This window comes from Episyrphus balteatus, chromosome 2 (assembly GCF_945859705.1).
Source record: "Episyrphus balteatus chromosome 2, idEpiBalt1.1, whole genome shotgun sequence".
NCBI lineage: Eukaryota > Metazoa > Arthropoda > Insecta > Diptera > Syrphidae > Episyrphus > Episyrphus balteatus.
The window spans coordinates 31,244,063-31,388,241 of record NC_079135.1 but is presented as its reverse complement, the minus strand read 5'-3'; the positions used below and the strand labels follow the sequence as shown (position 1 = coordinate 31,388,241).

The 144,179-nt window shown below is 31.3% G+C and overlaps 8 protein-coding genes across 16 annotated transcripts; 3 read left to right on the top strand and 5 right to left on the bottom strand.

Moving 5' to 3' along the window:
* The first annotated feature begins 27,592 nt into the window (after positions 1-27,592).
* LOC129908579 (putative uncharacterized protein DDB_G0291608) lies at positions 27,593-54,273 on the top strand. 2 transcript variants are annotated; one of them, XM_055985180.1, is made up of 6 exons: positions 27,593-28,039; positions 34,904-34,927; positions 41,389-41,586; positions 52,644-52,951; positions 53,025-54,067; positions 54,152-54,273. In XM_055985180.1, the coding sequence occupies exons 1-6, from the start codon at positions 27,935-27,937 to the stop codon at positions 54,238-54,240; spliced, it is 1,767 nt and encodes a 588-aa protein (XP_055841155.1). In that variant the 5' UTR covers positions 27,593-27,934; the 3' UTR covers positions 54,241-54,273. The 2 variants fall into 2 exon arrangements, with proteins under 2 accessions (XP_055841155.1, XP_055841156.1); XM_055985181.1 differs by lacking the exon at positions 34,904-34,927.
* Positions 54,274-63,863: 9,590 nt separating this feature from the next.
* LOC129910351 (peroxisomal membrane protein 2) lies at positions 63,864-65,436 on the top strand. The gene is made up of 5 exons (XM_055987695.1): positions 63,864-64,147; positions 64,229-64,324; positions 64,398-64,560; positions 64,627-64,746; positions 64,887-65,436. The coding sequence occupies exons 1-5, from the start codon at positions 64,059-64,061 to the stop codon at positions 65,019-65,021; spliced, it is 603 nt and encodes a 200-aa protein (XP_055843670.1). The 5' UTR covers positions 63,864-64,058; the 3' UTR covers positions 65,022-65,436.
* A 2,322-nt stretch (positions 65,437-67,758) lies between these two features.
* On the bottom strand, positions 67,759-69,716 carry LOC129910350 (uncharacterized). The gene has a single exon (XM_055987693.1). It carries the CDS (start codon positions 69,575-69,577, stop codon positions 68,081-68,083), a length of 1,497 nt encoding a protein of 498 aa, XP_055843668.1. The 5' UTR covers positions 69,578-69,716; the 3' UTR covers positions 67,759-68,080.
* A 2,570-nt stretch (positions 69,717-72,286) lies between these two features.
* Positions 72,287-79,934, bottom strand: LOC129910225 (coiled-coil domain-containing protein 6). Of its 2 annotated transcripts, none has more exons than XM_055987507.1 (6): positions 79,638-79,934; positions 74,493-74,612; positions 74,328-74,418; positions 74,102-74,251; positions 73,267-74,037; positions 72,287-73,207 (listed from the first exon to the last, which is right to left on the bottom strand). In XM_055987507.1, exons 2-6 carry the CDS (start codon positions 74,606-74,608, stop codon positions 72,797-72,799), a joined length of 1,539 nt encoding a protein of 512 aa, XP_055843482.1. In that variant the 5' UTR covers positions 74,609-74,612; positions 79,638-79,934; the 3' UTR covers positions 72,287-72,796. The 2 variants fall into 2 exon arrangements, with proteins under 2 accessions (XP_055843482.1, XP_055843483.1); XM_055987508.1 differs by lacking the exon at positions 79,638-79,934 and adding an exon at positions 79,454-79,572.
* Positions 79,935-86,917: 6,983 nt separating this feature from the next.
* LOC129908927 (uncharacterized) lies at positions 86,918-102,302 on the bottom strand. 2 transcript variants are annotated; one of them, XM_055985765.1, is made up of 14 exons: positions 101,678-102,302; positions 98,686-98,828; positions 98,124-98,618; positions 97,547-97,948; positions 95,919-97,459; positions 95,807-95,864; positions 95,516-95,767; positions 95,353-95,443; positions 90,700-90,812; positions 90,394-90,607; positions 89,989-90,190; positions 88,228-88,700; positions 87,481-88,163; positions 86,918-87,408 (listed from the first exon to the last, which is right to left on the bottom strand). In XM_055985765.1, the coding sequence occupies exons 2-14, from the start codon at positions 98,809-98,811 to the stop codon at positions 87,214-87,216; spliced, it is 4,845 nt and encodes a 1,614-aa protein (XP_055841740.1). In that variant the 5' UTR covers positions 98,812-98,828; positions 101,678-102,302; the 3' UTR covers positions 86,918-87,213. The 2 variants fall into 2 exon arrangements, with proteins under 2 accessions (XP_055841740.1, XP_055841739.1); XM_055985764.1 differs by having other exon boundaries at positions 95,516-95,864.
* Positions 102,303-109,515: 7,213 nt separating this feature from the next.
* On the top strand, positions 109,516-114,290 carry LOC129910956 (IST1 homolog). 5 transcript variants are annotated; one of them, XM_055988562.1, is made up of 6 exons: positions 109,517-109,800; positions 109,891-110,282; positions 112,874-113,196; positions 113,298-113,360; positions 113,657-113,728; positions 113,878-114,290. In XM_055988562.1, the coding sequence occupies exons 1-6, from the start codon at positions 109,619-109,621 to the stop codon at positions 114,082-114,084; spliced, it is 1,239 nt and encodes a 412-aa protein (XP_055844537.1). In that variant the 5' UTR covers positions 109,517-109,618; the 3' UTR covers positions 114,085-114,290. The 5 variants fall into 5 exon arrangements, with proteins under 5 accessions (XP_055844538.1, XP_055844540.1, XP_055844539.1 ...); XM_055988563.1 differs by lacking the exon at positions 113,298-113,360 and having other exon boundaries at positions 109,516-109,800; XM_055988565.1 differs by lacking the exon at positions 113,657-113,728 and having other exon boundaries at positions 109,516-109,800; positions 113,902-114,290.
* Positions 114,291-116,601: 2,311 nt separating this feature from the next.
* Positions 116,602-117,618, bottom strand: LOC129910110 (ribosome maturation protein SBDS). The gene is made up of 2 exons (XM_055987373.1): positions 117,393-117,618; positions 116,602-117,333 (listed from the first exon to the last, which is right to left on the bottom strand). The coding sequence occupies exons 1-2, from the start codon at positions 117,521-117,523 to the stop codon at positions 116,706-116,708; spliced, it is 759 nt and encodes a 252-aa protein (XP_055843348.1). The 5' UTR covers positions 117,524-117,618; the 3' UTR covers positions 116,602-116,705.
* Positions 117,619-118,856: 1,238 nt separating this feature from the next.
* On the bottom strand, positions 118,857-135,793 carry LOC129911689 (radial spoke head protein 3 homolog B). 2 transcript variants are annotated; one of them, XM_055989553.1, is made up of 5 exons: positions 126,282-126,803; positions 125,917-126,182; positions 122,138-122,222; positions 119,556-119,968; positions 118,857-119,490 (listed from the first exon to the last, which is right to left on the bottom strand). In XM_055989553.1, exons 1-5 carry the CDS (start codon positions 126,711-126,713, stop codon positions 119,016-119,018), a joined length of 1,671 nt encoding a protein of 556 aa, XP_055845528.1. In that variant the 5' UTR covers positions 126,714-126,803; the 3' UTR covers positions 118,857-119,015. The 2 variants fall into 2 exon arrangements, with proteins under 2 accessions (XP_055845528.1, XP_055845529.1); XM_055989554.1 differs by lacking the exons at positions 125,917-126,182; positions 126,282-126,803 and adding an exon at positions 135,374-135,793.
* Positions 135,794-144,179: the final 8,386 nt, after the last annotated feature.

The window sequence follows — 144,179 nt, the reverse complement described above, 5'->3', positions numbered from 1 at the left end:
GAAGCTAGAGGTGATGTCGAACTCGAAATCCTGGTCGAGGGTAAACCATTGATAACAGTAATCAAAGATGTCTTGTATATACCAAATTTGTGCGCTAACCTTTTGTCAGTTAGCCAAATGACAAAATATGGTTATAAGGTTGAATTCAAAAGCGACAAATGTACAATAAGCGACGGAAGAAGATTACTTGCTACTGGTAGTCGAATCAATGGGAAACTTTATCGATTGGATCGACCAAATTCAAGTTCAAATGCAATCAATATGTTAGTTGACCAGAAGCTTTCGTTGGAACTGTGGCATCGAAGACTTGGACATCCAAGTTATGAAATTCTAACCAAGATGCGAAAAGGCTCTGTAACAGGGATTGATTTTGTCGATTCGAAAGCACAACCGTGCATAAAGTGCATTGAAGGGAAGCAGTTCAGAAAGCCGTTCCCAATATCAGAATCAAAAACAGTTGAGATATTAGAACTGGTACATTCTGATATTTGTGGACCTATTGAAGTTAAATCGTTAGGAGGTGCTTCTTATTTTCTTCTCCTACTGGATGATTTTTCCCATAAAATTTTTGTTTATATTCTGAAATCCAAATCAGAAGTTAAAGAAAAATTTATGGAATTCAAGAATTTGGTCGAGAATGAAACTCAGAAGAAGATTAAAGTATTGCGAACGGACAATGGCGGCGAATATTGTAACAAATCCTTTTTGCAATATTTAACCAAGAATGGAATACGTCACCAAACGACAGCTCCCTACACCCCTCAACAAAACGGGAAAGCTGAGCGGATGAACCGATCGTTAGTTGAAAAAGCTCGATGTATGCTCATGGATTCTGGTTTGGAGAAAAGTTTTTGGGCAGAAGCGATTACATATGGTGCCTATTTGATGAATCGTATTCCAAGTCGAACACTAGAACAGAGCAAAACTCCCGAAGAAATCTGGTCTGACAAAAAACCAGATGTGAGTCACCTGCGAGTCTTTGGTTCAACAACGATGATGCATGTTCCAAAGCAAAAAAGGAAGAAGATGGATTCAAAATCAAAAAGATGCATTTTACTTGGGTACTGTGAAAACTCTAAAGCTTACAGAGTTTATGATCCTGAAAAGAAAAAATTACACAAAAGCCGAGATGTGATCTGTCTGGAAAACGAAATTTTTGGGCAGGTAATTAAGAATAACAACTTAACTAATTATTTTCCATTATACTTAGAGAGTTCAGTGGGGGATCCTGAAGATATTTGTCAGGAAATATCTGAAGGCAATAATTTAGAAAATGATACATTCATAAATGATGACCAAAGCATAGAAGAGATTGTTGAAGTGGATGAAACTGACAATATTGTACCAGAAAATGTTGAAGTTTCTACAACAGAAAACGTTCGTAGATCTGAGAGAATAAGAAAGCGAAATATCATCGATAACTGCGTCACTTATGTTGCAAGTAATAACAATATAGATGATCCATTATCATATCAAGATGCTATTACAAGAACAGATAGAGATTGCTGGTTAGAGGCAATAAATGATGAATATGCATCCTTAATAGGCAACCAAACCTGGGAAGAAACCGATTTACCTCCAGGGAAGAAAATATTAAATACGAAATGGGTATTCAAGACCAAAGTGGATGTAAATGGTAAAATATCCCGATATAAAGCTAGGCTGGTGGCTAAGGGTTGTAGCCAAAGAAAAGGCATCGACTATGAAGAAACGTTTTCGCCTGTGGTGAGGTATGAATCTGTGAGATTTCTCTTGGCCTTAGCTGTGAAAAAAGATCTCGACATAGAACAAATGGATGCCGTAACAGCCTTCTTGCAAGGTGATTTGAATGAAGAAATTTATATACGGAAACCAGAAGGATTTGGAGGTGGAGATAATAAGGTTCTCCGATTAAAGAAATCCATATATGGTTTGAAACAGTCGTCTCGTATGTGGAATCAAAAGCTAGATAATGCTTTAAAAGAATTTGGGATGAAGCAATCCAAGTTAGATCCATGTATCTATTATCTTTGTTTAGATAGAAAGATGTTGATAGTTGCGATCTATGTAGATGATTTGTTGATTTTGGATAATCATCCTCAACTCAAGAAACAACTTAAAGAAAATTTAATGAAGCATTTCCACATGAAAGACATTGGCATTGCAAATTCTTTTTTGGGACTGAGATTACAGAGAGACAGAAAAAATGGTCAACTCTCAATAGATCAAGAAAAATATATAAATGAATTGGTAGAACGTTTTGGTTTAACAAATTGCAATCCTTGTTCAACACCGATCGATTGTAACCAAAAATTGAGTAAAACCATGTCGCCCCAATCAAGATTAGAGAGTGAAGAGATGTCAAAAATCCCTTACCAAGAACTGATTGGAAGCTTGCTATTTGCTGCACAAGTATCAAGACCAGATATCAGCTATGCAGTAAATAATCTTAGCCGTTTCAATCAAAATCCAGGGAAGGCTCACTGGATAGCAGCAAAAAGAATATTACGCTATCTTAAAGGTACTGCAGACTTTAAACTTTGCTATTCCAAGAATGATGAAGATGATAAACTTTTAACTGGCTTTTGCGATGCAGACTATGCTGCTAATATTGATGACCGGAGATCCGTCACTGGATATGTTTTTAAAATGTTGGGTGGCGCTATTTCATGGTGTTCCCGCAAACAGCCTACAGTTGCTTTATCGACCACGGAAGCTGAATACATGTCACTAAGTACAGCCATTCAAGAAGCACTTTGGCTTACCGGTTTGAAGAAAGAACTACTTCCAGATACAGACAAAATTGTTTTATTCTGTGATAATCAAAGTGCTATATCCCTAACTACTTCCAATGTTTACCATGCAAGGACTAAACACATAGATGTCCGACATCATTTCGTAAGAGACGTCATCAATGAAGAAATTATCAAATTAACTTATTTGAAGACATCTGAAATGGTAGCTGACATTTTAACTAAAGGACTTCCTTGTGAAAAATCAACTTACTGTGCTAGATTAATGGGTTTGAAAAGTTAGATTCTAGTGGGGGTGTTGAAGTTCTATATGATTATTAAGAATCTACTGTAAATTACTTGTTTTATATATCTAGCATCAATATTGTTTGTAGTATGTTTATGTTTCAATGAAAAATTATTATTCTATCTTAAACTCTGATTCAAATATATTGTTGTTTAAAGCTTGAAGATATTTGACTTTTAATTACATTTTCCAACTGAACCGGTAGATAGTGCAGAAAGATTCAAAACACAATCCTCTTATTGGATTATCTGGGGAGCTATATTGGCGGGTATAACTGAAATGGTGAGGCAAAGATGAATGCGCTAAACATTATTTGCCGTTGGGTAACCTATGAGCCTCTACTTGGCAACAAAAGCAAAAGTCACTGCAACCTCTTAAGACAGCTTGCATCGCCATCTATACAAAAAAGAGTGAACACGAAATACACGAGATCAATAAGAGACAGAACACGATTATCTGTGGTTCCGAGTCCATAGGCTAGTTGTCAGAGAGAAGATGTGAACTTTACGCTGTCGAACATGAGGAATCACTGTGCCGCCATGGCATATTGTGCCTCAGTAATATATCTTCTGCTTCGTCTTCGTCTTATGGAAATTGAGTATACACAACGTTGAGGAAAACTTTCACCAAAGCCAACATTCTCATAATACACTAGACTATATTGGATGTATGCAGATGACATAGCAAAGTTATATTTCACAGTCACTTTTCATCTTTCACAAAATAAACTAAATTTATCAGATCATTGTGAATGGCATGGTTTAAGATGATCATGATCGAAACAAAAGATGGTGTTAGTTTCAACTAAGCTGGGTGCACATCATTGTTTAAAATTTGATTACCAAAAGGGTGATATGTCAAATTCACATAGTGGTGTCTGCGTGTAGTCCGAAAGACGCCTGATCTCATCTCATCAAGCTGTAAGTATCTGTTGTGCTCCTTGTGCGAAGGTTTACTTGAAATGACGTGTGTGAATTGTTACAGCAAACAATACAAGTCCAAGTTCAAATATTGCGACAGCACGTATGCGAGCTTTAAAGTTAAACATCACTCAGCGTCAGCGCCGCATATATCAGATGGAACATGGAGGTATAACTATGGATTTGCGTGTCTTCTTATTCTTGTGCTGATTATGCATACGAAGCGGATGAGTTGAGTGTATCTTGATAATAAACCTACAATCGTATAGAGTACCTATAGTGCTTGTATAGTGAGTAATAGAGTTTATGGGTGTATTGACACGATTATTTAGCATTTGAGTATTAGCTGGAATAATTTTTTAAGGCGATGGGTCCGATAGCAAGTTTTTAGAAATTTAAGAGTTTGAACACGGAGAAAAAAAAGGCACCATAAAATAAGATGATGCTCACCTTAATTCCCACCACCTTAAAACAATAAGATGTCCGTTTAAAATTAGTGGATTCCACTTAAACTCTGTCAAATTTAAGGTGAACTTCATTTCATTTTAATGTGAATTTTCATCAATTTTTCATACAATTTTTATAATTATAGTTATAGACCTAAGCTTTAGTTGCAGTTTATCATAGGAACTTATTTCCAACAGTGATATAGCACGATGGGAAGGTACTTGCCTAGTGACCCAACAGTTATAGGTTCGATCCCCAGGGGATGCCAATTTTTTTTTTATTTATTCAAATGTTTCCAAAAAAAAAAGCTGATATCCTGCTTAAATTAAGTGGATTTCTTTTAAATTTGCGCATTCAAGAAATTCAGATGATTTGTCCGCTTAATTTAAGACGGAAGTCATATTAGCAATAAATCCGCTTAATTTAATGTCCAGAATCCGCTTGTTTTTAGATGGTCTTTTTTCTCAGTGTATATAATTTAACAAGCTTTATTTTGTTTAGTATAGGTCGTTATCATTTTAAGATTTTTTTTTCAAAATTAAGATATCGAGCACCATTTATTTCTGATCTAATTACATTAACGAGCTTCAAAAAATAATATATTTTTAGGTTTTCGTATGACGTTTCCATAAATTTTGCTTCTGCAATCGCACAGACACTTTCAAAATACAATAAACATATGGCGTTTTCGATTGGATCTCCGGAAGCGTCCGGAATCATTCAGAAGCCTTCTGAAAGTGTTTTATTCGCACAAAACTGACAGACAGAACGCTTCTGAGAAGAGAAATTCTCTTCTCGATTTCAAAACAGAATCCAATCAAAAAGCACTAATACATAATATACTCACATGTCAAATAAACACTCATCAATCATGTTTCATTCACTTTTTTTTTTATTTTTTGAAATTAATTTGTTAATTTACTTTCAAACAATTCAATTATGCTTTTAAAATATTTTAAAAACGTTTAAAAAACGAATTTAACATTAATTTGTTGAACATTAGGCACAATTTTCTTTTAATATAAATTATTTTTCAAATCCTATGCCATATTTGACATTTTGAATTTCAAATAAAAACAAACATAAACAAAAAAAAAACAAAATTGAGTGGAAGCGATTCAAACTGTTTTATTGGATTTCAGAATGAGTGAATCCTTGAGTGTTTCCAATCGAAAACGACAATAAATTGATTTTTAGAACAAACAGATCGAGAAATGAATTGATTCATTGATCAGATTTTGAGTGGTTTAATAAAAAATGTGTGGTTTACGAAAACCTGTAGCTTAACAAAATTTAAGAAAAAACTCGTATTGTGGGTTTGATTTTTAATTTTTGTTTCTCAAGAACCCGGTTTTACTTCGGTGTCAAAGGTTAATAGTTCAATTGTCATAAGCACTCGATTAACAATTTTGCTCCTATAAGGCCTTATAGGTGGTAATTGTGGTCCCTGTAAGACTTTATAAAAGTAAAATAGTTAGATGGGCATAGCTTCATTACTTTGTCTAGCTTTTCACCAAACAGTATTTGATTATCTTGTTACCACGTTGGATATAATAAAGAAATGCATCATGTTATTATAATCTAATCATATAGATTTTATAGATACCTGCAGCATCACCATCAAATTGGTTAAGCCTGTGATAAATATCATCTTTTGAATTAATTTATATGACAGAGGAATAATTACGAAAGCCATCACTATACTATCAGCAGCCACCACCACCATCGTCATCTTATGAATTTCTTTTGTTTCCCAAAATACCGTCATTTGTTGTAGAAAGCGAAAGTTTTTCTTCATCATCTCAGCAATTGATGACTATGCAATTGGATTTTTTTTCGTATGTGTGTGTTGCGCGAGCAGTCGTTGCCCTTTTATGTACCAGCCAAGTTAGCATTTGCACATTTGTATAACATTTACAAAGTGCACCACAAAACTTGTTGGTGTACTTAGTTTTGTTGCACCATTATTCCCCAGCTTAATAATAGTCAAACAATAAGCCACGACAATAATACTATGACAATGATGACGACGACAACGACGAAGCAGCGCAACGCTTCAAAGCGCACTCAAGCCTATGAAACGACAAAGTTTTGTTGTGTATTGCGTTCAAGGTGTAAGATGAAAAAGATTTCAATGGAGACCATTGTTTAGTTAGATGTGCTATGTGGTGTCGCATCTATTTAAAAGATGACACCTTCGAGAGGTTAACAAAAGTGTCATTTGTCTACGACACCGCATTCGTATTAAATAATGGTTCGATGTATTCTTCATACACATAAAAAATCTTGACTCATATATGAATGACAGACGGTTTTTAAATCTATTTTGAATATAAGCTATCTAAATGTACATTTTCGAACGTAGCAACAACAAAAACATGAACGTGCTATCACAAGCTTTATGTATGAATCCTATCACCAGACTGCTTTATTCTATTTATAAGTTGTGTTTGGAGTTGTATTCTTTTTTTTTCATTTGGAGTGTCTGATGTTCAATTAAATTGATAAGTATCTTATTGGGAAGAAATGGTAAAAATTGGTTCTGACAAACCCATAATTTCGATTTCGATCAAATTTGTATTCAATGTTTTGATCCTGACTAAGCGGATCGTGCTGTTTCTTATTAAATTCATAGTTTTTCCACATTAATATTTTTGGTTTCATCCCAAAAAAGCGGTTAATATTTTCGGTTGACAATGGGCACGTTCAGAACACATTACAGTCTCGATTTTTAGGTAAGGGGCAGGTTCGAAAAATTTCGGACTAAATATTTCGCAAAAAAAAAAATCCTTCCAATTCAAACAATTTTATTGGAAAGTTAGGCAAGAAAAATCTCCCTAACTCGATAAATTTCCGTTCTGAAAATGATGTTGACTAAATTTCTAGTACCTAATATTTCCTGAACGTGTCCAACGTTATTTTCTGAACGGAAATTTAGTGAGAAGTGTAAAACGCAATAGGCAGATATTTCTTGTATAACTTTCAATACAGCTTTATAAAATTGCCTCAATTCAGTCCTTAGGTTTCCGAATCTTCCCAGTGACAGTTCAATTTGGTGTATGGGATTGAAATATGGATGCCCAATTTGGACCATGATATGACAATGAAGAAGAATGTTCGTTCAGAAAAGTTTTCTTGAAAACGTGCCCAGTTCAAGAAACTTTTTCTGAACGAAAATTCTTCTTGGCTAACTTTTAAGTCAAATTTCCAATAAAATTGCCAAAATTGGAAAGACTTTTTCACTGATAACCAATCGCATACTCGAAACTTGACTTAATTTTTAGTCCCTAATGTTTCTGAACCTGTCAATTGGATGTCCTTATAAGAGAAGGTCGGGTCAAATGTTCAGTGAGTTTTTCCATTGGACTGAAGATGTTTTATGCGAGACTATCTTTATCAGGAATTCATGCCACAGTCCTTGTTTGACAGACAATCCTTTCGTTAATCATAACTTATGTAAGTTAATGTCGGTTTAATATATTCGGAATCGAAAACAAATTAAAACCTTATGAAGTATCCAAAAGAGCTCAATTTACATTCTATGTTGCCTGCAAACACAATTGTATTAGGTGACAATTAAATTCAATGAAAAAGACATCACAACACCTCTCGAGTATACAACAAAGACAATCCATGGTTTTGCCAAAAACCTAGATTATGTTTTGTATCCTCACGCTATCTTAAGAGCATTGCACGTTCTTTTCATTAAGTTAGTGTCTTTTCATTCCTATCATTAACTTGCCAATGCTAATCTGACCTAGATATCTTCCTTGAAAAAAAAAAAAAAAAATCTACAATAGAATCTAATTGCTATTTGCTATACCTGCTAATAGATGTCTTGTTCTTGGTTTGCTAGTTCTCGTGCAGCAACTTCAACTGTTAGGTAGAAGTTTTTTATGTTTTTGATTAGAACTTGTGGAAATCATTATATGATTCGTTTTCCTTTTCGTCTTCTTTTACATTTTGTGTTCTTTTGAAACTTAGAAAATAGTCAAAACTTGACTTTATTTGATCTTCCAAAAATGTAAAAGAAAGATGTAAAAATTCAATGTGATCCTCCTAACAATTTTAAATAAAAATCTAAGCTCATAAAAATATTATGTTATGTATATGAGAAGGTTTGCGTCATTAATTTGCTAAAAGTATATGAGACACCTTTTTTATATCTGTCTAATATAAATGACACCAAAACATGGCACGCAATTTGATCATCTTCACTTTATACCTACACACATACTATATTCAACAAATACTACATAATTAAATTACATTTGCTACAACAACTAATGAGGACAAATTATAATAAGAAATCAAACGCATGCATCCTCTGTAATTACTGTATGACAAAAACAAAAACAACTAACTTATAATTTAAAATTTTATGTGTTCGCTACGCCAATGGATTTCTCCTCTAACCATGCATCACGAAACTGCACTCTTAAGATTGAGACTCCTTCACACTTGATTGCACAAGCTATTCGTTCATAATCTCTTTTGCACCATGATGATGATGATGATGATGATGATGATGATGATGGAATGCACTCACTTTTCTCTAGACAAATAGATTAAATTATAATTGTTAAAAGCTATTAAGAAATTATTAAATCACAAATGTAATTGCATTTGTTTGAGTTTTGTATAACTTAAAACATATTTTATCATACTCGTATTGTTTACTAATTTATATAAGACCTAACTTAAAGTTAGCAAAATTACACTGGTCAACAAGGTTTTTGTCGCAGACACCAAACTATACTTCTTCAAATGTTTTTGGTTGCCTTCAACATATCTTTTGGGCGAGATATCTTGTTTTGAAGCTAGTGTGTTTGATTAACGTAATATTCTCCATTATAATATTACTAGCTGAACAACTTCAGATCACTGACAATAAAAGAGATACTAAACAGGTTTTGCAAGATGTAAAAAAAACAACCTAACATTATAGCATAACCTGGAAAACAATCAGTTTTTGGCATTGCTTAACGGTAATGTTTCAAAAATTGAAACCGATTAAATATTTCTGACTTCGGATTCGGGTTTATCATACACAAAAAAAAAAAATCTTGTGCTAGCTTAAAGTATTGAAATCTTTTTTTTCCAAATATATGTAGTGCCAAAATGTATGCAAGATTATACTTTATTAAAGTCTTTACTTACTGATGATGGCATAACTCGAGTTATGCCAAAAATTGTTTCGTTTCTAACACAATGTTAAACTAATAGAAATTGAATGCATCGTATTTAAATTTAACTCTTTTTATCTCTCAGTAACCTTTTGTGATTTGGTCTACTACAGCTGTAAGCCTTCTATAGAAGAAAAAAAAAAAAACACTCAATCCTGGCTCTGCAAAATTTCTAAACTTTATAATGTTACATTTTGCAAGACCAGCTATATGAACAGCATTCATTTTTCAATTTTTACTCAAATTATCAGAAGAATAATTTCAATATAAATTACTATACAAAATAAATTATAATCCAGTTAAATAAGGGTTTAACCTCGGAATGAATGTTAGTAGAAATTTTTTTTGCTCAATATCTTCCTTTTGCCATTCTATAACATATCTCAAAAGTCTAGAAAAATCTCATGTCCGCTTGTTGCGATTTCAAGGTCATATCGCGAAATGGAGATTTTCAAAATTAGCAAAAATAGGCTATGGTAGTATATACACATATGATACATGATTTCAAGGTATTTTTTAATGCTGATTCCAAAAAATCTAAAATCAAGACAATCTGACGTCTCTGGAAAAAGTTATACCTGTTTTTCATCTGTCAACTCATATTATTATAACAGTTGCAAACTTACTGCCGAAAAACCCTTTAAAATTATGGTAGATGAACCAAATTTTGCATGAAGATTTTGGAATCCATCATTATTAAAAATCAAAACAATCCCTTACAAAAAATATATATACCTACGATATAATGGTATTTTTTGATGGAGGGGCAAATTTTAGGATATGCACTAAAGAAGAATCTTGTTCATCTTAGGAATAAGTGCAAATAAGCTAATTTTTTCATTTTAATCTTTGTTTGGATATTCTTTAACTACCCTCAAAAATCTAAAAATATCTCATGTCCGCAAGTCCTAAATTTCTTGGTTTGAAAATAAGGTGCAGATTTTAAAAAATTAATAAGAAAAGTTTAAATTTTTAAATGTATACCAACATAAGCGACATGATTTAAAGGTATTTTTTAACACTAATTCCAACAAAACTCACAAACAAGTCAACCTGACCATCCCTGAAAAGTAATGCACCTTATTCATGTTGATCTGACACAAATATCTGAAGTGTAGTTTTCCAATTTTTTAAAATCTGCACCTTATTTTCAAACCAAGAAAATTAGGACTTGCGGACATGAGATTTTTTTAGATTTTTGAGGGTAGTTAAAAAATATCCAAACAAAGATTAAAATGAAAAAATTAGCTTATTTGCACTTATTCCTAAGATGAACAAGAATCTTCTTTAGTGCATATCCTAAAATTTGCCTCTCAATCAAAAAATACCATTATTTCGTAGGTATATATATTTTTTTGTAATGGATTGTTTTGATTTTTAATAATGATGAATTCTAAAATCTTCATGCAAAATTTGGTTCATCTACCATAATTTTTAAGGGTTTTTCGGCAGTAAGTTTGCAACTGTTATAATAATATGAGTTGACAGATGAAAAACTAGTATAACTTTTTCCAGAGACGTCAGATTGTCTTGATTTTAAATTTTTTGGAATCAGCATTAAAAAATACCTTGAAATCATGTATCATATGTGTATATAATACCATAGCCTATTTTTGCTAATTTTGAAAATCTCCATTTCGCGATTTGACCTTGAAATCGCGACAAGCGGACATGAGATTTTTCTAGACTTTTGAGATATGTTATAGAATGGCAAAAGGAAGATATTGAGCAAACAAAATTTCTACTAACATTCATTCCGAGATTTACCCCTTTTTTCTCCTTATTTTACTGTATTATAGTTTATTTGACCAGCCAGCGATAGAAATTTTATATCTACTGATTAAGATTTTTTGCAGAAAAAAAGTATTACGCATACGCCACAGTGTCCCATATTTTGTTCGAGTTCTCACTTCAAATACCTGCCTGAAATGAGTATGATAAACTGCAAGCAAAGCTAATGTGTGCATATAATTTTAAAATTTGTATTTTTGGTCGGTTTTTTTAAGATGAACATTCACATTAAAATAAGATGATGTTCATTCACATTAAATTTAACTGAGTTTAAGTGGAATCACCTTATTTTAAGCGGATATCACCTTATTTTAAGGTGACACTTTTTTCTCCGTGTAGCAACGTGGTTTTAGTTCTAGAGTTTACTTAATTGTATAAGACTACAGACCAAGATCCGTTGACAAGGTTTGACAAAGTGTGCTTTAAGCGATTTTCAACTTTGAGTACGACGCCGTGAATATTCTGGGACTATCGGAACTTTTACAAATCCATCATCTTAGAAACATCTGTGAGTGTTGAAGTGTTTTGAAATTCACAGTGGACACTAATATACCAAATCGAGATGTCCCACGTGCTCTAACAAACTTAGAATTAAGCGTAAACAAACCCAGAAAAAACTGATTTTTTTAATTTTCTTTGACAATTGATTCCTAAAATGCATTCTTTAAATGTTCAGCGAAAATTGAAAACGTTGTCAAATTATATATTTTCCTAAATCTTGAAAATCTCCTAACTTTCTTTAATATAAACATTATCATCAATGAATCCATTAGGGAACAATGTAACCATTGTCAAATACTTTCTCAAAATACATCACATCAGTACCTTTACAAAAAAAGTCCAATTAAATCAATTCCCGCGCATATACAAAAACTGAATACCTCTTTAGCATAAACAAACACAAAGCTTACATTTTTTTTTGTAACTAAAAAGTTTAAATAAAAAAAGTTGCAACTCTTAACAAAAATTAAATAAAAAAAAATCATCGACCTCTGAAGTATTTCATATTATATCTCCAAACTCTTACAAGATTATAAGCCCTCCTCCATTCGAAAGCGAAAGTTTTTGGAAATTATATTCGTCTCTATGTTAAACAACACTCTTGAAATGCCCAAACGCCATCGCCAGCAAGTCGCCATAATCTTCATCATTTTCAACTTTAGCTACACCAAGTCGAATAATAGTTTACGATTGTTGAAGTTGAAGCTGAAGCAAATAGCCATCACAACATGGTCCATAGGACCATACTCCACCATACTCGCAAGTCACAACTCGCAACTAACAGAAAAGAAACAGGATTTCATGATTTGGACATGCTAGCCGAGTACCAGTTGGGTGGTGAATGCCCATTTTTTTCGTTTTCCTCAGTTTTTCCCATCGGTTTTAGTAACAACATTTTTAGAAAAAAAATTTAAGAAAAAAAAACAAGTAAAAATTATTATAAAACCCGCACATCAAAGAAAAAAAAATCATTTGGATAATCACTTTGCGACCAAACCGAGACATGCACCATCAAGCTCATGTAAATATTATATTCAATGCAGATTGGATGATCTAGCAGCGTGGACCGACTTTTTTTCTATGATTTATGAACGAATAGTGGAGGCTTTAGCGGAATGAATGGCTTGATTACAAAGAAAGTGGCCATTGTGTTTGGAAGATTACAGACATTAAGCTTCCACAAGCATTTCATCTTCTGTATAATACTGTATGGTGCGGCACGCGGTCATTGAAATGTTGCAGCTAGTTGATTTATGCAAAAGCAATTGATTTGCATATATGTTTGTACATTAAAGGCTTGACTTTTGTAAAAAAAAAAACAAATTTACATAATTGCCAAATAGTTCATTGTCTGCTATAGATGGAATGACAGCAAGAGAGGTCACATCATTTCCACTTTTTTCAAATTTTGTTGAAATGTTGAAAACTGTAATTAAAGGCTCTTTCGGAACTAATAAATCAGAGACTGACTATCTTGTTGATTTATTAATAATGGGTAACAAAAAAAAAAAATTAAGACTTTAATTGCCTAAATATTTATTTTAATTCAAGTAATGTGACCAAGTAGTGTGACCAACTTCTTTTTGTCTTTGCATCGAGTTTTGTTAATTTTACACACACGAAGATAAAAGACATACTAAAAACAAAGAAGACACTGACAAGACTTCTGTTTTCAATTAAGCGGACAAATCTTCTTAATTTCTTAAATTTGATAATTAAAATAAATCCGCATTTATTTTAATAAGAAATTCTTTTTATTTTTATGTGGTAACATTGTTGACCACCACTCGTTGTCTCACAAAGCACTAATAAGAAATTTTTTCATTTTTAGTCTTTTTTTAAGAAGAAAATTCTTATTAAAATGAAATGAACTTTAAATTTAAAAGAGAAGAGTTGAAACGGATTCCGTATACCTATTTAAAGAAGAGATCTCATTGTTTAAAGTAGATTATATTTAAGTGTAGGAAACAGTATAAAATATTAAACATAAAGAAACGAGGGAGACAGATATGATTTCTGTTTATTTTTTGGGTTTTGACTCTACAAAGGGTTACAGGTATTATATTTTGGAAAAAAATGACAGTTTAAAATTAGCTAGAAAATAATTTAACCTTTTTAACAGCACCTTGTGTGTCGAAACTCGAAAAAACTCGTACTTATCACTTATCTCTATGAAACATTGGATATCAGAGTTACGAAGTATTTATTTCTTGTTGGCTTCAATTGAAGATGACAGATGCCCTACTTTTTTTTAACGATCTATTTATTACAAGAAAAAAGATTGCGGGGAGTCTAGATAATTTTTGAATTGAGCACATGCAATGCAAAGAATTTCAAATTAAGTTGATATTTTCTCGAGACTCGAACTTGGAGCAATTTTTTTTCTTTAATAATAATAATAATAATAATAATAATAATAATAATAATAATAATAATAATAATAATAATAATAATAATAATAATAATAATAATAATAATAATAATAATAATAATAATAATAATAATAATAATAATAATAATAATAATAATAATAATAATAATAATAATAATAATAATAATAATAATAATAATAATAATATATTTAATTTTTTAAAAATTTGATACAAAAACAATATAATAACCTTAAAGATATAATAAATCTTACAAAATTCAAAATTTTAAATCTTTATATTGATTTTATATAATAAAAAAGAGATAATATATAATTAACAAAATAATATGACATTAACAATATTGTTGTCTGTCAGATTGGCAAATGCTATAAAAATATTTTTGTTTTATATTACAATGTTTATTTCATTTTGTTTTTATTTATGTTTATATTTAGTATGAAATTTTATTTACATAGGTACATACATATATATATATATATATTTCAATATTTATTGTTTATTAGAAGTACTCATAAATAATTAAGTTTCTATATTTCAAAACCTCTAAGAGATACAAATAAAAGGTTGTGTAGTTTTGGCCATTCATTTTAATGTAAAACTCTTCTTTCGTTAAACTTTCTTTCCCGAAGTAGAAAGATCTAATTCTTTTATAAATTGGGCAGATTGCCACAAGGTGAAAAGTATTTTCAGCTTGATCCAAGTTACAAATTGAGCATATTCCATTTGTGTTTTCTTTAAAAGCCCGAGCATTTATATTAAGAAGCCCGCCTCTTGCTTTAAAAATCAATGATATGGCTTTAGCTCGCAACCCGTCATTAAAATAAGACTCGTTTTTCGGATATTCAAGGCGACAATATTCATCATGAAACTGTGACATTCGTGCCATTTCTACATTTTTTTCCCAAGACTTACTTATTAAAGTTTCAATTACGTTTTTATGTTTCATATTCCAATCAGTATTTTGAGAATAAAAGTTCAATTCTATTCCAGCATCCTCAAAAATCTTAGCCCAATCATTAACCCAGAATGTTGACTTTTGTATTGTTTCCTCTGCTAACATTTTTGGGAGTCGGTTTCTTGGATAGCTAAAAACTTTCCGTATATACTCAAAATGTAAGCTGAGAGTGAATATAAACATTTTATTGATCCCAGTTTCGAGGTGCAACATATAGTTGGGTGTGTTTTTTGGAAGAGATAACATCTTTTTAAGGAAAAAACGCAAAAGTTTTTCAACCTCTTCATGCTCACACTGTCCCCAAACAGGCGCCGCATAACACATGATTGACCTCGAAGCTGCCTCAAAAATTTTCAACTTATTACTTTGGCAAATATTCTGATTACTAATAAAAGAAGACCATGTAGAATTGATAGCATTTTTTGAGTTTGTTAATTTTTGTTCCAGATGTTTCTTGTATTTGAGATTGTAAGTTAATAACACCCCGAGGTATAGGTATTCATTGACTACATCAATCTCGGACCCATTTAGGTACCATTTTTGTTCAAGTGGACGCCGCGCACCTTTTCGAAAAACCAAACATTTCGATTTGGTTAGATTAATAATTAACTTCCAACGTTCGCAGTACTCTGCAAGTTTATTAATCATGCTTTGAAGTTCAGGAGGGGATTCAGCCAATAGAACCAAATCATCAGCATAAAGTAACACCTTTATTTTAATGCCACATATTTCAACTCCCCCAGGCAATTCGCTATTTAAATCGTTTAAATAGATTGCGAACAAAGTTGGGCTTAGCTTACAGCCTTGCTTTACACCTTGGCTGACATTAAAAAAGTTAGAACATGAGGTACCATCCCATACTGCTGACTCAGTATCACTATATAGCATTTTCAAAAGCCTTACAATTTTGTTTGACATTCCAATGGATAGCAATTTAAAAAAAAGAGCATTTCTTGGAATCGTGTCAAATGCCGACTTAAAGTCAACAAAAAAAGTGAAAACCTTCTTGTTTTGTTTAAATTTTAAGTGAACAATGCTGTTCAGGTTGAAAACATTGTCAACGGTCGAGTAACCTTTACGAAAACCGGCTTGATACTCATTTAACACATGATTTTCTTCTAGCCAACCATTGATGCGATTTAGAAGTAAGCTAGTAAAAATCTTATAAAGAGTATCCGACAGAGATAAAAAACCACGATAGTTAACAACTTCATTTAGGTCGCCTTTTTTAAAAATTGGAACAATTACCGACTGACGAAACGAAGTTGGTATCTGTTCAGTTTCAAAGATATTATTAAAAAGTACCAAAATCTCATTAATGAAACTAAGGGGTGCGTTTTTATAAAACTCAAAAGGAATTCGGTCTGAACCTGGACATTTATTGTCTTTTAAATCGGATAACACAAAACACAATTCTGTTAATGAAAACTTTGAATCAAGAGCTGCATTTATCACGCTAGGAAGTTGTTGAATTTGCAAATCTGCATTGTTTTCCGATGACAAAAGACTACAAAAATAATCTTTGAAACAGTCTACGGATAAGTTAGAGCCAACAATTATTTTTTTCTTTTTAAGAGAATTAGCTAAGGCCCACCAATCCTTAGAGTTTCTTATATAACTAAGCTTATTAAGCAGAGCGTTTTTATATTCAAGTTTTCTTTCCCTACAAATTCTCCTAAAATGTTTGGCACTTTCATTGTATCTTACCCTCAACGATTCGATTTTGTATTTCTGATACACTCTTAAGCAACTAAACATTTTCCGCCTAGCGTTTGAGCACTGAGCGTCAAACCATTCATTTTTGGGATCGTATTGGTAAGATACATTTCTAAAATTATTAGAACTCAAAATTTTATTTTTTAAATTTTCGGTTTGAATATTAATATTTGTAAGATTGTTATATTCATTCAAATTAACAAGCTGGTCCAGTTTAATTTGGTACTCATGAAACATACTTGGATGCCAGATAAGCTTTTTTGGTAATATTACATTTTTTACAATGCTCGTATTTTCTACGGAGATTTCAATGCGAAGCGGCATATGATCAGAGTATGGTTTGGGCAAAACAGAGAACTTTTTTATACAATTTAGAAAATCCACCGAACAACAACAATAATCATTAACTGACTTACCCATAGAACCCAAAAAGGTTAATTCACCATTTTCATCTCCCACCGTTCTACCGTTTAAAATCACTCCACCGCAGTCATCAAGCAATTCGAGAAGTTTTTTCCCATTTCTATCCACACATTTATCACAAGAATTACGCGTCGTCGCAATATTAGGACAGTTCCTCAAAATATCTTTATCCAAAACTTGCAATGCCCCAGTTCTGGCATTCAAATCACCCAAAATACAAAAGTCAACATTCTTTGTATTAACATCAACCATAACATTCCTTAATTCATTAAAGTCAGATAACCAACTCGTGCAGTTTAGGTACCTTGGAATAAAAAATACACTTTTACTATCAAATAAACCTTTAAGTATAATATTTTTTTTCTTTATATTAGGAGGTATTCATGCAACGGTATAAACTGTAGGTAAACCTGGCAATACGGTAATTGTAATAAAGGAAGTGTCAGATACATTCAAAATTTTGACACATTTACCAATTTACCACGTTTATCCAGGGTTTACATCGTTTCATGAATACCCCTATTGCATTCAAAGCGGGGAAAACAAGTTTCTGTATTACTTTCCCACTCACTTCATGGTAAGAAAGAGATAGCCAAGTGAAGAAGGATTATTGATTATCGACATCTCTTTCTTATATGTATAGGAGAAAACCTAAAGAAAAAGTACCTCACTAAATCATTGCTTTATATAATGATAAAACAAAATTTGCGAACATTTGTTTTTTCCTAATTTTCCCTCAGTTAATTTTTTTTATCTTAATTTAAATTTTATTTAAAATTTTCTCCTATAATTTTTTTCCACAAAAAAATTTTATTTTTATCTGATTTCTAGCGAAATGACCATTTCTCCTACTAAAATAAATGCATATTGCTCACAAAATTTTTCCGAAAAGTTTTTAACCACCAAAATCTTGAAGTTGAAAAAAAATCTTTGTTAAGAAATGATAATAATATGTAGTACCAAGTGTTGAATGAAAAAATTATGCCCTCAATGCCTCAGCCAATGAAACAGTGACTAAAAGGCATGATTATGCCGGTGCAGGGAAATAATTCCACGGGAATCTGCTCCACATGGGAATTTATTCCACTTCAAGTGGGAATCTATTACACTTTTTGAAGTGGAATAATTTCTCACCGTGGAAGGGAATTTATTACACCTTTTTTTTTGTGGAATTATTACCCACCAAAACTGTGGAAAGTAGATTAATTTCTGAATATTTTAAGAACCATTTGAATTCATATTAATCAATACTTTATGTATACGGAAATAGAATGTTAAGCTTTAAAAAAATATTTTATTTTTTTTATAAAACGACGTTGTATTCTTTTTCAAAACAAACGATTATAGAGTTTTTCCTTCAACTGAAGTTGTTTGGACGGGATTCTTAATAATGTAACTACATCTGTGGATATAAGCAATTATATTGATAATAGCTGTGTTTTCGTGATCCGGATCAGATCATTGTTTTTATTAGCTTTACAACAAATGCAGGATTTTCTTTTGTTGTTTCTCAAATTAATCAATGATCTGATCTGGATCACGAGGAAAATAAAACACAGCTAATGATGGTATGAAATAACGCCAAGTAAAATAAGGCCAACATTAGAAGCGAAGCGGAAAAAAATTTTCTCGCATGAAAATCTACTCAAATATTACAACCCAAACGCGAAGCTGAAAAAATTTTTGACCACTGGAGAATCAATTTTGAGGTGTGAAAATAAAAATTCGCGCGAATTTTTATTTTCACACCTCAAAATTGATTCTCCCGTGGTCAAAAATTTTTTCGGCTTCGCGTAGTAGATTCTCAAGTGAGAAAATTTTTTTCCGCTTCGCTTTCAATCAATTATCACAAGAGGGGTTGATATGTTTTTTATCATTAAGTTATCATTATTTGTCCGCTTTGTTTGTAAGATATTTCTTCAAATCACGCGAACTGAAAACTATGAGACTTGAAAGAAATCTTTTTAATAAATTCCCACGCCTCTTCCTCCCCAGATACCGCACGCGCTGGGGTCCATTTTCACCGAGTACGAAGTCATTTGCGGATGATTATCGTATCGGCACTTTTAAGTGATTTTGAAGGTAAAAACAAATTCAAAAGAATTAAATAAGTAAAGTGAATAGTGATACGAATATCAAAGGAAGGTCAAAGATTGGGACTGCTTCTTCCTCTTTTCAGTAAATTATTGTTTTGCTATGTCTTACTTTTATTTGGAACAAAAAAAAAAATCAAAGTCGACTTAGACTACCTACTTATTAGCGAAACCGCTGTCTCCAAAATTGAAGGAAGGTGAAGTTAATTTCCAATTAAAAGTGTAATAAATTCTCTCTCGGTTCGGGAATTTATTCCACTTCAAAAAGTGGAACAGATTCCCACATGAGGTGGAATAAATTCCCATGTGGAGCAGATTCCCGTGGAATTATTTCCCTGCACCGATTATGCCTCAGTTGGCATCGCGTTTCATAGAATTGCCCAAAGACACCATGAGTAAAAAAAAGACTTAACCAAAACATTAATATTACATTTTAGTTGATTCTGAAATTCTGATATAATAAATTAATTACTATAAAATATTCTAAGTTTAACAAACAAAAATAATAAGGTCAGCCATATGCATGGTAGAAAAACAAAAAAAATCTGTCATACATGGTGTATACGTAATATTGTCATTGCACCTCAACCAAACCAACAAATAAATGAATGAATGACTGAATTAAAAACTAATTATCTCAGCAAACAATTACACCAACTCTTCAAAATAGAAAAAAAATTTCTATAATGCCATTGACTACACAACAATTAAGCACTTAAAGTATTCATTGCCATAACTTTAACACCAAATAATAGAGTTGGTATGGCTTTGTGATTGCGGGAGTATATAGAAAATATAGAAACTATATATAATTCATGGTATTTATTAAATGCAATGTAGAAAAAAAAAATGAGCGTGATAATTGTTACTGCTGCAGCTTCATCAGAAAAAAAGAAGATTTTTATCAGTCTACAATAAAATCTGTTTAATAAATTTCTTACTTTATTTCGTTATAACTTATAAAACGTTGGATTGTAGATGCACGATTTTGTAGGATTTAACTAGCATGTTTAAAAATTATATAAAATGTTTGTATCAAGAAATAAAATGCATTTGTTATACGAGTTAGTTCATAAATCGAATTTAATAAAAATGAATAGAAAGTACATATTACGAGAAGGTTGGCTAAAAGTGGAAAAGTATCAGATATCTCTGGTAACTGATGGCATCCCTCAATGAACAAGCTCACAAGGCCGTAGTTTGAAATTATTTTCAGGTTATGTAAAAATGTTAGTGCCCAGTTTTTTAGCGCGAGTATATTCTCATTTTAGGATTGACTGGAAGTCAAGAGATGATCAAGAATTATGTAATGAATGCTTCATCTATAGATAGAACTCAGCGACTCTGATGTTTGTTTTAAGATTTTTATAAATTATTAGTTTTTTCTGGGGGGGGGGGGGGGGGCAAACAAAAATTCGGATTCCAGTTTACTACCACCCAACTACGGCCATGAAGTGTTGAATAGAAATGCAAAAATATAATAAAAAAATCCAATAAGCATTAAAAAAGAAAATGTAATTACTTGTAATTGCAGCATTATTTCCTTTATTTTTAGCTATGGGAATATAGTTTCCATTTCAATAGAGAGAGAAAAAGAGTCTCACACTGATAATGGAAATTAACTATAGGGTAACCCGCCAGCCGCCACCGCCACCATCGCCATCACAATCCTACGAGATAATTTGGATGTGAAGGGAAATGTATAGGTTGAGTTTAAATTTTGTCATTTGCTTATGAAAGTTGAGACTTTTAATGAAAATTGCGGAAGACATTTGTTTGCAGTTATGCATCTTTGTGTATTATAAACAGTACACACACTTCCATTTCCACCGGAACTATTGCTTATGGCCGCTGATATGTTTGGAAAGTTATGTAAAACAAATAATAATTATAGAAAACCAAAGTTAGTTGGGGTGGTATGAAATGTAGAGAGTTACTTATAATTATTTCAGTAAACATTTTGTTAAAGAAAGAGTATTGTGTGTTATTGAATATTTATTTTTAATGAATTAATGTTTATTTTAATTATATATTCGTGCATATTTTAAAACCCCTTTCAAAAATTTTACAACCGATTTTGCAAAGAGGTATTTCGATTCCGCAGGTGTGACACAGTAAATTCATTTTTTTTGTTCCTGGATTGTGTACTATTGTACTATAGCTTCTTCATATTTAGTTGTCTATACACTCAGAGAAAATAGTTAATATTGGGATAGCTATTCTAAATAGTTACAAATCAATTTTTACAAAATAACTATTTTAATAGTTAAAATTGACTATTTAATGATTAATTTAACTATTAAATAGTCAATTTTTAGAATTCTTCTATTGAGCAAATTATTTTATTTTTGGGTAAAAGTAAATAATACTTGCTTTAAAAACTTTTGAAGTGCTAATTTTTCCCATCTTTAATGCAAAAAATCCTGTTTGTTTTAAATAAATATTAAATTATCAAAGTACAAAAGTCAGTGGCGTACACTCCCTTGGGGCAAGCGGGGCTGCGCCCCGGGGCCCCCGACCGACCGCAAGGCCCACACTAGAGACAATGCAAAGAAGGAAACTGTTAGCATAAATTGATTTACGAAGTAAATTAAAATGTATTTGAATCACTTCGGATACAAGGGAGACAAATTATGTCATTGATTATGTCATTGTTTTTAAATCAATATATATATTGATTTAAAAAAAAGGTTACCCCAGGGGCCCCAAAAAAAAAACTGCTTTTTAGAAGAAAAATTATAATTTTATCTTAGGGCCCCAAAAAATATTACTTGAAAAATCTTTGCAACCACAAATAATACAAAAAAGCAAAAAAAAGTTTTGTTAATGGCATACTAAATATTACTTCAAGTCAATACATTAGGGTCCCCAAAAAAGCAAACAACTTCAGGCCAGGGGCCTCAAAAGCCTTTACGTCAAAAAAAAATTGTTTTTTGAATTAAATTACATTTGTTGATGGATTACTAAGTATTACTTTAGGAGCCCCACAAAATACGACTTCGGGGCTCCAAAAATATTATATGATGGGTCCCAAAAAATAATTTTTCAGGAACCCCGTTAGTTGAGAGGCAATCAAATATTAATTTGGGGGCCCCAAAATCTATTACTAAGGAGCCCAAAAATATTCATCAAATTTTCTGATGGCATGACAAATATTATTTGAGGATCCTCATAAGCTATTACTTCAGTGGTTCAAAAAAATCAAATGGAAAATTGAATATCAATTCAACATAAATACATCAGGGCCCAAAACAAAACATTACGTTATTGATGGAATTCCGAATATTACTTCAGAACAGTGGCCCCAACACTTATTAATTCTTGGCTTCAAAAAAATTATATTACTTAATTTTGAGGCCCCAAAAATAATTTTTCAGGGGCCCCAAAAGAAATAAACTATGTTTGATGATGGAAAATCAAAGGTGTACATTTTACTTCAGAACAGAGGCCCCCAGAACTATCAATTGTAAGCTAATCAAAATTTATTCTAAGCATCAAAAATTTTTATTTTAGGGGCCTCTAAATATTTAATTTTGGGGGCCCCAAAATTAATTTTAAGTAAGTATATCAAAGTGCACATTAAAACATTAAATTAAACCTAAAAATAAATAAGCCATACAAAAAAAATTTGTGGTGTATGCGTACTTTTTTTGTATCTAAGGGGCACCCAAATATCAAAGGGGCCCCAAAATTTAGTCTTGGCCCGGGGCCACGGCGACTTAACGTACGCCACTGACAAAAGTATAAGTATTAAAAAACCATGTCTATTAGTAGTCAACTTGCGTGGATGTACCCAAAGGCAAAAGAACGAAACGAACGATGAAAATAATTTAAGAAAGTCCCAAAAGAAAAAGGGTATAAAAGTTACTTCCATGTTTTGAATGTAACAAAACATAATTCTATCCCATATTAGGTACATCAAACCGGGGAGATTCATATCACTTATCAATCGTAGAATACACGTATTGATGGCATATACTATACAATAGTTAAACTTTATAAAATATTAACCATGCACATTGCACATCTCATTTCAAGAAAGAAAGTATCAAAGTATCAATCAGAATTAAATTGATAAGATATTGAAAAACTGCGGGAGTCCCTTTGAAAATAAAAAAAAATATACATTTTAATTGCTGAATATTGCGAAATATTTTGCAAATAAAACAAATATTTATAATTTCAATTACTTGTATACAGTTTTTTACTTGCAATTGCAATATACATAAACATATGTAGGTACTATAGTCTATAGGACAAGTTTAGAGTTCGTAAAAAAAAAAATCGAACTCGAGATAACAATGAGGCATGACATTACGATGATGGAGAATGCCAAAAAACTGGGTCTCGCAATTGTGTCTGTATGTGTCTGTCTGTTTCTTTCTGAATCTACAGCCCAAACCACTGAAACTATTTTCTTTAAACTTGATAGTCAAGGGTTTTGGGTAATTCCCTAGCGTGGAAATTGAATTTTTTTTAGAATCAAAATTAACGGTACTTGCCATATGACCAAAATGAAAAAAGTTGTTTGTATGAAAAACGGCTCTAACAATTCTGATTTAAAAAAAATACATGCGCTATGAAAAATAAGTTCTTACTTTGAAATAAAAGAAATATTTTTTGAACCGTTATTAACGGTACCTGCCATAGAACCTTGATTTATAATTTTCTCGTAAGCGACTTAGCAGATTTCAACGAACATTTTTTTTAAATTTTAAATTAAGAAACAATTTCAAAAATATGAATTTCGGATTTTTTAGAAAAAATTATAAATTTTCTGAAATTTTGTTTTTAAATAACATGTGTATTAATATTATTTATTTGTTTAAAATAGCATAACAATTTTTTTTTGGAAAAATTTTAAATTTCTTTCAAAATTAAAAATTAAATTATTATTATATTATATTAATTATATTAATAATAAACTTTTGCCCGAAAGCATAGAAAACGGTTAGTCGAACATACTAATAAAACAATTCTACAAATTCTTGACGAGACAAACTTAGTACGACGTTTGCGAACGACTAAAAATTCCGATTTGGTACAGTGAAATTTTTCAATTTAATTCCTTTATTTCAAAATATAGGCATTGATTAATATTAATTTAAATGTTTATAGATTTTATTTGTTTAATTTTCTATAAAATACTTATTTTTTGATAACAAAATTTGAAACTTTATTTTAATGATTTAATTTAAAAAAAATGTTATTTAGCTATTTCTAAATATCATCAGTAGGAACTTTCACCGGAAAGTTACCTACAACACGTAACTTAACTTCGAGAAAGATAAATTGCTAGATAAGTTCCATCTGAACTTAGTTGCAATCGGGAGGAGGAGGTGGTTTTAGTGGTTAAGAGTCCCACATATCTATGAGCACGCGTTTTCCGGTCCTCATAGAATCTTTTGAAGATTTCAACACCTACCCACGGACAAAAAAAAAATTATTATATTACCTATTAACCATAAAAGCAAGTATGTACGTGCGACCAAGTCGTGCATTTTATTTTTCTAAAGAAACAAATAAAATTTGAGGTTATCAATACTAAAGGTTAAATTTTGATTGAACGTTTTGATGTGTTTGCAAAAATGTTAAGAAGCGAAATGATTGTGCCGTTTGTCTATGTAAAAAATATACAGGTCTCAATCGAAATCGGAAATATTATATTATCATTTAAACATTAGTAGACATTACAATCCCTTGTTTAACTTTGTTGATCATGCTATGAAATGTATCAGTAAAGAGAATTTCCTGGAGAATTTTTCTTTCGAAACAATCTACAAATAGTTTTCATCTGCCATCAAAGTCAATGCCTCTTCAATATAATCAACGTTTGATCTACGAGTACATAGTACCTAAAAAAATAAATACTTTTATTCAAGACTGAAAAAAAAACAATTTTCTTTGTTGAAAAAAAAAGATAAACTATTTCTAATTCCTTTTTATCATTAAAAATTGAAAGCATACTATCAAACAATCATACCCACTTTTGAATATTTTATTTCTTTAGAAAAATACTAAGTGCACACAAAACTTGTTACTCACCTTATGAAACATGGAATCTCAAATGACAATCCACTTATAATGTAAGTAGGTACACTGACACCTCTGTGTTGCATCTTTACAAAAAGGTCAACATGTAATACCAACTCAAGACCTTTTAAAAAACCTACTGCTGTTAGTTCACTAGCAGACTAAAGTACAGAATATAGCATTTTGTTCACCTACATCTTTTTTTTTCATTCCAGACAAAAAGATACATCATTTATTTTTATTTCTGTCTTAAATAAATAATTTTCCCCTTCTACGCAATTAGCATAAATCGTAAAATTTAAATCAAATCTAAATCTGTAGAGTTAAGTCTCGAAAATAAGATTTGCTTAATGTCAACTTCTTCTATTTATCAATTGAATTGCGGATTCCCCCTTTTGGATCATCATCTTATAATGTGAGCAAAAAAAAAAATTAGCTAAGCAAAAAAAAACGTTATTCAATCGCGAAAAAAGCCCCCAAGCCAATTGATTCAAGCTCGATTTAAGTACCAGGTGCTTGCGTTGTACGCTTTTTTTATGATGGTGCGGCTTATTGGTGGATAGATGGTGGGGGTACCACCACCTCCTAACACTAACGTCGGTCGTGACGTCTCACTTAGTTTGTTTTTTTTTGTTATGTTCAATTGTGCGTCCCCCAACCAAGTAGCTTGGCCCACCGAACTTCGCAAAGACTCGAAACAGTGCTGTTCTCATTTTGGTTTACAGTATTAAGGCAAGTTATAGATTTGTACATAAATAAAGATAAGAATTTTTGAGCTTGGAAATTTAAGTTGGAGACTTCAGACGCAGATTTGAATCATATACTTAAAAGAGTTGCAGATTTGAGTGGAATACTTAAGTCGCATATTTGAGTCACAGACTTGAGCCTCAGATTTGAGTCGCAGACTTGAGTCACAGATTTGAGCCCCAGATTTGAGTCAAATACTTAAGTCGCATATTTTAGTCGCAGATTTGAGTCACAGGCTTGAATCGGAAATTTGAGATGCACAAATGAGTCGCAGATATTAGTTGCAGAATTGAGTGGAATACATAAGTCGCAAATTTGAGTCACACATTTCAGTCGGAGATTTGACTCTCAGATTTGAGTATCATTGAGTCGCAGATTTGTGTTGAAGATTTGAGTCGCAGATTTCAATCACAGAATTGAGTCGCAGAGTCCCAGATTTGAGTTGCAGAATTTAGTCGCAGATTTTAGGTGCAAATTTGTGTCGTAGACTTGAATACCAGATTTGAGTCGCAGATTTGAGTCGCAAATATGAGTCGCAGACTTGAGTCTCAAAATGAGCAGATTTTTGTTGCAGATTTTAGGCGCAAGTTGACAAGTTATCATGGGGAAATATGTAGTTTAATTTTTCATTGTATACAATTCTGTTTCACGAATTATTTGAGGTTTTGTATTAAAGTTGGAGAACCATGGAGGTCTTTCACATTAAAAATACTTAAAACTATTTTTTTTTACTAATTACTTTCTGTGAATCGATTTTAATTAGTTAGTAATAACTACACCGGCACACAAAATAAAAAAAGTGTCATGTACCAGAAACTGGACCTATGTTTCTATATGTTTTTGGGCACGCTGAATCCGAATTTCAAGTCCGTTTGGCCCGAACACCCTTCAGTTTTGAGAAAAATGCAAAAAACTCCATAAAAGTCATACAAATTCAAACGAAATGCAGTCACAGCTCAAAACTGGAGGGTGACAGGGCCAAACGGACTTGAAATTCGGATTCAGCGTGTCCAAAAACATATAGAAAGATAGGTCTGGTTTCTGGTACATGACACTTTTTTTTTGTGTGCCGGTGCTATTGTCTTACAATCAACCAACAAACAATATCATCACGTAAGCACTACCCACTCGTATGCTTTAGTTTTGAACCAAAGGTACACCATAACCAAGCAAAAGAAGCTTTTTCGGGTTTTGAATGTTGTGTATAGTGTATCTCACAGATAGTTATTTTTTTTTCTTTTATTGTTGGTTCGCGGTTGTTTTTATATTTTTTTGTTGCTGTCGGTGTTTATCCCCATCAAAATGCACGAATGTACAAACAACTTTTTCCGCAGTTGTTTAAAAATCTGGTAGAAAAATCTCCGAACGTTGACTGGCATTATCTCAGACGTCGAGTAGCAGTCGAAGTGTTAAGACGTGTTCTGCTTTATTTCTGAATTATCACAACCCCTTTTTTCGTTTTTGTTTTTCTGTCTTCAGTTCGTTTGGAAATAATTTTATGGTTTACTAATTTTATATAAAATATAATTTTGTCCATACTTAAACAAGAAGTTTGGAACTACTTTCTTCATATTCGTGGTGGTTATAACATTTGGACTGTGTGAACATAACTTTAACTGTGAATTTTTTATTTGTGGATTTTTTTAAATTTTTAACGAAATAAATTAAAAAGGACGTTAAAGCACTAAAGCTTTCATATTCTTGTGGATAAATGAAGCCTATGGCAGAAAAGGACAACGATTCAATGGCTACTGTACAAATTAAGCCTGAATATGCACCCAGTGAGGTTTATAGCACTGCCAGTGAACCGCCACCGGTAAGGATTATTTGATTGAGTGATTATATCATGCATGCTAGAATTGAAAAAAAAACCTTCGTTAAGTTGATTTGAAAGTTTTAAATGAGTCCCACCTTGTCTTTGAATTGAAAAGATATGCCTAAAATAACGGTGAAACTAGGAATATTTTATTTTGTGGTTTGACTAATTTTATAAAAAAAAAAAACCAAATACAGATTAAATTAAAAGCCTGACTTTTGAATCACAGTTACAAAAGTGTTAACCTAGTAAATGTATGAATAATTCATTTTTATCAGTGGGTTAGTTTGAAATATCGATGGTTTGAAGGTTTCCGACTTTTTATTCAAGAACAGACAAACCTTATGATGAAATAGTTATTGAATTCTAAAATTAACATATTATTTGTTTCTATTTTTATGGACATCGAATATGTGAGTTAAAGAAAATACAAATTCAATGATATTTTATTGTTTTAAATTTTTGTTGCAAAACAAATTTCGATTAAAAATATTTTAGCTTAAAAAAGTATCAAAACGATTAGGTGTTCTTCGAAAAGTTGCTCATATGAGAAATAAAATTTGAATACATTAATCTACAACATAATATTTCAATCTATTAAAAAGTTTGCTTTATTCCTAGAAGTATTGATTTCTATTTCTTGGAAAATTACTCATTTTCGTTGTTAAAAAAAAATTAGATAGAATTTCTTTGATAACTACAGTATTTTTTTCGACCAAAAAAAATTCAAATCTATGTAGAAAAGAATTAGAGTTTGACACAAATTGTTTTTCCAAGAAAAAGTTTCTGATACCTAGGAACTTACTCATTTTAACATGCGTAAAAAAAATTAAATAATCAACTGATTTTTTTTTTTGTTAAGTCATAAAATGAAAACAATTTCACCAAATAATTGATGGGTGATATAAATTAGATCAAAGTAAACTTCACGTTATAATACAATTATTTAAGGTAGAACCAATTAAAGTTTGAATTCCATTCAGCAGCTAGCGGAAGGTTTTTCAGTATAAGGTATTCAAAAGTATGCGTTTTTAATTTCATTGGCTACGTTTTTGTCAGTTTTTGTTTTGATTAAAAAAAAAAAAAAAAATTAGAAAAAATTATACCCAACAGTTATTTTCTAGGATCCCAAAATAGACTGAGCTTGAGAGTGAGAACAAATTCATAATTCTGCCGGTGTATATCGGCGTAGTTTCTGCGAAAAAGTGCATTAAAAATGCAGTTTTTTTGATACCTACTCAATAAAGTAAAATTTACCCAAACAGATACTCCATTTTAGAATCTATTGTTTGGCATGAAGAAATCTCTATACCTTCTAAAACGCCATCTGTCATTTGATACGTAACTACTCCTTTCTTCATATCACACAACCACCACACCCACACTCCATAATTCTGTTTAAAAGGCACACTAGATCAGCACTATTTTAATAGTGGCTAACCTAATTTGGTCAAAACTAGATGCGAAATGCTGCTAGGTTTGTAACCTCTATGTAGATTGTAAATTAGATCTCCAAAAGGTGTGATAACTCAAAAGATTTCACTAGAGACTCTATTACCGAAAGAAAACACCTTTTCAAGACTCGGTTCTCTTTAATCTTAATAATGAAATATGTATACAGATCACAAGTGTTACTGGCTTTTAAGCTACGCATGGTCCTCAGATCTAAAATATTGATCTGTCAGCAAAAAACATTTTTTAACTGTTTTACAGCGCAGCGTGTTAGCAAAAATTGCAGAAAAGTCATTGTTCATCCACTGTCGGGAGAACATCTGACATTTGTAGTTTGCTATTATGGTTAAGCTGGATGTTGAGAAAACTTAAATTTGTCAGCAGTTTTTTCTGAAAGCGGTTTTACCCGATGTTGACGTTCACTAGTAAGATATTTTTTTTTGATTTTCAAAACTAGTGGAAAATAAAAATCATTGTAACTATGTGTTTCCAATGGTTTATTTTGATTTGTTTCAATTTGTCTGCTGTATGGCAATGAACTGATACTTTTTTAAGGGTTTCTCATATGCAATTAAAAAAGTTTGAAATGCTGGTTTTTGTAAAATTGTCAAATATCAAAAATAAATCGAAATCCAAAATAGTTATCCCGACTATTACTATGAAAATAGTAAAAAAATAGTTAGGTACAAATGACTATTTTTTTGTCTGTGAGATAGTGAATATTATTGACTTGGATTTATTTTTGCCATTAAATACATCCAGATGTATTTTTAAAACTAGTGAATAATATGGCCGTAAGTAATACTAATACCCCTGTTGAAATGCAGTCAAAAACAAGTACAACTACGCCACATTTTATTTTTATTTTTATTAATTAATAATAAATTTACTTACTTACATTACTTTTTAAATTTAAATCCGTTGCCGTTAAGTCATTTAAAAAAAGGGAAACAGAGTTCGTGTTTACAAATTAATATATAGCTAGATTTAATAAGTGTTTTATTAAAAACTTACCCGAAAAGATGAAAAATAAAACATTATGTGACCCTTGTCAAATTAATAAATGATAATAACACGAGTATTGTACCCTATTTCGACTTCCTATACAAATTTTAAATGGGATCATTTCGAGCTCATTTGCACAAAATGAGTTAGGAAAGCAAGTGAATGAAATGATGTGACCTATTCACAATAAAGTACGTTACTTCATATCCAAACTCATTTCGTGCAAATGAAGTAGAAATTATCTCATTTCAAATTCGAAATTGGAATTATCTCATTTGCCATAGTCAAAACATGCTATTAAACTTTTTCTCTTTCACGATTTTTGCTCATTTTTCTAGTTCAAACAAATTATTATATTCACCTGAAATTTCTCAAATTTGAGGATCGAATCGAATAAAAACACTGTAAAAATTCATTAGAAATATATCTCTCATTCGTTTTCTTATCCATTAACCATTACTATGGCCTTTTAAGTAAAGAAAAATACAAATTACAATGCGGATGTATGTGGGTAACAAATGCCAGTCTTGAAAAAATTGCAATTCTTCATCCTACAATCTGCATCCCACGAACAAATCAAAGATAACTTCATTCCACACAAATCCATTGTTAACAAACATGCAATGAGCACAGCCATTTTATATATTTTTCTTTGATTTACAAAGCAACTGAAATGGTATAACCTAGTAATACCTCTATACGTCTATACGACCTCACCAGCGGGAAATGGTAATTTTGTTATGAGTTTTATTTGTCTATGAAAGTTCGAATGTTGTCTATATACCATTTGATGAAAACAAACAAGTTTTACAAACCAATATCAAATGCATACAAATATTAATGGAAAAGTTCGATTTTATTTTAGTCTTTTAAAGCTTTAAGATCTTTCTGGAAAGTTTTCAATCATAAATAAATAAATAAATAAATAAATAAATAAATAAATAAATAAATAAGAATTCATCAAGTTTGAATTGGATTAGCAGTATTAGCATATTTATATTTGTTTATTTGTTTACATTAAATTTGAACCAAGCAGGTATTTTAATTCTCTTAATATGTATGTTTATACTTTTAAGGTCAATTAAAGGTTAAAGTGTTAAAAAAAACTCTATAGCTGCAATTTGTACATAATATCTTCTCAAAAGAACAACTTCAATAATCGTATCAAACGCAACCTTGAAGTACGAGTATAATATTAATTAGCTTTGTAGAAAAAAATAAGAAATACCAAATACAAATAAAACAAAAAAAAATTACAACAAAACAAAGTCCAAAGAATATTGTATTGCGGTTACAATATATTTTTTTTTTGTATTAACAAGAAACCTGATTTAAGTTAAAGTTGTATAGGTTTTTTTTTTTCTAAATATTTCGTCATTACAGCAGAAATGAAAAACCTATCAAACTGAAATTGAAGCTGAGGTTCTTTCCAGCAAAAGCAGTTTAAGGCACGTAAGGTATAGAAGACTGTAGAGTAGTCGGTTGGATAGCTTAAGTGATTGGGCGCTGATTTTGTATAGAAATTCAATATTTCCATTTGATTTTGGTCTTTTTTTTATTTTGGTTTTTTATGACGAAATTTCTTTTGGTTTCTTGCATTATAGATTGCTTATTGGATTTTCGTAGTAGACTGTTTAAGAGTTATTTATTGGTAAGATTTGTATTTCCCAATTCTTGGGGAAGCTTTATATTGGTATAACTCTTTGTAAGAATAGAAGAAAATAGTTTGATTGAAGACTTTTTGATTTGATGCATGATTTGCGGCTACGAAATATTGGCATTGAGTTTCAATCAAATCCCTTTTCTCCAGTTTCTCGAAACCACCAATATTTGAATTTACGTCATTAAAAATCACGTCCGGTATGTGACTGAAAATTAAGCAAAAAGAACTCATTCCAAAAATAAATACAACCCGGTAGATGCCACACATCAGCCACAAACGCATTTAGCATTTTAATGTCTGATGAAAGAATGGTTAAGGATAGTTAAGTACCAGTATGCAATGCAGCTTTATGTATATGTAAATTTTTTCGTATGACGAAAACATCAATCTTTCTTTCTTTTTTTTTTATTATATTCAAAATAAGAACGCACAAAAATTTATTTGCAAAAGTATCTTTATAACCGATTGCACTCACAACATGCAAACTCAAAGTGGGTATTTTGGTTTTTCCTTGAGAATTTAAATTGTAGACGGATTGCACAAATTTAAATTTCAGACGTATAGGTATCTACTTCTATAGGCTTTTGTTTTTAAATAAATTTCAAAAAAAGAATCAATAAAGAACACCTATCTCTGATTTAAGTACGATTGTTGTTTAATGCAATGGATCCGTGTGTATAGATTTTGTATGGCGGTTGGTGGCGGCGCGTCCGTCTATTTACGATTAATTCGTTTTTTATTTGTTTGGTCAATGCGGCTAGCAGAGTGGAGTGGTGTCTTTTTTATTATAGTTGAAATTTGCATTTTGTTGGCTATTAAATTTGTATTTTTTTTTAGTTCAATTTTGGATTTTATTTGGTTAATATGTATTTATTTTGCAGTATCGTGTGGTGATGCAACTAGAATATTAATGATTAAAAAGAATTTATTTACGTTTGACTTAAACGCATACACAATCATTAAGTGGTACCTACTCAATTGTTTGAGGATATTGAATTGCAATGGTTTCTGTCTATTTATTGAAGTCATTTATGTAGTTCATTGCGAACTAAACTTAAATACTTTAATAACGAATATAAAAGGAGACAGTTCTCAAAGAAAACAGATTAACAGATTTTAAGTTTTCACAAAATAAAACAAAAAAAACAACAACAAACACAATTTTTCAAAAATACCGAGTTAAAAAAGAATTGTTAATTTTTATAAAAAACTGTATTTCTCAACTTATTATGACTTTGGGTTCAAAATTTTACAAATTTTTACATTTAATTCGCATTTTTTCAAATCAAATTCATCTTATTTTAAAATTCATTTTACCACTATTTTGTAAATTTAATTCACCTCTTTGCAAATCAAATTCACCTTTTGTAGCGATAAAATATTCCTTTGCGTGTTTCAGATATGTTTCCCATATAAGTAAATAAATATTAAAGAAAACTATTGTTGAATCACAAAAGGTGAATTTGCTTTGCAAAAGGGTAAATAAGATTTTTAAATGAATAAGTTTTATTTCAAGTGAGTTCAATTTGCAGCAGAGTGAACTTAACGTGAAAACCCAATAGTAAATAACTGGCTCACGTGAACAAAAATTCTTCATTTAAATAATCCCGGCATAAAATTTTAAGCAAGAAAAAAAAAACTGCAAAATAAATTTTTTTTACCAGTAGTCAAGTATGATTCATGCATGTGAAAACTAGCCATTCGGTGCTGGAGTTAGAAGAATTTGAAAGAAAAAAGTTAAATGTGACCGTGTTTCAAAGATGAATCAGGAAGAGTTAATGTAAAAAAAATTTTGAAGACAAAAAACTTTCGGAGCTCGGAGAAATGAAGAAACAAATCGCAAAAAGTACTTTCCGATTTCAAAAACCTTAGCTTATGATAAATCGGAATTCTCTTTATTTAGATGGTTCATTTCTTGAATTGGCATTTAGATATACAAAACTAAAAATATGTTAACATATAATGGTAAAAAGTCTTTGTTTCCAGTTGGTATAATATACAAACAGATGCAGTCCACTACACAAATTCATTAGAGACTAAAAACCTAAAGTACATCAAAAAAAAACATAAATTTCCTTCTATTTTTTCCATTCCACCAGTAATATCTATGCAACTCGTGCATGACAAACAATTTTCGCAAAAGCGGATGCATTACTCAACGCTTGAGTTAAATTTTTGTTTTCCATCATTGATATTTCTGGTTTAGGTTTTTTATGTGTTTTTAGTCTTTTTTTTTATTTTCGTTTGTGTTTTTTTTTTGAAAATCACTGATCGGAATATCAAACGTTGTGTGTTTTATTAATGTCACAGAAATTATACCACATGGTGTTTAACTAAACCAACACCAAGACAAATTATTTATTTATTTATTTTGCACTTTTACAGCCATTGATTAATTTTTAATTAATGTTCTTTTGACATTGAATCAGATTTATTTAGGAAATAAGAAAAGTACAAATACACCACACATACATACATATATACAAATAATTATTTTTGTCATTATATGTTTCATTGGGCAGATTAATTGTTCTCAAAAAAAATAATTGTTGAAATTGTTCGTGATGTTTATTTTTATGATTTCCATCAACACGAAATAAATTATTTTGTCCTTGTTCTGTTTTTTTATTTTTTTATTTTTATCTTTTTTTCTGATTTTTTTTATAATTTTTTTGTGTGTATGTTTGTTGAATAATAAAATATTCCTTATTTTTTCTTTTTTTTTCTGTTCACCATGATTGCAGATGGGAATATTTAGCTACAATCAGGTTTGTCGCTCAACTCTTTTGTTTCAGTAGTTTTGTTTTCTTTTCTGCACTTTTTTCGCTTATTTATTTGCACACTATCATTTTTTTTGGCGACAATATTTAGCACTTGCAGTAATTTTGTATCTTTATATTATTTCTTTGTAGAATTTGTAATTTTAGTTTTGATTTTAATCTGGCAACTTTGTATGCACAAAACATCATTCACGATTCACCTTCTTTCAGTTTTAAGTTGTATCAATTCTTCACATACTTAATACATACTCGTACATATATAAACCTAAACTATCTTTCTTTATTCTCTTATATACTCATTTTAACACTCTATATACATTTCTGTATATCTTGCAAAACATTGCAAGGTGTGGTTTTGAAAAAAAAACAAAAAAAAATGGATGACATTTGGTTATCATCATAATGTTTGCCAACAATTGGAACACTACATTGCTGCTCCTTAAATTATTATTATTCACATCAATTTCAACAAAGTGGAGGTGGATAAAATATGACTTTAATCTGAAGAAATAAGATTTTGTGTGTGAACAGTTTATGACTTTTTGTTAAACAATAAATTAATTGTAATTTAATGGTTTTAATAATTTTCTCATCATTATAAGAATTAGGTGCGGAGTTCTGAGTGGGTTCAAGAACAAATCTAGACAAATAACGAAACATACCAAATAACAATGCCATGTCGAGAAATTTTGCTACATAATATATCATATTACAAGCATAAAGTTAATTACACTGAAAACTAAATTAATCAAATAAGGAACACAATGCACAGTTAGCTTCTGGAAGTTTCTAATTGTTCTTTATCATTTTTTTTATGTTTCCTATCTATCAAAATGTTTGACACTACTCAGTGTAATGCTTTTTCTGCAAGAAAACGTGCAATTTAATGCTGTATGAAGGTGAAGTCAACCTTGTTCAAAATTAAATGTGACTTATTGGCGTTTGGACACGTTTGGTCTTTTGCACAATATTTACAAAGTTTCTGAGCGGAAAAAATTGTACGGGTTTGATTTTTAAAATTTCCAAAAGTTGTAGCCTGTGTTGAATGGTCACTATCTCCATTCTCTCCAAATAGTTGCTAAGCCCGACATAAAATCCAACATTGTGCCCACCTGAACTTGTATGTTGAAACTTCCATTCAAAAGAAAATTCCACCTCGATCTTTCTCTTCGGCAGAAAAAGAGAAATTAAATTACATTCTGCATCTCCTCTTAACTGAACCAACATCAGCATAGTGCGTTCTCAATTCTATTCAATGTGAATGACTATGTGTGAGTATTTTTTTTTTTTCTTTTTCATTGTTTAAAGTGATGATGATGAAATAAAAACCTTCTCGAATTACCCGCCTGACAGACGCGACGCCCGCCACCGCGTGACAATAAAATGCCGCCTGACGTGAAAACAAAAACCAAAACTCTATAAAAAACAAAAAAAAAAAAAAAAATGCAAAAGAGATATCAACTTGAATATTATTATATTTTTTCTTCTCCTCCTATAAAACGAATGACAATCTTTGTTGCAGCTGAAGAGTTATTTGTGTAAAAACAGTAACAGTCACCATCACCATCATGATATTTCACGAAGATGAAGATGAAAAAAAAGAAGGAAAAGTTGAGAGGTGCCTCTCTAATCTGACCCAAATTTCATGCATCGATTTAAAGTTTCAAATAATAATAAAAAAAAAATCGAAATGTTGCAAAAGTATAAAAATACTCGTATATGTAGATGTACTCGTGTACATATAAATTGAAAGTGGACGAGATGCAGATGATTTATAACCAGGCCTACATATTTAACCACAAATAAGTTAATTTGATGGATGTTCTGGTTGAAGACTGATGGTGAATGGAATTATTTTGTCTGGTTCTTTGAATAAATCAGCAAAAAAAAACCTAACATTTCTTTCAGTAAAATTGAAGATTTTTTTCTGTTTGATAATTTCAGGAAGCTAAAATTATTTAACAAGCGTTATTATCTTAAAATTTCTTTTCTTTTTCTTTAACCTATAGCCCACAAAACAGAAGAATTTATTTAACAAACATATTTTTTTTCATATTGGTGAAAAAACACAAAAAAAAAAATTATCTAATTTAACAACAACAAAAACCGAAACGAAAAAATACAAATCAGTCCAACCGGTCCTTAGATCGTTTTGTTACTTGTATTTTTGAAATTTGCATTATTAACTACACTTTCTTTCTGTGGAATGTTTAGAAACCACATATTGCCAAGAATATCATGCGCTAAGGCTTCCTTCCACGAATCTGTTTCCAGATTCAATTTGGCTACAAATTTCAAAACTTAAATCCCTCTAAAAGTGGAATATATGTATGTATGTCAGTATTCTCCTAAATTACCTACTATTTTATTTCCTTTTCCTCCCACCGTTCTCTTTCTTTCACATTCGTGCTAGAGTTTGTTTTAAGAAACCAGAACATTTTTCGACTTGCTGGAAGGTAGTCGTCACGCTAAAAAATCTATTTTGTTTTTAATTTTATTTTTGTTTGGTTTTGGTTTTCTGTATCACTTTTGTACCTGAGCGTATTGTACAATTGTTCTAGGTTCTTTCTTTAACCGTACTAATTTAATGTGAATGATTTACCTATAGTTCTATCTTTTTCTCATTATTTATCATTTAAAAAGTTAAAACTAACGTGCATTTGCAATTTAAAATAAATTACAAGGATATTTCAAACTCCTGAATCCTAGCTGACAGTCAGCATACCTCCTTTTTACTGTTGCAGCAAACTATTGTACAAAACAGCTGCTTGGCGACTCAACTTACCCAAAGTCAATCTAATAGTAGGTATTTTGAAATTTAAAGAACTGTAGTACAGAAATTGATTTGAGGAAAACCAATATCAGCTCATTATTATTCTTGCATCACTGTTTTCTTTGTTTTTTGTATAGCTCACAACTCTGCCGAAAAATTTGATTTTCGCATGATTTTTTTTGTTTCAAAGAATTGCATTTAGAAACGTAAGATATCTGTTCTTTTTGCCAGACATCTTATAACCCTGATCTGATGCAAATCCTATACCAATCCCAAACATTGTTCGACCAATTCTTATAACTTACAATTAAACAAAAAAAAAAACATATTGCTGCCTTACATTTGAAAATGAGTTAATTGTTTTAAATAAACAAACATCTATATGATTGTTCATAACAAAAAAAGAATTAAAAACAAGAAGAAATGCAAAAACAAACAGCACCAACATTTATTTTCTTTCTTGAACTTTGTTCTTAACCTTATTTTCTCTGTCAACACGTACACAAACAATGCCAGACTATTTTCACCTACAAAAAACTTTCTTTTAATAACAAAGACGGCACTATGACATTGAAAAAAAATTGCTTGGATCATTAAATTAGCTTCTGTTCTGTTTGTTTTCTGTTGCATTATACCCACATTTTACACAAGACGATATCAGACATCATGACACCTTCACTCGATGATATCTCTCATTACAAAAAGATTTGTTTACTTACTTATTTTGAAAATGTAACTGACCCTGCTATGCATGAAACATTTTCCTCTAACAATGCAAAATGACATACGATATAGTGCAGACTATACTCGCTTTACATCACTTAATGTTCACAAATAATAAAAGCACACAAATGCCGCGTGTTGCAATATTCATTAAGTTAACTTTCTCGATTTGTTTGCATCACCAAAGTCAATGCGAATAAAATGCCATATAATAATAATGAGATGCACTCAAATGCACTCGGGTACAATTTAATCTACCATACAACAAGTGTTTTTTTGACAGCTCTATTTCCTTCTATAGCAGTTTGACATTGAAACTTTTAAATCATAGACAAAAAAAAAATTAAACTATCGCTTTTCTTTGATTGTATCTTCGTTGTGAATAATAATATCATGATATGGAGAATTGTGTTAGTGAAATAGAATGTGCTTTCTCATATGACTTTCTGTTGGAAAATTATAAATACAAATAACGGTTTTTAATGTCAAATGAGGTTACATTACAAACGTGATCATTGTCAATTTTGTATATTAAGTTGTGGTCATTCGTTTGAAAGGTGTGATATGTGATTTGTTTAGTTCATGATAAAATGAGATCATATTATGAGTTGAAAATATCACGATTATATGAAAGTTTTTTTGCAATCAAGGTTTTTGTAGACTTTTTTCAAAACCTCTTTTGAGCCACAGATAATTTATCTAATTTATTTTTGAAATTTTTTCACATGAAAATTCGAATAAAATTTCGCACGGTTCCACAGCCTAGCGAACAAAAAAAAAATTGTTTCTAATCCAACCTCAAATAAACATTGAACGGCCGCATTGATTTTTTTGACAGTTCCATTAAATAACGAAATTCCATAGAAAACAAAAAACACCTTCATTCTTTGTCGGTCAACAAATTGTAGCTTTCAACTTATAAGAGGATATTTCAAAATTTTGCGAATATCTATACTTCCTATACTTCGCAGTTCATAGTTCGAATCTTATGTATGTTATGCAAGGCACTTAATACAATCCAATCCTTACTACAATGTATCAAACACAATAAATTGTATTAGATAGGTATGTTGTTATCCAATCAAACAATGATTTTTCTCAATTTGCAATTTTAAGTTCAACCAACTAACACACTTTTACTGTCAACTGTCAATTTTGCAATATTTGTCACTTATGCAAGATAATACGTCTATACAACAAACACACAACAACTACTGACAATATTTTGTTATTGGGTAACTTGGTGTTGTTGACTCCAGGTGGTAGAGAGGTATAATGTCAACAATAAAGCAAAGTGCAGAGACATAGGGGCTATGATTTATGTAGCAAACCAATGGCCATAGTGTAATGATGAGACTTTATAGTAAAGAAAATCTTTTTTTTTTTTAATGTAAACGCGATATAGCCACAATATGCGAGTTGTTGAGTGTTATTTCATAAGTTTGGTATTTTTTTTTTTTTATTCATTTGAGTGCCAATTATATTTATGTACTTTCAACTTTTAAGCCATCAAAGTTGACTTTTTGCTTGCCAAACTGGTCTTATGCAATTTATTTGGTGATAAATAAATTTTAGAAATGTTAATATTTTGTTTATATGTATTTACAAACGATTGAAAATGCTTTTTTATGGAAGTGCGTACTGTGTATGGTATAATGTTTAAAATGTTGTAACACACAATAAGTAATTTAGTAAAATCATATAAAATTTTTAATTGTTGCTTTCAAAAGAATTTTCTTTAACAGCAATCTTTGGCAATCTGTTATGAAAAGTAAGATGTCTTCTTAATTTTTAGGACAGTTAACTGATTTAAGCTAAAAAAAAAACTAAAGTTCGATTTACTTAACTAAGTTAAAGCACAATAGTTAGGGTAACGACTGTCACGACAAGGGTTTTGGGTTCAAATCCAGCCTTTATCAACTTGTGAAAAAGCCTTCAAGAATATCAGTATCATAAATGACTCAGCAGAAAACACACTCAAAGAAATTGCGGAATCAATTATTTTATGTTATGCATTTTGCATAAATACAAGCAAACAGCGGAATTTTAAAAAATAATCTAAGGTTATGGCACATCATCTTCTATTTTTTCGATTCTGGATCTCATAGAACTAAAACAATTTGACTTCCCTGAAAATAATTTTAATTATTTAATTTGAAAGTAAGAATCGTCATAGCAACTTCGGGGATGGTTTTGTTAGAAAACAAATTCATATTTGTTATCTACGATTGATGCCCTTTCAAACCATATAACTAGGTCTCATTTTAATCGATGCTGGGTTTTTTTCTATGGCATTCTCCTTTATCAAATTCATTTCCAGTGAAAAAATAACACACCGAAAAACTTAAACAAAATTTTGAAATGAGATATTTTCTTTAAAATTCTTCACTTTTGTTGCTACTTTCGAAGAGTGTTTGTTATTCTACTGCATCTTTATATAGGTTCCAATGTTCGAAACAGAATTTTTCTAGACTTATTCCAATTAATTCACCAATTGCGGCAACATTTTTGAACAATTAAAAAAAAACCTTATCGAAAAATGTAATCAGAGAAAACCAGTGTCTAAAATAAATGAATTAAATATGAATATATTTTCCAGGTGAAAAAAGACTAATATCACATTGGTTGTTTTATATTTAAAGTAAATATTTACTTCTTAGTTGTTTGTTTTGCGTCATATTGCAACCTACAAATTTTCTATTTTCTATACCTTTTAATATTATTTTGGCATATGACCTATATTTTTTATATTATTAAAAACAAAATCAAATCAAATATCAACTAATAAATATTTATGGAAATTATTTTTAAAACTAACAATAACAAATTTAATTTCAACAAATCACCGGAACAAAATAATTATACTAATTTTCTATTTTTCTTTTTATTGCAATATTGTATAACTTACTGATTTATTTATTTTTTTGTTTTCTTTTTTCTTTTTAATCATCAGGCCTACAAACGTCAATCGAGTTCAGTGAAAATTGCTAAAATTACAGCATTCACCATTATTGTATCGTCATTTATAATTGGGTCTTTCATTTTGGCATCAACCTATTTGCAAGCCCGAGTATCATGTGATCAGGTTCAAGCTCTCGACTCTGTGCTCGAGAAAGAGCTGATGTTAGAGACCCTGCAACAGGTGAATAAGGTGAGTAACAATTACATATTTGGTTTTGTTTTGTTATTTTTTTAATGACTTTGTCGAAATTGAATCGAGAAAGTGGTGACAACAGCTAATGTTTGTCCATCTATATAACAACAATCTAATTTAATTATAGTGTAGAAAAATACTTATTTTTGGAAATGACAAATGGGAATTTCTGTTTACTAAATGATTGGAATAATTTTATAATAAAGATTGATACAAAAATTGATATTTTAAATAATAACTACTTCGAAGAGGTTATGTATTTTTTTTTTGTTGATAAGAAAAGTGATGAGAATTTATTGAGTTCATTGGTGTCAGTCCTAAGATGATACCAATTGATTTAAGTAATAATTCATGTTCCTCATTAAATTTAATAGATAATAAAAAGAAAAGTGAAAAGATGAATTAATTTCAGATACAATCCTTCAACTATTCAAATATTTATAGTTAATAACTTTCAGTAAGCTTTTGGTGCAACCAAACTATAATTTGCAACTAAAAAAAAGAAAAGTAAATATCGTTGTTATTATCTCAATACAAAATTGCTAGTAGGGGTTCTTAGTACAAATATTATAAAACATAACTTATTTCTTTAAAATAAGTCGATTTCGTAATCCAATTGCATCACCTTAAACCTTATAACCAGCGGTAGAGGAAGACTTCTCCAATAATATCTCATTTGTCAAATTACGAAAGGTAGGTTAGAATTAATGATGGAACAAATGAACATAAATGCATAAATAGATACTGGTAAAAAATATGACATAACCCTACTTTTAGCTTTCCCGGAGCCGAAAAAAAAAAACAAATCATACATATCCATGTGATTTTGTTATAATTACCCTGATCACTCGTTTTTCTTAATTAGTTATATTGTAGAAATATTTAAAGAGCAAAATCCCAGATCGAAAGTCACAACAAATAATTAATAAATATCTTACATTTGCATTCAATCCAATCATTTTATTAACAAAGTTCACGCAATATATGTATTTTTACAAAGTATTTATTATGACATGAGTTTCCGTTTGATTTCTATATAATAATTATAGTTCATGATTTGAAAATAAATTTCAAAAAAAATTATCTTACTATCACAACGTCATGTTTATTTCATGATTATTTTAATGAAGACAGACAAAACAAAATAATGGGAATTTAATGAATACTTAACTACAAGTCATGAATGTTGATTTGTTATTAAAAGGTAAAGCCTGTCTTAATTTAATGAATTCAATATATAAAATTTTTCAAAAAAAGGCGTCTTGAATAGAAGAACAATTGAATTTTCAATATTATTTTAAATTGGTTTCTAGGGAAAAACCAACAATTAGAATAAAGAGGAACAAATAATGAAACATTCATGTTATGTATTATATTTATATGTATGTATATTTGTTTTGCTTACGTAATTTCAATTATATTTCCAATAGGAATAATAGGCTCTGTGAAGAATATTTGTTGACACATTATAAAAAGCTGTTAAAGAAAGAAAAGTACACAAATATTTCTACATTCCGACACAGAGATGTGAAAAATTGAATAAACCTCAAGTTGTTTGTTAATTTGCTTAGCTTAATATTTTTTTCTACTTGTATATAATTCATTATTATGAATGTACTTTATTCAAAAGTATTTGTATATAATAAAAAAATTTTTTGAAAACATCAAATAAAATCATCACATGAAAAATGGACGACACACAATGGGCACGTTCAAGAAATATTAGGGATATTAAGTCCCTAATATTTCTTGAACGTGCAACGTCATTTTCTGAACGGAAATTTGAGTAAATTGACTAAATTAGTTTGGATGCACCATTATATTGTCAAATTTCGAAATTTACTTGAGAATTTTACAGATCGCGTGGGACAGACACCAAATTTCACTTTACTTTAATAAATAAATATTATAATTTGAAACCGATAATGCAATTTTTAATCGTTTTTCACACAAATACATAGATTAAATTCTGTTAAAATTAAAAACAATCATCTGTCATGTTGACAAAAAAAAACTTTCCTAAATATTTAGGGAAAATTTTCTTGCCTAGTTTTCCAGTCACCTTTCCAATAAAATTACCTAAATTGGAAGGATTTTTTTTTGACAGTTGACCAATCAAAGTCCGAGAAATTACCTAAATATTATTGCCCAATACCTACTATTTTTTTTTTGTGCCAATTAATAATTTGAATAAATTTTCTAAAAATAAAATGAAAACTGTGCATTAAATTTAAAAATTAGAGAATTTAATAAAACCCGTCTTTTTTTAATTCATAAATACAAAAATACTTGTAAAAATATCGCATTGGCAACCATATAATGTATCAGTGGGAGAGAAAAATAATCAGTAAGCTCTAATGTAGTTAAAAAAAAAAAAAAACAACTCTTACAAGCAATGTGCAATCAACGAACAAACTCCATCTAAAGTGAAAGCAGTTAACGAAATATAAAATATTATATATACGTAGACAGAGATGCTGATTTTAAAATAAAATAAACACTTGCAATCTATATGCCAACAGCAACTTAAAAAAAAAAATGTTAAAGATCACGAATGCTTCAGAGAGTATATAGAAGTAATAACCGACAACAGTTTGAATCGCATATGCAGTGTCGTGCGGGTAATGCGAATTGCGAACGAAACATCTCCAAGTCTAGAGATTGTTTATTTTTATTTTCTTAAACTCATATACGAGTATGGTGCATATTCGTGCATGGTACGAGAAAAACTCCTTTGAAACTTCACATATCAATATACAAATAAAGTGGTTTTACACTCAGCTCTTTCGTTTTGGATTTCTACTGCTAGTCGTTTTGCGCACCCCCTGTCACAAGAAAAAATAAAAAAAAAAAAAACACGTCTTCTCATCAAGTAAAGGTGACGTTGATGTTAGCTTTCAGATTATGTAATTTTTGTTGTTTCAAAATGAATCATCAAAAAATATAGAAACGCCTCTTGATGTGTAGTTAATGGTGGTATAGAGTGCTGTAAGTTTGATGGAATTTTTTTTTTCTTTTTTAAATTTTTTTTACTTAAAATAATGTACGCGGTAGAGATTTTATCTTTTAAGTATTTTATTTATTTATTTATTTTTTTTTGCTTGCTTTATGCAGCTAATGCAGCTGGTGTGTATTTGAGTTATGTTGCGATGTAATGCAATGGTGGTTATAATGCAACTCTTAGTACAGAAATGGTGGTGGTATACGGGTCATTTAATGGTTAGATAATATAGAGACCACAGCAATGATGTGGAAAGAGTGCTGTGTAGAATTTATGTTAACGTATGTACATATTTTGAGCTTGATAAGTAGTATAGAGCTGCGTTGGAATGTTCATTTGAACGCATTTTAAATAAGTATTATATTTTTTGGTATCTTTAAATAGCGTTTCAATTAAATTTATTTTTCAATGGTTTTGTCTATTTAAACAACTCAGAACATTTCAAACAATATTTAAATAAAATTTTAAAAAATAAATAACATTTTACTATGAACAACGTTAAGCGAATAGCTTGTAGTCCATGAAGGGACAAAATCAAATATAAAAACTTAGACTGTTGGAAAGATGTTTTCAAAATACGTACAAATATTTAATAGATCATAGATTTATTCATAGATTAGTTTCAAATGTGATTTAAAAGTCTTTTAAGGTCAAATTTATTCAGTCTCCACTAAACTGGACCAATCCAAGATGACTATTTTTCGATAACTTTGTAGACCATTCGTGTATAATGCACTTTTCACTTTTCACGTGGTGTTTATGTGGTTGAAAAAGAGATCCAAACCGGATCTTATTGACAGAGAACAAATTGTATGCTAAAATATATGTAGGTATCTCAACGAAAAAACTCTTTCCTAACCAAACAAATTATAAATTCCATATCTTAAGCTGTTTTCATGATTTGTTCAAATCCTCTTATTGAGGAAATCCATTTAAAAACAATAGTAATTAAAAGTCATATATAAATCTTTTAATGACAATCTTTCTTTGCTTATAATTTAAGCAAACATTAAAAAAAAGTATTAATTTATGCATAAAATTAATCACAAAACGTTTAAGCTTTTAAATGAGCATTAAAATACAAATCACGACACAACATCAATAAATAAAAATTATTATAGGTATTCACGTTTTTTTTTTTTCAAAACTCCGCCGTAATATTTTCAAATCTTGCTACCAAATCCAAATAGCCATTAGCACATATATGTTATAAAATTAGATAATATCTTTTTTCTGCATTATTGTTAAACTATACCTATATTTTTCAAAAATACAGCCATACATGCAAATATATAATGTACATTTTATCTCTATGTATGAGAATGTACAGAGTAAATCTCACTGTTAATTATCGTTCCTAGGCACGAACGGCACCAGTCGGTCTAACCAAACAATTACACAAAGCATCCGCCATGACCAAATGTTAATCTAACCACAAAGTATATTTAAAGTTAATTTTTTTTTTCGAATAATGTACCCATGTATGTGTGCTATATCTCATCACGTCATATCATTATTATTATCTATATTTTTTTTAAATTTTGCTTCTCTTTTTGAGATAAGCATTACATTGAGCCACGTTAACTAGCCATAATAATTGTTATGGCTATTTTAATGATGATCAGTAAACCTTGAACAGATTCAAAAAAGTTCTCTACGAATAATTTCAATGCCAGGTTTGGAAAAAAAATAAAGATTGATGTGAGTTTTATAAACTTAATTAGATAAGAGCTACTACTTGTATTCAACCAGAAGTCGATGATTACTTTCAAATACGATAGCTATACGTAGAAGTAGATGATATATGTATGTATGCAAAATCTGATTTGAAATTAATAACAGCGCCATTAGATTCATTTTGAATTGAAAGAATTTAATTACAAAGTGATTGTTTGGGGTATTGTGCAAACAACTTCATTCTTCATGACATGATTTCAAATATGAATAAATATTGAAGTAGGTAGAATAAGTTCATTTCAAGAATATTCTTTAAACAAAATTTAAATAAATAACTCATTGATCAATATTGCATAGTAATCGTACTTCGCTAGAGAATCTTTAAGATATTTCAACTACCTACCTATAGTAGTTTCTAGCTTATATGATTATTACTATTGTTGAACTTTAGTCAAAGCTGCGTGTGTACTTAATCATCAATTAACATTGAGTAGATAAGTGGCCTTAACATCTTTCAAAAAAAAAAAAAAAATGCATGCAAACAATAGATTTGTTGGGGGATTTATTGCAACTTTATTTAAATTAACAAAAAAAAAAAAGATTCTATCTTAACCTCCTTTTACAATGGCATTGGGTTCAAGATCTTATAGAAATATACTCTTTACGATGCAATCGTTATACCTATACGCTATATAAAACTTAATTTAAGATGCATATCAAACAATATATGTATCCCATGGATCAGTAGTTACTTTAGTCATATAATATTGTGATAGAGGTAAAGGTATACCTTGAAAAGATGCCCTCGCAGTTAATGAACTCGAATAAATTACATACTTGAGATTTTAATTAAGTGTTTTATTTTTGTACAAAAAGAATCATTTTCTATACAAAACAGAAAAAAATAAACAAAATGCAATAAGAAAGGCTTATAAATTTAGTGCAGAAAGAGAGAAAGTCCAGATAAATTTGTTTTTATTATTTTTTTTTTTTTACAAAAAAACAAATAAAAATTAATGACCCGTATACATTAGTAGGTGGTAAATGATGCCGCGTCGCACCGCCACAGTCTCACATGATATGAAAAGAGTAAATTGGAAGTTTACGATGTTTTCATGAGTTAAACGGAAAGTTTATTGGTAAAAGTTGAAAGTGTACAAAATGTTAAAGGCTTTTTTTCTGTGTGAAATTCATGATTGTAAGAGTTTTTTTTTATAGCCATTGAATATATTTACCTTTTACTTTCAAAATATCAAAGGCGCGAACATCATATATTAAGCAATTCGTGCGGATGGATGTTTTTTTTTTAGGTTGATTTATTCGATACTTAACTTGAAGATTGGATGAATTTTGGTCATTCGTTTGACGTTAACAATTTCGCACGGTACAACTTTCAACAATTAGGATTGGTTCTTAAGTTCCCATTAACAATTATGGGGTTGTGATTGTCAACAAAGTTATTATAATTACACGAGAATCATAAAAGGAATATTTTTTATGTTTTTTTCTATTAACCAATAAATAAAATATTTCGATTGCAAATAACTCGGCAACCAGACGTCGAAGAAACTTTTGGTTTTCAGCGATGAATAGAGTTTGAAAAGGCCTATTGTAATTTTTGTACCTAAATGCATGAATCATTTCATGATTGACAGACATTACTTAAATATATACGCACCTAAATACTAATAAGATGTTGTACGGCTTTAAATTAGCAGTAATGTGTGATTTCAGAAATAATGAAAAAACATGTGATTTTTTTCCATTAAATCTGATTAATTTATTTATTTGGTAGGATTAAATTTTGATAAGTATCAAGCCTGTATTAATAGTATCTTATAAAAAAAATGTACAAAAAAAAATCAAAACAAACAAAACAATTATATAATTTTGCCAAATAAATCTGTTTTAACTTAATATCACATGATTATGTATTACAATCTGTTTTTAATATAACTATATTCATATGAAATTAAACAGATAACCACAAAAAAGACATTATTTGCATTATTATTTTAAAGAATAGTTTATAGCCCTCCTTATGGAAAATTACTTGCGGTTTAGCCCCAAAACAAAATACAATGCAAATGACAATGATTTGTTAAAAACTTTTAAAACAAGTTTCATCTATTATAAATATTTATGAATTTGTCGAAAGTTTTAGTTATATGTCTTTCTTTGAATATCTAGCATAAATAATATTAGTCATTGTTATTGTTTATTGTTTGTGTTTTTTTTTTTTTTTTTGCATAAAAAGGTTGTTAATTTTTCAACAATAATATTTAATTGCGTAAGCAAAAGACAATTTATGGGTTGAAGTGTTTATGTTAAACTAGGTTTAATTTTCAAAATACTAAAGCTCTTTTAAATCTTTTATTTAGGGAATACAAAGTCTGACATATTTTATATATTTTCCCAATGCTAGGATATATTGAATTGGCTTTGTTATTCTTTTTCCATTTTAATTGGTCTTTTATGAGCTTTCAAAAACTTAATAATGTTACCAAAAGAAAGGCTTACATAAACTTATTGAAAGTATAGTACTTAAAATTCAAATTATATAGCTTCTCGAATCCTCTTAAGTTGTTGAATTATTTAAAAGAGTAATTTTGTATTCTTAAAATAAACAAAAACAGCAAACCAATACCCTCTTAGAAAAAAAAAAGAAGAAAAAAAAATGATTGCCAAAATGATACAATCTAAACAAAATAAACAAATAACTTTTGAGGCATCGGTGATTTTCCATACTTAAAATGCAAAGTATCCGGTTTAATGGCTAAGGTATAAACATCTTTGAATATAACATGCATGTTTGTTATATGTATGTAGTTATACAAACTCATATAGGTAGGTAACAAATAAAAAAAAATGATAATAAATCAAAGAACAACGATCTGAAGTCTTGTTATGTTGTGATCACTTCAACAGCGTGAACCAAGAACATAAATTTAAATAAAGGGTGTTTCTGTTAAAGTGATCTTAGCAAATATGGCTGCCTCACTTGGGTTTTTTTCATTTTCAACTATTTTCAACTCAAAGTTGCTTACGTTTTTCATACATAGTCAGCGATTTCCTGACATGCGACATTAGAAGAATGAGAAAAAAAAACACCCTTTACTATCTAACTATTTTTATAAATAATGTAACAATTTATTTTAAGAAGAAAGATCAACAGCCAAGTCTTTGCATACAAATGTGCTATTCACTGATCTTTTGTAGAGATTGTTTGTCAATTCAAAGCACGTATTGCAAATATTATACAACACCAGTCATTAGATATATATAATAATAAAAAAGGAACAATTTTTAATTATTTTTTTTTTTTTGCTTTGCTTTTTTATTAGGTAGGTAGAAATACTATTTGATTTATGCTGAAAATGGAAAGTATGCACGTTTGTTTTATTTATGTTTATTGTTAAGGAAACTCTGTTAGATTGTCACGTTTTATGCATTTTAATATGAGTTTTCATTTTTTTTTTGTTGTTGTTTAAATTTGCCGATGATGTGATGATGAAATGTTAAATTCCAAGACATCAAATTGATAGATAGGTGTTTGATGTATGACAGAGAGATGTTTAATTTTGATTTGGATTAGTAAATATTTATTTAAATGAGTCACCGGATACCGGAGTGAAAAGGCTATCATTTAATAAACAGTCTCTGTATTTTAAAGTTTTATCCATTAAATACCTACTCCTACATTCCACAACATTAAATTTAAATAATTTTGTTATCAATATAATGTTACACGTTTATGTATCACATAAATAAAGGCGGTATTCAAAATATTATATTTTTTAATTATCACGGAAGCTAATGGAAAAAGCCAGAGATAAAGTCATTTCAGGAACGTTTAAAAACTTCAAACATTTATTCTTCTTTAAAATAATTGCCATTAAAGGCATATTGAAATAGGAATCAAGTTGAGGAAACTGCATCATTTCACTTAGTTCCAGAGAGATATTTCCCGAACAAAACGCGTTCCCAGAAATTACGTTTTGGCATATAACTTTAATTTTTTCCTTTTCTTCACAATAATGTTAAAAGAATAATATTTTCTAAAATATTTTTTATCTTGTAGAGTTTTATTAACAAAGAATATATGTAGTTTTAACCAAAAAAAATCTACAAATTGCGTTCCCGGAATTACGCTTAGTTGATTTTTGCTTTCAATATAAAAGCATTAAACTTATTTACCACTTGAATTTAATTTTATTAATCTACAAGGGCAAATGAGCGACGACGTCAACTAATTCAAAGCCAAACAAAAAATATAGTTAAACCTATATTTTTTGTTTGGCGATCTGCTTCAGATTCAATTTTTATTTTGATATGATTATGATGAACATAAATATTCTTAAATATAACGAAGTAAGGTTTTTTGCTTGCAGAAAATGATTTCGTAGTAGTTTTCAAAGCACAAATACATAGAAAATTAAATTCAGTAGATCTTAAATTGAGTTTTAAAGAGATGAAAGCGTTCCCGGAAGGACTATTCGGATATACATTTATGTAAGATGAACAAAAATTATTGTGAAAAAATGTTTAGTAAATAATTTCTATGATTACTCAAGATACCTGTTATTATTTATTTAATTATTAAATATAATCGCTAAGAAAAAATGCACTTATTAATTATATTTGACAAAAAACATGACTTTGTCTAAGATAAAATCGCATTTCGTCACACAGCGAAAACTTAAAAATGTGTCTTGTTTATCTTGTTGTAAAGTTACCAAATAAGTAGTAGGTATGAAAAAATAATAATAGTTACCTATAGAAAAACGATAAAAATCTCACTAATGCATCCGGTCACTGAAGGAAAGTTTTGTTTTTGAAGTGAAAACTTCTTTAGTATCGTAGTGATTTGAAACAAGATGAAACGAAAACGCGACACGACTTCAATTTGTTTTAACTTTTTTGTTTTAAAAGATAGATGAATGAAATTTGTACTGTAGATAGGTAATTAAATATATTATAATTGTACAAAATTTCAATTAATTTCATATTCAAAATTCGGAGATAACGGTAAAAAGATGTTCTTTTCCAACACACGTTATATCTTTTGATCTAGTGCACATACAAATTTGATTTAACTTTAATACGCATGCTGATAACATAACCTTTTATTTGATATATCACACATAACGTTACGTGCTCTACAAGTTACACAATCTTAAATTGAAAAAAATTTAAAAATACCTCAAAACACCTGTGGAGATCTGTTGGCGATGACCAGCTACCAGTGTAGGAAGTACCGTAATCTCAGTCTGGAAATTCGACATGGTTGACTTTAAAAAATTCTAACTTCTCTTGTAGACATCTTTGAAATAAGATTTATACATAATTATACAAGGTGAAACAATAAGCTTTCACATGGTATAAAATTTTTTATAGGTTGTCAGACAAAAAAATTGATTTAATAGCATGAGAACATAAAAATAAATGTTTTTTTTGGTTTTTGGATGAAATTTCATCGAGTTCTCTTTGTAGATGTCTCATAGACCTGATCGATATATATTTTGAGCTTAGACAATAAGCTTTCAGATGATATAACATTTATATAGGTTGTCATATAAAAAACATGGATTTGAAGGTGATAGAATAAAAATAGGTAGATTTTTTCTATTTTTTTTTTTTTTTGCAAGAAAAATGATTTTTTTAAGGTTTCACTTCTACCACGTGTGAATTGCACACATGATTTTTTTTTTTTTGTCTGATAAATTGGCTATCTTGTATTACATGTAATTAATCGTGAAGTAATTTTTCAAAGTTAAACGAAACTTAATCAGCTGAAACATTTACAACATCTAAACACCCTCCTCTTTTTACGTAATGAAATTTATAAATAAGTTTTAAAATACAAACTTTAGTCTTATAACATAGACAAAATAGCAAACAAAACAAGCAAACCCTATAGGATTACCTTAAACGCTGCGAAAGTTTTATTCCATCTTATATGAATTTAAAAAAAATATTTCTATTTTTTTTTTCTCTATAATATAAAACTCCTATACCTGCACGGTTTGTTGGCTATAATGATGGAGAGTCTTTAACCGACTTTCCATATATGTCCACGGTAAACACGAAAGGCTATTGCATAACGTTTTCCCATAACAGATTGTAAGTTAACAGACAACACTAAAGCTTCCTCAAGCCATTGAACTCTTCCATATCGCCGACACGGTTATGTAATTGTGTACCATTAAGACATCATCCACGGCTATAGAGGTAGCGGATAATGTCCAAAGTATCTATCTATCTATCTTTGAAACCAAAACCAATCAACCTAGCATTATAATAAAAGTCTTTTGCAATTTTACACAAACTCTTCCTCTTATTGGATTTTTTTTTCATTTTCTTTCTTTTTTTACAGGAACTTCCACGTGCTGATGCATTGATTGGTGTTGATTCCAATGATGAAATTGACTTGCAAAATCTTGACAAAGAAGAACCAACAATGGTGAAGAAAGTGGAAAAGCCTAAAACTGCTGCTGCACCAGTACCACTACCGGTAGATTCCCGCAACAACAACAACAACGAACAAACAAATAATGAAAGTGAAACCGATTCGTCTTTCTCGGACAGCGAAGAAGCTGATGACTTGCAAAAGATTTCAAACAAAGTTCCTCTTGAATTAGACTTAAGCGACCTTGCAGCTGCTCTTTTGCAAAATAACAAGAAGTATTATAAGATATTTATTTAAAATCATGGAAACCGTAATATTTACTTATGATTTGTATTACTTTTCCTTTAGATCCCGCATGAACTGTGTAGTTGAACGTAAACACGCCGAAGAAATAGTCGACTCTCCCTCAAAGACTGTCAATCTTCCATTCGGAGTTAATCTTACAACTGACCCCAAAAAGGCTCGCATTACCGGTGAACGCATTTCAATTTTCTGTGAAAGTGGCAACGAAGATAAGGAACAACAACCCCGTCCTAATTTGCGTGAAGAAGTCGATGATGTCGAAGCCATTCGACCCATGTTCATTCCATACCAACGTGTGCCAATTCCATTTGGTCAAACACCAAATCAATTCCCATTGACCCATATGCCACAACGTATGATGCCACAACGCATGAACATGATGCCACCAATGCCCCAACAACAACAACAACCACCAATGGTCCGTCAAATGCCACCACCATTCCAACATATGCCAACCATGGGTGGTATGCGTCCACCAATGCCCCCACAAATTATGCAAGCTCCTCACCCAGAACCAATGCAGGAACAACATGTTCGCATTCATGTCCAACAGTTGCCATTCCGTGAAATTCATGTTTCCGACGATATGCCCATTCAAATTCCATCGGGTAACCAAGAATTGCCACACATTCAAGTTCAGCGGGTGCCATTGGGACTGGCTCTACAACGTGCCGGTATTACAGCTGAGGATTTGCGAAATATTCAACGTGCTGCTGAAGAGAGAATTACCGATGAACTTAGACGCCTAGCTGCTGAAGAAGCTGCTGAATCGAACTCTGACTCCGATAGCAATAGCTCCGAAGAAGATGACTCACAAACTCAGTCAAACGAACAAATGCATAATCAAGAACAACAACAACAACAGCAACAACAAAGACAACAAGAAGAAGAACAATTGACAACTCAACAATTGCCCATGGAACCAAGGGACACAATGACCCCACCAATGCCTGATCAACCACAAATTCTCCAAATCGGACGTAACGCTTATGGACGCAGCTTGATGAGCCCAGTTAACATTCCTATTCCAATGAATCAAGCTCAAGCTGATATGAACCAAGAAGCTATGGAATCAGAGAGGCCACATTGTAAGTTAATATAGAAACTTTATATTAGAATTCTTTTCGTTACAAAACGAACTTCTAATATCAATGTTTTTGTCTCTTTTTCAGATGTTCAACCTCGTTCCATTCGTAGCACAGACAATATTTTCAAATCAGAAAAACGTGTCAAGAAGTGCGCCTGTGATTGCAACTGTTAAATCAATGATTTTTTTTTCACACAAAAGAAATTTTTTTAAAAATCAGAAGAAAAAATTAAATTAAATTTAACAGCCAGCCAACAATTTCTTTTTCAACAAAAAATTAAATTAAATAAAAAAGATGCAAAATTTCTTTTATTATTATTATGTATATTATGTTAATGTAAAAAAAAAGATGAAAAAGAAAAAAAAAGATATTTTAAAAAATAAATTCAGCAAATTGGTATTATTTGATATATTTAAAACTATTTAAAAAGAGTATAATTTTTTTTTTTTGAAAGAGGATACATTAAAAAGTATAATTTTTTTTTTTAAATGTATAGTATGAAACCAAATTGATGGAATAAAATTGTAAATAAAATTAGTTTTTATAAAAAAAAAATTGTTTTGGAGTATTTTTTTATGGAAAGTTTGTTCTTCATCTATAGATTTCTGAAAATTTTTTTAGCCACCGGATTGGAGTGTCTTAGCCGTGGTGCTGGTGCTAAAAAAAACCGCGACTTCTTTTAGTCTTTGGCTTTTATTTTATAAAAAAGTGCAATATAATGTAAAAAGTCAATAGAAACCAGTTAAAAAAGATAAAAATAGGTAGGTTCAAACTTCTTCAAATAAATCGATCCAAAATTTGGAAATTTTTCAAAAAAAGTAATAAGGTAAAATTTATGGGACTTGGGCCAAAGGCGTACAGCCATGAGACTGGTGTTAAATCAAAGTTTAAGGATAATGCATGCAAAGATTGAAGTTCAAATTCGCGGTTTTTCGAATACAACACAGTTAACAGTTTTTTCGAGCTGCAAAGTTGGTATATGTATATGTACATATCCTCACAAGATACCAACAAATCAGTTCGATGCAATTTTTTGCGACCTAAATCGATTTTTGTACAAGGTGACTTGACAGCCCTATTTTGCTTTGATAAAGTTTTTGTGATAATAGGAAATTATCTATCTAAGCGATTGTTACTTTTTTATCAATCAATAAGCAATAACAATAAAACACCAAGTTGTAGTGGCACTCAAAGCCATGAAATATAAGTTTTCGATTTCTAGACCATATTAATTTAAGTCTGTTTGCGCCAACTCTGAACATAGTTTACTACTACTAAAGACATAAAGAACTGCGAACAGACTTTTCAAAAAAGTATATTTCTGTTAGAAACAGATAGCAAACTGCTGTTTTTCAGATGAAAAATGTTTAATTTTGATCGAACCTACGACATTTATAATTTGCATAATTATCTCATCTTGGGCTCTTGTGAACTTTAAATTTAGTTAGTCGTTTTCGCGATGGCTTCGAAAAACTGGAAATTTAAGTATTTTTAGAATTTTAGAATTTCGGGGCATCAGATGCTAAATTTGTGGTGAAACTTTTTACGAATATACGAATCTTTACTTAAGATTAAAAAAAAAAATTTACTATCAATTATTTAAATCGTTACTTTCCTAAAAATTTTACCTTTCTTATATAAAGTCAAATAAATTTTAGTTTTGCTTGTCAAATGTAAGTCTAGCATTTTATTGGAATTAAATTATAGTTTTTATTTTGAATACAATTTTCCAAAGCCCATAAAAAGTATGTTAATAATTAATTCTTATCTTAACTTTTCTTATCATTTTTTTTTTTATATACATAACACTAGATTAAAATATGACAAAATTATTGCCTGTTGTAGCGGCGTTTATCATTCACAGAGCTCTTCGAATGTCAATTTTTCTAAAACCAGGCTGTGAAACTTTCACTCCACAAACTACTTTATCAAGCTGGATTTTTCTTCTAACCATGTTGGAAATTCTTTGGGATGCAGAAATATTACCTGATCGTTACAAAGCAATTCCATTGTGGTGTCTTTGGTATATAGAAATATTTATATCTTTGCTTTTGATTGAATTTGGTATTTTAATAATTTGGAATAATATGGAGCAATTCATTTACCGGACACTTACAATTGGAATTTCATTTGTCCTACCGCAATTACATTTAAACCAGGCAAATTGGTTTATTGAACTTGTAACAGTTACCATAAGTATTGGTTTATTTTACTATATTAGCTATGCAACCGATACTTTTTATCGACTCAAAAAAACGATGGAACGTACATTAAAAAGAATTGTAAATAATATAAGCACGTTGAGATCAAAATCTGGGATTAAGCTGGAAAATACAAATTCTTGTGATTCTCAAGACTATTTTGCTAATCAAGAAGATGGTTTGAGTTGTACTTGTTCGAGAAAAGTCAACAGAAGTCGATCGCTTCACCGAAATAAAAAGAAATAGATATTAATTTTCGTTTGTGTGTCATGTCGTATGTGGGTTTTTTTTTTTAATAAAGTTTAAAATTTTAGTATAAGTATAAGTCCATTTGAATGCGATGATACCAGGATTTTTTTATAAGGGAAGGTAATTCGACTGAATTTCATACAAATTTCCATTCTAACGGATTCCATGATTATTTTATCGGGACTCATAGGAAATTTACAATAAGGTTGAAATTCGTTTCCATTATTGTTTCAATAAACTATTGAAATGTAATTAATGGTTTCTTTTTTAACATAGCCAAAAATAAAAAAACAAATAAACAGTTGGATTTTTTGATCTTTGATTTACTCCTTTAAAAAAATAACAATTTTTAAAAAAAGTGGGTGCAAAAAAGTCTCTTTACAATGATGAAAATATATTTTTTTGGAATTGTAAATACAATATTCCTCGAAGAATTGTACATAAACTTCATGTATACGTATTCTCTATAAAATATGAGACATAAAAAAGTTCTATCTATAATTATTAAATCTATATACGTAACTCTTTGTATGCACACATTTTGGAATGAAACCCAAGCCTTTTTCTTTCTTTCGGAACAGAATCATAATTGGTTCATATAATTAAATTTATGAATTAATTTCAGAACTATTTTGAATCCATTTTTCTGGTAGCATCGAATTTTAATCATTTTATAAGTTCATAAATGATGAAGAAATTCTTGGAAAATTGAACAGAAACTTATGTATTCATATTACTGAAAAGCTCATAACTTTTATTTGAACAATAACAATATGTGACTTGGGAAATAGCTTTCCACGCCATCTACCACTTGTAGCGACAACCCGAAAATGATATAGATTTTTTTTTCGATTTGCAGTTCAATGTAGTTTCCATAAGAAAAAAACAAAAAAGACCTCGAAAGACATTTATTTTACGAATTAATTTTATATGAACGAGTATCAATTTTATGATTGTAAAATGATAATAATATGTGTTTATATCTAAATCAGGTTTAAAATATATCAAAAAGAATAATAATTCCTATTTAATTTGTCTCCAAAAAGAGAAGCAAATCGCAGGAAAACAACAACAAATACTACAAAAAATATAGAAACTATTTTGGTTTAATTTTCTTTCAAGATTGTTGAAAATAAAAAAAAATGCTTACCTACTATTATTTGTGAAAAAGTGAAACAAATAAAAGAATAATTTAATAATTTTTATATTTTTTATAGTATTTTTTGTTGTTTTCAGGCGATTCGCTTGCACTTTTTAAATACAAATTACACAGGTATTATTATACTTTTTGATATATTTTAAACCTGATTTAGATATAAACACATATTATTATCATTTTGCAATCATAAAATTGATACTCGTACATATAAAATTAATTCGTAAAATAAATGTTTTTCGAGGTCTTTTTTATTTTTTTCTTATGGAAATTACATTGAGCGGCAAATCCGAAAATAATCTATATAACTTTCGGGGTTCCGTCGCTATCCACTAGGTGCCGTGATGCCAAGTGTCAATATAACCTAAAACCAAATAATAGCGAGTGGGCTTGTGTAGTTCGCGAACGAACTAGTTTAATGAACTAGTTCATTTTGGTGAACTTATGAACTTATTTCACTAACTTAGCACAATTTAGTTCGCGATTAGCGAAGAAAATTTTTTTCAACAAAATAAACAGCAACTAAGAGCAGTCGTATTATGACAAGACAGAACAGCTTTTAGCATCTATGATTACTATGATTCCGATTTAATGAAAGAAAAACGACCTTCTCCTAGACTTCTAGCAGGAATCAGAAAGCTCGACAAGTTATGAACGAATTAATGAATTTTTATAAGAAAGAACATTTTTATCTATTATTTTTAACTTGATGTTTGTTTTATATGTAAGTGGAATACTTAAATTTTACATAAATTTGGATACCGTTTGAACAAAGTAATTTTGTTTTTGTAATTCTAACAAAAACCGGATAATTAAAATAAATTTAACTAAAATGAACTAATTCAGAACCATGGTATAAGAAGAGAAGGTATGATCATTAGAAAAAACTCAGTATCGAGAACTGTCAAATGAAAGAAAAAAAGATGGCTACTTAAGGTTTTGACAGCCCAGCCCATTGAAATTGTTGTTGTAAACAAATTTGTCTTGGAAATTGTTGTTGCTTTTGACTTTGCCAAATGCCAAACGTCAAAACACTATTACCCCATTTTGTAAGATGGCGGCTCTAATGATCATACCTTGTCTTTTTATACCATGATTCAGAACTATGTAGTTTAGTAGCGTGATTTGAACTAAATTGATCGATCATTCAAATTATCTAAAATCCCCAACTCTAATAGCGAGGCAATGGTGCTTATAGGTGCATATTGAAACCTTACAAATCCTTTAACATCAGGATACTTCTCCGATTGTCATCTCATTAGATAAAGCTGTAAACAGAATTAGTACTCAAATTAGATGATACTATGGTACATAATGGTTGAATAAACGAGTGCACGATGGTAAACTATTTAAATGAATAAAAGTATATTTTTAAGAAAAACTACAAATTTTCAAACTTCAAATTGAATTCTATTTTATCGTTTATTTAAAAATAACTTAATACTAAAAACCAATATAAATTATAATCGTACGTACATATTATTATAATGTTTGTAACTATTATTTCTATATTTATATCAACCGCAAATGTTCAAAGGCGTGCTACTTTTTAAATTTATTATTATTTTGCCATTTATTTATTATTTTCTGTTTCTTTTATTTTTTATTTTTTATTTTTTATTTTTTTTTTTTTGATTTACAATGAAAACTTGTAATAATTATGTCGACATAATTTTTTAATTTTTTTCTTGTATGAATGAATATTTTCATTAAAAGTTTCCCTAACAATATTTACAAAAATTCGTTAATACAAAAAATAAATAAATTGAAACGAAAAATTGTTTTTGTGTTACAGAGCTCTCTCTCCTCTATCTCGTGTATTAAATTGGATCTAGTGGTTTTATTTTGTGTGTGAGGGAGCATTCGTTAAGTTCCAATTAAGATAATACAAACTGGAACAAGGGAAAACCCCTCGAAATATAAATGAAGAGTCAAATCATAAGAAGAAACAATCTTGAATAATAAAAAACAAATTTAAGAAAAACTCATTTTACAATAGAAATGAAAAGTATACAAATACAAATAATAAATACACAATTGATAAAGATGAGTATGCCTTTAACTTTTTTGTGAGTATAACGAATCTTTCATATTTGTTTTTGTTTTTTCTATAATTTTTATTTATAAATACATTTCCTCTCGAATTAAAATAACAAAAAAAAAAGATCCAATCTAGCTTTTGGTTATTTTTGGTATTTTTAATAAAAAAAATTGTTTCGCGGGTAGGGGAAAGGGAGCAGGCGCGGGCACAGGCACACAGCACGGGCTCAGGGAATTTTAATTTGTAATTTGCGGTATAGTTGAAGTTAGGCTAAGATTACTATATAGTTGTTTTAGGTAGAAGATATTGCTGCTCTGCAAAAAAGGATCATCGAGTAAAATGGCACCTCTCATTCGATGATGGCAAGAGTCGACTTCTATCCATTGTCACACTGGTGACCCTCACAATTGCCCCAGAATATGCAATTGCCCACACCACTGTAGCATATCAAGAAGACGGCTGTGAGAAATACCAAGCTGCAAATTGTGCAGGGCTTACGTTCGAGAAAGAAACCAATCAAATAGAGAACAATGAACATTACATGGGTTTGCATTAGGGCTGGATTCGTTGGTTTCGGGATCAGGAGCACTGGGATGAGGCATTGGAGGCAGTACATTTTTTGCAAATAATAAAATAAAATTCGAGTCTGCCAAAGTTTTTGTCGAGATTTTTTTCAACAATTTTGCCGTGTTACAGTTAAATATTTGCTGTTGTTGGTGATGAATTCCAATGTAGTTAATGTTAACAAACTTTTGACATTGCAATTAATTGCATTTTAAATTTTATTTTATTTATTTTAATGTGAAAAAAAGAGTACTTTCTTTTTTAATATTTTTCGTAATGTTAAGAGTTTTAGAAGGAAAAAATCATTTAACTATTTGACAGCGGAGAAAAAAAAATACACTTCTTTATTTGCGGCGAATTTGAATGTGTCAAATTGATTTCTTTTTAACAGGGTGGACCCTTTTGTTTGTTTATATTTTTTTTGTTTTTGTTGAGAAATTTCAAAACAAATTGTAGCAAAATCGATTTGTCAGTCGAGATCTTCATTCAAAATTACATCCCTCGGAAAAGTTGCATAAAGTCTTACTTATTTTATGATTTGTTCTAATTGTTACTCCAACCAACCGCTAGGAGTCGCGCATTGCAATGCAAAATTGTATGTTTTCCTGTAGGTGTTATAGTTTAAAAAAATTTTTTTTAATGCAGTGTTGATTCTAAAGGCTTATGTCGTTTTCTATTGACTTTTGAGATTTTTGTGTAAAATTCTCAGATTTTCCACTGCAAATAGAATATGAAATCTAGTTTTGTAATTGTGTGCGAAATCTGTGCGTATAAAAAAAATAAAACAACAACAAATGTTAAGACAAATGTCAAACAGAGGAGTGTGTGTGAAAGTGCGTGTGTTTGTATGCGTGAATCTTGATAAAAATCCAGAATCAGATTCTTGAATCTCAGATTCATTTTTTTGTCATTTTTTTGAATCTCAAGACGCAAATAGATCATGAAATCTGAGATTTGTCCACTATTTCCCCTCTTCACCCCCCCCTTTCAGCTGTCAAATTCACAAATCTCATTCTGAGATTCGTCAATAGAAAACGACATTAACTACATTCACCACTTTTTGAAAAAGTACAAAAGTGAAAATATTTTTTTTCTCGCAGGCGCAATTTTTTTGTAAAAAAGAGTAAACAAAATGTTTTTTTGACGAAAAAATAAGTTTTCTACATCATTTGTTTTCATTTCCCAGCCCGAAAAACAATACAAAAATGCGTTTGAAAATTTTCACTTTTGTACTTTTTCACTTTTTGAGCCAATGTAGTTAAGGCTTAATAGCTGGGGTATTCACGATCTGATAAAAGTAGTCTAGTATCATTGCAAAAGTGTAAAATCTTACAACACTACACAACAACAACAAAATATACGGATTAAAATTTTAAAAACAGTCTTGCACTTTAGCTACACCCGAGCCCTATTGCAACATAAAAATACAATAGAGTAAAAAGTTTTTGGCAGATGGCAGCTCAACATCGCGTCGCCCATGATGAAACAGTTTATCTCATTTATTCTGTTTATAATGGTCATCGCTACTCATGTCCCGAATTAACCCAAACAAAACAAAGAATTAAATTATCAAAAATGGAAAAAGAAGAAGCATCGGTGGAAAGATAACCCAAAAAAAAAACGTAGGCATCTGTTGGACCAGATCGTGAATACCCCTAGCTTGTTTTTATAACTAGAGCTCAAATGAGATAATTTCGCATATTGGGTCTGTTCAAATTTCAAAATAAAAAACTTTTCTATACGATTTGACATTCGAAATTAGATAATTTTTTGAAAGTATCTCATTTGGGCTGTAATGAAAACAGGGTTCGAATTACTGCACACGATTACGTTCATACGTTAACGTTTTGACTATTTCTGTGTCTATTTAATTATTAGAAAAAGATAGGGACACATAGCAACCATTCGTTAACGAAAGTATGCCTTAATTCGACCCCAGGCTATTAACGAAAATTAAAACTCGGAAATGTATTACCTAATTATGTGTAATGTACAGTATTACCGCCGTATAGTCAGGCATTAATAGACATATTATAGCCTTTTCACACCAAACCCAAAAACGCGGTTTATGGCAAAAAGTTTTCAAAAACCTGAAAAGCGTTCACACCACAAATTTACAGGTTTTTGTTTGACGTTTAAAATTTTTTGACATTCAAATGTCAAGTTTTCGATGGGATTTTATTTTTGTTGTTTAAATCAGCTTTTGAGCTCACAAAATTGATCATATAAAATGAATTCTGGCAATTTAAATATAATTTTATTTATTTGGTCGTTAAATTGTGTAGTTTAATTTTAATTTCTTCCGGAGAATAATATATTGGCCGACCCTCAAATTCTTAAGCCATTTTGATGTAAATATATATGACCTTTTTTTCTTCTGCTTTTGAGCTGTCGCTCCTTTTCAGCCCAATGTTCCAACAGGAACTCTTCATCTTCGGTCCCCCACATTTTTTTTGTGTGTATTTTTCTACTCTTCCATTTTCTATAATTAATTAAAGAAATAAAAAAATAAATTTGATTTATATTATCAAATAAAAAAAAATCAACAAACCGCATTTGTAAAACAATTAGTTATCTTTGCCTGTCAGTTCTTTTTTTTTTGTCTGCTGTCAGTTCTTTTTTTTTGTCTGCTGAATTGTTGCTGAATTCCTCAAAAGGTTTGTTTGGTTATTTCGTTTGGAGTTGAATGTTTTCATTTTCAGGTTTTTGGCGAGTTTAATCAAAAACTTGTGTTTTACGAAAACTTGTGGTTTATGAAAAATGTATGGAAAAACTTGTGTTTTTGATATAGGTTTTTGGGGTTTTTCGCAAAAACCGCGTTTTTGGCTTGGTGTGAAAAGGCTATTAGTGCCTGACTATACGGCTATTTTTTAAACACCTAGCCAGTGAGTATGTAGGCAAGAGGGATGAGGATATCTTTTTGACTTTTGTTCCTTTATTATGCAAAAGCGGTGCTTGATTGGGGAAAACACTGTATAATCGATTTCAAAATGCGCAGATTTGCTAGAAAATCACACATTAGTTTCTAATTGTACATTTTTTATCTGTCAAAATTTAGTGGACGAAAAATTAGTCAAGAAAAACGGAGAAAAAAATATCAGGTAAAATTTAGCGCCATTTCTGCGTACTAGGTTTTATATAAAAAGAAAAATAGTAGCAGGATCAAGATGACGGTGTACACTACTCTCACTATTTTCTCGTTCTACATATGATTTAATGCAATAAAAACAAATTCTGCAATGTGTTCCAAATTTTGATAGTCTGATGCTTCTACACGAAGACGCAAAAGTTCAACATGCACATAAGAGCAAAGGAGAAATCGATTTTTCTTTCTCCCTTGCTCTTATGTCTTGAATTTTGCATCTTCGTTTAGAAGACGACATATGAATAGACCCTCCTATCCAATGTGATCAGGTACGACCAAACAGACCTAATACGTGTTCTAAGAAATCTTCAGACTATCAATAAAATGAACACATCCAAATTGTTCGAGGCCGTCTGTCAAATATGAACTGGGCTAATGATACGTTTCTCGCCATTTTCGCCTTGTATTTTTATTTGATTTCAAGTGAAGCACCGCTTTAACTCATAGGTTCTTCTTCACGGTTGTTTAATTTTATTTTTATTTCCACTGGATTCTTGCAAAAACAAATCTTATCAATTTTTAAATTCAGGTTCTCGTTAACGTTAACTCACAATCTTTAGGTCAAGTGTGAAAAATAAGAAATTCACCGAGTTATTTTCCTTACAAAAAAAGAACAAATTAATTAAAAATATACCATGGCTCTATCGAAACCAATATACACAATCCTTGGTGCATATCTAGAGCAACTCTTTAACCATCCAATTCGCACAAAATCTATCACCAGGTAAGGTTGTTTTGTAATATCTGTTTAAAGGTCATTAATTGCATAAATTTTATATTACTTTAATACTCGTTATGCTTCAAGTGCTGTACTAGCCACTTCAGCTAATTACACTTCTCAAAGAATAGCTGGCAATAAAACAATCAGTCAAAAAGCATTGCTAGCTTATGGATCTTTTGGGTAAGTGATATAAGCCCTCAAATACTCAAAAAGACAAACAAGTTATTTAAATTTAAACTTATTATATTTTAAGACTTCTTTTTGGAGGCACTGTGCCACATTTCTTCTATCAAATGGTTGAGAAGATATTTCCTCACAAAATGCCCTTAAGAAAAATCTTAGTTTTCTTGGCTGAAAGACTTATATTTGCACCCTTTTATCAAGCCCTTTCCCTATATTTCCTTTCCAGATTTGAGGTGAGTACCTTCAAGAAGTTTATTCAATATTCCTTTTCAATTTCGTCTATTTACTATTTTTTGCAGGGCAACACTCATGAACATGCTGTTCAGAATCTAACAAAGCTCTATGAGAAGCTCCTGAAAACGAATTGGATATATTTATCGATTCCGGTGTTCCTTAATATGAACTACGTGCCTCCAATAGTAAGATAAACAAAAATATTTATTTTCTTTAAAAACAAAATCAACTTTCTTATCTTTTCTTGACTTAAGCTGTGAACATTGCGTTTTTTTTTTTTTTGTTTTTAAACTAAACAAATTTTTCTTTTATTTTATGCAATCAGATTCGTACGCTTACATTCAACATGATATCGTTTGTATGGGTTATTTACTTGGCTGGTGTTCGTAGGCGTTTTGAGTTGAAAAAGAAATCTGATGAGGCAACAACTTCTCAAGGAATCAGTAACAATTTAAAATAGTTAAGAATATGATTTATGGATTATTGCAGGTTTCTAAGATAGAAATGTGTTTTTTGTTTTTTTTGATAAAAAAAAAACAGAGATAATAACGATTTGTTATGCGGACGTAGGGTAGTTTGTAAACAAAAACAAAAAAAGAAAATAATATCTTGGCACAATGGTTCTTTAAATATTTATATTTTATGTTTAAGATCTTATTAGTTTGTTATGGTGTTTATATTATTATTATACAATATTATTTACATTCCAAGAAAAAAAAATCAGAGGAAAAATATTTTTTAATTCGCGATAAAAGGTTAAGTTGTCTTTTTTTGTCAACTAAATGAGAATACACTACACATACCTACATCTAGAGGATGTGGAAGAATAAAGTTTAAATAAATATTGAACAAATTTTATAAGTCAAACGCAATAAGAGGATTTTTTATTTCGCTAATGATAATATTGCAACCGTAGAACAAAACTAATTTTTTTTTTACTCCTATATGGTCATGAATACATTTTATTCATGAAATAATGCTCATTTTGCTGTTTCTAAGTCCTTAAGAACTTTAATTTAAAGTCTTGATTTATTTCTTAAAGCCTCTGCTAGAATGTTGAAGTTTTGCTTATAAATAAAAGCAAGTAGACCCACTTTGCACAAAAATAGTAACATTTCTAAAGCGATCAAAAATTTTTGTTTGTCTTGGTAAGATTTTGTCGAATACCTTAGACATATCTTCTTAAGTCTTATGAATATTTCAATACTCTTTTGAAACTAAGTTTAATTCATTCAAATGTATACCTAATCGTTCCAAACCCTTAAACTGTCTATATTTTGAAAACGAAGTGAGATTGCATGATAGCTAAAAGAATATAAATTACATATCCATAATACCTTGGGCAACATCTTAGTTGGTATGAAAATGGTTTTGGACATAGATATAACTACATCCATACAATGCTTGGTTAATTCGTTCATTCAAAAACGTAAATTTTTTTTAATGTAAAGGCTGAAGAATGTTATCTTTGTAAGTTTCTTTTAAAAACGTGCAATTTCACAAATCTCCATGGTTTCTGGCGGTTTTAAAATAATGCAATTGTTAAACGATTCACTAAACAAAAAGTGTTTTTGTATCGATTTGGTCGAGCAAACATTTATTTATTTTCGAAAAAAAGGAACCCTTTTTACTAATAATAAGGATTTTAATTGCCCGGTTTCGAAGGTACGTCTCGAAAAAGCGAACCGGAAGTAGCCATTTCTCGCACAAAGTCCGGATGAAATAGGAAAATTTGCGGTCGCCTCGCGGACAATATTGGTCAATAAAATAAAAACAGACAGAGCCTCTGCGCGCAAGGTAATACCCTTTCAACTTACTCTATACTATAGGGCGAGCATTGGTTTCGTGATTTTTCGAGGTTTTAATCAAATCCAACATAACCATGTTGATGTTGGAGACATGCAAAAAAGAACTTTTCGTCATCAGTCTGTGACGTCGATAAGCCAGTGAAATAAATGGCACTCAGATCGCATTGAACTTTTTCCTGCGACTTCACTTCATGAAAAAATTTACCAATTTTATCAATCCTTTACCAATAGTCAATAGTTTACCAAAATTCGCGGATAGGAACATCTGTGGTTTTCGTAGTCATCTTTCACTTTCAATTTTCTTTAGCTCAATGAGTACAGCGTTGCTGCAGTTGCTGTCCGGTCTAAAAAAGACTGAATGCCCAGAAGTCTGAATGAAGTCACAACTTAAGAAATGACAAAACACCGTAAATTCGGAATCGTATTTGAATTTCGCTATGAATCTATTCTCTTGACTCGTTTTCCTGAACATGGAAAATAGCTTGGTGGAAAAAGATTTTCAAAAATTTAAGAAATTTATCGATGCAACGAATGCTTACTATGCAGAGTTTAAAAAATCTTATTTTTAATAAAATGTCGTTTGACGAAGTGCATCGTTCTACAAAAAATATTGCCATGTAAATCCATTATTACAAAAGGAAGTTTTCAAAAAAAGTTATTTTAAGTTTTTAAAAGATTCAAAACTTTAAACTGTCTTTCACAATTCATATTGAACTTTTATTGAAAAATGATACCAACATAGATTGAAAATCTTACTTAAAACATAAGTGTCGTTTTTGAATATCAGCAGTAATCTCAAAAAGTGGAAGAATATGTACTTATAAAATAAAAGTATTCTCAGTAGAGTGAAGTAAAACGAAAAAAATTTTAATAATCAATTACATTATTTCAAACGAAATTAAAAAAAAAAAAAAAACTATCAGCACTTCCACATTTCCACTTCCACTCTTTCGTTCACCCTTCTAAATTAAAGATAAATTTTGTTAATAACTATATTAGGTATAGTTTGTAGACCAAATAAATCGGTAGTCCCTACTAATTAATTCAGATATAAATTATTTTTTATCAAAAGTGCAACGAATTATATTTTTTTTTTATGTTCTTATCAATGAATAGAATAACTGAAAACGCCTTTATTGATAATGGATTATAGCATTAATCACTATTCTTAATCTTATCTGTAAAAAAAAAACAAAGCATTTTGATTGAGCTTGTAATAAAATGACTCTGCGAAAAAAGTGCTTCACAAACAATTTAAAAAAATAATAAATAAATTTACCTATCAAGACTTTGAAAAAAAAAACTCACCGTTTCAATATTGTTACCCTCTTCTGTTTCATCAGACCAAAAACAAAAAATATTTCACACTTTTGTTTTTTTTTTTTTTTCTTTCACCTCTTATAAGGTAGTTTGCTTTTGCATTATAATAAAATAGAATGAACTTTATTTTCAAATAGGATTTTTCTCAAAAACAAAAATAAAAATAAAATTAAAAAAATACAGAAGAATAAAAATTGTTAAGTAAATTATTATCACTAAACGAAAGCTAAGTCCGATGTGACGCAATTATTGTGCAAAAAGTCAAAAAGGACATTATACCGTCGCGTTTATATCTCTTTCTCATCTCACAAGCATCTAACTCTAGTCATCATCGTTATGCTACGCTTCCCCACACACAGAGAATAAGCAACATGGGAATAAAAATTGAATATCAGTTATTATAGTTTTGTCTTCCACCAAGTTCCAGAAGATATCTATCTGGATGATCCATCCAATCAGCTGCTGTAAGCTTAACGGTACGCTGGCGTTCGGCTTCTTTGATTTGCCATTTCTTAATGTCCAATTGAACTTCACGTGAACTCTTATCCCCACAACCCCAAATCTCAATGGAAATCAAGACGGCGGAAATTCCCTTACAATCAATGTTCTCGAAATGCTCGTCCACAGCTAGAATTGGCTTCTTTGGATCGGCTCCGGCCCGCAGACCCTTCGGGTAACCCCGAACACAAGTGTTTAAGTACAATATGTTGGGCTTCTTCTCCAAAATTGCAAATTTAGGCAACAGTTGTATCACAACACTGCCCTCTCCACCTGTGTAGAGGTGTGTCTCCTTCCATTCATTAGGAGAACCAATGCAATACGTCTGACCATCTTTTGTGTTCAATAATATTAGAGTAGGACCACGGTACCCCATGAGATGGTGCAAAAACCTATTCGACCCAAGACCATGCTCATTGGAGTCATAAAGCAAAGTCCAATGTGAAGGCAACATCGACAATTTGTCTTTGAAGATTTGAGCAGCCGAAGCTGACTTATTGGCACTTTGTGAGACCACAGCCTGTGGCTTTGAATACAATGGTGGAAGGGCTCCGGCAAGCAGCCAAGCCTGAGACAGAGGCATCAGTGTGTTTAAATCCGAATCGGATTGCTCGGGGAATGGAGTTCGTTGTTCTAATACTGGCGTCGACAATTCTATGCCTGACGACTGTTCATTTTGTTCGAGTCCGCGATACGCAGTTGATAGCGTATGTAGGCAATATTTGTGCACCAGCAGCACCGACCGAATCAAATTGGTCTCAAACCATCGACACACAAAACCAATACTCAGACTGTCTTGGTCAGTGAAAAAGATCGACTTGACAACAGAGTCAAAAGTTCGATTGATAGCCGGACAAAGGACGGCATTGCCAGAATGATCCATTGCCACAGTGTAGCAGGTCAATAAGAGCCTTGTGACGCCTTGTTTATTGATAAAATCTGGTCTATCAATTTCGGCGTACATTCTTATATACCATTCGAGTATCTTGACATCGTCCATTATTCCTAGGAAGCGTTCACATTGTTGACGGAATGCAACTGTGCCAAGATATTCAGTTTGTGCTCGTGAATTGTGATGTAGTTGTTTGAAGAGACGATGTCCCAAATCGGAATAACGTGGAAATACTTGACTGACGAAAATGTCACCAACAATTCCATTGACATGGAATTTTTGTGATTTTTCTTGTAGTTTTTCGGCCAACTTTTCCACGGGCACGAATTGGGTGAGATATTTTTCGCTTATTTCAGCTCCAGAGGCTGATCGGGACATTGTTGTTTTAACGTTGCTGCTTGTCATTGGTGTTAGGTGATGATCATTGTTGGTGTTTTGATTATCTGTGTGGTGGGTGATGGACTTGGTGTCCGAGTTACGAGAATTTGAGTTCCCCATTTTATAAAGGCGTAGTTATGTGAATTAATTTTAATATGATTGATGTTGCACTTGAAAGAAAAGAAGAAAAAAAAACTATTTTTTTCTGCGATTTGTTTTTGCCAAGACGTCGTCGCTGTCATGTGTCACACGTTCAGGTGATTAGAAGAGAAATGTTTAGTTGAAAATGATTGCATTCAGTTCGGTATGAATGAATATGCACAGAAAAACTTTTATTTAAAAAAAAAAATCGAGAATTGGTTTGGGAATTAATTATTTAGGTTTATATCAAGATGTACCTACAGAATACATGGTAATATACTCAGATTTTCGTCTTTCTATTTCTTTCTGTTTTTGTGACGTAATCTGTGTAAAGAATAATGAACTAAAATTTCTTTATATGAAGTTTGAATTTGGGTGATATCGTTAGTCCAAACTAAAACGAATAAAATATATTTTTTAAGACTCACATGCATTCTCACCGCAGAAAGAAACAAAATCAGGACAGTTAAACAAGCAAGGTTATAGTCTGTTTTCCCTGATCCCAAATTAAGACATTAATTAATTCCCCTTGTTCTGAATTTTTGGTGACCAACAACAAAATATTTTAAAGGAATCAGGGGTCGAACAACGGCATACGTACGTTAACGTATTGACGCTTTATCATTTTCTTCTGATTTAATAGTTCGACCCCAGCCCTATCGTGAGTTTCACGTGGAATGTTTTCCGCATAGAATATTTTTGCTGGCCCGGAATTTTTAGAGGTATCGTGAGTTTCACCCGAAGGGAATTTACATTTTCCGCTAAACTATTTTTTTGTTTGGCACCAAAATTTAAGTGAGAGCTGTCGAATACCTCGCATATTACCTGAAAAGCAATTGAAAATACTGATAGATGTCCGAGCGTGAACAACTTTTCGCCCGGAACTCACAATAGGGGAATAGTGAAATTACATTTTTCCGCATTGAATCTTGTTCACGTGAAACTCACGATAGGGCTCAATCCACCCGGAAAAATTGAATTTCACTTTTCCCCTATTGTGAGTTCCGTTCCGGGCGAAAAGATGTTAACGTTCGGACATCTTGTATTTTTTTTTTCAGGTAATTTGCGAGGTATTCGATAGCTCTTCTCTCACTAAAATTCTGGTGCCAAACAAGAAACTAGTTTAGTGGAAAATGTAAATTCCCTTCAGGTGAAACTCATGATAGCTTTTTATATTCCGGGTGAACAAAAATATTCCGAGCGGAAAACATTTCACGTGAAACTAACAATAGGACCGAATAAGATTTTTAAGTTCCGGGCGAACTAAAAAATATCCTGGGTGAAATAAATTTTCCACGTTCGAAATCGGAGAATTTTCTACCTAGGAAGGTATCCGTTTCGATTTACACTTTTTTACTTTAACTTTTCCCCAGTAAAGCCTAGTAAGCAGCTGAAGCGAAACGAAATTTTCCATACAAAATTTCGTTAACGAAATCTTGAACGAAAAATTTCGTTTTGCTTTTCGTTTTTCAGTACGCAGCTCTAACGAAAAATTGGAAAGTTTTCACTCATTTGTCACTTACTTTTTACTGTCCTGTGCATTTTTCTTGACTCCAAGAGCAGTGTTGACGGTTTTTTCACTTCTTATTCATTTATTTCTTGTATTAAAAATTATTTTCTGTTGATTTTTCTTGAATTTAAATTAATTTTGAATTTTTTTTATTTTGACTTTGACAGAATACTCGATGATATTTTTTCGTTAGCATTTTCGTTGTCGACTTTGGAGACTTGAACATTTTTCGTTTCGCATCAGCAGCGTACTAGGCTTAAATGAGTTCCGGGGGGAAAACTTCTCGTATTTTTTAGGTAATATACGAGGTAGTCGGAAGTTCTTTTCTTACTTAAATTATGGTGGTGAACAAGAAACTCGTTAAGCTATTAATATTCTGGGCGAACAAAAATAGGGATAGGGCTGGTTATTTCAAATTTGTATGGGAAATCGGCTTCTTTTTATAGCTCATTTCACAAATAACGTCGGAATTATAATTTGAACGACATGAACTAAAATTAAAAACGTCTTACCTCTTTATGAAGAACTAGGGCGTTGTGTGCCAGTGTTGCTATTTGTATGACCTCAAGTTTTTGGAGATTACCTTCAGTCTGCTCTCCTAATCGGTGAATTGATATGGCGTGTTGTAAAGGAGTACCGGTCTTAAAAATTTGATTTAAAAGTTGATCTGCCATCTTAATTTATCACTCTGAAGGTTCCTTCTTGTTTTTGGAGTGTTATAGTTGATTATCCATGAATATCGAAGCAGAAGGGAGCATTGCTCCAACGGTACCCAGATACATATACATACAGTATACATACATATTAAGGGTATCCAAAAGGGAACATTCTCCAACGGTACCCAGATACATTTAAATACAGTATACATACATATTAAGGGTATCCAAAACCCCTTTAGTGCGCGCTCATTATAAAAAAAAAAAGATGTAAAATTTTGACAGCAAGTTGATTGAAGTTACAAGTTGATTGTAGTTACGCCTTTTGAATGATCCTGTTACATAATTTATCTCCACACACCATTAGGAATTAGAATGACTTAATCGTACAAACACAAACGCAATAACAAAAAGCATTTATAATAACATCCACTAAATTAATTGCTTTTTTAGTTGTAACTTTAATTTACATATTAGCTGAAATAACAAAACGAACCGAAGTTTTAATATAAAAACATCATGATTTTAATTTCCGTAATTATTACTTTTATTATTATTAGATAATTTTGTTTAAATATGTAATTTGTTTTTTAATTCTTTTTTTTTTTTTTTAATTGTACAGCCATGTCTGTATAAATTAGAAATGATTTACTTGCTATCTACTATGTCACAAGGTTCAGCGATCACGTGTATGTTTTATTTTTATTAAATTTATTTTTGAAATAATGTAGTTACATTCATATTTTAACTCTTTTAATTTTTCAAGCCAAAAGCATTTTAAATCTTTTCGTATATATCTCACATCTTAATTCGTGTTTATCGATTTATTTATATGTGTTGGTGTGTAGTAGTATGGATAATAGGTTCGCGAATGCGTTTTATGCTCACATTATTATTTTTTATTTGCTTCTTTTTTTTTTGTTTTTGTTTAAATTGTTTAAGAAATTGAAATATATGTATTTTTATATTGTTTTGCTTTGTTTTGTTTTGTTTAGTGTTGTAGTTAAGAAGACAATACGATTTTTATATTTATTATTCCTTGTAAACGGTTGTGTCCATTGGACTAGCTGGCTGAGCAAAAGAAGTCGATGTGTTACCTATATTTGATGGGAACGCTGATAGCGAAGAGTTGCTTGTATTCATAATGCTGCTAGAAGAACTACTGGACGAATTATTTAGGCTTATATTCATCGGATTGGATACATTTGAATTGTTGAGAGTGCTTGCGGTATTTTGCCGTTCTCCCAGGCCACCGCTATTATTCAAATTTGAAAGCATGCTACTACTAAGAGAAGAACCTGCTCCTGTTGTTCCTGAGAATGTTTGAGATGAACCACTGACAAGTAGCGGATGATTGGTTAGCACATTTGGCGCTGAAGTGTTGAGCCCGAATAGTGGCGTGGGCAAAGCCGGCTTAACAAACCGCTCACTTGTACGTCGATTCTAACAAAAATAAATTAGTTAAAAATTTGATATTCTCCCCAAATAAAAAAAAAACATACCATCATTTGGCCACAAGCATAACAACGATTTTGCTGAGCAGCTGTGCCTGGACTCAATGGACGACTATTCGATGGACTATGTGGCACTGGACTGCTAATTGTGCGCTGACGATGTGATGAGGCGCCTCCTCCTCCACTGCCCATTCCGTTTCCACTACCAGAACCCGATCCACTTCCACCCCCTCCATAGCTAACAAGAATATTCTCATTGTAGAAACGTTCTTCGTCCATTTCGAGCGACGACTCCGACTCGGATAAATGTCTACAAAGAGCCTCCCGTCGTTCAACTTCAAGCTGCAGTTTTCGCTGCAATCGCAAATTTTCCTCCCGAATGCTCTTCTCTTCCTGAGCAAATTGTTGCATTTTTTTATTAGTCTCTTTTTGCGCTGCTGACAAATTGGCGCGTAGTCTTAAAACTTCAGAACGCAATGTCTGAATGTGAGCACTTAAATTGCTGGCAGTATCTCCATTTGAATTAGTGATATCTCGTGGAGTTGTCGGATCAGATACTGGCTGATCCAATTTAATTTGTAAGGAACGTTTTTCCGTCTCCAATTTATCCATTCGCTTCCAGAGCTTATTTACAAGAGCTTCCTGCTCCTGTTCGAGGGTATTTTCCAATTCAACCATTTCACGGCGCAATTGTTCTAGGTTTGTTTGTTTGCTAAGCGTTTCAGCTTCAAGCTTTTCTATTTTACGCATTAGCTTATTGACAAGGCATTCTTGCTCTTGTTCAAGTGTTTGTTCTAGTTTGCATTTTTCTTGCCGAAGCTATAATTTAAAATTGATTTTTATTAAAAAAAAGAATACAAAAAAAAAATTATGTCATGTTAACCTGGTCTAACTTGCGAGACAAGTCATTTGTAAGACATTCTTCTTCTCGTTCATAGTGATGAGCTAGAGTTTCTTTTTCCTTCTTGAGAGCTTGGATTTTTTTAAGAAGTGTGTTCGAGATGTATTCTTCTTCTTGTTCGGCTTTTGCTTGCTAAATAAGACACAAACAAAGTAACAAAAATATGGAAATGTGTAGAGATATTAAGGGGGTATTCAATTTAACTCACAATTATAACAGATGCTTGTTTAAGAGTCCGATTTTCTTCTTGCACAACCTTAACACGAATTTTAAATGTATCAAGCTCAGCTTTCAACACTCTGCAATGAAAAAAAAAAAAATTAAATGTAAAATCGATGTAAGCAACTTTGGAAAGACAAAGAAAATTACTTACTTATTTTGTTGGGTTAAACTTTCGATTCGTTTCTGCAATTGTTCCCGAGAGACCGGGCTTGGTGGTAGCATGCTTCCGCCATCCAATGAGCTTTCAGATTCACAAGGGCTCTCCATTTCTCTAAGATGAAATTTTAAATAATTTGATTCACTTCAACTTTTTCAATTGAATTTTATTGGTAACTTAAATAGAAATAATTTTTGTTCTTTATTTTCCTAAACAGCATTTGATAATTAATTTTCAACTAATTAGCGATATTTCCCACTGCATTATCTCATTATTTTTTTTTTTATTACATAAAACTATATAAATGACCTTTCCCTAACCAATAATGAAACACTAGACTGTGTAAAAAAAAAATGAACTTTTATTCAAACTTGAGTTCTGAGTTGTGAACATGCTCAGGCATAAGTTTTAACTTTCAAGAATATAAAGGAGTGTCAAAGAGATAAAATGACGACCCTTTCATATTATGACTCTGGAACAGAACGAAAAAACAGTACTTGAGCTGTTATATTTAAATTGTGAAGAAATGACCTCAATTACTACGAACTCCATGAGCCAAATAAGCCATGTCTTACTCCAAGTCAATGCAGGTAAGCAACCCGGGAAACAAGATCGAAAAGCAATGGTTCATTTACGTTCAGCATGCAACACATTCAGTTTTACTTATGGCATTCTGAGCGATTCTGTTTTTTTAGAAATGCTTGCAATTGGTACTTTATTTTGAAAAACGTCGCAGAAAAATATTAGATATAATCTCTAAGGAAATTCTCCGTCACCACTATTGAATATTACAAAGACTTGGAAGTATTGCCAAAAAGTCATAAAATATGCTATTTATATTCAAATTGACTTTACAACGACGGCCAAAAAAAGTCCTTACTTTAACTATATGAACATATAAAATCGCAGTCTGCACAAAAGTGAATGTAAATCGAATCCCTGTGTCATTTCAGTCAAAATTAACCATTCCACCAAAACGAACTATAATTACCATTACAACAAACAAAAAGAAAGTTCAGTAAAGGTGCTGGAGCTGCCAAGCTTTTGCAAGTGACAGGGTTTAACTTGGACAAGAAGTATGGAGGTATTTTTTTGAATTTGGCACTAAAGTAGTTCTTGTAAAAGTAACCTTTGAACTTAAAACCCATTCCAATCAGTAATTTTTTAGTGCATTATATAGTTTAGATGTTGAAGATTGAAAAAACAAAGGGCACTTTACTATGACAAGTCATTTAGAAGTTACTAAGAATAAAAAAACCAAAAACAAAATGTAATTTATTTCAGATGAGTAAAGAAATGTTTTTTTTTCCTAAGTAGACAAATTTTAAACTCGTGACTATGTACGGTATGTCGGTGTACGATAACTTAAATTAAACACGCTTATGTAAAAAAAAAACATCGTTAAAAAGAAACATTCACAAAAGAGGTGTTTTTGTTCCCTAATAAGAAAAACCATACAAGTATTACAAAAAAACCACTGATAACACACCAATTGGGCAATAAAAATCAGAGTACTGTTAAATTGAAAAAAAGTATATACATACATATACATAATGTATATATATCTACTTTGAAAAATAATAAAAAACAAAAATGAAAATTCTTTGCTAGAAATGAATCTGATTGCAATGAAATGTTGCTTGTCACTCCACAACCCATAAAAAAGCTTAAATTACACATAGTGAAATGTTTAGCCTTCAGTTTTCGGAACAAAGTGTAAACAGAATGAAAAACATTTTAGATAATATTCTAGTTTTCGCTTCGTTCTCGAGTTATAAAGGTTTTTATTTTTTTTATTGGATCCCACTTCCTTTAAATAGCAAAATATTCTAAAAATGTATGTTTTATTCGATGAAGAATTATTATTTGCAATGTTTTCACTATCAAACTGAATGTTTACCATTTTTAATTGATTTTTTATTTATCCTTCAACACAATTTTATTTTATAACCAAAATCCTATATTAAATAATATCTTTTTCAATAGGTTCATTTATTCTCTTAACAACAGTTATAGTTTAAGTATAGTCTATTAATACATAAATACGGACACAAAAACAAAACTTACAATAAATGAAAACGCGCTAATATTTATATATTTTATTTCTCAATTATTAAATAATAATTATTCAATTTTATAGTTCAAGTGACCTCAACTCCAAAGCGTTTCGCCCAGGTATACGACAGTGGGCTCATCAGTTAGATCTGTCACTGTCATACCCTTACTAAGACGCCTTATTTTGGTCGATGCTTACCGACACTATATAAAACTCAAAGCATGAATATTATGAATTTGTTTAAATTCAGACACTTAAAATAAAAATAATTTTAATACTTTTTTAATATTTTTGCTATTTTTCCTTCATTATTAAACAATAGGTCTATTTAATGAAAAAATCTAGGACAGAACAGATCAGAGCAGCACAAGTTTGTAAATACTGTCAGAACAAGAAAGAACAGAAAAGTTCAACTTCATTTTTAACTAGATTGACAGTTGTCTAAATCAGTTGCAAAATTTTAAATTCAAAAATCATTTCTTGAAATGATTTTTTACCAAAATATATGATTTAGTAGCACTTCTAATATTCCGGTAGTTCCTTTTTTTGTAATTAAACAAAAATTCTTAAGAAATTCACTTTTTTAAATCTTATTTTTTCTTATTTTTATCACAATCAAACAAACAGCTGACAATTACACTTTTCACTCACTTGCACTACCCCAAAAGTAGGAGCAGAAAAACTTGAACTTTTCTGTGCTGAACAAATTCATGAAACAAAAAATGACAGATTGTAGAACAAGTTGGGGCTTTTTTTTTCATGAAACACAAAAACTTTTACTTTTCAGATCTTTTCTGTTCTTTTTTGTGCGGATCAGATTCATTAAACAGACCTAATATGTATTGAAAGTTTTTTTTTTCAAAATGACTTAACGCAAGTCTTGAAACGCACTTGCTAATCATCAACCGCATTGCGCACCTCATTCATCGGAATGTTATCAAACGGACAACAGAACGGACAAGGGCCAGCTTCAAAAAATCAATATTTCTGTAGCGTGTAGGAGCAAGTAATGGCCTCCTAAAACCTCTACTTGTAATCGAAAGGGTTGAAGTTGACATGAAATTGGGTACGCTTTTATGCTATTCTGAATTGATTTTTACCTTATGAACTGGAGCAGAATGTTGCTGGAATGTTTATTTCTTGTTTGAAATAAAAGCTTTATAAAACAGTGGTTTAGTAAATTTTGCCGAAGTCTAGAATCCTTTTTTCACCAAAATAAAGGTTAGTTACGTAGCTCACTTCTTTGGTGGCTTTCGGTGCGTCCCTACAGAGATTGGATGGCCGGACCTAAGACAGCCATGTGCTCCACCAGTATCGTTTACAAAGATTTGAAAAATGAAATCAGACTTTAAATAATTGCATTTAAAATTGTATTATTCGGTCCTAACGATGTAAGTATTCGTCTGATTCGTAGCTAGGTATAAAATTGGACACATTTCCACTGTTAAATTATTAATATTTATGACTAGACAAGATATGGATATCACTCGGGACTTCAGTAATTTTTTGAGATCCAATCAAACTTAGATTTTGAAATTAAATTATATTTGTTTTGTTTTGTAAATTATCATACTTATTCTGAGTGAAGATATTCCTTTCTCTATGGTGAAGAGTCTGAATTGAGCAAAGTTCTCTAACAATCTTCCAATATTTATTTTTTGTGCCAATAAAATAATTTTATAATACTCTCCAAAGTGTCATAAAACATGAATGTCAAAGACGAAATATCTCTTAGTGGGTAGGAAGTTACCTCCCAATCTGAAAGGGGCACCTCACCTAGGTACTTACAATACATACATATCTCTCTTATTTAATCCAATAAAAAAGAAAAAAAAAATGAATTTCCACAAATTTATTCATAAAGAATTTCTATCGTTGTTAAAACAGAAAACTAAAATTTTCGACAACACGTGATTACGTAGGTAGCTCTTTCCATTATCCTTATTCATTTTGTATAATAAAAAAAAGCCACATGTGGGTGTGCATTAAATAAAAATCTGCAGGAAATAAAAACAAAACAAAAAATACAAAAGAAAAATCAACAAAATGTTATGTATAATTATTTTTTCAATCACAAAAAAAAAAAAAATTGACAACCTATGTGAATAATGTAATTCTATTTCGAAAACCAATGTTTCAAGATAATTAGCGCGTGTTAGTCATAGTACCTAACAGCAAGTTGGTAACTGATGATGATGAGTAGATAGGTAGGTTCTTATAAAAATAGCTGCAGAGGTTGGTGGCCCCATCCTAGCCATTGTCAGCCCTGCTCCTCTCCTCTTTTTGTTTGGCTCTCGTTCGTCTATCATAAAGAAGCAACAACAAATAAAAAAAATCAATTGCCCCCAGATATAAAAATCGCAATGCCGGCTTATGTATTGCAGAGGTACAACAAAAAATAAAAGTCAAAAACATAAATCAATATTTTAAAATAATTATAAATTGCTTCCAAGTACACACCCACCAATGTCCAATTTGGCATTGCTCTATTCTATAGAATTTCCTACTACTGCAAAAAAGATTGATCATTGCAAAGGACATGACAGTGGGATTTTCACTACGACTATTTTTGTGGCAGCTAAAAAGCAAAAAACCAACAATGTCGTAGAAGTCACAAGAAGAATGAATAATCTACGTTGCAATAAAACTACAAAAATGAAAAATAAAACCACAAGACCTTAAAATAATCTTTTACACTTTTTTTTTGTTTTATTTGAAATAAAATAAAAGTGGCAAGTGTTTCTTGATTGTTCCATGGATGATGATTATTCATTTAAAAAAAGGACAAAGCCAGAACGCACTTTTCTAGTTTTTCACTCGTTGTCTCATTTTTATGTTGGGTTGTAAAATTATTTATACGCCCTTCAATAGTACCTTAGGCAGAAATTACTTAAAATACCTTATTTCCTTAAATTCTATTCAACTTCTTAATAAAATTCATAATTTCAAAAAATCACATTAAAAATAGTAAAATAAAATTAAAAATTGTATCGAAATTCGTTTCTTTTTTTTTTTTGTCTTCTCTTCACTGCTTTATACCAATTGGGATTTTTCTTTATACATTTTTTGTACAAAAATTTTACCTTTGATGAGTGATGAGGATTTTTTGTAAATTCAATAAACTTCACTTGATGGTAATGGAAAACCTTTTGCAAGTAGTTCCTCCAACAATAATACGAGATGAGGAAAATTCTTGTCTTTTTTCTTTTTTTGCAGGATTAAAATCACAGACAGACAGGACACTATGAATAGTAATTGTATATTATATTTTAAAGTGAACAAAAACTCGCCATATGCAGTGCAGTTATTTTTGCGATTTTCTTTTTTTTTCTTTCCAATTTGATATTTTTTCTTCCTTTTGGTTTTTTTTTTTTTGACTTGACCGACCGATACCAAAATGAAATAATAGGTTTGTTTGATTGATGTTGGCAACATTTGAACGAAATATTCAACGAAGACAATTTAGACAGGGATGTTAGTTGAGTAATTTAAAAGAAAAAAAAAAATAAACGATTTTTGTTGTACCAGAAATTTTAAGATAGAACTGGGTTCGAACTACGGCATACGTTCGTTAACGTTTTGACAATTGCTCTCTCTATTTAATCAGAAAAAAATGAAAGAGACATAAAGCGTCAATACGTTAAAGCAGAAACAGAATCACGCTTTGCCGTCGATTTTGACAACTGCAAAAAGTTCAACCATATGAAATCTGTGTAACCTCTCACAAATAGCCCCTTTCCATCGGAGCGGAGATGGTAGTTCACTCATGAGTAGATCTAGTACTAGAATTAACACATAATCTTCTACTCAAGGAGATAGGTATGTGTAGTTGTTGTACTACCCTACTAACAATTTTACTTCTATAATGCTTTACAGAAGCAACAATTGCATCTGTAAAGCTTTATAGAACCAAAATTGTTTGTCGGGTAGATTTCTACTCACGAGTAAACTACCACCTCCAATGGAACAGGGCTAATGACGCTTTTTCTACGTAAGCTTTTTTTGACAAACGTAAGGAAACGTAAGGAAGCGTGCAAAAGTTCAACCAGACTTAACTTTTGCTCGCTTTCTGACATTTATCAGACATAGCCGGACAAACAAGTTTGGTTCTGTAAAGCTTTACAGATGTAATTGTTGCTTCTGTAAAGCATTATAGAAGCAAAATTGTAAGTAGGGAGTTACAGTCACCAACATAATTATTGGGCCAAATTCTTCATTTTTCCACATTTAAATCAAGATAAAAACTTGGCCCAATAATTTGGTGAGTGACTGTTTTTTTTTTTTTTTTTAATTAGAGTCTTTAAGGAACACTTGTAACTTAATGGAAAAACCAACAATGTTCTTAAAGAAATTGAAATTGTGTTTTTTTATTTGACAGCAGATTTTATGTTTAAATCAGCTGTTCAAATTCAAAGTCAAAGTGTGACAGAAGCGCGCTTTGAGGATTTCTGAACGTAACGCGACGACGCGTCTGGCAAAGCGTGATTGTGTTTCTGCTTTTAATGTACGTAAGCCGTAGTTCGAACCCTGATGTAAAATGTAAAGCCTGGTACGCAGTTAAAGCGAAAAGAAATTTTCCATACAAAATTTCGTTAATGAAATCTTAAAGGCTTGGCTACACCGGAGGGTATGCGGTAGCGGTACGGGTAGAGGTAACGGTACTTCACGGAGAAAAATGAATCTAGTATTTTATACTCCATATGACTAGTAAGGAAATTAAAGTAAAAAGCCCTAGATTTTAAGTAAAATTTACCTTACGTATTGAACATTTCTTGACTCCGTAAAGTAATTTTTACAAGACAATTATGGTGAACAAAATAAAGTAGTATGTACCTTACGAGTAGCAATATTTTCTTTACGTAGAGTAAAATAAACCTTCATCCAAAAAAGTGTATGACTCTTTTCACTTTAAGATTCTAGTAAAACATATTTTACAAATTTAACTATTCTATGAATAAGTTTTACCTTACACTAAGGTCATAATACTACCTAATTATAGGAATTTTCCATATATCTTATTTGCTGTCATTGAAAAGTCTGCCATTTTGTTTTCCATTTGTTTTGGATATTTTTTTTTTGTCAAAGCTTTTAGGTGTCCGGGTGCGGAATAATTAAAATAAAGAAATAAAATGTAAAAATTTCTTTTGAAATTTGTGTTTTTCTGTTGGAAGTGAAATGTTTTCATTACTTTTTGTGTTATTTTATGCGTTATTATTGGCTCCGTAATTACGGAGCAAATAATAATATAGGAGTATCCATATGCATTAACATCATTCAATCTAATTAATTCATAAAGAATTAGAAAAAAAATTGAATCAAATACAGTCAATTCCATTTTTATTGATGATACTTTCCTAAATAAAATTATTTGTTTGCACCCTACACAAATTGTAATAAACTAGGTAATTATGTATTTATTGAAAAACATAACAGGGTCATACGTTACTTACTTCTAAATAGCTTTGAGGATTAAATACGTGTTACCTAGTTATGCTTTTCAATAATTACAAAAATTACCTTTTTTATTTTAATTTTTGTAAGATAAATGCATACAATTTTATTTAGAAAAATGTCATCAATAAAAATGAAATTGACTTTATTTGATCCAATCTGTAAATAAATTATATACCTTCCATAGAGAAGTTCAATTTACTTTAAAAATCAGTATTTTCAGCCTTATAGTAAGGTTAAATATGTACCTAACTTTCTAGTAATTTCTATTAGAAATTCATACAAAAAAAGGCTTTACTGTAAAGTTAATCGTAAGCTATAAATTTACTAGAAAAGTAAGGTAAATTACATTTTATTAGGGAGTCATCCCTATTTAAACTCTACATTAAAGTTAAATTTACCAGAAATAAGGTGGTTCATACCTTATTTTTTCTCCGTGTTGTATGAAAAAAATTCCAAACTGACATATCAACGTTCAGATGTGGAATTTTTTTCATACAAATATCGTTACCGCTACCCGTACCTCTACCGCATACCCTCCGGTGTGGCCAAGCCTTAAGGCTTGGCCACATTGGAGGGTATGCGGTAGCGGTACGGGTAGCGGTGAGGGTACTTGTATGAAAAAAATTCCAAACTGACACATCAACGTTCAGGTGTGGAATTTTTTTAGTACAAATATCGTTACCGCTATACCGCATACCCTCCGGTGTGGCCAAGCCTTTAAGGCTTGGCCACACCGGAGGGTATGCGGTAGCGGTACGGGTAGCGGTAACGATATTTGTATGAAAAAAATTCAACATCTGAACGTTGATATGTCAGTTTGAAATTTTGTTCATACAAGTACCGGTACCTCTACCCGTACCGCTACCGCATACCCTCCGGTGTGGCCAAGCCTTTAATAGGCGGAACTGGGGTCTCCATAATTCAGTATTAAAAGAAGATAAGCAGAATTTTATATTTTTTTTTTGTATGGAAAATTTAATTAATAAATAGGTATCTACTAATCTAGTACTAACAACTAGACCTATTTACCTATTTGGCTTTTTAAAGCCTTAACTACAATGACCTAAAATGTGAAAAAGTAGGAAATTTACAAAGGTAAAAATTTTTTATTTGTTTCTATCGCTATTTGTTTTTGGAAAAAACTATAAAAATTATTTTTGAAATAAAAGCTTAAAAATACACATTGGCATAAGCGATTTAAGCCGTGTGAATTGCGTGTACCCCATGTACAAAATGGGCCTTACCAATAATGAATCGCTAAACACACGTTTAAGTATCGTCGGGTTAAATTTTATCGTCGCGTTAAATTGGGTGTATACTAATAATCAAAATAAACACGCGTTTAACTAATTGTGCTTCTATTACCAGATCTATTACATTTGTTGTCAAAATGACAACATTGAAGTGACATTTTTTGCATGTAATGTAATAATGAACAAAAACATAATACATAACTACAAAATACCTACATACCTTCATATATTTTTATTTAGGTTGTAAAAGTTAAAAAATGGAGCCCAAGCAAGGAGCCCAAAAGTGCATAAAAAAAAGTTCATCTATCGGGAAGTCCGACGATGAAAATTTGCAGATCTATTTCTTTTTAAGTTTTCTTTTCAGCCTTTTCTGAAAGTAATGAATATTAAAAGAAAAGAAAAATATTTAGGTATAAACAAATAAATTTTTCCATTTACTTATTTAATAATTTGCCGCCAATATTATTAATTTTTCTCAACAACTTGTTGACTTGACAATTTTTTTTTTGCTGTCAAATGACAGTGCAAATCGTGCATTTTAATTTAACCGTGCGTTTATAGTTCAGTTTCCCAACTATAAAATTAACGTGGCGTTAACCCTTAACCTGACTAATAAATTGGTTATTGGTATGGAGAAATATTTAAACCTCAGTTAAATACTTAACTGAGCTTTAAATTTGATTATTAGTAAGGCCCAATGTCTATATAAACATTTTAAAACCCAAAATAAATTTTACTGGTACATAACATGCTAACAAAATTAAAACTTTAAATATAACAACTTGGTTTTTAGTTTTTAAATTTAAAAAAAATTACATTTTTCCTATAATTATTTTTAAGTAATTTGAAAATTAATTTACATACCTACATAAGAGTTGCAGGGAATTCCATTTTATATACGACATACATACATACCTGTTAAAAAAAAAACAACGTTTATTTACATGAACTAAATTGTAAACTTTGCGAACACACCCAAGGCCATTTTGAAAAATTAATTAGGCTAATCATTAGAATTAAGTTGCACCCATGTAAACCCATATACCATACATTTTCATCATGTACATGGAAACATGTAACCATTATTTACACTAAAGTGTGGTTATAAATTTTAATTTTTTATAAATTTACATATGAATAGCTTTTTATTCGAATTTAATAAAATTTGTAAGTTTGTAAAGTTGTCTTAAAGAGGATAACTTCAATTATTGAATTCTAAAAATTCAACTTAACCCTACATTTCACCATGTAGATCATAATCTTGTCTATGTATTTAGATTATAACCCTACAAATTTAAACTCGTACACTAGCAACAACAACAACAACATGTTCTGCGGAGCACTACCATCCCATGTAAGTATAGAAAATATACTTTTGTAGGTAGTATTGGAAAAAAGAACTTGATTTGAATATTATTCAGACATTAATCTTTCTAATATATGGGATGGGGGTAATGTTAGGGGTTGAAGAAATTTATTTTGTTAAAAGAAGGTAAACAAAAAAAAACAAGTAAATAGGTTTGTAGGTATTTGATTTCTTATATCAAAAGAGGGTTTGAGTGGAATTTGTTATGTTGAAATAGGTAACGAATATGATTTTTGAAAATTAATGAAAGTGATATTGTTAATTGAATGTGAAATCATATTGAATCATTTTTATGACTTGAAAGTTAAAAACATTTCTAGAGATATGTTTTGTTTGAAAGTTATTTTTGCGAGATGATTTTTTTTAGAGACATTTTTTGCGAACAAATACAGGGTGTTTCAATATTCATAAACTAACAGCATGTAACGATTACACAAATATGAGCTGAAGCTGCGCGTTGATTAATGTAAGATTTAGAAAAAACAATGTTTCTTTTATTTCATGTGAATACCTATTTTTCACTAACTAATAGGGATATGATTGTGAATTCCAGGAAAAAAGTAGTCGGCCTAATCAGGAATTCCATTCGTATAGGAGTACGGTTCCAGAAAAAACATTGACGGAATCCGTTCGTAATGGAAAATTTCGTCACTACGATCGGATTTTGTGATTATTTCTTCGGGAACCGAAGAACATTTTCGATACGAATAGAATTCGTGATAAGGCCAAGTACCTACCTACATATTCGAAATATTCCCTTTATTTTGAAAAATGAAAAATTTTTCGTGTAAATATCACAATAGGACTGAATAAGACAAATTTGTCACCTAAATTAAAAATAGAGAAAGAAGGAATCTGGTTCACATAGAACTCCCAATGGGTCTAAATGTTTAAATTCAACCCGGAAAAATTAAATTTCACTTTTTTCTATCTTTAATTCCAGGTGAAATGGTGTTCTCGTTTGAAAAATTACTTTTCTTCTATCTTATATCGTGATTCGTCAATATCCATGGGACTTTTTTCCCCTCGGTATATATTTTGCGATCGTGAATCTTCATCTGAATGTATAACCGGGGAATAATATTTTATGAAATGATACCAAATTCCCTTGGAAATTTGTTCCCAATACCAATAAACTCCAAAGAAAACTTTTCATGATCCTTTCCTTCACATTTTTGAAAAAAAAAAAAATTATTCAGGATAGCCCCACGCCTTTATAATTGTAGGCTAACAAAAATATTACGGGTGAACTTTTTTTCACGTGAAAATCACTATCGGGTGCACAATGATGCAAATGGCCAAGAAAAATAAATAGTTGGTTACATGAAATTTTGCTCTCAGTTTATATGTATTAAATCACTAACTTCGCATTTCAACACATTTTTTTTTGATAAAGTTACGTACGTATCTCCGTTTTATATAAGAAAGAATCGATTGAATTCCTGGTGCAGGGTCGAAAGTCCACAGGCCAAAATACCATAATGGACTATTGGCTCACTTGTGTGGGTCATAGCTCCATAAATCAATTATGGACTTACAACCCACCCAAGTGGGTCAAAAGTTCACACAAAATTCCTGTGGACTTTTGGCCCATCGATTAAAAATTTATAACCAATTAGGAAAGCAAAAATTCATTATGCAGCTGAGTTCTCATTCTAATTTTTTTCGCAATATCTCTCCAAAAAATTTATAAAAAAAAGTGATCAAATATCTTTTAAATTCGAGTGAATTTTAGAAAATTACTTTAATAAGTATTCAAAACTGGAACAATCGTCAATTTTCGAAAGTTTCTTCATTAAATGTTCAATTGGTGTCATGAAATTAGTCCAAGTGAAATACGACCAACTTTCAAAAATTGGTTTTACTTCAATTTTCAACATTCATAAATACACAATTATTCAAAAGCTTTTTAAAACATTTGAATAAACATTGAAAACATTAAATGAAAAAATCCCGTTTTGGCAATTGTATGATAATACCGCACACCAAAGATGTTTAATTTATAACTCGGTAAACGCGAAGCGAAAAAAAATTTGCTCACATGAGAATCTATTTAAATTGCACAAGCCAAACGCGAAGCGGAAAAAAAATTTTGCCTACGGGAGAATCAATTTTGAGGTGTGAAAATTTTTTTTTTTCCATAGAAATGGAATTCGTTATAAAGCCGATTAACAAGAAAAATTCTTCCGATCGGGATATATCGATATGCCTTAATCATTTCCGGTTATTGCTGAAAAAACATATCAACACTCCAAATAACAGAACTAACAATAAATGAAAACACAACTGATTGTTATTTTGTTTAAATTTATTTCTAATCTTGTAGGATAAAAAACTGGAGTATCTCCAAAAAACAAAAACTCTAAACAAAAGTAAAGTATGGATAGTTTTTTATAATCGCAAAGATTCGTATCTGTTTAGCATTTATATTTTGTTACTTAATAATTCAATAGTTTTTTTTTTTTAATATTTACAACGACAGCAAAGAGACATTTAAATAGGAATCGCTCTGCAATCTTCTCCTATGTTAAAAAAATAATAATAATAACTATAATAGACGAATAATAATAATAATAACATGCCAATTTATGGATCAAGCTTGGGAGTTTTCCGCACATTGACTGTTATGTTACTTAATCCGGGAAAACTTCGTTTTAGTACAATTTTTCTTCCAGGAGTTGGCAGTGCTGATAGTGTTAATGAGCTATTTCCGGTCGACGGGGTTTTTTCAATTCGATTTGTGGGTTCCTCTGGCGATGATTGAGTTTCACCTGTGTCATCCTTTTTGAAGAAAGAGAAATACATAGAAAATTAAACTAAATTATTTTTTTATTCATTTGTTATATAACTTACATCTTCCAAGCCATCCTCTTCCATATCCTCCTCTTCAAATTCCACCTGGTCTTCGCTAAAACTTTCATCGGGTCTTTCAATGAGCTCTCCGTTCAGCGTGGGAAAGGGAATTTTAGGCAACGGCAACTGACTAGGATTGTGCTCATGAATTAAATCAGCCAATAAGTTAGAAATTTCTTCTCGTTTTCTAGTCACAACAATGGTATCGAACCAATTGACCAGCTGCTTTATTGGAATTGTATAATCGCGAACTTGGTCGGTAAAGAATTGCTCCACATACTGCAGCAGGTAGAGACCACAATCGGTAAAGTTATTCTGTTGGGGCACCTTTACGCAGTTGCCTGGCATATTGAGTTTAGTGAAGGCGTGTGTTTGGTTATCTTGGATCTTTGCTTGATATTCGCAGGTGAGATAATCACGCAAAGTGGCAACAACTCGGCTTCGCGAAGCTCCCGCCAGTGAGTCAAAAATTAAAATGACAGGCTGCTTTATTGCTTGACGCTGTGATCCGTTAGCACTGGGTGCCTCATAATCACTATCATCGGATGCTAAATCACTATCATCACCTTCAGCTTCATCACGTTCACTATCTTCTTCCCCCAGGCAGATGCTTTCATCCCTTTTAGAAAGCGGAGTTATAGTTGTATTGCCAATTTGAAGAGACACTTTCTTTTCAGAACCTTCTATTAAAATAAAAAAAAAAAAAAATTATTTCTTTTACCTAATTAATCCGTAGCTAGCACTTACTTTTCTTTTTTGTAACTTGTTGTGGAATAATTGGTTCATTTGTATCAAATGTTACCGGCCCCTTAAGCATAGGGAAACAAATAATTGCCAAAAACCAATGCGATAGCTCATTTATGGGTATTATAATAAAGTCCTTGTCAAATAAATTTACATTCTTTGTCCAATTAGCAACACGAGCATGACGTTTTTGAGCTGCAGTTTGTTTAACATCCTTAGCATTTTGTGCTCGCGGCCGTGTAGACATTGTTGTCAGACGTTTATAAAAGAAACTACTAAATATATAAGTTCGTTCTCGATTCTTTTCGGGGACAATATTTTTGTGCAGCCATTTTAAATAGAAATCAATAATGACATCGTTTAGATATTGATCGGTAGCTAGACACATGTAATCTTCCGTATTAATTGAGATGCCACCTTTGCCTGGTGGATAGATTAAAATTTGTCGAATGTCATTTGGATCGAGACGAATTTCACTGAAAAGAAAAGGAAATAGTTTTGTTTAATGATATAAACGCTATCATCACACTTTTTGAATGTTTAAAGTTTGATGCGAAAAGTATTTTTTTTTTTTTAATATAGTTCATTTCAATTTCCTGAAATATTCACGAAAGCTCCCTTCAAAAATGTAACCCATAACTTTCTTCTTCCTCTTCTTAAGGACAGACACAATACATTTTTAGATCACAGTCCGAATGTTCTCAAGACCCAACATTAGCTGTATTTTATTGGTAAATTAGTAATTTGCTCATTAAAAGTTTAACACTGTAAACAACGATAAACGGTTGCTTTTATTTATTATTGTTGGTAATTTTTTGTTGTTGAAGAGTCACAAACGAATATTTTTGTTTATTCTTAGCAAACGTGCAAAATTGCACTGAGCTAAGTTCTAAGTTACCAACTACCCGTATTGCGATTTTCAACTATCAATTGATTGATAAATATTGAAATTTTGTATTTTAAAACCTTATTTATGGGAAAACCTTTCAACTTTTTAATGAAATTTTTCAATACTTTTTTAATTAATAACTGTTAGCAACTTTTTCTATTTTCAAAACGTCTGTGAATTAAGTAATTAAGTAATAAAATATCGAAATTTAACTTTTATCAACTATTAATTGATAGTTGTTAATCGCAATAAGGGTGAATATAACACGATTATATCCTCGTATCACTAACTAGTCGAGTCGTAGATACATACCCTTCCCCCTTCTTTTCTTTTAAAAAAGAACATGAGATATACCAAACACGTTGACTGTCTGATTGTCAAAATTTTGTTGGCAGTTATTATATTAAGGAATTAATATTCCAAAGCAAACAAAAATCGAAAAATTAAACACAAAATAGAATACAAATATGCTATCGATATGACAGATTTAAATTTTAAATTAAATAAATGACAGTTTTTGTTCCATATTTCATAAATATCCCAGGGATATATTTCAAACTTGCAGTTGGCCAACTTTAGATCTTTAACTGGAGAGTTGAGAAAATAATTGGTTTCAACTCTCGAGTTAAAGTCAACTCTCAAGTTGGCAAACTCGAGAGTTTGCTTCAAGTTGAGCAATAATGAAAAAAAATGGCCCTAAGTGTTGGGGAAAATTTTCGTTTTGAAGAATTTTTTTTTAAATTGAAAAAAAAAGGTGGTAGAACCTTTTTTCCAGCATCTACAGTGGCCTAATCACTTAAATAACTAGTCTAGTTTTTTATGAAGTTTTTAAAAATTGCAATTTACATATTACTAAAGTCAAAAAGCAAACTTACTTTGAATTGGCATTCACAACATATTTGTCCTTAGCTGCAGCTCGAAGTAAAAGCTCATTTGCGTCTTGGAATTGAATTTCCTCCAATGTAATACTTTTATATATCGATCGTATAACGTTTATAGATTCTTCAGAGATTGTGTCTATTTGTAGAATAATTTTATTATATGTATCACCCTTTTCCGCTGAATTAAAATAAGGAGCTAGAAAAAAAAGGAAAAACAAAAAACGTTTTTAATACTTGTTAAATAGGTAATTCGAAAGGTATTCAAGTTATCAAGGTTTGTCACGCATGTTAGATTTTCCGCAAGGCCCAATTTAGTTAGTACAGAAGCAACTAACTTGCAAACAATTTGGCCATTTGAAAAATCATCTACACGCTCCAAGTAAAATTTTACAAACTTACTTTCAAGTGCAGTATTTTTAGGTTTCATCTCAAGACTTTCTCTTATGTACTCGGCACATTTGCGCATTGTATAAATAAACATCACTGAAAAGGATTTTGAGAAAAATGCAACAATCTTGACAATTTCTTCTTTGTAAATGTCCAATGCAACAATGTCAGTTAGATTGCTGCAGTTTGGAGCAAAAATACGAATTCCCTTTTTAGTAAAAGTTACCTGTAAAATACAAAAAGCAACAAATCATTCATAAGTCGTGAGTTCAATGTCCGTTGGCAAATACAAGAGGTCAATTTGATATGAAAACTTACAGGATCTTTCGATTCAAAACGGTGGGTTCCAATGCGAATGAGTTTGCATGAAAACGATGTGTACAAACTATCCATGGCGCTCTCAGAGTCTGCCACATTTTCACGGCGAAAATCTGTAAATAAAAGTAAATTTGTTGTCATGAGGGTGTTCTTTTTTGTTTGTTTATGGTTTTGATTGTAGGTTCATTGGAAACTATTTTTTGTTTTCCTCCAAAACGAATGAGTTTGCATTAATCGATGAAGGAGTTCAAGTTCGATATAAAAATTTAATAAAATTTGCAAAGTTACATCTTCACATAATAACCAGAAAACAACGTGAGAGTTAGCCGAGAAGACGGTATTCTTTTACATTTAAAAGGCCTTAGCTAGAGAAAGATAGACATAGGAAAAAATAAGTATTTTCCATACCAGCAGAAAGTTGATCGCCCATGTTGTTAAATTACTTTTTTTACTTAGAAAATAAGATTATTTTTATATATTGATTATAACTGCTCAATAAATAATTAGTTTATGTATCTTAATTGCATTTGATTTGATGTATTTAGTTTAAATTAAACACCGAAATTTACACATTTTCTTTATTCTTAATTCGTGATAAGAAAATAATGCACATGAAAATGAAAGACAGACTGATGTTGTCGTTCTGACGTTTAACCAGTGTGTTTCATTTGACATTATTTCGAAGTTCGAAAGCAGCATTGCCAGATACAATGGAGTTTAATTTGGTTCGCCCGTTTCGATTTGTTTGAATGGGATGTGTTCAAAAAGTACAATGTTGTGCAACTGACTAAATAAATTTTACTAGATTGCCTACAAAAGTATAACGTTAAAATTAAGGAATATGCCACTTTTCATAAATTTATAAATATTTTTTTTTTTTTTTATAAGCGCGCACTAAAGGGATTAACGTACCCTTAATATGGTGAACACAGTACGAGCATTAGGAAAATAGGGAGGGGTTTGATAGGAGATACCGATGAGCATTAGTTTTGAAGTTCTGAGTTTTGAAATGGGATGGGAAAACAGAGGCGGGTAACGCGTTCCACATTCGTGTAGTGCGGCTGAAGAAAGAATCTCTGTATTTGACGGTACGTCCGAAGTTGGACTCTAGGGTAAACTGATGAGCATTCCTTGAAGCGCGAGTATCACGGTTGAATTGTTTCAGGGGAGGAATGCAACTAGCTATTTCGTCGGAGCACTGCTTATAAAAATAACGATAGAACAACGTGAGACATGATACGTTACGACGGTGCTCAAGAGACGTAATTCTATCAGTTATTGATCTATAACCTATCATTTTTATAGCTCTATTTTGTATTCTATCCAAGAAACTCAACGAGGTTATTGGAGCACCTGTCCAGATGTGGGAGTTATACTCAAGCTTTGGACGAATATACGCCTTATAAATAATTGCATCTTAGGAGAAAACCTAAACATTTCGCAGCGGATTTAGCGGTGTCAAATATGTGTTCATTCCACAGGAGGTGGTTTGTAATGCACATACCGAGGATGGAAAGTTTTTCGGTTTCCTCAATGCAAGTACCACTCATGAATAGTGGCATAGGAGACAGGTTCCGCTTTAATGATAGTAAGCAGCATTGAGTTTTAGAAGCATTAAATTCTACGCGATTTCTTATTCCCCATTGGACAATGCTATCAAGATCAGAATTTAATGAGCTTATCATATTTAGCCGTTCAAGATCCACTTCCGAAAAACTTGGGCGAGAATCAGGTACTATCATCAGCAAAACAGTTGAGTGGATTAGAAGTTTCAGACAGGAGATCATTTATAAAAATGAGAGAGTCGGAGACAAAACGGAGCCCTGTGACACACCAGCATTTATTTTGTGGGTTTCAGACTTGAATCCATCCAATACGACTTGTATTGAACGGTTCGAAAGGTAATTTCTAATCCAATGAAGAAGAGACTCATCGACGCCAAAAGCACGCATTTTCGAAAGAAGAGCTTGATGCCAAACTCTATCAAATGCCTTTGAAATATCAAGTGCAACAATCTTACTTTCTCCGTAACGATGTAAAGATTTGTTCCACTGCTCGGTGAGATAAACTATCAAATCACCAGTGGACCTGTTACTACGGAAGCCGTACTGCCATGTAATCGGTTGTTTTTATTTTTTCGATGCAAATAAACAAACACAAACAGAATTTTTTTTTACCTTTCAATCTACTTCGTCGCCATTTTTTATAAAGTTGGCGTTCACGTGGACGTCAAATACAGGGATGATAATGCAGTTTACCTGATAGATAGCAGAATGGCAAGGTAGAGTTAAAGTGAATCGAATGTTTGAATCGGATCTGTGATTCACGTGAATAGCAGAATAGGGCTGTAAGCCTAGCCTAGACTCAGTCGGGAAAAAAACAAATTTTATCTATACAATTTTTATCTCTACAAAAAAAATTTTATCCCGCGCAAAATTTTGAAGTAAATTCAATTTATAAAATTTTTTTCATCTTTCAAATAAAATTGTATTTTTTTTTTTTTTGATTCTGAGCTTTATATATTTCGTCTTCACTTTCCAAGTATTTTATTAAAGAGTCCCCTTTAATTTTGTTTAAATTTTTTTCAATTTAGTTTTATTTTTTTTTCTTGTCACAATTTTGCCAGGAGAATAATGCTTCGAGCATTATTTGTCCGCGCAAAATTAAGTGGAAACTTTCTTTACAGCGGCTCCAAATATTTAAATTTTGCGCGTGAACTGCGTACTGCTTGGAAACATATTCAAGACAAAATTTGTCCCGAGAAAAAATTTGTATGAAAAATAAAATTTTTCCCGATCTGCATAGTTAACATTTTCAAAAATATTTTCGGACTGAAAAACATAAAAAAAATGATGCAGAAAGCTTAGTTTTTGGTTAAAAAAAATTGTATTTTTCTCACAAATCACAAGTTAATTGCGCAGCGGAAAAATGAATTTTACTTTTGAACTCTTGCAAAATGCACACTGTTTTTAGTTTTAAGTCTAGAACGTATCGAGTTTAGGTAGCATATAATTTGGTTCAATCGGAAGTTTTCAATAAAAATTGCTTGATCCAAAATAGTAGCTACCACTGCTTGATTGCATCAAGTTTTACAAAGTTACGTGCTGACACTCCAGATCGCGCAAAATTTTAGTTATTTATCTCCGTTTCTCCCTACATATTTCAGTGCGCTAAATTGTGACGCATAGAGAATTTACAGTTGGAAACTGGAGTTGCACGCAACTCGGCTGAAATTCTTGAACAAAATTTAAATTGGCTAAATTTTTAAGAGAATTTTTAATGGGAGCTTAAATTTAGAGCGATATGTGTTCTTAGCAGGTTAAAGGCCTAGTACACAAATCAAGTTTGTCTCCATTTGTTTTTTTTTTGTGGGTTACTGTTTTTTTGAGCATGGTACCAATTTTTTTTTTTTTTGAAAAATGTTTGAAAATTTTTGTTATAAAACTATTAAAAAAAAGGTTCTACAATTTAAAAAAAATCCAAAAATTCTTTGTCATGCAAGAAATCTAATGGCATACTATGTTTGGAATTTAATTTGGTGTTTTCGTACTTAAAAAAAAAAAAACAACTTTGAATAATTTTTACATTTTTCTTTTAACTATAACCATTAGAGCAAGTACGTGCGACCCAGTCGTGTATTTTATTTAGTTGGAGCTGTGAACAACTTGGCTGCAATTCTTGAATAAATTTAAACTCAGCCAAATTTTGGAGGGATACAAAAGTATGAGAGCTAAAATTTAGCTTCTATTAAAATTGAGCGGACATGAGAGCGACCAACAAATGAGCGAAAAAATTTCTAAAGTAAATTTTTTTTAATATAAACTGTATTAAATATTATCTAGCAAGCTAACTAATGTCTACTTTTTTACAAAAAAAAAAATAAATTTTTATTTCTTAAATAAGTTAAATTGGAGAAAACCAAAAGGGCTTAAGAAATGGATTTACTTGTCTATGAATAAGATAAAACCGCTTTTGGCCAATGAGTGAATGGGATTTATGTACATTGTATATTATAAACAGGAGCTTCTGAATGTTAACATTTTAAGGAAGTACCTATGTAAGTGGAGGCGTAGTGTTATATGATTTTGACAACACAGGAGCTACATATATAAATTTTATTACTGTGATATTCCTGAGCGATTTGTGAGGACTAGGATTAACAGAAATTGACTTTTTCATGACACACTCTGGGCAGCTTTGCCAATGCCCCGCAAGAAGCATTATCCCTGAGTCTGATTTTGAACACAGACCTCTGGCATAATAAATCGCCATTGTGCCCGGAGTAATGTACAAAAATGAAAAATATCTTACCTTTCCAAACATATTCTGTTCTCCAGCCCAAAAAATTATATGCATTTAAATAATATTCTCTTATTTTGTGAAACATTATGACAAAAAATTATAAAATATGGGAAAGTTTAAAATTCAAATTATTTGACAAGAATTTTGAAAAGGGCAGAAAAATCATAGGAAATAGGTACCTATACGTTTTTTGTTTGTAAAAAATATATACCGTGCACATTTAGTTAAGATTTGTTGACCTTTAAATGCAACGTCATAATGGTATTTAAAGTGTCAAGTTAGTCCCATTTGAAGGCCAATAATATATTTTTTCCATAAGAATTAAACAAATGCTACGTTTTTTCCACTTACCTGCATAAACTCGAGATTCATCAACGGCAGATACATCCGGTTCAAAAGCAAAGGGTTTACCTGCAGCTGCAACAGTATTAACAACAGGAACCTGGAACAAATTTTTAAAATAATGTTATTTTTTCAGTTCACAGTGAATTACTTTCTTTAATAAAAAACTCACCTTATGTGCAGATTTATTGGATTGCTCATCATCTCCTTCATCGTCACTGCTTAAAGTCAATATAACCGGTTCAATTTCGGCTGGTTTCCGACCGGACCGAGTGCGTCCCCTTGATGAGGCTGAATTTCTTCCACCACGGCCTGATCCAGCAGATAAAGCGGCTAGTGCTTTTGTTTGGGAACGATTCAAAATATCTGGAGGAGCAGCTCGTTTCTTTTCCTCTTCTGCTTTGGCTGCATTTGCAGCTGCTGCAGCGGCACTTGCTGCAGCGGCGGCAGCACTAGCTGCTGCTGCAGCATTCTTCTGACATGGCATTCGCTTTGGATCTTCAACAAATACTCTTTTGCAACTATAAGAATATATAATGAGATTTAGCATTTGAAAAAGTTTCACACAAACTTACCGTTCACACTTAGCATGATCATATCCACAAAAACCACAATACTGGCACACGGCGAGGAATCCTTGAATAACTTTTCTTTGGACTTCGTCACCTGATTTATTGGCATCCTTGCTGGCATCATCAGTGGATGTTGTAGCAGCAACACCCTGGGCAGCTGAAGTACTAGTAGTTGCAACTCCTTGTAAAGGACGTTGAACGGTGTTTAAAACTTGTTGTGGAGCTTGCAGAGCAGCAGAAGCAGCCGACTCTTGTTGGCGACTCATTTGGATACTTTCTTCTGCTTTCGAAATAAGTTCGCTAGCTGATTCCTGAACTGAAAAGCCAACAGTTACAACAAAGTCAATATTGGCGCCAGGACTCTCTACACACTGAATGGTTGTCTTATCATCGAATGGTACACCAACTTGCTCAAGCAAATCCTGAACAGTACAAGATTCACGGGGCAATGTGAATGTGATCAGACGCTGTTCGCCGGAAGCTAAAATAACCAACATCTTCGCACTATTTCTATCTTTTTCGGAATAGTTTTGAATTTGCTGAATACTACGGTTTTGAATAACATGTTGAGTTTGTATCTCATAGTTGTTGTGCGAAGTTCGTTGCACACTTGATAAAGTCATTGTTTGCTCTGGAGCTTGAGCGTTATTGGGCCCAGTTTTCGGTTGAATAGCAATCCGGGCAACCCCAGTTAGAGCTGTCGTTGCCGATTGGCCAGCATTCGTCAACTGTATTTTCTGTGCTACACTTGTTGGATTGGCTGCTTGTGGTTGATTTCGTTGCCCTTGTACGATTTTCAGAGTTGTAGGATTTCGCTTTTTATACTCGCTCAAAGTCATACAAGTTCCGTTTTGGGTTTTAATAAAACGAGAATCATCACTTTCATTCTCGGTGTAGTAAGTGGTAAGGGTTGTTGCTATTTGGGGACCAGTATTGCTGACTGGTTGTGGTTGTTCTTGATTCTTTTTAACAACCACTGCTTGAATGCTATCTTCCAAATCTAAATTGTTAGATTGGTAACTACCTGTTGTGTTCGATGTAGTATTTTGGCTTTCGCTTGTGGCCGTTGCAACCTTTGGAGTTGTACGGAATTTCAGAGCTGGTCCACTATAAGTTGATGTTCCTGTTGTTGAGAGCATTGGAGTGTTTGTTGCCCCTACGTTTGGGGTATATTTTTGCGATGTATCCATGAAATCGCATGATTGGAGTTTATATGTTGATGTTTGTTGCTGTTGCATATTTTGATTCAATTGTTTTGAGGGTGTGCCCATTGTATTGGAAGAATTTGAAGTTACAGCTGATAATTGGCCCGATGAGACGGATACACTTCGTTGAGTTGTGGCAGCACCACGCCCACGTACTGTACGACCACCTCGGTTGCCACGCTGGGCGCCTGAAGCGTTCCCTCGAGCTTTGGGAGTTTTTATGGTATCGATGGAACTTGTTCCCATTGGAGTGGCAGCCCGTGGTCCTATCCCACGAGCAGTCGTAGCTCCTCTTGGAATTTTTGCCCGAATCGTACCTCTTAGCTGAGATGAAATAACCTGTAAAATAATACCAAGAATCATATTAATATTTTTTCTGTACCTCACATTCATTTTCATGACATCCTGTGGAAGTAAATTACTTACCCCTTGTGGCTGTTGAATTGTAACATTCTGTCCAGATGGAACCTGATGGAAGATAACATTCTGCGATGGTTGTTGAGTAGCCGAAACGATTGGCCTTGGATGAGGAACTAGCCGTGGTTGTTGCATTTGAACATGTTGCTGTTGGTTAGCAACAGTGTTTGTGTGCTGCTGATGAACAGATTCTTGAGTTTGCATTATATGCTGCTGTTGATCCTGTTGCTGCTGCTGTATCTGCGTTTGTGCCTGTGTAGGCTGGTGGGTATACATTACAGTGCGACTTGGATTAAAGAGGATTCTCTGTTGGCGCATAATCATTTCGGGCTGATGAATTGTTTGGGGCGATGTTTGTATAAGCACCTGTGGTTGGGATTGTTGCACAATGACATGAGTATTATTTAGGAGCTGATAGATTCCAAAAACAAAAAGAATGAAAGACAAGAACATACAGTTACATAAATAACATCATCAACACATAGTTTAGATCTATAGAGAGTTATTGTAATACAAATATTGTCTATTCTACAGATAAAAATAGCAGACCAGCACCATTTGTAAGTTTTTTTTTTTTTTTAAGTACCTGTTGAGTTTGTTGGTTTGTTTGTTGCTGGGTAACCGGCATACGATAAAGAATCTGCTGAGTTGATTGTCCGGCTGAGTGTGTCTGCTGGGATTGCGCATGTTGGTGCTGTTGTTGTTGGACCTGCGGTTGCTGATGTTGTTGCTGTTGTTGAGGTGCCGTATGCTGGACAACTGTAGGACTCGGATGCATTTCTGAAGTGTAGTACATTTGTTGCTGTTGTTGTTGGGGTTGATGGGTTTGATGATGTTGCTGTTGGATTTGATGACGCTGTTCCTGTTGAACCTGTTGGTAGACATGCTGCTGGGGATGTTGTTGTTGTTGTTGCTGCTGTTGTTGTTGCTGTTGATGCTGTTGTTGATGGTGAACCGATTCATCCTGCAGAATGTACTGTGTTGTCTGTTGTTGCTGTGGTTGCTGCTGTGCAGTCTGATTTCCAGTTTGATAAACAACCTGTTGCCCATCATTTAAAATAATGGAATCGTCAAGAAGAAGCTACTTTATTTCAAACTCTTAGTCTGAAGATTTAGGTTTTTTTTTTCTACTAAAATATACTCCTTACCTGAGGACGCGACTGGGTGTTAGCATCATCTGTAACCTGAACTACTTGCATGCTTTCCATATTCAAGTCCGGATACAAACGCTTTAACTCATCGATGTTTTGTACAATTTGAAAGTACTGGGTCATGTTTGCTGCCAGAGGAGCTACATTGGAGGCGTTTAAAAAGTGTTGTAGTTAGGATTAGTTTCGATAGTTTAATGTTTAAAATAGATTTTTTTAGGGTTAAGATTTTTTTTGCCATCATTAAAATAAGTTTTAAAACGTTAACGTCGTTTAAAGCATTTTGCAGTCATGAACCTACTGGTAATTTTTGTATCAATCCGAAAGATTTTCACACAGGTTGACTATGCATTCCTTTTCTCATAACTTTCAATAATATGAAGCAGTGTGGTACATAAAACAAGGAGCAATTTGCTACACTTCAACTAGACGCGAGGCAAGGAAGTGGAAAAATTGGAGTAGTGCAGATGAGTACAAATAGGGATAAAAAGTTAGTTCTCTGACACTACAATTCTTTAACTTGGTTTTTATCAGATTCTCAACCAGTTTGGCAGAAAAGTATTCTTAGAAACCCCATACGAATGAGAAAATTTTGATTATATTGATTATTCTGTATGTTGCCGCAGAAAATAAATACAAAATGATTTATGAAACTTCCCTCCATAAGTGGAAAGAGGTAAAAGACTTGAATCATGATGTTTTTTCTTTAATTTAAAACGAGATTAAAGGGGAGATACTGATGGTTATTGGTTTTGAAATATTGAATACTAATATAGGTAATACGTCCCACATTCGTGTTGTCCAAAAGAAGGTTGAAGACTAATTATGGACGGGAGCTGAACCACCCGAAGTACAGTAAACAAGTACGTGGATTTTAAATTTCAAGAAAGAAATCAAAAGTAAAAATGAGAAAGATTTGAAGATTTGAAGCTTTAAATAAAGCCGTGGTGGTTGAAGATGTCTGTGTTAATTACATCATTTATATCTTCTAAAAGTTTATTTTTAAGTATAATTTGCATCTACTTAATTAACGTCTACTGAAAAGAACAGGACATGAATTCAGAAGGTGTTGGATTGTTTCTTCTTAACCAAAAAAACTTCTACAGAAGTAATTTGACCCTTAGCCTAATTTCATCGCACCTCGCACAAAAGAAAGTTGTAACTACATGCACTAGGCTTTAGCTACTCATCCCGCCAAAATATTATTGATTTTTTTTGTTTAGCCAAAACAACTTGTATTAAACGATAACAAATATAACGAGTCCTTTCCGCCATATTACCGTAAGCGACATGGAGTGTACTATAATTTTGTTTACAGAAAAACCTTGTTATCTTTTTTTCTTAGACTTATTGGAGACAACTTTGATGTGGATGTTTTCTTCAGCAATTGTTGATAAGATCAAGATAAAAAGATTATATTTCATTCGTTCTTGGTGTTGGAAAAATACAATTATATCTTTGCCGCCGGGTACTAAGGGGTTAAGTCATAAATGATAGTTTGCCAGAAAATGCGATTGAAGTTGAGCTAAAGTATGAACATTTTTTATAGGAAAGAGTTGCTCTAAATTTATGTTTTTGATACCAAATAAAAGAGAAAAAGAGCTTATTTCATCAAAACTCAAAAATTTCAATTTTGTGACTTGACACCTTTGTACCCGGCAAAGATATGCTTTTCATAATTCATAACTTTATTTGGCGCTTACATTAATTATACATAATAATTTCCAATAGGTAAAATGAACTCAAGGATCTTAAATAAACAATAAAGTTTTTATTTGGGGAGTGAATTCAGAAAAGAAAAATATAAATCTAGTGGCAATAGAGGTACAAATGGTCATTTATATAAACCTATGTTAAAACCTGATAATTGTGTAGAAACAGTCGACAAAAATAAAATTAAAGCAATTAGTTATGTGAATCGAAAAAAATTACTTTGAAACATGAGCCAAAGTTAGTGCCAATATGTTCACACTCGATTGACTTGATTAAAAGATAATCGAGTGTGAACAAACAAGCCCTTATGCATACTGCATACCTCACTGTTTTTCTTATTTTTAGGAATCATTATGAACGAAAAACTTACAAGTTATCATGTCAGTTCAAAAAGGTTTTTGCAGTCGTTTAATAGCTTTTGAAAGCAAACAAAATTTACAGAAAAGAACAACAAACTATATTTCGCTCATTTAATAACGAGTTTTAAATTTAGTATCGATCGATTTTTGTATGTAAAAGTTAGTTTATAAAACAAATCCAGTGCTCCTTTTCAGTCAGTTTTTAAAGCTAAGAAATAAACTTCTGAGCGATTTGTAAAATTAAAATAATCAATTCAGTAAAAAAGATCAATTTGATTATGACCTTTTCAAAACGTCCGAGAAACCAGAAGTAGGTGGTAGGTGCACTCTGTGATAGAAATAAAGAGTATTGCAACGGAGGATTCCAATCAACAATATGTGTAACTATATACAGAATAAAGACACTAATTTATATGACTACATACATATTTACCCAGCTTAAAATTATATTAAAACAAGAATAAATAAATATTAATAATTTGTCTTTGGTTCAGACTTCGGTGTAAAAAAATAAAAAAGAATATGAACTCAAAACTACTTGTCATGATAAAATATCAAAATTAATAGTTTTCGCATAGCTATGTTATGCAGGTACACAACAAGACACTCGGCATAGCATTGCTATTTAATGCCAAATACTTTTTTCTCATCAAAAAAATCTATACAAAAAATGGAAACCAAACCAAATAAGATAATTTACTATCCAAATTAACAATATTTTTTAATGTTTTTTTTTTAAGTTAAAAACACAAAAAAATGTTTTTTCTTAAACGATTATAATTTAGCTATAGCTGCACTTTCTTTACATGAAAAATTGTCAAGCAAACGGAGGAGCTCCCATTATGGCCGCAATCAGCTAGATTTTTTTTTTTCTTGGCGTTTTCATTACATAAATTGTGGCTAATAAAACATCTACTTACCACACTTTCAAAAAACTAAGAACCTTTTATTTTGCTACCAAATGAATTGATTAACTATTAAATGATTAAAACACTTTAAAAAATCAAGCACTTTCATTTGGTTAACAAAAAAATTATTCTGCTTGTGGGAAATAAAATATGGCGTGGATTTTCTCTGGTTTTTCGTTTTTTTTTATTTGACAGAAGCACTGTCTGAGAGCAAGCAGGACAACTGCGCATTGTTGCTGATGCAGATGCGGTATTACCGTTCACTTTTTCGCAAATAAACAACTCGACGCCATTTTTAATTTTCGAAGATCACGAAAATGACGTTTTGACAACCCCGGCAGCAGTAAATAGGCATAGAAAATTTTGTGGTACCACTTAAATCATGTTTAAATAACAGAAATTGTTGAGTGGGACCACTCTCGGAGAATTTTATATTTCCATGGGATAGAAATGGTTTTTTGATTTTTTCTCAACACTTTTATATTCCACAAGATGTTTTTTAACATTTTCAATTTAACTTGTATTAATTCACTTAACCAAAACATAGTTATAAATTTTTTATTAAGTTAACCGCGAATTAGAAGCCCTTATCGGGGGACGTAGTAGGCAGTCGTGTTAAACTTCCGATTTGTATACAAGTTAACTGATGGTATTGCCAGATGTTGAGAATTGATGGGTGATTTATTAATTTGTATGGAACAGCTGATTTCTTTTGTATATAAGGGAAGTATATAGGTAAATGCATACAAAGATAATTTATTTATTTAAATGTATGGGTTTTGTTTAGTAAATATTATAAACAGGTGATTTTTTGTTGGGAATCAGGGTTGGAGTGGTTATGTACAAATTTTACCAATAACCTCAGGGGTGATTTTACTTATTCGAGATTTGGAATTTAGCAAACATTTTTAGAGATAAAAATTCCATAGCACCAGAGTCAAAAAATATTAGAAAAAGAAATTATCAGAGATAAAGAAACGTAGGGCTATACAGTCGAACCTGCTTAAGTCTAGTACGCAGCTGAAGCGAAACAAAATTTTCCACAACAAAATCTTGAACGAAATTTAACTTTTTTTGTTTTTGTTTTAAAACTTATTTTCTGATTTTTTTGTAGGGCAAGTTTAGGGCTAAAAAAAAAATCGAACTCGAGATAACAATCAGACATGAAATAGGTAAATGATGGAGAATGCCAAAAAAGTGGATCCTATAATTCTGTCTGTCTGTATGTAACTCCGAGCTAAAACCTAAACTACTGGAGCGGTTTTCTTCAAACTTGGTAGTTAACAGTTTTGGATGATTTTCCTCTAGAGGAGAAATTTAATTTTTTTTAGGACCAAAACTAACGGCACCTGCCATATAACGGAAATAGAAAAGTTTATTTTTTTTTTCAAAAACCGCTCTAACGATTTTGATTAAAATTTTTGTGTGTAATGTTAAAACAAGCCCCATCTTTTGAAATTAAAAAAAAAATATTTTTTGTTCCTTCATTAACGGTACCTGCCATAGAACCATTTTTTTGGTTTCTGAATATCACATAGGTACAAGACGAACTCGATTTCAACGAAAATTTTTCTGCAAAATCGTTTAAGTAAACGTAATTATTTTGAAAAATTTTCAAAAAATAGATTTTTGGATTTTTAAAATATATTAAAAATTTTTTTTTTAAATCAATTTTTTGAAAACGGGTTGGTGAAAAATTTTGAAATTTCGTTTTTATGTGTAAATTAAATTAAATTAATTATTTTTTTCAAAATTGCATACCATTTTTTTTTTATGTTAACAAATTTTTATAAATAAAAAATGTATTTAAAAAAAAACGGCTCTAAAGTCTTAACTACATTGGCTCAAAAAGTAAAAAAGTACAAAAGTGAAAATTTTCAAAAGCATTTTTATATAGTTTTCCGGGCTGGAAAATTAAAACAAATGATGCAGAAAGCTTATTTTTTGGTCTAAAAAACAATTCACAAAACAATTGCGCTAGCCAGAACAAAAATATTTTCACTTTTGTACTTTTTCAAAAAGTGGTGTATGTAGTTAAGCCTGGTACGCTGCTCGCACTAAATTTTAGCCGAGATAAAATTCCCATACAAGTTATCGATAACTTGTATGGGATCCATTTTATCTCGGCTAAAAATTTTCGATAATTTGTATGGGAGCTAAAATTTAGCGCGAGCAGCGTACCAGGCTTTAAGCCTTAAAGCCTAGTACGCTGCTGATGCGAAACGAAATATTTTCAAGTCTCCAAAGTCGACAACGGAAATGCTAAAGCCTGGTACGCTGCTCGCGCTAAATTTTAGCTGAGATAAAATTCCCATACAAGTTATCGATAACTTGTATGGGATCCATTTTATCTCGGCTAAAAATTTTCGATAATTTGTATGGGAGCTAAAATTTAGCGCGAGCAGCGTACCAGGCTTAACGAAAAAATAGGTGTGTTTTTTATTACCACCGGTCTTAACTGGACAAAAAAAACACAGTCGAGGCTTAGCAATTTACATGTTAAATACAACAACACTTAAGCCCCTTGGGCTTAGTTGTTTAGCCCAGAGAATTCTCTGGGCTTAACTTTTTCAACAGATTTAAATCTGTGCTACCAAATCAACTTGTTCGTAAATTGTTTAGAATTTGTTTAAAAACATCAAAATAATGTTTGGAATGACAATTATTATTTTAAATATTTATTTAAGCCTGGTACGCTGCTCGCGCTAAATTTTAGCTCCCATACAAATTATCGAAAATTTTTATCTGAGCTAAAATGGATCCCATACAAATTATCGATAACTTGTATGGGAATTTTATCTCAGCTAAAATTTAGCGCGAGCAGCGTACCAGGCTTTAATAGTTAGTTAAACTTTTTTTTTCAAAAACACACAATAAACCCCAAAAGCGAAAAATATAACAACTTTATATTTTTTTTGTGTCAGCTGATTTCGGAACATTTAATATGCAGTGCTGCCAATTTTTCTCGCTAAAGCCTGGTACGCTGCTCGCGCTAAATTTTAGCTCCCATACAAATTATCGAAAATTTTTAGCCGAGATAAAATGGATCCCATACAAGTTATCGATAACTTGTATGGGAATTTTATCTCAGCTAAAATTTAGCGCGAGCAGCGTACCAGGCTTGAGCCCCGAGGAGTTTTTTTTGTCCAGTTAAGCCCGGTGGTAATAAAAAACACACCTAATATCATCGTGTATTCTGTCAAAGTCAAAATAAAAAAATTCAAAATTAATTTAGAATCAAGAAAAATCAACAGAAAATAATTTTTAAAGCAAGAAATAAATGAATTAAAAGTGAAAAAACCGTCAACACTGCTCTTTGAGTCAAGAAAAATGCACAGGACAGTAAAAAGTAAGCGACAAATGATTGAAAACTCTCCAATTTTTCGCTAGAGCTGCGTACTGAAAAACGAAAAGCAAAACGAAATTTTCCATTCAGGATTTCGTTAACGAAATTTTGTATGGAATATTTCTTTTCGCTTCAGCAGCGTACTAGGCTTAAATGAGAAAAAAGTTACGAAATGTAACATTGTGACGTCACTACATCGTTCTTAAATGCAATGTTGAAGTGTCAAATAGTTACATTTTCTAACCTTTTCTAACTCACCTTCTGGACTTGAGTTTCAATGTTAAGGCACCACTTTTTGAAAAAGTACAAAAGTGAAAATATTTTTTTTCTGACTGGCGCAACTGTTTTGTGAAAAAGAGTATACAAATTGTCTTTTAGACCATAAAATAAGCTTTCTGCATCATTTGTGTTACTTTTCCAGCCCAAAAAACTATACAAAAATAGGTTTGAAAATTTTCACTTTTGTACTTTTTCACTTTTTGAGCCAATGTAGTTAAGCCTTTAATCTGCCAAACACAACTAAATGGTGAAGAGAGGGGAAGATGTCAGAAGAGAATTTTTTGTTTGTTTTCATATATGAAATTATTTAATGCATATTTTTGTTTCAATTTGCTTGGTAAAAATCAATTTAGCCACCGAATTCAGAAGATAAAAGTTTCTGAACCACGGATTAAATATTTGTCCAACTGGCCCTTAGAATTTAATTTAAAAGAATTATTTCAGTACCAAATTAATTCTTTCTTGTTTTATTCATAAAATTGATCTCAAAAAATTTTGTTCTGACAGATCAACAAAATGTAACAATCGTTACTCAAATCAAAGTTGAAACTTTCTAACAAAATCTAAAAAAAAAACAAATACAACAACCAAAGTTAACTTTATTTAATTTTTTTTTTACTTTTAGTTCATTTATTTCTTGTGTTTAAAATTTTGTTTTTCTTGATTTTAAATTAATTTTGAATTTTTTTATTTTGACTTTGACAGAATACTCGAAGATATTTTTTCGTTAGCATTTTCGTTGTCGACTTTGTAGACTTGAAAATTTTTCGTTTCGCATCAGCAGAGTACCAGGCTTATATTTTAACTGCCATACAAAAATCCCTCCAAAATTTTACTGAGCAAAAATGTATTCAAGGATTTCATGGGAGTTATGTGCCCAGCTCTAGTTAAAAAAAAAACACATTTTCGTTTCCTCTGTTGTACATTGGGTACGTTCACGTACCGATCCAAGGGTATCCGAATACCTTTGTGTTGTTGTAATCCCATATAAAATCTCAGCTGATCGTAAACATGTGTTGACAAGCAAAAAAGTCCAAAGTCTGCTTCTACACGAAGACGTTAAAGTCAAGATTCAATGAAGAGTAAGGGAGAAAGAAAGTTCGAAAAAGAGGGATGGAAGATTTTTTACCCTGTGAGTCTCCGGTCGAAAATTTTGAGACTCTTTTTGACGTTTCTCTTTGATCTTGTTCTTTTTTTTTTGCTGTTTTGCTTTAATTGATTTCGTCGGTGGCAGAGTTCGCTTCGTCGGATGTATACTATTTGGGTGTATAGTAACTTTTATAAATTTATTTAAATGTTTTCGTTGCACATAGAGTCCCCTGATGTTGTTTTTTGTATATTTTGGTGCTTTTTTTTCAAATAAAAATATATACGAAAACGAGAACAAACAAAGGAAATTCGAAGATAGTTTCTGCGCCTTGCGTCTTCATGTAGAAGCAGACAAAGGTATCCTAAAACCTAACTGCCTACAACCTAACTGGTTAGGCGATTGAAAAATCACCGTGTAGCCCGGCACTTATGGGAGATTTGAAGAACAGCTGATTCGTGTTCACAAACGTATCGGATACTAAGGTATCTTGGATAGGGTATCTGTGCGTACGTAAACGCACCCATTTTTTGTCAGTGACAAAGTGACAATTCGCACGAAAAAAAAGATTAAAAAAACAAACAAACAAAATGTAAGCTAAAATAAAACGCAATCTGCGTAGTGAAAATAAAACAGAAAATGAGCTGGCAAACGAATTGAAATAATTTTTTAATAATTTTGGTCTCTATAGCCTGGTACGCTGTTCGCGCTAAATTTTAGCCGAGATAAAATTCCCATACAAAGTTATCGATTTGTATGGGATCCATTTTAGCTCACATAACATGTTTCGATAATTTGTATGGGAGCTAAAATTTAGCGCGAGCAGCGTACCAGGCTTTTAGCCATAACTATAATGACCTAAAAAGTGAAAAAGTGGGAAATTTACAAAACTAAATTTTTTTTATTTCTTTCTATCCTACAAACAATTTTGATTCTCTAAAGCTTTACACAAGAAACTATACCTGTAAAGCCTTATAGAAGCAAAATTGTTAGTCGGGTAGTGCTATTTGTTTTTGGAAAAAACTACAAGAATTCTTTTTTAAACCGAAAAATAAGCTTTCTGCATCATTAAGGCTTAACTACATTCACTTTTTGATTTCAAAAAGTGAAAAAGTGAAAAATACACACATACTACTAGCGACATCTTCATACGAAAATGAGTATCAAAATTGTGTTTAAAACTTTAAGATTATCTGTCATTTGTGAAAAAAAAAAATTGTGCAGTTATTTGTTTTTGTCTTGTGAGTTGTGAGTACTAACAATTTTTGTTTCATTGGCTCAACTTTCCTTTAGGGTCGCACGAATTTTAATACGCGAATAATTTTATGTGAAAGATTAATGACTAAAAGTAATAAAAATAACAATTTTAAAGTTAGGAAACGTGTATTTATATTTTTAATTAATTTTTTAAAGTTCATTTTTTCATACAAATGCATGCAAATGACGACCGCGAAGAAAAAAAAATTTTTTTTGAAGTTCTTTTTACATACCCAAACTTGTCCCCACCTCAAATCCTATAGTGAGCCCAAGCAGGGGGGTTGCAGGGGGGCAGCATGCCCCCCCATACGCATCTCAACTTTTATACGCCTCAAACTTCAAATTCTTCTTGGTCGTCATTTTCATACATTTTGTATGAAAAATTTAAATATTTATTTTTTAATCATACTTAGGGGTGTTTCCTAACCTTAATATTTTAAAGGTATTCTATTGAGACCCTAAGCTCACTGTAAAAAATAAAATCACAACTCTTTGCGTGCGACCCTAATGGAAAGTCGCCCCGTTTCATTTCTTAAGATTTCATTATTTTTATTTTATAATTTCTTTTAAAAATGTGGGCATAAAGAAACTTCATCATTCAACTGTGTGCATTCATTTTCGTTGTTCATCTAGCTCATCGCCGCCCGCTGGGAAAGAAAACAACAACCAAACCAAAGAGTCCCCGCTTTTCCGAGAAGCATCACGACATGGTGTTTTCCAACTTTAATAGGATTTTGTTATTGCGCTCTTCATGCAAACATAAATATTGGAAATAAACACCATGTGCTGGGTGATGGTGTGGTCCAGTATGATAGGCTTTAAGGATAGATTCTATTATTTGAGTAGGAGATTGTGATTGGTGGTGATGTTGCGGTGCCCGAGAATTTTCTTTTTGGAGGTTACCATCGAGCTTTATACCGTCTTCTCAGTCGGTGGAAAAGCAACGAAACAAAAAAGAAAGTAAAGTGAAATGAGCAATTATTATGTATCCTTTTTTGGCCAAAGAAAAATTTTAAATTAGAAACATGAGTTTTGGGTTTCATTTATTGTAGGTACTATACCGATTGTATCAAGTTATGTTGCAAGGCAATTTGTTTGGAATTTATAAATTTTTGCTAAACATTTTTTTGTTTACAAAAAATCATTTGTCAAAAAAAGGCATGTTCATTGAAAATTATCCTTTGCAACGCCATCTAGCAATCATGTTCTTAAGTTGTTGGTTTGCATGTGTTGGTGTTTTCAAAAAGTGAAAAAGTAAAAGTTAAAAATGTTTTAACTTTCACTTTTGTTTTTCTGAGATGAAAGATAGAATTTTGCAGTGTGTTGGTGAAAGACAAAACATTTTTTCACTTTTGTACTTTTTGAAGTTGAATGTAGTTAAGCCTTTACTTTTAATTTTGTGGTCGGAAAAACTGTCACAAAATGAGTTTGAAAATTTTCACTTTTTGACTTTTTGCAAAAAGTGGCCCTTGTAGTTATACCTTATTGGACTTTTAAGCAATCTGTCTTTGTCTTTTTCCTTTCTATCATAACTGTTTATTAAAGAAATACAAAAAAAAAAAACAAACAATCTAATCAATTCTGAGGAAAACAAACGCATACATGCATAAAACATAAACACATGCATGCACAAGCATATACACTTTTCCTCAGAAATAAAATGTCAAAAGTTTTTTTTTCTGCTTTGCTTTTTTTTCTTCGACACTGACGTTTGGCTTAAAAGCCCAATAGCCCAAAATAGGAGTAGCTTATAAAAGTATATTGCACTTTCCTGACAAAAGAAAAATACTTTCTCAAAATGGCATCCTAGATATTCTCATTCCTGTTTGTTGTCTCTAATTTTCCAAAACAAACAGAACTTTTGTTGACTCATTTGTCGTGAGTCAGCCAACTGTCACTTTTATTTTGTTGTTTGTAGTCTGTACTGGAATTTTTGTGAAATATTTCTCCCAATTAAATTAAATTTAAATAAAAATCCGTAAAAATGTTTTCAAGTGGTCCAAATTATACAAAACTCAAAACTAATTTACGTCTAGCATTGAATCGTCTTAAATTGCTAGAAAAGAAAAAAGCCGAATTAGCACAAAAAGCACGCAAAGAAATCGCTGATTATCTTGCAACTGGAAAAACAGAAAGGGCAAAAATAAGGGTGGAACATATAATTAGGTAAGTTTTTCTTTGTTAACAAAGAAGATTAAATTCTTCTTAAAAAAAAAAACCAAAAACAAATTAACCAAAATATATAACAAAATTTAGGGAAGATTACTTAGTTGAAGCAATGGAAATTGTTGAAATGTATTGCGACTTATTACTTGCCCGATTTGGTCTAGTGACTCAAATGAAGGAACTCGATGATGGCATTGCCGAAGCTGTTTACAGTCTGGTTTGGGTGTCATTACGTTTGCAAAGTGACATTAATGAATTGAAAGTTATATCCGAAGTTTTTATGCAAAAATATGGACCAGTGTTCACTGAGCGGGCAAGAACTGCCACTGGAGAGCATCATGTCTCTGAGAAGCTTATGCATAAACTAAACATTCAGGCACCACCAAAGTTATTAGTGGAGAAATATCTAATTGAAATTGCTAAAAATTACAACATCGAATATGAACCAGATCCACAAGTGATGCAAGAAGAGAAACCATCAGGTAAGATAACATCTAAATATATCCACAATCTTTCTTCTAAACAATTTTAACTCCTAAGTGGGCTTGAGGTCAATTTCGTTCTTTATGCTAATTTTCTTCGACGTTGCGGTTGTGATTACAACCTTTTTCAGGACTCTAAATAAATATTCTTAATATTGAAAAAAAAAACCTAATAAAATAGGAAATACAAATCTTAATATTTAAGCTTCTCAAAAAAGAAAGCTTGAGTCATTAAAATTTGAAGCTAGATAAGAAGTTAGGATAGATTTCAAAGAAAACTGGTAGAATTCCCAGCGGACATAGGTACAATGTCTTTTATCTTTAGGACCGAAATTTGCGTTACCTATTAAATAAATATAATCCAGAAATGTGTTTTTTTGAAAAATTTTTAAAGTTTTTAAATAACGTGTTTGTATAAAAATTTTGGTTGAAATCTGTTTTTTCGTTTACGAGAAATTCATAAATAAAAAAAAACGCTCTATGACAGGTACCGTTAATAACGGTACAAAAAAGTTGGATCTTATTTGTAATATTACACACAGAAATTTTAATCAAAATCTTTATAGCCGTTTTTGAAAAAAATTAACTTCTCTATTTCCGTTATATGACAGGTACCGTTAGTTTTAGTCTTAAAAAAAATTTCAATTTTTCCTCTAGGGAATCACCCAAAATTTACTAGCCAGTTTGAAGAAAACATCTCCAGTAGTTTAGGCTGTAGCTCGAGGTTCTTATAGACGGACAGACAGAATTGCCGGACCCACTTTTTTTTGGCATTCTCCATCATCGTAATGTCATATAAAATTGTTATCTAGAGTTCGATTTTTTTTCCCGAATCCTAAACTTGCCCTAAAGTACCTACATATGTATATCGCGAGTAAAAAGAAAACTTACCAATATATAAAATGATTGTCGATGTAGAAGAGTTAATTAAAAGGTAAGGAACAAAGTCAACAAGAATCTGCACGGCCATGTTTTACACAAATATTACAGAATTATATGCAATCTGTATCAATTTCATATTTGGATAAATATTTGAACAAATATTTGAATAAAATGTTTAGTGATACAAAAAAAAACGACGCCTAGAAATTTTGATTGTCCCAGCTGATAAAAGCAATGTTATGGTTGCAATGTTAAAAACAAATTATTTTAATAAAATGAATGGTATGATCTATGATGGCTGATAGAAATACTTATACAATTTTGAGAAACGAACCAACAAAAAAAGTCCAAAATATTAATAACAACCATGTTAAATTCTTGTTCAGAAATAATTATATTATTGAATCTGAAGAAAAAAAAATGTATGACTACTAAATTACGGATTGCCAAAAATACATAAACTGAATGTACCATTAAAGCCAATTTATTCTTCACCAAAAGTTCCATGTTATGAGTTGTCAAAATACATTGTTAAGATTTTAAATAATATTACTGCTGACTCAAAATACAATGTTACGAACGCATTATCGTTCATTTCAACTGTTTCACCAATTACTTTAGAACAAGATAATATTCTTGTTTCTTTTGATATTGTTTCATTATTTACTAATATTCCCATCCCATCGACTCTAGAATGGTTGAAAAAAGTTGTGATCATATTATCCAAAATTAAAATTTTTAGAAATCTTGCGATTTTGTGTTATATATAATAATTATTTAGAATTTGATAATTTTTTTTATCAACAAAAACAATGAGTTTCGATGGGAAGTCCAGCGTCTCCAGTATTAGCAGATATTGTAATGGAAGCATTATTAGATAACGTTTTTGATAATAAAATAATTACAAAATATGTGTGGATGACATTTTCATCATCCATCAATCTTGTGCTGTTGATTTAAATGCTTTAAACTCGTTTGGTAAGGAGAACGTCTATATCTTGATATGTTAGTAATAAGAAGAAATAATAGATTAATATTTGATTGGTACAAAAAGACAACATCTTCAGGTCGTCTTATTAATTTTAATTCCAAACCTAGTTTATACTTATCAATTTCATATTGCTAGTATTTACTATTTTTTATGCATACGGGCCATTGTCTTTCGTCAAAGAAACCTTAAAATAATTATGGATACCTACGTCACTTTCCAATTCATTTCCCTTAAATATAATAGCAACATTACTGAATCAATATTTCAATCCATTGGTTCAGAGAAATTCAGTAATAAATGTAAATAAAATGCTAAACGCTACAATAGCCTTCAAATCGGCAAATATCATAAAAAGTTCATTGTTTTCGAATTTAAATGGTGAAATTGGATTTTAAAATATTAGAAAAATAAAAAATGAGATAATCCAGCTACCACCAAACAGAAAATTAAGAAAATTTAAAATTTTGTAAGCTTAAATATTTTAAGTATAGATTTTTTTTCCTATTTTATTAGTATTTTTTAAGATTAAGAACATTTATTTAGAGTCCTGAAGAAGGTTGTAATTACAACCGAAACGTCGAAGAAAAATAAGCATAAAGAACGAAATTGACCTCAATCCCACGTAGGAAATAAAATTATGTATAGAAAAGGTCACAAAGATAGAAATAATTTCTTATAAACGGTTCCTTAAATTTACAAATTTAATATGAATGTCTAGGAAATGACAACTGCCTGATTGACTTGTCGGACAGAAACAACTTAAGTGGAGGTCCACCACCTCCTCATGTTGGATTCATTGGCTATCCAAATATGCCACAGCTTCCACAGATGCCCGATCCACCATCGACGAAGCCATTCAACTATCCTCCTCCCTATGGAGGCGGTGGTGGTGGAGGAGGAAGTGGAGGTGTTGCTGGTGGCTTTTCATACTCAGGACCAAGTCCATCTGGTCCTCCACCATTTGCTTATAATATTCCACCGAATCCATCAAATAACAGTTCGGAAAAGAAAGATCTTAACATCAATTCCGACTTCCTTCAGGTAAAATAACTTTCAAAACTTTTGCTTTTGTAATTTGGTTTAAAGGTGTCTATTTTCTACTAACTTAACTTTTCTTCTAAAAAAAAATAACACATTTTTAGGGGGAAAGCAATAATTTCCCTGGTTCAAGCCCCAAAAATGGGAGCCCTGATGATAATCTTTTGGTATGTAGATTTAAGATTTTAGTTAACTTCTGGTATATTAAGTATTTTTCCTCATTTCATCTATTTTTTAAATGCTTTCCTAACTTCTGGGTTAATAATGCTTGTAAGTGAGTAAAAACCATACGAATTGCAGTAACCTGCCTAAAATTAAGTTTGCAATACCTGTCCTGTGATCCATCCGTTTCTACTCCCATTGCACGATTATTCTGTTTGTATGCGTCTTTTCATTTAAATTTATTTTGAGTGCTTGGCTCTTTTTTTATTTTTATTTTTTGGTTTGTTTTTGATTTTAACAGCAAGAGAAAAATACTTTACAACCCGATGCACCTCCACCCCGTTATTCATCGCTAGATCCTTATAATTTGCAGGTAGATTTATTAAGTTTTCTTTAATTTTTATTAAACAAAAAAGTGTGAACCTAATCTAGTGTGACTGCAATTACATCATAATTATGATTCCTCTATGACTCATATTAGATTTACTGATAAAACAAAATATTTATGTATTGTTTTTGTAGAATTCATCTGCACCAAAACCCAAGCCAAGGTCAAAGAATATAAATGGACCTAGTGCTCCACCATCGAATATGGAAATGCCAAATTTACCAAATGTACCAGCCGATTTGCCTGATGTTCCTAATGATGGCGGAAAGAAGTCGGACGATGATGATATTGATTTTGATTATTTGTCACGTCGTTTTGAGGAATTGAAGAAGATGAAATAGAAAAGGCAGGGATATTTTCTAAGAGAAAGAGGGATCTTTTATCTATTATTATGCATTGATTTGAGATTTTCTTTTGTTCCGTAAATGTTCCAACTATAAATATAAATACAATACATATATATATCATGTTTCAATAACAATTTATTAATCATAATTATGAGATGCTATTATATATTTTTCGTTAAAAATAAAATAAGCTCAATAAGCATTTGAAAGCAATAAATTAAATAGTTTTAAATGACTGGGAAGTATGCTGTGGTATACGTCATGGCAAACGTTTGTATACAAAGAATACAACAAATGGTTGAGTGCCTTAGGTCAAATCATTTCAAATGGAAGTTATTATTTTTTTTTTTCATTTCAGCTATAAACGTGGCTTATAAGTTGCTGCTTTAAAAAAATTTCATCTCCTTCTTTCTCTTACTAATTGATTCTAAAATCAAAAACATATAAGTTTCTACAGGCGAATCAAGTTCAAAAAGCAATATCAAACTACGTTCCTAAAAGATGCTATTAATTGCTTCGCAGAGAAGCCTCTCTTGGCGTATTCTTTATTTCAGATTCATTGATGAAGTGAGCTTAGAAGAAACTTTTACCTATAGTCAAAGAGTCAACAAGAGTGCATGGGTATTTGAAAAATCAAGCGAAACTCAATTTTGAGGTAAATTATAAAATGGGATATTCAATGACTTTAGAGTGATCATGAAATCTCCTCTCGGAAAACTACATAATATGTAGGTATTTTTTTTTATATCCCCGAATTATGGAATAACCATTGACGATCGACGGTCCAGGCCGTAAAAGAAACATTCTCATCTTAAGTCATTTTTAAACCTGATCACTCTCATTGGCCAATGGACTTATCAGGTTTAAAATGATCAAATGTTTCCTAAATAGAGAAACTTGACTCAAGCGTTATAGAAAATAATATTGGGTGCGGTCCCGACAAGTTGCCAGCTGGGAATGAAAACTTGTGCTCTTTAACAAAAAAACGGGAATTTAATGGTGATCAACATTATGGAACCGTTAAATACTAGAAAGAAACAAAGAAAAAAGTAGAATTAGAAAAATTGGATTTTTTGAAAGCAAACAAATTTATTTTCCTGTTTCAAAAAGATTACTTTAATTCGGAAGAAATTTTAAAAACTATTGACTACCCAAATTTAAGTGAAAATTGTAAATTTTTTTGGATCTTCCCCAAAAAGGTAATTTTTCAAATATAAACGACTTTTTGCTAACAAATCACAGTAGGGGAATTTTTTTCAAATAGAGCTTTGGTGAAACTTCCGATAGGACGGATTAAAAAAAGTATCTTTGATGAAGATGGTATAAACGTAACAATAATAATTGAAGTAAAAGGTGTCCAACAGAATTGAAAGAAGACGTGATTTATGCATTCTTAGTAATTAAATTATCTGACAAGAAAGCCTCATTGATTTAGATTTTTGTTTCAGCGGTAACAAATTGTTTTATCAATTTTCAAAGTTTGAACAAAAATGGTAACTGTGGAGTATGTGGAACATATGTATTTTGAAAAAAGTTTTAGCTGTTTAAGAAATTTTTCTTTCCACAATAAACCCAGGTGACCTTTGTAGACCATTTTCTGATCATTAACATAATCAACATATCAATATAAATTTTACATCCGTCTTTTACAGTGAAGTAGAAGTTATTCGATCCAGTTGATTCTCACTCGGAAAGTGTTGAGCTGCCTGTGACTGTCACAAAAGGTAATAGTTTAAGAAGAGTAATTTGCTGAGACGAAACTTAAATATTTAACAAACTATAATTCGGCATAAGGAGACATTATACAATAGGGTATTTCCATGAAAAGGTGGACTCGAAGAAAAAATTATGCAGTCTTTAATTTTACTTTTTCCAATAGCATATCACTAATTATGACAACTCTTTATGCAAGTTGCAAGAAAAAATTCTTTATTATAAATGTTGTCCCTAACGTTTCTGAACCTCGTCAGTTTGTCTGGTAAATTTTGGAAATACACCTTAATCAGAAATTCTGTCATAAAAATCCAACACATACTTTTCCTACAAAGCTTATAGTTTTATACCCCTCATTAGGTGTGTTTTTAATTACAACCGGACTTAACTGGACAAAAAAAGGCTTAACCGGAAATGTTGGCAGCACTGCATATTGAATGTTCCGACACAACAAAATTTAGAGTTAACATATTTTTCGCTTTTGGGTTGTATACTTTATAAAGAGATACAAAAATGTATGCTAGCAAAATTAGTTAAATACATTTTGTCATTCCAAACGTAAGTTTTCACGTTTTACACAAGTTCTAAACCAGTTAATTTGGTAGCACAGATTTAAAACTGTTCAAAAAGTTAAGCTCAGAAAAATCCCAAGGCTATACAACTAAGTCCAAGTTGCTAAAGTGTTGTTGCATTTAACATGTAAATTGCTTAGCCCCGACAGCGTTTTTTTTTGTCCAATTAAGACCGGTTGTAATGAAAAAAAACAGACCTATTATAATTGTAACACAAAAGCAAGTATTTCAAACAATTTTTAATATCTTTTTTATTGTTAGTTATAACTTATAAAAAAATTATATAAAAAAATATATTAAAACAATTTTTATTTTCAAATGAGCGATTGATTAAAATATTTCTTCGCTTTCAACGACTTCTTTGAGCTCTAATAATTCAACCAATCCCTTTCCTTTGGATGCAGTTCTCACCAACTCATCAATATTTCTATAATTGCCCGGATCAATAAGTAAAACAAGATTCAAAGTTGAATCTTCCCATTCTTCATTCTCAACATGCGTGGCTAATTTAACAAGAGCTTCCTTTGATTTGGCAGCATCTTTGCCGGGGAAAGTCACCTTAACTTTCATTCTCGATCGATCTAATGGAAATTCTTGTTCTTTCAATAATTTGATTGCTTCCAAAGTTTGTTGTTTGGTATTTTTATTCAATTTAACAGAGAAATGTGCATCTTTCAAAGACTTCTCGATAATTGTGCTTGGATATGGTCGTCGTGTTTCGGGATTAACACACAATGCAGCCACACTATTGACAACACTATTGAATTGTGTATCCATGGCTGATTGTCGTTCCTTGTCGGATATTTGCAATTCACCTTTGCTAAGGATTTCTTTGCAAATTTCTGTTTCATCGGATTTTCCAAATGCTTTGACCAATTCATCTTTTTTGGCTGCCTGGCCTTTTGAGACATTTGTAAAGACTGTGTGGGTTTGAAGAACTTCATCAATGTCTTTTTCACTAAATAATTTATGAATTAATTTAGAAAATTAAAAGAAATTAACAACTTTTGTTCTTACACATTACTTCTCCATGATAAAACTTTATTTTTATAACAAGCAATTTCAAATCGTTTACCACCTTTTTTTAGGCGAACAATTGCAACATTTGTTAAACGAATTTGATTTGTTGGAGTAAATATTTTGGACATTTTTAATAATTTTTTAAAAAATACGCACTTGATTGAAAATTATTTATTTTGGATTTGTTCCTCGTTTGTTGAGGTGTTTTTATTCCGAATTCTGAAAAAAATCCGAACTGTCATATTTGTGACAGTTGAGTTTGAAGGATGGCAGTATTGTCATCATAAATAAATATAAAAATGGATGCATTCAGAGAAGCAAAAATGAATTATAAAAATTATTTTAATGTTATTTTGAGACTGTTTAAAAACCATTTCCCCTAAAATTATTTTGCTCGGAATCATGAGGAAAATATTTTGAAAAGTTGGGAAAGTTTATAAATGCAGGACTGCAGCAGTGCTGCAAAAAAGAATTGATAACACTGGGTTTACAAGGGTTTTGTTGCCGAAACAAAAATATACATACTTTTGTGAAGGTTTTTGGTGTGCTGAATTCGAATTTGAAGTCAGAAAAAACTAATTAGCTCCCAATTTTGAAAAATTACCGCTAGAAAATGCCTCATGTCTGCCTCAAGTCGTTTAGACCAAGTGCGAGCTGGCATCTGCTATCGCAAAGGTTTGGCCTTAAGTCTGCACCTTGGGGTTGCGAATTGCGATCGAAGAGCAATTTGACAAGAGAGTTTTCTCCCATTTGCTCGATATGGATTGCAGTTAACGGGTTTTTAATTTTTGGACTATAAACACATCATACAGTTCAATATTAGCCCTGTTTCATTGGAGGTGGTAGTTTACTCGTGAGTAGAAATCTAATACAACAACTACACATTCCTATTTCCTCGAGTAGAAGATCATGTGTTAATTCTAGTACTAGATCTACTCATGAGTTAACTACCACCTCCAATGGAACGGGGCTATTATCTTCTTTTCCAGTTGCCCTTTTCGAGTTTTGTATTAAAAAGAAGGCTGTCCCACACCATCGACGACCGACGATAAAAATCGGCAACAATATTTTGTATAAAAAAAATCCAAACTGGAACATTGTCATTCAGGTGTGAAATTTTGTTCATACAAGAACGTTTTGGGTGTCGTTTTTTGTCTTCGGTCATCGTTGGGTTGGGTGGGGCAGGTTTTGATTTTTCATGAGAATGATACTCTTGGAGGTTTTGAGACTTTCCTCGCAAGAGGACACATACACAATCAATCAAACGCTTGTGTATGATTCCTGAAGAATCAAATGGCTTCGTCCTGCGTAAAAAAAAAATACATTTGTGCATCGGGCCTAAATGTGTCAAATTTTAATATGCGTTGAAGCTTTTCGGAACAAAGAAATGATTTGTCACTAAAAATTCATGTGAAGAAAAATTCATGTATGGAAACCCTATAGAATAATACGAAAACAAAATAAAATCAATTTATTGTATTAGTGTATTAATAAGTTGAATATGTATTACAAATATAATGTTTGTATATATCTGTGAGTTGTAATCAATATTTTTTTTATAAAACAAATTAAAAAAAGAACATTCCACCAGGACATATAATCCCGAAATCCTAGCTTTTATCACAATTTTCCCTTATAATCTTCTTCCAAAACATCATTTTCCATTGCAACTTCTTCCTCGTCCATAGATTTAACCAATTCAGGTGATGGTTCATCTTCTGAGTAATTAGCATAGATGGCAGCACGTTGCTTAATGATTTCTTTGATAATTGCTGTTAAAATTTCTCTAGAATCAACAATTTGACCAATTTCTTCGGCAACTTCTTTTGTTAGCCACGGACAAATTTTGCTCTCCAATTCGGCTTTCTTAGTCTCATCGGTAATTGGTTCCAAATTAGCAAGGACCTCTGGCAAAAGGCTAGCAATATGACCTTGTAAAAGTTTTGCCGCTGTTACTCCTTTTTGCATTTTTGTATCGAGTTCTTTAGCTATGCTATCTTGGCGTAAGCGCCTTTCTTTTTCAGCTTGTAATCGAAACTCTTCTGCTTCCAAACGACGGAGCTCCGCTAAATCAGCTTCTCTATTTGCAAGAAATCTAAAAATAAAATAAAGAATTTAAGACCCAGTATCGCATGAAGGATACTAGAAGAGAGAACTCACTCTTCTTGCTTTTTACGCAGCTCAGCTACCTCTTCTTCATGGGTAACTTCAAGGATACTCTGTTCAACGCAGTGTCCGACAAGAGTCTCTAGAATCGGTTGAACTTCTCGATCGAAATCAAAAAGATCGCCATCGATTATTTCTGTTCCAGCATCTACACCAACCTTTTCAGCAATAAATGGTGGTGTTAGGGGTCGTTCGAGGAACAGATCGGTTTGGGTATTGGCATCATACTCAGGCGGTCGAGCATAGAGTTCTTCCAAGTATTTTTCTGTTTGTATTCTTTCGTGGCGTCTTCCTTCTAATGGAGGTGGTGTTCCAATTACATTTCGCTGATTTCGTTGTTTGCATCGTTGTCTCAAACATTGACGTCGACGGAATTCAGCTTCTTTTATGCATGGATCGATCTCGACCTAAAAAAAAAAGTAAAAGATATGATCAATTGTTGAAGTTTATAAGGTAAATCGTAATTGAGGGAAATGTTAAGCGCTAAAGTTTTTAGAAAGCCATAGAGTAAGTTAACGGTAAAGAAGACATCAAGATTCATTTGAATCTTCAAAAACTCACTTTTCCAGAAAGGAAAGGGGGGAAGTTGTTATACAAAAAGATACACAAGTTATTACAAAATATTCTCTGATACATTATGTATATTAATGAAATTGGTAAAAAAAAGAAATTCCAGCGGTATGAAATGTGAAGAATTTATTGCAATAATAGAACTGTTCCATTGGAGGTGGTAGTCTACTAATAGTAGATGTTTTGGTTAATCTAGTACTATCATCTACTCATACTCTTCTTCACGAGTAGATATACGATTTGTATTGAATTCGTTGAAAGTGCGTTCCATTGAAATACGCTAGTAAACTAGTAGTAGTACTTTGACACCTCCCAAAGGAACAGGCCTAATGATTTGCATGCAAAATTGTATTAAGGTGTTGGACATAGAGCGCCGCTAATCATCAGAAACTTTTGTTAACATTTCTCAATTGGATACAAAAAAAAAACTATTACAAATGAAAAATGCTGGACCGAATTGCCATCTGCCACTACTTAACTTTCAATTAAAATTTTGACCACCGGTAGTGCTTTTCAACTTTCCCAATCCCCAACACTATTAAAAAGATTTTCAAAAGCACTTCATTCAATTTGCCTAATTTTAATTTTACAAGAAGGAAGAAAAAAATGTGTATTTAAATATTGTAGGTGTTGCCATTGTTTTAAAATATATTTTTTGTGTTTGAACTCTGTTTTGGAGAAAATTAAATTTATCGCTAAAATTATGGAAAATGCCCCTCTACCTACTAAATTTTCAAAAACCAAATTTTTTTGTTCACAAAAATCTATATCTACGTACATAGGTACATATATGTATATCTTTATAATAAAATATTTGAAAAATAAGATCATCAAAATCGGAGCTGTTCGGCCTGGTACCCTAAAATTACCATTTTTCGTCACTATGATTTTGTCATGAAACCGGTCATCTTCAGAGCAACCTAAAAAAATGCTTAAATTTGAAACTGACAGATATTGACCTTGGAAGACTTTTATATTGTCACCAAAATTAATCTCAAATTTGTTAGCAAGAAATTAAATGGTGAACTAAAAAGTAAACAAAATTTTAGGCCTGTTTAATGAAAACAAATCTAGGACAGAACAGATTAGAGCAGCACAAGTTCGTAAATACTGTCAGAACAAGAAAGAACAGAAAAGTTCAACTTCGTATTAAACAAGATTGACAGTTCTCTACATCAGTTGCAAAATTTTAAATTCAAAAATCATTTCTTGCACTTTGGTTCAAAAACCCAAAAAAAGATTCCGAAAATACTGAAATATGACTTTGGCTAACTTTTGAGTTACGCTTTGAGTAAGAACTTAACAAAAGTCACACAAAATGTTAAAATCAATTTTCTGTATGAAACATGTTTGATTCATCTTAACAATTCATAAAGTTCAATAGAACAGCTACCAATAATCTATAAGTATTTTATATTTGTACGTGCCTGCATATAATTTAATTATTTTCTTCCTATTTGACACAATGACCTAAATTCTCTATCTGATCTGTCACGTTCGAAATATATCTAAGATGAACTTCATATTGATAAAAACCAATGCATGATATTTTGTTATAATACATGTTTCTTGTACATCAAAAAGGAGGTTAAAGGACTCAAGGCAATTATCATAAAATGTCTCCTTTCTATTGAAGTTAAATATACATATTCAACAGCTTGCGTCAATAATAGAATTCATTTTATTTCTGTTTGCTTTTATCCTTTTAAGTTGTTTTGAATAGGTCAATTAAATGCTTTGCGTCCTTCCTATTGCAGTGAATATATTTAACTTTGCTATTATGTATTGTTTTTATTTTATTCGCGACTGAAATAGAATGAACTAGAAACTTTCTAGTAGAAAGTTAACAATAATAAAAAAAAAAAACAAAACAATAACGAACGCATCTTGTTTATGACGGCACTTAAAGGACATTGCGTATAGGTATGATGAGTTAAGTTGTTTTTTCAAGTAAAAGCTTTTTGAGGCTTAAAAGAATGGTAATAATATATAATTTAAATACTTACAGGAGGTGCGGCGAAATTGCTTCCACGAACTACCCTTCGGTCGAACATTAAATTTTTGTACGGTTCACTAGGAGGTGGTGTTTCTCTGAAAATATATAAGTTTAGTTTATAATTATTTATTTGCTTTATAAAGTTCAAATGGTCAAAATGGTATTAAAATATATATGTATGGTAATATGCCAGGCCGGAAATTTGCATGCCACCTAAGTTCCGTTTTATGTGAACATTAATCTTTTTTTCCCAAATGAAAAACTTTCGTGCAGATAATGAAGTGCATTGAACAAAAGGACATTGAAAACACGTCTGAAAATTTATACCAACACAATGTTTTATTAATAAAATAAAAAAAAAGTTAGTGAAATCATAAACCAAAGCATATGATGAGCCCAGTTTATTATACCAAATATTGTAAATTAAAACTTAGTTTCATACAAAATAATGCCTACCTTTTGTTTCGAAGAAAATAAGTTCGTTAATTTTTTGGACACTCTGGCGTATACGTACTTTTTTTTTTATACATTTTTATATTAAAATTTTTATTTTGTTTTGAATCGATTCATGAAGTAATGAAATAAATAGCGAACGAATAATAAATAAATAATAATAAAATACACACAAGAAATGTCAACGATGTGAATATCACAGCTTCGCACACGAAACAACGCGAACTTTTCGGACTTTTTTCAGTTTTTAACTTATAAATTCTAAAAGTGCATATTATGCAAAAGTCACTAAGAACCAGTAGAAGATAAAAACTTTTTGAAACACATATTTGGAAAATTTTTCGACAAAATAGATGAGGCACAATTTTATGATGTAGTCCTTGTGATAAAAGCATGAAATTTGGATAGTTGGAAATACTCGATATCCATGTTATTTTGAGGTATTGGGCTACTTTGGATTCCATCCGGAACGGTATATGCCAGAGTTCTACTGATTTGAACTTGTTAAAGGATATTGTAAATTCCTTTAAACTCTGCAAGAATTTTACGTTTTAAACATCCAAATCAAAAACCAATTAAAGATATTAATCAATTTATGTTGTCACCCAGATGCTCATTGTTATTTTGGGTTCTTAGTACACTTAATAGTTTGAAAATAAGAATCGTCAAAAAAAATCATATTTGTTATAAACGATGCGAGTTCAAGCCATATATGTCTCATTCAAATCGATTCTGTATTTTTTTGTACATTCTCCTTAATCTAAAAAAAGTGGTTATGTAGAAAGAAAAGTCGAAACATGAGAGAGTTGATTTCTGAAAATGTATCCCCTTAGAAAAATTAAACGAAAAATATTTGAAATTTTAAGCTGAATATCTTTGACAAGATCAAATAATTTAACGTGTTAACGTCGTTAAAAAAAAAGCAATGTTCATCGATTCATAAGATGTGTTCACTTCAAGAAGAATGGAAAGTACCATTAATATTCATTTTTTTATGAAAAAGAAAAATAATTTTTATCACCAAAAAGTCCTTGTTTTAAAAACTATGTACATATGTACATTAGGGTGTCCGTTATTTCGCAAAGTGATGTTTTCGGGGGAGATACCCCCCAGATCGAAAGTTTTGGACCTAAATATAGAGAATTTAGCAAAAACAAATTTTTTGGAGGTCATTAACCCTTGCCTCTTGGGTCATACTTTTCCCATACAAATTTGTATGCGAAATTTTTAACTTTTACATGAAATTTTTTTTCTCTCGAGTTAAATCATCTATTTTTAAAATGTTTGTTGATTCTGGTTGGAAAATAGTTCCTTTAAAAGATTACATTCAAAATTTCCCGTTAAAATTTTTTTTTATATTTTATTTCGGTTTTTAAAATTATTAGCTGTTTTCGTAGTTTTTGCTTTCACCTATCACACAATTTTAAATGCGGTTTTATTGGTTTTTAATTCTTTTCAAATATTGCATTCAAAAATTTGTGTATGAATCAAAAATTTTAATTTTTTAAAATTTTTTTTTTGAAATTTTTGCCGTTGTTATACGTTTAAATTTATTTTTCTCGAACTACAAAAGATGTGTTTACAATATTTTTATTGAATTTTGTTTAAAAATTATTCACCTAAAAAATGACATAAAAAAAGTTGCAACCGAGAAAGGGTAAAGTATTTAATAATATTTATTTATTATAAAAACGGCAAAAATTTCAAAAAAGAAACATTTTTTTAATTGATTGATTTTTTTCAATTTTCTCAAATTCTGTATCTGGGCTGATATCGTAAATTTTTTTTTTCTAAGCCAATTTTAAACTGATTTTCATAAAAAATACCTCGTTTAAAGGTTTTTGAATGAACAACAACAACTTGTGTGTGTTACCACCAAGTTCATAGGCTGGAGTTATAGCTATTTCACGGGGACCAACCCGATCATCAGACTCCTTTCAGTGGTGCTAAGTGATCGGGTTGGTCCCCGTGAAAAAGCTATAACTCCAGCCTATGAACTTGGTGGTAACACACACAAGTTGTTGTTGTTCATTCAAAAACCTTCAATCAAAATTGATTACACAAGCAGCTGCCCTGCCAGTATTACAAAGCTATACACAAACCATTTCTAATACCTCGTTTGATTTGGAAATAAATATTATTTTAGAATACATATAGGTATTTTTAAAACAGCATGTTGTTGTGAAAATAAATACTTTAATTTGATGTCGAAGTTGGGTAAATGACGGAAAAAATGGAATTTTTGAACTTTGGCAGCTTATAAATTCTAGGTGGTTTAACCGAGTTACATGTTTTATACATTGTTGCAAAGGTATATTTATCTCCTAAATTTAAAATGGGTAATAATTTGACGAAGCTAGATTTTTTTCTATGGGTGAAGGTCAAAAAAACCGTTTTTGCCCCTAACTCCAGATTTTGGGGGTGTTAGGGACTTTTTAAATACCGTTTCGTAATCAGTGCTACTAGCTCTACAAAACGTGATAGATCTCTGCCCGATTATATTTTAAAACCTAATTTTTGTAACACCGTGTAATTTTCGAGTGCAATCTGCAACCCGAAAAATACTAGTTAATTATTTCAATTCAAATATTTCGTTTGTTATTTATACAAATTTTGATTATTATTGTACTTCACCGTCTTCAAAAAAAGTGACACCGAATAACGGTCACTATTTCTGCCTTTTTAATAACAAGGATTACAAAATTGATGGGTTCATACATATTTTCTGCTTCTTTTGAACATTACAAAAATGAAAGTGGAAACAAAATTGGCTACTACTCGAAGCAACAATAAATTACTAAGTTGGAGTCTAGTCAAAGATATGAAGGGCGTATTATAAATATTAGGTTCTAAATCAAGATACTGGTAATTTAAACGAAAAATTTTCCAAGAATTTTCCGATAAAATCTCATTTTGCGGCTAATTGTCAATTAATCAAGTATAAAAAAATAATTTTCCCATTAAAAAAATATTATTTATGCATTTTGATCCACTAGATAAGTTAAAAATAAAAACAAAAGGAACTATATTCAACCACTTTACCTAGTGAACATTCTGATTTTACTATAATTCATTCAAATCATTATTTGCGCTGAAGCAGTGACAAAGCAATTTCCTTGAAATTGTCAACGTTCCTGTTTTTTTAAATTACTAACAATTATTAAACATGTCAACAATTTCGCAATTCAATTCAAGGCACACGTACCTTTACATCAATTTTGGCCCCCATAACACCCCCGTAATTCCTTTCCACATATATTGTGAATTGTGATCCTAACAATTTCACTCATACATTTTTAAATTTAAATTGAAAAACAAATCAAAAACCCATTTTACCTCTTTTTTATTCCACCGCTAAGAAAATGACTGAATGCTCTAATTCCATGCAAACGTGTTGTTAGTTCCTTATCAGGACCTTTAATCGAACTGTCCAGTTTGTCCTTGTAGCCTTTTAAGTCGGCATACACCCGAGGATGGGTGGCAAATGCATAAACACGTTTTGACGGCAAAATTGGCGTCTCTTTCGCCGGAGGTAAGAATACTCCCGTGGGGACGGTGGTAATAAAAAGGGGACGTTTGTTAATAGAATCAGCAAAACTTCCCTGAAAGGACATCTTATAAGAAAAAACAAAACAACAAAGAAAAATACACTCCCAAGCAGTACAAGGACCTTCTCGATTTGACGACGACAATATACGTACATTGGTCGATGAGTGCGATGACTTTAAGTGAGTACCAGTCGCGTTACGCAATCGTTTTAATTTTCGGTTTAGCGCTTTGGCGAACGTCTCAACCTCCTCACCATTGTTTGGAGTGGTGAAATGGTCGGCCGAATCGTTTGGCCCGGTTAAGGGCGCTATACGCCGGATTGGTCGCACTATGGCGTTTGGTTTACTCGAAATGGCTAAAGTGTCGTTATTGAGAACCGTAAATGATGGAATCGGGACGATTGTTAAGGTTGCTTTAGGAGTAGATTTTGTTGCTGGTGTTGTTGTTGTTGTAGCTGTGTCAGGGTTTAGATTTGAGGTTACTTGAGAGGTTTTTGGACTTTTTTGAGGAAGATTTGGAGTTTTGGGCAGGGAAGTGGAGGAGGTGAGGTTATTTGTTGAGAGTTCATTGGTCGCATTAGACATTTCGTTTTGGAAAATTGCCTACGCGTTGCGTTGAACGTTTTCCATTTTTGCACTGATCATTTGGAGCGAATTCACATTTTGTTTAATATTCATATAAAAAAAAACTGTACACAGTAGAAAAGATTAAACGAACTTTTATAAATTTTGCTTAAAACTAAAGAAAAAAAAATGAAAACTCAGTTATTGAGTTAATCGATATAAATTTTCCGCGGCCAAAATAAACTAGTGGCAAGTGGCTTTAAGGACAACCGTTAGAAAACGAATGACCAAAACAAACCGACCAAAGTACATTTTTAGTGGTCACAGTGAATTTGGCGCATGTGGTCTAAGGATTGGTCAATACTTGGCTCTCTAAAAGAGAAAAAGCTTTAACTTTTCATATAGAAACAATGTGAAGGAATTCCACCAAAGTTGGCTATAGACAAGTTCACAAAAGGTTTGGTATAGAATAAATTGGTAGATATTTATTCAAACTGAAACTTATGGCGATGGGGTGCGTGCGTCCGGCTGTCAAAGATATTATAAAGTGAAGTCCCCCGCTAGATGGAGATTATTTAATTTTTTGCACAAAATTTGTATTTGAGGTAAATTTTAAGTCAAGTGTTAACCTTTGGTCAGGCGTAAAGGTTAAATAGGCAATTTGTATGAACAAATAATTTTTAGTATTTTTGGCTTTTTCTATTGAAAAAGTCTCTCAAGGTGAGTTTGAAATGCTTCCATTGACTCTTATGGATTTTTTATAAATCAAATTGTTTCGTTTATGTCATCGTAGTATTCGGTAGCTGCCGGCGCGTCGCTATACTTGTCAACTATATATAAAACGGCCATTTCAAGTCTAAAGGGTGTTAAAAATAGAATGAGGAATGGGAGTTGGAATTTATTGTTTAACCTTCTATGGAAATTATTTAGCTTGATGATTGAAGAATGTAATATGTTTTGGGGAAGGTGTAAAGCTACTTATTTATTCAAGTTAGCCTTGGATGGTTAGAAAAATACAAAATTAATTATGTTAATAAGAATAACATATGGTTATGAGCAAATAGGAGTTGCATGTCTTGATCGATAGTGGAAGGCGTTACTTCTGTTAATTATAGAGTTACAAAATTTATTTAATATTCATTTGAGAAGAACCTCATATTACCAAATTGTTATAATAATTGTATTTATAAGGAGCCATTTATTTATTTAATTTTAACGCTTTGCTTGTTTACAATGTTCATGTAACATGTGTATGTTAAACAAAATTTTATCAGCTTAAAAGTAGTAACTTACATATATCAAACCGAAAACGTTCATTAAAAACCCGAAAAATTGTTTGAAAAATTCGTTGTTAAAAATACAATTTTACTTATTTAGTATTAACATTATGGCAAAAGAAACCAAGTTTTATTACTAGGTATTAGCTATATCATTTTTTGACGATTGTTTTCAGAAAAACTATTTAACTGTTACACTGAAAATAGGAATATTTGAAATAGTTTTAGTTTACATAATTCAGTCATATTTAAATGCCCTTTCAAAGACAGTTTTGTGCTCTGTTCAAAAACTGTAATATCTTAAATTTTTGCAATATTTCATTGTAAAAATTAAAATTTCAACAATCGATGAAAATAACATGCGACAGTTCGTCGCACGAACTTGCTATGGTAAAAGTTTATTAGAATGTTAAAGGTTTTTATAGAATTCATAAAATAATAATAATGTTAATTTGAATTAATCAAAAATTTTATTAGAAATTTTAGAGGGCTGCATCCACATAAACCAACTTATAAATATTTACTACAGTTTGTAAATGTCCTTGCTAATAAAACAGGATATGCCTTGGTCTTTTGTATCAAATATTAATCAACACCTAAGACAAAAGTTTCAAAAAAAATCAATCTCTTGTTTCGAAAAAATTAATTTTTCAAAAAAAAACTCCCATTTTTTTTCCAAAAATTCAAAAATTTATTTTTCCAAAAAGTGTCTTAAGCTTTCTTCTGAACGATACCCAACCGATTTAATTGAGTAAGTTAGAGCTTTTGCATTACTTGCCTTAGAACGGCTATTAAAATCTATATGAAATGATTTTTGATAAATTTGCCCCTCCCAACTAAACGGATTAAAAACGATCCCTCTTCCACATGAATTTCGTTTTTGCACTGAATTCATTTAATTTCAATACATTTTTTTTAAATATGAAAATTAAAAAGAGTTCTGCTTAAGTAAGAGAAGTTCGAATCTGGTGTACGAAGTATCATTCAGTATTTTGACGGGCCAGGGATCCAAAGCTGAAATTGAAATCCTACGTCCAGAAGTAGTTGGTGAGACCTGTTATGTAAGATTGTGGTTTAAAGAGGCGTCTGCTATCCATTTTAAAAGTTGTTTTATAATAAATAGGTACTAATAAAAACATGTATAAGGCCCATTTGCTGAAACGGAACTTAAATCTTTATGTGAAACATAAACCCTAAAGTTCTACATAGTCGTTTGCACGAACTTTAACTCGTGTCATAAATTCTTCTAAGTTTAACATAACTTAGGGGCAAGAAATAGTAGAACATAAGAGTTTTATGATCTACATAAGAAATTTTTATTGAGCAAAAAGCCATAACATCCCTTAAAAATGATGTTGTCTATAAAATTAACATCAGTAATTAATTAAAGAATGGTCAACTCACTTTTATACGTTAACCATGATACAATTGGTCGCTTAAATGTTTACAGAAGTATTTGTCAATTTTTTTTCATATATTTGTCAATTTTCTGTCACTTAATTGTGACACACAAACACATTTGTAAAAAATTTCCATCACATGAATAATTTTTTTTTATCAAATCAAACACACATTTTTTATCAGTTTCACTATATTTAATTAATTTTTGCAATAAAAAACCACAAAACAACAAAATTATTAAAAAATTTCAGCTTAATTGCTCAAAAAAAATAAAATTAACTGACGTATGTATCGATTTGACATTCGAATTTGAAGTTCTCAGCGATTTCTCGCATGAAAGTAAAACATTGCTAGGTTAAACATAAATTTTTTTTAACAACTTAGAATAAACTAAGTAAAACACAAGGATTATGTTCGACCTAGCTATGAATCAAATTTATGATCCGTATGAGCAAATGGGCCTAAGTCTATTAAATTTTTTAAGAAACATAAATATATCTTATCTATTGCCTATACAAAAAAAAAGAGTGTGTGTACACATGTACACGCGACTGAAGTTATACTTCTCATTCAGTATTATGAAAATTAATTTTATTTGATATTTTTAATTTCTATTATGAAGTAAATAATCCACACTTAGTTTTTTTTACATTTTTATCAAGTGAACAATAAATTAATTCTTTCATCCTCCTTGCGTCCATGTAGTTTTCAATTTATTCTGTGAAATTTACTCATGTTGTGCGGTTCAGAACGTACGGTTGATGGTTAACGAAAGTAAATGAATTGCGCATAAAATGTGCGATATGGTAATTTTATGAGAATTGTGTGTGCTTCAGCACAAGTAGTAGCAATATGGAACTTGCAGGGTTGCTACAAAGCTCAAAAGTTAGCTGAGCTCAGCTCACAGCTCAGCTCAAATTTTGAGCTAGCACACTTTTGAGCTATGTACCATAGCTCAGCTCATTTGAATTCCGGTATAATCCGGTTTTTCGACTTTTTTCAAAATTCCGAGAAAATCGCGTTTGAAAGTTGGGGTAATTTTTTTTTTTTCGAAAAATCCCCGAATCTTTGAACGCTCCTGGAAGCTAAACCGCTTGAGAGCAATTTTTGGGAGTGATGCCAAATGATAGCTTGTGTCATGGGCCTACGCTTTGCACATTATCAGATTTTTAAAAAATCGCCTTCCATGTTAAACCGCCACATCATGCCTATTTTATCAGAATCGTGCCTAATTTTTTTTTTACATTTAAGTTCTCCTGGTTTGAGAACGCGTGGACCTACAGGGATGGGAGTTGTACCCAAATGTATGTTAGAGTCCCCGCTAAATTTTGGCATCAAACAAATTTTTTTCATTTTCTTCAAAATTCCGCGATATAGGCGTTCGAACGCTTTGATCTAGAGACAGGGGAGTGGTGCCATATGAAAGCTTATATTCTCAGATACCCGATAGTGGTATAATCCGGTTTTTGTTTTTTTTTTTTCAAAATTCCGAGAAAATCGCCTTTGAAAGTTGGGGTAAAATTTTTTTTCGAAAAATCCCCGAATCTTTGAACGCTCCTAGAAGCTAAACCGCTTGAGAGCAATTTTTGGGAGTGATGCCAAATGATAGCTTGTGTCATGGGCCTACGCTTTGCACATTATCAGATTTAAAAAAAAATCGCCTTCCATGTTAAACCGCCACATCATGCCTATTTTATCAGAATCGTGCCTAATTTTTTTTTTACATTTAAGTTCTCCTGGTTTGAGAACTCGTGGACCTACAGGGATGGGAGTTGTACCCAAATGTATGTTAGAGTCCCCGCTAAATTTTGGCATCAAACAAATTTTTTTCATTTTCTTCAAAATTCCGCGATATAGGCGTTCGAACGCTTTGATCTAGAGACAGGGGAGTGGTGCCATATGAAAGCTTATATTCTCAGCTACCCGATAGTGGTATAATCCGGTTTTTCGATTTTTTTCAAAATTCCGAGAAAATCGCCTTTGAAAGTTGGGGTAAAATTTTGTTTCGAAAAATCCCCGAATCTTTGAACGCTCCTGGAAGCTAAACCGTTTGAGAGCAATTTTTAGGAGTGATGCCAAATGATAGCTTGTGTCATGGGCCTACGCTTTGTACATTGTCAGATTTTTAAAAAATCGCCTTCCATGTTAAACCGCCACATCATGCCTATTTTTTCAGAACCGTGCGTATTTTTTTTTTTACTTTTAAGTTCTCCCGGTTTGAGAACGCGTGGACCTACAGGGATGAGAGTTGTACCCAAATGTATGTTAGAGTCCCCGCTACCTTTTGGCATCAAAAATTTTTTTTCCATTTTCTTCAAAATTCCGAGATATAGGCGTTGGAAGTTGGGGCGCTCACTTTCAGCTCAGCTCAAATGAGCTGAGCTATGGTACCTAGCTCAAAAGTGAGCTAGCTCAAATTTGAGCTGAGCTGTGAGCTGAGCTGAAATGTGAGCTTTTTGCAACCCTGGGAACTTGCCACATGGAAATTACCACATGCAACTTGTCACATGCAACTTCCCACTAGAACTTGCCACACGCAGCTTGCCACATGCAACTTGCCACACGCAACTTGCCACATACAACTTGCCACATGCAACTTGCCACATGCAACTTGCCACATGCAACTTGCCACATGAAACATGTAACTTGCAACGTGTTGTGTGTTTTATGTTTGCCGTACTGCGGCGTACTGCATTTTTAAATACTAAAGTACTGCCTACTCTAAAGGTGAAACGACAGCCCTGCTACCCAGGGTGATCGCGTCATAATCCCTTTGACATTCTTGTCAAAAAGTAAATTTTCATACTCACCCTCCCATAAGAAGTATAACTTCAAAAATCAAAAGAAAAAGTTTTTCTAGAATTATTTTTACTGCTGAATTCTCAGTTTAAAGGCTTGATTTTCAAAAACAATTCAATGCAAATTGTCAATGAACAATAAATGTGCTAAAATGAGGCGAAAGACAAATACAGAACTAGATCCAAAAAAATCTTTATGATTAATAGGATAAAAACGCCTTCAATTTCCTTATAGAAATTTTGTTTGAATCCTTTAAACGTTTTTGGCAAAGCAAGGCTAAGTTTGTGTACCTACTTAATTTTGTGTCTGACTTTATGCCATGTCAAACTTTAACTACCACTAAATATTATTACAATTAACACAATTTTAAATCTTACAATTTAAAATACGTAAATTGAAATTTAAGGGAAGCAACTGCTAAGAACGACAGAAATTTGGTTCTGAAAGGTTCAATAGGAGTACAGAGTGACTTAAAAGACTTAGCCCCAATTTATTCACTCTCCATTATATTTAAAGTCGCCATTAAAAATTAAAAATCTGTCAAATCGCATACAAATTTTAATATTTTCCATTTTAAATTGGAGACTTTAAATTAAATGGAGTGTGAATAAAATGGGCCTTAAATTGTTAAACATTGTTTTAGCAAAAAAAAAAAAGTACAAAAAACTAAAAATTTCAACTTTTCTTTCTTTATATTTGCATTTTTCACAGTGTTTCTTTTTTTGTTCCTAGACTTTTTCTTGAGTGACCGCCGATCAGGCCAAAATTTCGTTTGCCGCATTTGACAACGGATCTCCATCTACAGAACCAACAAGGTGCCAGGGTTATAATAATTTTAACCCTAAAAAGCTAACCTTATTTTGTAGTACGTTTAAGCTAACCATTCGTCGAAACGACGAAGTGGTTTTTAACCGCGCTGTTAAGAAAAATGTATTAACTAATTTTTGTGAAGTTAAATAATTCATGTTAAGTAGTTATTTTTTTTAACAGAAAAAGCAAAAAAAAAAGAAAAATGTATTAACTAATTTCTGTGAAGTTAAATAATTCATGTTAAGTAGTTACTTTTTTTTTTAACATAAAAAGCAAAAAAAAGTTTTTTTTTACACACGGATTACACGAATTAAAAATGCAATCGGAAGCTCCCTTTTCCGAAAAATCAGAAAAAATAAAATTGGTGTTCGTCAAATCGACGAAGGTTAGCTTTCTAGGGTTAATAATCGTCAAGCCTTAGGTAACATTTCTAGCTCACATTTTTGTTGTTCTAAGCTTAATGTCGTTTTCTTTCACTCTATTAAGGAGTACTCTAAATTTTTACTCCTTTTTCTGGAGTGAAAGAACATAATGAGAGTAATTTTTTTAATGTAATTGTGTGTGTGACAAGGCAAAAATGGATAATTTCCTTGAAAAAAAAAATAGTGATAACAGGCCTAGGGAAAACATTTTATGAATTGAAAAGAAAAATTAATATTAACAACATATGAAGCATAATACACGAAGACGGAAGGCGCAGAAATCATCTTCCAATTTCCTTTTGATTTTCGTTTCGGTGTGTCACGCGCTTCTACACGTATTATTTTTTTGAAGACGCAAATTTGACAGTTATTTTCTTTGGTTTGGTTTTATTTTGTTATTGTTTTCGTATGACGACTTCTTCACTCTACAGGAAGACGTAGACGCACGAGATGCTCATAAGAACAAGAGAGAGAGAAAGATTGATTTCTCCTTTGCTCTTATGTGCGTCTCGCGCTTTGCGTCTTCGTGTAGAAGCGGACTTAGTTTTACTTTTGGTATATTTTTCATTATGCTTCTGATCGGTTTTGTCAGCCTAATTGACACACACCCTTAGTTTGATTTTATAATTGTAAAATTAAAATATCCCATCAACGCAGAAAAAAAATGGGATTTTTTTGTTATATGGCACAGGATTTTTTTTTATTGATGAAGAACACTGGCTGAAAATTTTTTTTATTCGGTTTTCAATTTCATTTTGGAAAAAGTGAAGAATTAACGAAAAAAATGGAAGAAATATATCTGGCGGAATATAATACAATAGAAAATATATCCATAATGGTTGTTTTTGTTAAAAACAAAAGAATTTTAACAAAAAACTTTTCGCATTTTTTTCTTTTCAAACAAAATTTTAAAACGTCAAACTTCAAATTCATAAGTGTTTGTGCAAATCGGTGTAAATCTGACTAAAAATGTGGAGTAAATCCGGGGTACTAAGTAGTACTAAAATTACTCCGGAGTAATTTTTTTTTTACACTTTTGTGGCGTCAAAGAACACAAAACCTTCAAAAGTGCAAAAATAAGTACTAAAAGGGTACTCTCATTGGAGTGAAAGAAAACGACATAAGTTTCCTTAAATTCTTAAAAATCAATTAAATAGATATAAACATTTCTAAACAGACATTGACATTCAAATTCTTCTACCATTGTCAATGTCAATTAGTTAATTTAACGACATTATTTATTTATAAAGGAAGATATAAAATATTCAAGCTATTGTTAAAAACATCACCTTCATAATATCTAAGAGTAATTCCAAGTATTTATAACTTTAAATGGAAAAAGTTCGAAATCAAACTTGTCCTTCAGATTAAATTACATTCAATTTCTTGCATAATCACCTGAACAAAATTGTCAACACGATACCTAACCTACTGCTGCGTGATAAAGTATCTTCATTTTTATTGCGTGCAAAAATAAAAGGCAAAAAAACAGCAAAGAAAATGAACAAGTTCACAAGTTCTTTCTAATATCCATTCCAATAGTTGCATTAATGAGCTCCTTAGATTTTTATATCCTTCATTACTTTCACCAAGTTCACATAAACGTTTAATAGCACTGGCCACGCATTTTTATTATTTTTTCTGTTACCATCATCAAAGTTGATGATGATAATGACATTCCTTGCCCAAACTACCGATTTTATTGTATTGAATTATTAACAATACTGGACGTTGAAAAACTCCTTGGAATTTATTACTCTAACCCGTAGTATGGGGGCTACCTATCTACAAACATGGGCTATTCAAATGTTTACTCAGAATAAGAAATGTCTTTTCCTTTGAACTGAACGTAGGCCATAAGACACCAATAACCCACCTGTAATGTCAACGAACTTCCTCATCATCAAAATAAATTTACAAATAGTTTTGACCATTATTAACTTATAATAATGTTAGTGTACTTTGTACTCACTTTTCGGTGGATATAGTTCTTGTAAATTTCTTAACATTGTAAATTGTTTTCGGAGCACTAAACCATTGGTATTTAGTTCTATTATTATTGCAGGGTGCACAATCCGATTTGGAAATAATTTTGGCATCTCCATCAATGGCACTGCTGCCGCCACCACCACCCCCAACACCGGCATCAATTCTTCGGTCCAATCCACTTTTGGTTAAAGTTCTAGGTGGGCAGGTTGGCATTTTTGTTGATTGTGTTACTTCGTTTTGAAGTTAAATGCGATAAGTAAATTAATTTTGTTTTTTTTTGACAAATTATTGAAAAATTATATAAAATATTTGTCAATTTCAATAATTTTCACATGGCAGGAGAGTTTTCTTTTTTTTTTTGATTAATTTGTTTACTTTTCGAAGAAAAAAAGTATAAAAATGCGGTTTTGTGTAACACTGCCGCTTCATTCAACATGGAAATTGTTATTCAAAACAAACTCATCGTTTCCATAGAAAGTTACATGGCAGTGTTGTTGAGGAATTCGTTAAGTTTTTTGTTGCATAAAGTTTAGAGTAGATGGCGTTGTTTTGTGCTTTTTTTATTGGTTTTAGTCAACGATAGTGAAAACAGTATAACAGTTTGTGTAACGTTTATTGTTACTGTTGTTCTTGGATTTGAATTGACAATTTATGTCTGGGAACCAAGAGGTTAGAGAAAAGAAACACAGTTTCGTTATCAGCTTAAGAAAAAATTTAAAAAAATGCATTTTTTCGGCTACCCCTTCATTTTTTTTTAATCTGAAAAAAAAAAAAAAAATATACATATATATATTTAGGTATATGTAATTTTTGATTGGAAATATATCAGGAACCAGACCTCCCAGAAACTTTTAATTTTGATGCCTCACTCGATGAAATGAAAAATGTTTGGTTGAAAATATCTCAGGAACCAGACGTCCAAAAAACTTTTGGTTTGCAGTTATAAAAAGAGGGTCAATAGACCTTTCTTTTGATGTCTCACTCGATGGATTTGGAGGAAGTTTTTAAAAATTGATTTTTTTTGGCAAGAGGTTAACCTTGATTTTTTCTCAAAAATCTGAAAAAAAAATTTTTAATTTTTTTACCTGAATGCATTGGCCTGTTCACTGTGAAATCATATCTGTAAACCAAAACTTATTTCGATACTTTGGTAAAAAGATATCGGCTTCAGACTGTCATGAAAAGAAAGAATAAAATTATTTGGTTTAAAATATCTCAGGAACCAGACCTCCTGCATTGGCCTGTTCACTGTGAAATCATATCTGTAAACCAAAACTTATTTCGATACTTTGGTAAAAAGATATCGGCTTCAGACTGTCATGAAAAGAAAGAATAAAATTATTTGGTTGAAAATATCTCAGGAACCAGACCTCCAAAAAACTTTTGGTTTGCAGTTATAAAAAGAGGATCAATAGACCTTTCTTTTGATGTCTCACTCGATGGATTTGGAGGAAGTTTTTAAAAATTGATTTTTTTTAGCAAGAGGTTGATTTTTTCTCTTGATTTTTTCTCAAAAATCTGAAAAAAATAAATTTGTAATTTTTTTACCTGAATGCATTGGCCTGTTCACTGTGAACTCATATCTGTAAACCAAAACTTATTTCGATACTTTGGTCAAAAGATATCGGCTTCAGATTGTAAGGAAAAGAAAGAAAAAAAATGTTTGGTTGAAAATATCTCAGGAACCAGACCTCCAAAAAACTTTTGGTTTGCAGTTATAAAAAGAGGGTCAATAGACCTTTCTTTTGATGTCTCACTCGATGGATTTGGAGGAAGTTTTTAAAAATTGATTTTTTTTGGCAAGAGGTTAACCTTGATTTTTTCTCAATAATCTGAAAAAAAAAAAAATAAATTTGTATTTTTTTTTACCTAAATGCATTGGAATGTTCACTGTGAACTCATATCTGTAAACCAAAACTTATTTCGATACTTTGGTCAGAAGATATCGGCTTCAGATTGTTATGAAAAGAAAGAAAAAAAAAAATGTTTGGTTAAAAATATCTCAGGAACCAGACTTCCAAAAAACTTTTGGTTTGCAGTTACGTAGAGCTTAAAGAAAACTTTTTTTTATGTCTCACTTGATGAATTTGGAAAACAATTTTTATAAAGCATTTATTTCTGCAAGCGGTAACTCTTGCATTTTTTTCCGTAAATCTGAATCTTTTTTACCTTAGTTTTTAGTTTATATTTCGATTAAATGATTAAACAAATTAGACTTAAATTATCTTATAGCAAGTGAAGCTTAAAAATTTGATACTGCATAGGCCTTTTATATCTGCTAACTAAAACTTGTTTCGAAACTTTGGTCCCCAGATATCTGCCTCCGAATGATAGGATGTCAGGTAGGTCCTCTTCAATTAGAATTACTTGGAAATTAGTTTATAAATAAGCCACTAGAAATAGTTTCTTCATGGGCTCGTCGCGAACCATACATATTTATTTATTACTAATAGACATTCCTTGCATAGCCTCTTCAAAGTTTTAAGCCTTTCGAACCAAAACTGTTTTTTCTTATAAGGTCAGCGGAGCAAAAATAACAGTTGCATTCAATTAATCTTTTCAATCTTCAATGGAGGATTGAATGGCCCAAAAGTCAAAGGAATTGATTGGATTATGCTGTTCCATATTTTCAGGACCAAGCCGAATGAAGATATTTCTGTCCTTAAGTTAAATGACCATATTCCTTAAAGATCTACCGTCTACCCCTTGAAAAAAAATGTAATATTCAGAAAAATTGATCTTCACTCTTCCAGCCAAGTTTAGAAAATCGGAAAAAACTGAATCCTTTTTTTAATTTACCTAAAAGTAAAAACCTTTAAACATGTCAGCATTCCACACATACTATGTCGAAGAAAGGGCATGAATTTGTATACTTTAAAAGCTTAACAGGTACTCACTTACCCTATAATAAGTCATATTATTTTTTTTTTATTATTATTTTGTATAAAATGTGGACAGTGAAAACCCAATTAAAACACACCCTTTATTCCATTCACGTTTTAATAAGATGATGTCCCATAACTCTTTTGCTCCAATATCCTCACTTCACATTGCACATTTGCCCATAAAGCAAAACCTTTTTACTTCTTATTATAGTTGACTTAACCATGTTAATAAATTTCTTTGGCGCCGCTTGACCGTATTTGGAAGCTACTACATCTTGCAGTGCGAGTGTATAATAGTAAAGACCATCAGCAAAACCATCGATCGCGATCGCAACATCATCGATTTCGATTAATAATTCATTTAGGGCTTTAGAAATCCATCATATTCTTTTGACGCACAATTTGTATAGCTCCAAAGAAGTGTCAACGACGAAAAAGTAACAAACAGGAAAAATCACAAGGATTCCATCACCATTGCATTTATGGTTAAGAAAAACTCCGTCTTCTATAGCTCCATCATTGGCAACCTCTCTTTACTTACATATATCTCTAATATCTGTGTGAATTTATCTTTTGTGTGATATGTATCCGGGGTGTCTTCGGTCTTGTTATTGTGTGTGATGAAGTTTGATGGCAAAAGCTGGTTTTAGCGGGACCGACCGATCATATGATGTTTCCCACTTTGCTGTTCTAAAACCAACAGATTTTGTTCGGAGTTGTGCACAGGCATCAATTGCAGCGCTAAAAAACACCCATCAGCTCTCTGGTAATGTACCTCAACGGATTAATTGGATTATTTTCAAATATGGGCATTTTAGACATTTTAAATTTCAATTAATCACACTTTTTGTGCTATTGTCGTCCCACGATTCCGAAACGAACTTCAATTGGCTTAAAAGATCGCTGATATATATCTACACAGAGCGTACCGGCTTTGGTAGTTTATGTCTTAAGACTGCGATGTTTCTTGGTCTTTAATGCTGGTGGTGATGTCACCATTGGCTCTCTGGAGGACTAGCTAGTACAAGAGGTGCATTATTATTGAGAGATTGACACCACGTCGATGAAATATGATTTATTTTTTTTCTTCAAGTTCCCAGATAAATCTAGGATACCTTTATTGTCTAGATATGTCTTTTATGATGAAAGGATAGATATGATGGATAGATATGAACTTTTCTAGAAATGCGCAATGGGTGAACAAAAAACGACATTTAATGACATTTTCTAAAACAAGTCAATAGTACCATTTATTGAACTAATGAAGAGACAACTATTTAAATGACTTTACGAACTAAGCTAAGGTTTCTGGGAAAAATACTTGCAATTAATTAGATGTTTAACGAGTTTAAGATTAATGATTAGTAATTTCACCAGTAATTTCAGCAGTGAAATGGAAACGGCAAAAAAATTTTGTATTTGAAATAGAAACTTTTGGAACTTTTACATCTTATGAAGTTAAACTTCTTAGACGAAGTTAGATTAATCCTGATCAGAGGAAAATTGTTTCGAAAAATATAGTTTGACTTAACTCATCTCAAGATAACTCACCTCGGGACAACTGGCCTTAACAAAAAGTATGCAACCTAGAAAAAAAAATCACTGAGAGCTGAAAACTGGTAAAGACGTTTGTCTCATGAAGATTAATTTGAAAAATAGCCAAAAAGCTATTTAGCACAGCTCTACTATATGAATTTATCATATTTCATTTTTATCACTAATGTAATGTGAATTATATGGACTAACTTACCGTAGTTAATAATACTCAAACTGTCTATTTGATAAGCCAGATGATTATCCAAACAATTCTATATATTTCTATGGGGAGGTTCAGAAACGTTAGGGACTAAATATTTAGGTAATTTCTTGGTCTCTGATTGGTCAGCTGTCAAAAAAAATCCTTCCAATTTACGTAATTTTATTGGAAAGCTGACTGGAAAGTTAGGCAAAAAATGTACCCTAAAAATTTAGGAAAGTTTTTTTTTGTCAACATGACAGCAGATTGTTTTTATTTAAAGAATTAATTTAGCAAAATTAAATTTATTTGTGTGAAAAACAACTAAAAAGTGCATTATCGGTTGTAATTATTTTTATTTATTCATTACAGTTAAGTCAAATTTGGTGTCTTACCCATGCGACCGGTAAAATTCTTAAATAAATTTCGAAATTTGACAATAGCAACACATCCAAACTAATTTCAGAAAATCTCAGTTCAGAAAATGACGTTGCCTAAATATCTAGTCCCTAATATTTTCTGAACGTGCCCTATTTCTGATAGCCTGTCATTTGTCATGTCCGGTAATTTTGTCAAAATAATTTTGACACTGAAACACGGATGAGTGAACATGATTACCCATGGAAAATATTTTCTAAAAACCAACATTAAAATGCCCGAAGCAATGGGTATCAAATTCACAGCGGTTGCAAGGAGTCTCGGGAAAATTTTGGTATAAAGGGAAGAAAGATATTGAATAACTTTCTTATCAGAGCAAGGAAAGTTTCTTAAAATTTTATGCTTAATATGTGTCAATAATCAATATTGGTGGATTATAAAAGAAGTGTTTTCAAGTGGTTCAGGAGATTTGTTGAATGATCTGGGACAACTAAAGATAAATCATTATTCTTTTTGTCACATTGAAATATGGCCGAAAAATCCAAAAGTTTCAGGCAACAACAATTTGTTGATCTTGTCAACCACTATTTGAAACCATCAAGTTCATCAAAAAGCACCAATTAACTATTTTGGAACGATCGTATCATCCTCAGAACCCAGAAAGCATCATCAACTTTTCAAAATTGTTTTCCATCTCATCCCACTCCCGAAACCCTGAGCAAAATTTTTTTTAAGCTCCGAGTAAAGACTGCTGCAATAACTTAACAACCTCTTCTTAAAAGACAAATCTAGATACGGAACTCCTCTATACAAAAAAGACACAATTTAAGAAGCTGAAGAAATTTAAAATGATCTGTTCTTGTTTGCATGGATTTTGTTTTTGGTCTATTTATTAACATTGACTGTTCATTTTACAAGTGCAAATGATAATTATTATCGATTTGGGGGTGTTGGCATCTATGGAGAAGTTTTAATTCCCATTACTTGCACGTTGTCTATATACACTGTGGCGTATACGTGCTTTTTTCGTTTTATTAATTGAATTATTTTTAAACAGCATGTAAAAGAGCATGCTAGAAATGTTATGATCAAGTAATCTGGCGAAATGACACATTATTTTAAATAATTTTATGATGCTGAATGGAACGAGAACTTAAACACGATCACTCTAAAAGAAATTGTGTCTTCATGTGAGGTACGTTAGAATTTTGATAACAAATATTTTATTACACCTTCAGGTATTGCAAACATTCTTAAGTCGTCAATTTTCAACCAATTTCAATATTTTTATCTGTTGAGGAGATATGTTTAGAAAAGGTGTATAAAACATGCCATTTAGATAAAAACAAGCTAGACTTCCTAAGCTCAAGAACGTCCAACATACTGTTTTTTTTTTCTAATTTTTCTCCATTTTGATATCGATTTTGGAAATTTACTTGCACTAAAGCAAGTTTTTTTTATTTTATGTAAATTAATATATTTTTAAACAATAATTATTTCTAAATTCAACGCGGTACTCTTTATAAAAATCGACCGGGCAAACTAAATGACACTTAAATTTACTGAGAGACGCTACTAGACGCTAGAAATTATTTGTCCAGATTTTAGGGGTGTAAGTCCTAATTTTGAATTTGTATCTTTTTCAAAATTGGGAACTTATTTACCAAAGTAGACAGATTTTGTTTTATCAAGATCGTTAGAGCCGTTTTGGAAAAAAGTAAAGGTTTATACCATATTAGTCATATGGTAGGTAGAGTAAAAAAAATTCGACTTCCCCTCTAGGGAATCACCAAAAACTACCAAGTTTGAACCAAATGGATTTAATGATTTGGGCTGCTGTCTGATTAAAAATATTGCGTTTTTCTCATTGGTGATTAATAACGCTGCTATATTTTATTCACCAATGCAAAAATAAATAAAAAATATAAAAACAAAAAAAAAAGTTAATGTAAGTTCAAATAAATAATCAAATTTGTAAGAAGTTCGACATATCTGCAGAAAACTTTTAATTTGCAATAAATGATTTATTTATTTTCAAATGCCTTTTGTTTGAATTGATATTTTTTCTCAGATATTTTGAAAAGTTCATTGCTAAATTTAACTTCCAAATCTCATTTCGAAATAAATCCAATACTTTAGTTATTGACATAATTTAAAAAATAGGTACACGTACTTTATAACTTAAATACATCTTGGTTATTTGTAAAAAAAAAATGTATTGGCATACTGACAATGAGTCCTTGATGACATTGAAAACAAAAAATAAAAAAATATTTTTTTTTTCTTGTATAAATCTGTATTCAGCACAATATGCGTTCCACAAAGGAAGACATTAACCATCATTTATTTTATTTTTTATTTTGCTGCCTCAACCAGTTGAGGTTGACCACATTTCCAGAGAGATAGAGAGGAGTTTCTTTTCTTCTTGGGCCAACGACAACAATGTCGGCGTGTATGATACGTCTGTAAACCGTAAACAGTAGCAAACGATTTGCAATTGATTTCGTGATTTCATTATGCACATGCGAATACAAATGTATGTATTATTGTGGTAGCATATTTTTTTTGTAGGTAGTGCTGCACTCTTATACTTGGTTCATTCAGTAAAAATTGTTTTTTTTTTTATTTGTTCCTACAACAGATCGAACTTGAAAAAAAGTACATACAAAAATGAAAATAAGGGAAAAAATACAGTCTTTAAGGTATGAACGTAAAACAAATTTTTCGTAACCCTTTCAATGGACGAGGAGTGACTGTATAGACTTTTTATACTATGTGGTTAAAACAAAAAGTCTTGTAAAAAAAACTATAATTTATTCCAAGAATTCGTATCCATTTTTTTTTTAAAGTTGAGTCAAGTATGTGTAAAAAACAAGCAACAAAGGAGATTTTTCTTTCGACCCAGGTCAGTTCTTGCATACAGATTGACAAAATTTTCTATTTAAGATTTAAAATTTACTGACTTTTGGGGCAGTTTTTGAAGTTTATACATAGTACCTGTTAACCGTGATATTAATAGGATCTGTGATACAAAGTGATGTGTTTCACTTAGTTAATTTCCTTATAAGATCATATAGCAGCTAAAAAGAAGCTTTACCGAAGCTCTCACTTTTAACAAAAAAAAAAAAAAAACAAAAACACTGTTGATAACCTTAAAAGAATAAACTTGATATATCTGCTGGCTCACAAAACCAAAACTATCACTCTACTAACTCAGTTGTACCTACTAAATTACTTCTTTTGAAAATTAAAAACTCAAAACTCACTTGAAAAAATAAATAAACCGCAAGTGTTGCTTTTTTATATTTTAAACATTAAAATTTGCTTCTTTAACAATCACCACTTTACTGAATTTCATTTATACAGAAGCTAGAAAAGTGTTACAGAAGCCTTTGCGAAATTTCTGCTTCAATTATCTTCTCTAAGCTTTTTTACCGAAGTCATATCGAAATTGAAATATTTTAAAGTAATTTTTTAAAGGTGTTTAGGAAATTATAACATCCATAAAAAATAATTTCTGAGAAAAAAATAATTATAGAAGTCTTATAGAAGTTATAACTTAAATTTGTCTGTGAAACTTACATAAATTGTCTGTTGTTAAAGAATCATCAATTCATTTAAATTTAAGTGCGAGTAAAATGTTACTTACTGACTTTAAAACTATGAGGAAATTATAAAGAAACTTTATCAAAATGAGAAAATGAGCTTACTGGATAAACCTTTTATAAAAAAAAAAAAACATAAACAGAGGCAAAACTGTTTTATTTGGTTTTTCGCCAACAACAACCCAA

Bases quoted from the DNA above. Each gene is read 5' to 3' on its own strand.
- LOC129908579 (XM_055985180.1), top strand. From the start codon at position 27,935: ATGAAGCCTATGGCAGAAAAGGACAACGATTCAATGGCTACTGTACAA. The intron at 28,040-34,903 runs GTAAGGATTATT...CCATGATTGCAG, and splicing joins CTGCCAGTGAACCGCCACCG to ATGGGAATATTTAGCTACAA. The intron at 34,928-41,388 runs GTTTGTCGCTCA...TTTAATCATCAG, and splicing joins GAATATTTAGCTACAATCAG to GCCTACAAACGTCAATCGAG.
- LOC129910351 (XM_055987695.1), top strand. From the start codon at position 64,059: ATGGCTCTATCGAAACCAATATACACAATCCTTGGTGCATATCTAGAG. The intron at 64,148-64,228 runs GTAAGGTTGTTT...TTATGCTTCAAG, and splicing joins CGCACAAAATCTATCACCAG to TGCTGTACTAGCCACTTCAG. The intron at 64,561-64,626 runs GTGAGTACCTTC...TATTTTTTGCAG, and splicing joins ATTTCCTTTCCAGATTTGAG to GGCAACACTCATGAACATGC.
- LOC129910350 (XM_055987693.1), bottom strand. From the start codon at position 69,577: ATGGGGAACTCAAATTCTCGTAACTCGGACACCAAGTCCATCACCCAC.
- LOC129910225 (XM_055987507.1), bottom strand. From the start codon at position 74,608: ATGGAGAGCCCTTGTGAATCTGAAAGCTCATTGGATGGCGGAAGCATG. The intron at 74,419-74,492 runs GTAAGTAATTTT...TTTTCATTGCAG, and splicing joins AGTTTAACCCAACAAAATAA to AGTGTTGAAAGCTGAGCTTG. The intron at 73,208-73,266 runs GTATGTTTTTTT...TATTTTTGTTAG, and splicing joins ATGCTTGTGGCCAAATGATG to AATCGACGTACAAGTGAGCG.
- LOC129908927 (XM_055985764.1), bottom strand. From the start codon at position 98,811: ATGACCCAGTACTTTCAAATTGTACAAAACATCGATGAGTTAAAGCGT. The intron at 97,949-98,123 runs GTACTTAAAAAA...GGAATCTATCAG, and splicing joins CAAACCAACAAACTCAACAG to CTCCTAAATAATACTCATGT. The intron at 95,865-95,918 runs GTAAGTTTGTGT...ATATTCTTATAG, and splicing joins GATCATGCTAAGTGTGAACG to TTGCAAAAGAGTATTTGTTG.
- LOC129910956 (XM_055988562.1), top strand. From the start codon at position 109,619: ATGTTTTCAAGTGGTCCAAATTATACAAAACTCAAAACTAATTTACGT. The intron at 110,283-112,873 runs GTAAGATAACAT...ATGAATGTCTAG, and splicing joins GCAAGAAGAGAAACCATCAG to GAAATGACAACTGCCTGATT. The intron at 113,361-113,656 runs GTATGTAGATTT...TGATTTTAACAG, and splicing joins GCCCTGATGATAATCTTTTG to CAAGAGAAAAATACTTTACA.
- LOC129910110 (XM_055987373.1), bottom strand. From the start codon at position 117,523: ATGTCCAAAATATTTACTCCAACAAATCAAATTCGTTTAACAAATGTT. The intron at 117,334-117,392 runs GTAAGAACAAAA...TAAATTATTTAG, and splicing joins TTATCATGGAGAAGTAATGT to TGAAAAAGACATTGATGAAG.
- LOC129911689 (XM_055989553.1), bottom strand. From the start codon at position 126,713: ATGTCTAATGCGACCAATGAACTCTCAACAAATAACCTCACCTCCTCC. The intron at 126,183-126,281 runs GTACGTATATTG...ATGTCCTTTCAG, and splicing joins CATCGCACTCATCGACCAAT to GGAAGTTTTGCTGATTCTAT. The intron at 122,223-125,916 runs GTAAAATGGGTT...ATATATTTTCAG, and splicing joins AGCGGTGGAATAAAAAAGAG to AGAAACACCACCTCCTAGTG.